Raw genomic sequence first — 120,715 nt, 5'->3', positions numbered from 1 at the left:
GCCGATGCATGCTATAGACAGCAAAGCTGTGCAGAGGAAGCAACTTGGAAAGATTGTACAATATGGTGGTCAGTTTGGCTGCAACTCCCCCCCGAAAACATTTGAGACTGGGAGGCGCCAAAGAACGACAAATCAGCTCAGCTGTTATGCAATTATCTGAAAACGCTCTTCAGCATTATGAATGCAGGCTCTTGCAGTAGTACTCAGCTACTTAAGATATTGTACTGCTATGCACAAGCTTTAATAAGCAAAACTACTATCAGCCCACTCAAGACAAATCATTGTGGCTGCATACATTTAGTCATTAAACTCAGTCAAAAGAACAATGCCCACTTCAGTGAGGGATGACTAATGTCCTTGCAGGAACAGATAGGACAGGGTTCAGATGAGACAACGATCGTAAGTGCTACCAATGTGCAAAAAGCAATCAAATCAACCACAGAACCCACAGAGCTACAAACGCATCTCTACAAGCCATACAAGCAACAAAAGTGCACAGCTGCATGGCCTGAGGCTGTCATGAGGCCCCTGATGACACAGCATTCATTACAATGCCACAGAAGAAAAAGCAGCAGCACTATAAGCGAAGACATTGGGGACTTTATTGGTAATTATATATATATACACGGGATGACAGGGCCTCCACGTACACCAGCGCTCACTGCCAGAGCCCTTGCTTATGGGGCAACGTGCGCAAAACAGAGGCCGTTGGCCGGGGCAGTTAGCGCTGGTGCACCGCAGATGCATAGCAGATTCCTCTCTCTCGCACACGCTCGTATGGCATCCAAGAAATCGTCCACGCAACCAATGTCGTCATCCATTGTACAGTCATCGAAATACAAATTGATCATTTCCACAAAACGTTTTCTCGCTCACTCAATCCGTCACAGCAACTGCTGAATACAGAACACCTATGACAACCGAGTAAAAAAAAGGGAAAAAAAAAGGGCTACCCAAGCGAGGAGCCTCCAGCAATTTACTGCTGCAAGTACACACCCAATGGAAAGATTGCTTGGGCTAAGGCGTAGTTAGGGACCAATGACATCAGCACGCCTTCACAACAAAATACCTGGCACTTTGAATCACTTCGAGGCTAAATTAGGGGGAGAACAGCTTGACGTGCAGCTCTGAATCCAGAAACAATGCACTAGGGTTAAATTTAGAGCCCATCACTGATGTCCCTCCTCAAAAGCAACTTACACTGAAAAGGTGAACTTAAGCCACTGAATTCTAGCCAATACACATGTAGTGTATCAGCACAACATTATCGCGACAGAAGTGCAGCTGTGTTAAATAAACAAGTGTCCTCTTTATTCTCACAGCATACAGCAGCATCAGGAATGGCGGAAAAAAATCCCGACTGGTCTTCAAAAAAAAAAAAAAAAAAAAAGAAACAAAGAGATTAGCTTGCACCTTTCACTAGATGATCTGACATCTCCCTTCAGACAACTGAAGGGCCACACTGAGCAGGTGACTTGAATGCACCAGTACGCTCGGCCCGCTGTAGCACAGTTCACGAGCAATGCTGCTTCAGTTCAACACTGAGGATCTCTAAACGAGAGCAACGCTGGTGCTAAACATAGCAATGCTACAAAAATGAGCCATTCCTTCGTAAAAAAAATATGGGTAAGGGGAGGGGCAGTAGCGGGGGGTCATCTGAACGAGAGAAAAAAACTGAATCGAGAAATAGGGCACTGTTAAAAAAAAAAGCAAGAGGGCAGAGGGCAACGTAGGGGCAGTTTTTTTTTTTGTTTGGAAAGAACAAAAGTGGAAAAAGAAAAAGGCCACAGTGCAGGAGTGCTCTTGTGCCCTCCTCGTTTCTTTTTTTCTCTTGTCCCTCCTACTTTACAGGGGCCCTGCGCAGCCGAGTGGTGTATCCAGCAGCCAACATGCTACTGCTGGCAGGCACACGACTTCTTGCGGTTGTCCGTCGGGTCCGTGGGAGCAATAGTGATGGGGATGTTGTCTCGAGATGGAGACGGATCATTGTCCCCTTCACTCCTTATCTGCTTTTGTGACACGATGTGGTAGATGTCTGCACAACAAAGGAAGCAACAGTGGGTGCTTTGAGAACTCCCATGCTCCAAACCAAAAGATCTGCACACATCAAAAGTCTAAAGGCACATGGAGAGACAAAGAGATCTTCCATACACTATGCATGTTGTTACATTTGAAAACCACGTGTAGCAAGTAAATCCGGGCCTCGCCAACTGCTGACATCGCCCCATGAGTTTCAGGTTCACAACTGCAGTGTGCACAAGATCAACAAGTGACTAGAATCGATGACAGTGCACTTCGCGTGAACACTGGGTTCGGGAACAAAGATGGGTAATTGTCTCATCGTCGCTGCCACTGCTGCCATCGCCTCCGTCGCACAACACCGCTGTCTTTGGCGGTAAAAGTTGCCTCGTCAGAGATATCTTCACAGAATGAGGCAGCACTATCAGAAACTCCTCCATCGAAGCACCACCTGCTTCAGTGTCAGTAGTGATGTGCTCCCAGAGCTTGGTAATGTCAGCTGCTCCCATCATGTTGGTTTCGCTATAATGGGAGGTTTAGCCCCTGTGCACAAAGCTCGCCTTTTTAGAGCAGTTGTTTATGATGGAAAAGGGTCCCCCACCCTTTTTCTGTTGATCAGCATGGCCACTGGTCCAGCTATCATGATCACGGTACTCCCGGCTTGCAGAATTGATATCGTCGACTGTGTGAGCTCATACAGAATTTGAGACTTGAAAACAAAATTCACAGCTTCATTTTAACTGACACAGCTTTGAACTTAGTTGGCACCATCTTCTACAAACCGAGTTGCCCTTAGCTACAGGGCTGCTTCCATAGCACATGTGTGCACTTGAGAGAGAGAGATTATAGGAAGGGCGGGCATCACCATGCCACTTCACTTCAAACATTGCTTTTATCTTTCTCTTTTTTCTCTGTAAACTTATGGAGCATGATCATGGATGTGGACGTAAAGCAGCTGGTGCCATCTTGTGGCCCACAATGCTCTGTGGCTTTTTCAATTGGCATGCAGCAATGGCAGCAGATATGAACTTGCATAGATCAACTTTTTGCCCCGTCTTGGCATCGTTTGGTGCAAGGGGAGCTTCGCAACCCAAGCGTCAAGCTCAGTCTGCATAGAAAATGCCGTCCAGAAGGCAAAATTTTGATTGTATCCAACATGCGGTCATAACATTGTTATACAGTCGAAACCCATGATAACGAAATGTCAAAGCAATGAAATTCTCGACACAACAAACTATTTTCGGGACCCTGGCGAACACTCATAGGAGTCAATGCATTTTGTATCCCACAACAACAAAACTTTTTTTAAAAGAAAATTTCGTTAATGAGGGATTGGTGTAAAGGTCAGACTGCAAATAATCGACTCGCCTAACGCTAACTACTCACATGCATTCGCTGTGCCCTTAAATTGTGTGAACTACTGCCACAGTGCACTTGCGTGGCCACCACGATTATTTCTTAAAAGGCTGTAGTGGTGCTACTAGCGGAGCAGTTGCACCTCACAACAGGCGACAGCGATGATGGTGGTGAAGGTTTACCATTGCAACAGGTGACTGCGCAGTGTCAGGACCAAAAATGCAATATTTGTATTTAAATTACAAAAAAAAAGGAGAACCGAAGACGACCTCACAGTGCGCACATTTTATTGCACCATGCGCTAAGGCGGAACAGAACACCTGTGTGGTGTGCTGACTCGTGACTGGTATGCCGACTCATGACTTCTGACTAGCCAAATCGACGTCCACAAATGAAGGCTCCGATAACCCCGACGACGCTATGGTTGTGTGTGTGCAATGTGGTCGCCGTGTTTGGTTGGTGCTAGGGTACGTTAACTGTGTGTGTGGCAATTAGACTGTCTGCTTTGCCAGCCTGCTAAGATGCCACCTCTAGCCAAAATGCAGAAATTTACGACGCTGCAGGATGAAGGCCGTTTCACATGGCGCGATTTTTACTCAGCGACACAGCAAATTCCGTTGCTCAGCGACCGCAGCGACGTCGTCGGCACTCCACGACTGGATTTTAACAAGTTGGTCGCGCTGTCCCCGAGTCACAGCGACTGGCGCTATGTGGGAGGGGCAACGTGTGACGAAACAAAGTGCCGTCAAAATGGGCGTTTTCCCTGTTTTACCACGCGCTGGTAGCTCCGTGGAGCAATGTTGCACGCCAGTTTTAGTTACGTTCTAATAGGGCATAGCCACCAGCGCCTGCGGCTTAGGAGCTTCACTAGCTATATTTTCTTCCGCTCACAGAATTCATTTAAAAGGAGAAGCTGCACGTTATCCACGCCGGGAGCAGACGCTGCCTTAACATAAGGCACGTACCCACTTGATTGCCACAGTCAACCTCTTCATGGCTACAAATTGTTCCAGCTGCTTGTACATGCACACTCAATAGTAGCTTGTTCTGCAAAAGCAAATACTCCTCCAGAAAAAAGTTGTGGCTCCCATAGTAACAGCGAAACTAGAGTGTACTAAACCGAACAACCCCACCAACGCTGCACAAGCCACGTGCTCATACTTGTGTTGTGCAGCGTCTCGCTCACCGCATCTACAAGCCATCGTAAAGCCTCAACCCTTTTAAACGTTGAAAAATTGTGTACTTATTCTACTACCGAATCATAATAGGAAAATTCTAATATCTGACTAGTTTCCATGTTGTTTTTATTTAATGATGCAGGCATGGATAGTTCATGAGCAAGGAATAACCTTGCACACGTCTGCGACGGAAAAAGCGGGTTAGCCGTAGAAGCACGTGAAAGCGGTCAGCGAAAATCGCAATGAGACGTGCGCGGCAGCATGATTTTTTTGGCCCCATTCGCACCATGTGAAGCAACCGTAAGGCTGCAGTTATTGCCCAGGTTGAAAAGGGCAGAAATAAAATGGAGATCGCCGACGAATTTGTCACTGCGTGTAGCTCAACGTCTACAATTTTGAAAAACTAGGCCTCCATTCTCGATGCACCCTGAACGGTATGAGTGCAAAGAACAAAACAGTGACGGCTGCGGTGTTCCCAGTCATCGACAAGGTGGCGTTTACATGGTTTTTTGTGAACAGCATGCCAACAAAGAGCCATTATCTGGCAGAGTGCTTCAGCAGAAGGAGCTGGACTTCGCGTGCATGCTCAGGCACAATAACGTTATAGTAAACCCTAGCTGGTTGAGCGATTTCACAGCCCGCCATGACACAGTGGCCAAATTCATTTCTGGGAAAGCAGCAGCTGTCGACCCTGTGGCAACGTCGTCGTGGCTGCTGACCAACAAAGAAGTACTGGACCAGTACAAGCGCTCAGACATTTACAACATGGATGAGGCAGCTGTATTCTAAGAGATGCTTCATCGAATACCCTGGGCTTAAAACGCCAGAAATACCACGGGGAAAAACACAGCAAGCGGCGTGTAACAATTTTGTTATCTGCCAACATGGACCATACAAATTACCACTGCTTGTAATTGGCAAAAGCAATAAGCCCCGCTGCTTCAAGAAAAAGCGTAGGCTGCCCGTACAATACACCACGAACCTGATGTTACGGATGACCCTAGCCATATTTGGCGGCTGGCTTGAGACCTTTGATGCCAACATGCAGAAGACAGGCAGGTCCGTCTGCCTTTTTTTTTTTTTGATAATGGCAGTGCCCATCACGTTGATGACATGGAGCTCAGAAACATGCACTTTTTTCCCCCCAAACAACCTGCACTTCCATGATGCAACCGTTCGATCAAGGTGTCATTTGCAGCGTCACGCGTCTTTACAGAGCAAGGCTGATTCAGCGTCTGCTGCTGAACCTCCAGCTTTATCCAGTCGAGCACAAGATTCTCTTTCATCCAACCTTTTTCATGGCATCTCATGACCACATTTTTGGCAGCTCTTCACCTTTAGGCACTGTCTTGCGCTTGTAGACGACATAGGGCGGGAGCTTGCATCCGTCTGCCGTGCACGACAACATGACAGTAACTCTCGTTTCCTTGTTGCCAGTGGACCGGACATAAAACTTGTTTAGAGCCCTTTTCGTGCACGGTGAGAGGCAATGGCATGTGCTGATAAACCGGCGTTTGGCCAGTATTGCCGACTTGCCCTAGCTGGAAGTTCTTGGACTTGCGCGGCGAAATAACATGGCGCTGGAAAGCCACAAGCATCTCTTCGAATGATTCGGGCAGCTTTTGCAAAATCGAAGTTCAGCACAGCACATGTAGCGATAAATCCAGTGCTTGCTCACTTTGATGGCGGAGCTTGGCAGCCCTTTTTCTCTTGCAAGCTCCTTAGCTTTTGCCTGCATAAGCTCCACGCTCACAGCTAGATGCGTGGCTCGCTGTTGACGTATGAACTCCATCAGGGAGAGTTCGATTTCCAGGAATGTCCCACTCTTCGGGCCGCAAAAGCTCCTTCACATTTCGCTGCACGCGAAAAGGGCTTCCTTCTGTCGACGCCACTCGCGAATGCTTCCCTCGTTGACGCCAAACTGCCTGCCTGCCGCTGCCGATGTCCTGTGCGGCTAAAATAACCTTTCTCTTGAAAGCAGCCAAGTACTGTTTTCGCTTCAATGCGGAATAAAAAAGATGCACTTCGCAAAGCGTGGTTTGCACATGTGCTGCCAAGGTGTGCACTCAACAATAAGGAAACCATGCTGTAGCCATGCAGCAGTAACGAAACCAAAACTTCTAGCACAAATTTCTGACTGAAAATTTTTTTTCAGCTCTGCATATAGTACGAGGTGAAAATTTGGGACACTAATAGGAAAAAAACCTCGTATTATAGGCAGGTTTTTACAGTAGTTTGTTGCTCGGCGAGCACGACAACAACATGGCAATGGACCACTTTTTGTAGTGCAAATTCAGAACTGTCAAATTGCTGCAAGGCAAGGCTCGGCAAAGTAAGCTTACGGACTTTTGGCAATTTTTTTTGCAAGCCAATTCCCAGAATTTTCTGTCGTATTCTCGTGCTAACGAAATTCCTGCAAAAGCGAAATTGTTTGCTTTCTGTGGCAATTTCGTTATTGTGGGTTTCCACTGCATACAGCTTTTTTCTCGTAGCCCTAATGCATACGTTCATACTCTTAAGTCAATACATTGTTATATGTGGTGTCATGGTATACATGGTACTGTGCACAACACAATAGTGCAAGGCGAATCGGCGTCTACGGGCATCGGTCTTGGCACAAAGCATGCTATCTTAACTGTGTGGAGACGCTGTGGCTTGTCAAGCAAGATATCACAAAAATGAGTTCTTTCGAAAGTGTTCTTTGAAGAATATGGCCCAAGAAAGTCAACGCGCGTTGCTGCATGCATATACGCTTGCCCTTGGCCCGGACATTCTGTGGCAGCGTATTTCTAGTGATGCCTTTTATGCTACTCTTTTTCACAGTTTTCGAGGTTTGTCCACAGCGTCGTGCAATGGAGTACTCACGTCATGCTGAACCTCGCATAAAAAGGACGCCGGGTGCTCAGCAGAGAAGAAAAATTAGACATTGTTCATGCTATCGAACGTGACACGAAGAAGTCTGTGCTGGCACGTGACAAGGATCTGCTGTTGACTACGGTGTGTGGCATTTGGAATGCGAAGAAGTTGCTCGGCAGTGCTGCTGCAAACGCGAAGAGATGTTGGCTATGAGGTACGACTTAACGACATCGTTGCCTCTGTTGTTGCCGAAGTGTCGACTAGCAACAGTGATGAGGACACGGGAAGCGACAGCACAGGCGATTCAGGCCCAACAGTGGCAGAAGCTGCACGTTACGTCAGCCTCATGAATGCAATCGTTGCAAGGAGAACAGCACCCCGCAATGAAAAAGGCACCCCGCAACTTCTGCAGCGCTACAGCACATGTGCACGAAGAACACGTAACGCGAACAAGGAATCTGCCATGCGAGTGCTTTCCGAGAAGAGGGGGCTGGCGGAAAAGCTGGCTCGCAGCTTCATTAAGTTTGAGGCCGCTGTCGTCGCTGCTAGGCCGCCGCGGCATCAAACGAAAATACCATTCTTGTCACGCGGAGTGAATAAATAACTGCATATTTTTCCCCTTTCATCGCACTCTCTCAGAGTTCCATTTTTCACAGGTAAGTAGGCGATCTCGGGCTATTTCGGTTAAGCAGTACTACCGTTTAGTACATACTTTTTCCGAGCTCCGGCCAACTATTATTTAATGAGGTTTCACTGTACCTGTTACGCAGTCGCATCTGAATTGTACACACCTGTCCCACATGTCTTACGGGGACAGTCTTATGAAGGGGGATGTGCTCGTGGAGCGAATGTCTGGCCATGTCAGATAGGAGTGTATGTGCCAGAAATGCCGCATGCACTTGTTACATGCTCAGACGTCAGCACCGGAGAGGGCGCGTAAAGTCAACACCCCCTCGAGAACGTAAGGCCTTCTGGCTGTACCCTCTCCCCTTGAGCTACGTCACGCAAAAGAGGCCCACATACAAATTCCGTGCAGTGTGCTACGAAGCTACGAGCGGCGCGCCTGTGTTGAAAATGAGACGCAGAAGACCGAGTGGGCGACGATGGCGATAATTCGATTAGTTCCAGGAACCCTGCCGCTCCTTGGATAGCTTCAGGGTTAGAAAAGTCCTGGTATGCTGCGACATACTTCCGAGCGTACTTGTTTCTAGACGTGACCCGTGCATGTAGTCTCTGTGCTTGTGCTGCGATTGCAGTTGTGTGTCTGGCAAGCCTTCATTGCCGTGGAATATGGATTACATTCATGCCAGGAAATGCCTAATAAGTGCTGCGTGCCCAATCGCTGGAACAATTACAAATCGGAGCCGAAAGACCATGCATTCATGTTTCCACAATATCAACGACAGAATATTGGGTGCCAATGCTAAGGCAAAGAAGACAAAAGCTGGAATTCTGCGTAATAACGCAGCTGTCTCTTTGTAAATTGTTGCACGAATGTTTTGTATCTCCATTGCTAAACTCATTTGAGGTGGTGTAAATATGTGGACTGCAGTACTGTATGTAATAATGCCTCGAAAGTGAAATTTAGACTGGAATAAATACATGTGTCCCAAATGTGAAGAAAGGCACACCAGCGAAGCTGTCATGAGATGTGTTATGGTGCAGTGCTAACATTTTGTTGAACTTTCATGGTCGCATGAACGGCAAACTTTTTCACGCCGACGATAAATCAAGACAAAGAAGCTACTCTGAAGAGGGCAGCACTGCGACTTTTCAATATAAGCCATGCTCCCTGTCATTTACCCGAAATTCGTTCTCAATCCTAAGGTTGAACCATTTCATTCTTTGTGGACGGGCTCTTTAATAATGCAGCCATAAATAGTGTTGCATAAATAAAATAATCTTGGAACACCCTCTGTCCTCTGCGGGCCATCTGCTCAACTATGCCTAAAAAAATAGAAAATAACTGCACTCTGGTTAACGTTGCCCATAAGGGCGCGATCTCTTCATTCAACCTGCATCTCCGAGCACACCGCCGGCCTCTTCTCCGCGACATCATTCGCCAAGCACTCAGGCCTTCTCTTGTCTAGGTTTTGTTTCTAAGGTGCACTTCCTTCTCGCCCTCTTATTGTGACAGGGGAAAGATGTTTGCTCGCTTAACCAAAAGAACAACAACGCCGAGGTGAGAGTGCCACTAAGAGACACCAAAGTCAAAGATTAGGGTCACCTACCAATTTGCGTTGATACAACATAAAAGTTAATTTTTTCACTCCACAGTCTCCTTGCTTTAATTCCATGGCTTCCTTTCGCCGGCATGTTTATGACACCTTGCGCATCCACGCACATGCGGCAGTTAATTTGGCTTCATCTCGCAGGCTGTTTCTGTTTGTCGCACTCGCGAAAACCAATACAGTAGCCGACCGTTTATTCGGACCTCACGGGGACTGCAGAAATGTCCGAATAAACAGATGTCCGAAAAAGCAGATTAAGAAAAAAAAAATGAAATCCTTTATTTCCACGCACTTATTCGGGCTCGGCAGTAGGCGTGATCGTGAATCGTGAATAATCGTGAATGCGCCGTTGCACGCTATTCCGTTTACGCGCAATCAGATAAGCCTGAATCTCTGAGAGGGTCGTACGGTCACTATAGGCGGCTGAAAGCACAGTCACTGCTTGTACACACTCCGCATGCGACGGCAGCGTAGCACATGGTGCGTCATCTTCCGACTCAAGAGTCATCGTCCGGTGGTGCAGCAGAAACCTGACGAATGATCTCGCCGTCGTCGAGTTCTGCGCACGTCAGTACAGCAGTGTCAGCACCTGTGAAACTGTCAAATGAGACGGTGTCCGGAGTCGCAATGCAACCACTGCGCACGTCTCGGCAGAATATTTTCCGCGTCAGTAGGGAGCACATCGGAAGGCGATAAATCTTAGGCCTCCCGGCACCCGCTTGCCGGCATTCCCCAGCGCAGTCTGCGCGGGCACTGTCGGCGCCATTAGAGACTTGACGCGATGTTTCCGTATGCCGCGTTGGATCACCGAAACCTCGACACAGCACACAAAGCAAACACCACCGTGCCGACGCCAGTCACACAAACGAAAAAACGTGGCCTGCTCGCAGCGTCGTGCGCGAAGAAACAAATCAGCTGCTGGATTGTCTTGACATGGCCTACAAAACTGAAACCGGAACTGCTGCAGAGCCACTCTATCGAACCAGGCAGAAACGATGATGATGAGCGGAGATTTTTAGTAGCGCCACTTCGTGGGGCAGCAAGGAAGCTCCGTTCAAAACAAAAATGGCGTTCAGCAAGTCGAACCATGCACCTGTCAGAGTCGGTGCATGGTGCTCTCGACCGAGTTGGCTCAAGAAGTGTCCGAAAAATCAGACGAGAGGTTGCAAGGTGTCCGAACTTTCGGCAGTTGTTATACATTATGGTCTATGGGGAAAATGGCGGTGCCGCGAAGCTGACCGAATAATCGGGCATGTCCGAATTTTCGGAGTCCGGAAAATCGGTCGGCGACTGTATCTGGTTTTTAATATCTGAAGGGTCCTTGCTAGATGGCCGCTCTTATTGCTTACACGAGTGTGATTGCATCTGTTCACAGGCGGGTGCTGGTACAGTTAAACCTCGATATAACAAACTTCGTCACATCGTGAATTTCGTTCCATTGAAGTATTTAACTTTTCACAACCTCTTGTCCACAGAACACCATGTACTTAGAACCTCAATTTAACGAAGTGTGCGTGCAATTTATAACATGACAAAATTTCGCTTCCACTGCAAAGGAATGCCAAGAATATAAATGGAAACTTCAGCGGATGCAGGTGGTTGAACGGTTGCATTAAAGCGGCTACTTGCAAACGCATCTCTCAAATTGCATGTGGTGCATTTAGAGCGACTAAGTGGAGCTGCATCACATTCTGTATAAAGTCCAAGGGCAATAAGACTTATCGTGCCCTGCAAGCTTTGTGCTTTAGGTGTGAGTGAAAGTGTGCGAGGGTGAAACAAGATGGTGGCCTCTTTCTCTAATGCTGCCTTCCCACGCGAGCAAAGGGAAAGAGGGGGAGGGGAGCAAGCTCGCAATAACGAGATCAAGCGGCACGGGGGTGAGGAGTAAGTTGGCACGCATTGAGATTCCTGGTGCACATTGCGATTTCTGGCGCACATCTCTGCTGTGGTTGCACATGGCTTTAAGCGTGGCGAGGGCATGCGCATTTGCGCACCCTGTTTTAGAGGTAAACTGCCTTGTGTGCAAAGAGTGGGTGTGCCGAGACAATGTGGCATCATGCAAGCTGTTTACCGCAGGTTTAGTATTAGAGGTTGCGTAATCTCAAGTTTCGGCGACCCCGTTGGAGCGCAAGGCAGACGAAGCATTTGCTCCCTGCTGCCTGCGCTCTTTATGATAACGTCTCAGTGCAGGCGACGCTATCAGATACAGGGGTGGAGTGCACACGGATGCATGGCTGGCTTCGTTTAATTCGTACTGCTGATGTGAAGATATAGTTGTGGCACGAATCCGTATCATTCGCTGCCGGCTCCCAAATTCATCAAAATGAATCTTTTTTCGATTCAAATTTGTTATTTTCGGTCACCCGATCATTTGGAAAATTCTGCGGCCCCTTTCTGTGTAATAAAATCGATTGCCGACTGCATAAAGATAAAATTTCAATACAGCAAAATTTCAATATAACGAAGCAAATTGCCGATTTTACCTACTTTTTACCTACTTCGTTACATCGAGGTTTAAGTGTACATACAAATAATGCTGCCGAATATGAACGACGCTGCCATGTATGCCGGCATTTCTATTCTTGAGACTCGCGAAAACCAATTGCTCCTCATTGGCGATGGAACGAAAGATTACTGCAAGCTTCCGACTCATGTCTGATGGACGCACAACCACAGACCCTTCTGCGTGCACTCACATGCACAGTTTGAGACGCTATGGATGCGACGGCTGGTTGCTCTTCCGCAAGCGATTCAAGCCGTGATTACTTCTCAAGCGCCGAATCGGAATAGTATACAGTCGCCGACCGTTTATTCGGACCTCACGGGGACTGCGGAAATGTCCGAATAAACAGGTGTCCGAAAAAGCGGATTAAGAAAAATAATTAAATCCTTTATTTCCACGCACTTATTCGGGCTCGGCAGTAGGCTTGAAGAAATCGTGAGTGCGCCGTTGCACGCTGTTCCGCTTACGCGCAATCAGATAAGCCTGAATCTCGGAGAGGGTCGTACGGTCGCTATAGGTGGCTGAAAGCACAGTCTCTACTTGTGCACGCTCCGCCTGCGACGGCAGCGTAGCACATGGTGCGTCACCTTCCGACTCGGAGTCATCGTCCGGCGGTGCAGCAGAAACCTGACGAATGATCTCGCCGTCGTCGAGTTCTGCGCATGTCAGTACAGCAGTGTCAGCACCTTTGAAACTGTCAAATGAGACTGTGTCCGGAATCGCAATGCAACCACTGCGCAGGTTTCGGCAGAACATTTTCCGCGTCAGTAGGGAGCACATCGGGAGGCGACAAATCTTAGGCCTCCCGGCACCCACTTGCCGGCATTCCCCAGCGCAGTCTGCGCGGACACTGTCGGCGCCATTAGACACTTGACGCAATGTTTCCGTACGCCGCGTTGTATCACCGAAACCTCGACACAGCACACAAAGCAAACACCACCGTGCCGACAACAGTTGCACAAACGAAAAACGTGGCCTGCTCGCAGCGTTGCGCGCGAAAGAAACAAATCAGCTGCTGGATTGTCTTGACATGGCTTACTAAGCTGAAACCGGAACTGCTGTACGACCACTCTATCGAACCAGGCAGAAACGATGATGATGAGCGGGGATTTCCAGTAGCGCCACTTCGTGGTACAGCAAGGAGGCTCCGTTCAGAGTCTGTGCATGATGCCCTCGATCGAGTTGGCTCAAGGAGCGTCCGAAAAATCAGACGAGAGGTCGCAAGGTGTCCGAACTTTCGGCAGTTGTTATACATTATGATCTATGGGGAGAATGGCGGTGCCGCGAAGCTGACCGAATAATCGGGCATGTCCGAATTTTTGGAGTCCGGAAAATCGGTCGGCGACTGTATCTACATTTTTCTTCTTATAACTACTAATGCAAGCCCATTTGTATTCATGAACAAACAATGCATGCCTACCTGCAGAAAATATTTTTTGCAACTTTATGGTCACTAAAAAAATCGGGGTAAATTTTTTTCAAAATAGGTCCCTCCAAAGATTTTAATCTGCAATAAGTTTACCCTGGGGGAGGGGGGGGATTTGCATTTGGCGAAAAAGTTGACCATCGAAGGATTATTAATGAATTAAATAAAAAAATTAGAATATTGAAATTCACAATAAACATTCCTTAAACCCAAACGCTAACACTTCCGCAGAAGGTGATCTAGCAGTATACTGTGCTACATGCAATGAAGCACACACTGTGTGCGTATCGTATGGCTGGTCAGCTTTCCCTTTGTCAGTGTATGGAGATGATGAAGTCTCATAACTCGACACTTAAGCGCATTTCATGTGGTTGGGCCTTCAGGGTTTGACTAACTTAGATCTTACTGCACAAATTATCAGACAGCACAAGCATTTTGATGAAGCAGAATTAAAGCACCATGAACAGCATTAAAATAAAAAGCTGTTGCCTCACCTGTTAATATTTGATGGAACGCTGCTTCTACATTCGTGGAGTCTAACGCAGATGTTTCAATAAACGAGAGCTTGTTTTTCTCTGCACAAAAAAGAACAAAACATCATGTCAACAACAACAAGACAAGGTTCGGAGAATGCTTTTCCTACTCAAATACATCTAAAACACAAGAATTCTTTTACAAGGCAACCACTGGACCAACAATCCCACATCAACGAAATTTGCCAGAATGTAACCCCGCATATTACCTACTCGCACAAGGCTAGCTGGCTATAAAATGAGCTCAAATGCAATTGCTCTGCACTAAGGTTGTGTAAAATACCACCACATTACATTTGTATGACAGCCACCATTTTTGCTTACAAAAACAACCAAGCACTGGAAGCGATTGCGTGCGCTGGAAACACATCATGGCCGCCATCTTGTTTGTTGATCGCTCATTTGCAGCGGCACGCATGTTGCTACTGACATGCGATGACGGCTGCACAGCTTCACACCTAGTGCAGTGCGTAATGTACACCTCTGCGACAAATGCAGCAAAACAGGGAAATCCACGTCCCACCGATGTGGAATTGGTTATGGCAATTGAGATGGTGATCGCAGCATGCAGTGCCACACATCGGGCTGCAATTGAGTTATTGTCCAGGAATACGCATCCCTTGCTTCAAGAATGCAGGCTTTGGTGCCACCCCACAGGCATTGCGTGCAGATTTGGCGCCGGACGTAGATATGCACGAAGGGGCCGCAATCTTGATCAATTGCGTTTGGATATACCAAGATACGATCACTTTCACGCTCGGCGCCGGACATGCCAGCACCTATGGGTGCGAGGAGTGCTGTTGCTCTGTGTCCGGAGCGGAGTTACCAAAATCTTGCAAGAGTGATCATCTTATCTCCGAAAGCAATTGACCGAGAGTACTGGTGTGCTGAGTACTAGTGCTGCCACTGCTGATCAACGCATGCGGCGCACTTTGTATCATCGGCAATTCGGCTCTATATCCTTGAGCAAAGCTTGCCAAAGTAGGCCAACGGAATTTTGGCGGTAGAGTTTCATTCTGCTACACATTACATATCTGTGCCACCTCATTTCACAACTCCTACGAAAGCAAATTTTTTCGAGTTCCCCGCTGATTTCGTTATTGCGAGGTTCAGCAATTTACAGCTTACGTGAAACTGTTAAAAGGTTTAAGAGGGCTTTGCAAAAGTCCTACTCCCAAATTAACGATACATTTCAGAGGGGTGCAAAATATTACATCAATTTTGTCCACTTTGGAAGTACAATCAAATGAAACAGTGGATATAACAAACTAAGTGAAATTCCCCTTGATAATCCTCAAGCGTTCATGTTGCAGTATATGTACTACAGTAAAACCTCGTTAATTCGGATTTCACAGAACCAAAAAAGCTGTCCGAACTAGGAGAGTGACAAATTATCGAGAGTATCAAGAAAAAGGAATGCTTGCTACGTCAACACACTTTTATTCACTGAAGGAATCAGGAAATCGCGTTTCTATTTTGCACATATGTCATGCGGAAGCTGCAATTCTCATCTCTTGACTGATTAGCACTCGCATTGGCGAAGACCTCAGGACTTACTTCGCGGCGCAGCGCATGTTTTCAGAGACGCTTTTCACTACCACGTACGCATCCAGATTATTTTTTTAGCCAGTGAGCTGGTTGCTAACAGATCGATCGTCGATCACAATGTAGCCGGTGCTCTTCAACCTCGATGGCTTTACACCGAGTTAGAAGGAAACTAATGTTTGCCACAACCGCTGTGGACAAAACTACAGGCGCTATCGACGCAATCATGGATTGCAACTACGCAGTTTTGAAGGCGGCTGATGCGGTATGTGTGTGGCAGTAAATGCAAGAATAAAGGCTGTAAAGGCACAAATAGGGACAGAGCATTCCGGCGTTGCCATCATTCACATACGATTTCCGCTGGTGACTACGGTGATGCGGACTCCGCCACTTAATTTTGGTTGGACGCTAGCGCCGTTTTTGCTCTTTTGCGTCACCCAAGTTCTGAGGGTAGTCCGAAGTAACCGATGTGTGACCAAACACGTCCGAATTAACGACAGATTTATTGCACTAATTAATGAATATGCCTGCCAGGACCAGAGAACGAGCTCAAATTATCCAAATTAAAAAGGGTCGATTTAACAAGGTTTTACTGTAATGGATATAAAGGATTCCAATTCCCCCTTCAACTATTATAACAGGGTTTTACTGTATTAGGTGCACTTTACAGAATTCTGATATTTTTCATTGTCAATCTATAGAGTCGCAAACATGATAGATGAGTTCTTCACAATTTTGCAATGTACAAGATTTCTAAAAATTTTAAGGCACAAGGCAAGAGTTTCTTCCTATGGTCACTAGATTTCAATTTTTTTTCTTTTAAATGCAGCAACCCTCATCAAAATTGGCACAGCATCTTTTACGGCGCACACACAGTCCGGAGTTTCCAGCATGCCTGGCTATGGCCAGCGAAGTCCAATATGTCACGCCAGTGACACCAGTACAGGCAAAAATTGGTGCCCTGTGTAGTTCAGCGCATTGAACTTGGCCAGTAGCAGCGTGGTGATCAGCTGCGGCCACAGCATGCCTTATGTCACCAGGCATGCTAGTTGCGCAGTGACTCGACTGAAGAGCATCAACTTTGTGCATAGTGATGAAATGCACCGTGCATGAGGCATGCCCGCATTATGCCAGACTATAACTGCACCTTTATGGCAGTGGTTACCACTTGAATAGCGAAGTGTCTGAAAACTGGTGATAAACCGGAGTATGCAATCAATAAGCCATAAGTCAATGTACATGGGTTGAAGTGAAATACTACACCTGCAAAGTCCAAAAGCAAATATGCCACCAGTGACATTATGACAAAACTGAAGATCAACTGAAGATGGCAATAATTAGAATAATAGCCATTATAACAGAATAAAAGGCTTAACACCAATAGAAAAGAATGGCCTGCATTCTTCCAAGGATGTTCTAAGAAAATCCGAGAGCACTTCCCGACAGTGTCCAAGCCAGTAATCCCTTGAAACAGCTCACTTCACATATCCTACACAATGCACAACATTTAGCTGTAATTTGTCCTGTGAGGATGACTGTCCTTTGTCCTTTTTCGCAACACAATGTTTGCTTCTTTCACACGCAAATTGTAGAACAGAAGGCAATATAGATAAATGCATCCCACCGTACATGCTGTGTATTTATGTACGCTTTGTTTTAATGTGTGGTTGAAGTTTACTTGCTCTTGATGTCCATATTGTCACTTAAAACAATTTTTGCTGTGCTGGCTACAAAATGTTTCAAGGCGGTGGTAGATATACAGAACATGATCACATTGATATTATCCCGCCCACTCCTTGTCTTCACAATCACTGTTAAAGCAAATTATGTTACACGTAAGCTGAAACACATTGAAAGGGCTTAAGATATCTCAAGGACACCTTAAATAAAGATAATGTACAAACATATTACAAACTGCAAGAAATAGGAAGGAAAGGAAGGAGGCTGATGGAGTCAAAGGCAATGCTCAAACAAGTAGAATGAGCAATGTAATAATCATTGTGTAACCCACTATTTTGAAACTGAATCAGTTCTGATCTCTAAGATGGGCTAGAAAACGACAAGACAATCTTACTTTCTGTTGAAGTCAAAAAGCAATGTATTCTTCCCCTTTCAATTTGCAATGAATTATATTATCACTATCCTTGAAGTTAAGCATCTCTTTTTCTAAAGACCTACTTCCAGTTTGATTCCAAAAGGTGCAGTGTGTACTTTATACAGTACAGCATCTGTTTAAACTAAAGCAGAATTCATTGAAATTCACTGGTGCTGTTGCAGGGAAGGAACACCACGTACCAAAAACAAAAAATGCAGTGGCTAGATTTTCTTGGGCCCTAGTGGTTGAAGAAAGAAAGCACAGAAAAGACTAAATTCTAGCCGAAAGAGTAAAACTTAGCGTAGACTGCTGCTCAAGCACCACTCCTTCCTACCATTTAGTTTAGGGCATCATCCACAAGTTGGCAACACAGCGAGGATGTAAATTATTATGTCTGCTTACAAATTAAAACTACTTTTCGAGCACTGAATGACTCCAAGGCCACTTCATGACAGAGGCGCAGCCAAAACCGGAAGGCAAATTATAGTCTTCTCCCACAAAACTCAAACTTCAGCAATTATTACCCTAACATAATTGGGTTTCTGCAAGGGTGTCTTTAGCAAAATGGCTGACAAGCAAGCTAGTTGCAAAACGGCTTCCTAGGAAAAACAAGCTGCAGATGAGACCTTGAAGCAAGATGCACTAAGGTCTGGTTCAAGTGCAATATTGATGTGAAAGAACAATAACCAGGTCCTACAGAGTCATTCTCAATGTTCACATCGTATATTTAGTGTTAAAATTACAATCTCAGACTTTTCTAACAAGACCAATGTGCCACATACTGTAGTGGCTGCTTGCCAAAAATGAGCTTTGTAGATTTCAACAAAGCCTTTACAAACTCCAAGTAAAATCTTGTAAACGTTCAAATAATCTGACATGCAAACTTCAAAACATTTTTTTAATGCCTCTTCAAAGGACGTGTGGACCCACTACATGCCATTTTCTTGGGCAGTCTTCAGAACAATGGTATGCACAATGTGAAGACACTATAATGTTCAATTACTGCCGGGACATAGGCAAGTTGCTGGATCACCTCCCACAGTTGTTGCTCAGGTCTTCGTGTGTGTGTGTGCACGCGTGTGGAACATGTTTTAATGTGGGCACAGCAAGAAGCATGAACATGACACAGGCCAATCACTGTTTGCACAATCAGTGAATTCCAAGAACACCATGCCTTTCTCTGCCAGTTCCCGAAAAGTGGGTTTGTAGGCATGGCATGTTTTAGACAAGCATCATTGCTTACCATACCTGTTAGACTAGTGCATGCTGGGCAACTTCGAAAAGTGGGCATTTTGCAATTAATTCATCAAAGCTTGCTTGCATTAATCATAATCGCATCAATAATTTTACGATTTCTCATTTGCATTTAGTTTAGGGTACAACTGATTTAAAAGAATACAAATATAGTCAAGTACTGATTGCTAAGACGTTTTTTTCGGACATGCTCGATTTTCCATCCTACTTGATGCACCCGCTATTCCAGTGAAAAGAAATCATAATCATAACTGCAACCAAAATTTAGCCACAACATTTTCTTGTGCATTTTGGCCAGCAGTAATGGTTTTCGTGTGTATTTTGAGTATTGCTATTGTAAATGTGTGTTTTATGAAGGCTGCTGTCATCTACAGCTAATCTGATCCGTTTCAATGACTAGATCGAATTCTTGGTTCGGGCAGCATAGATCATCTGTCTTGCTTTCACTTGCTCATTTCTTTGAACTTTGCCTCCTGCGAACGTAGCCTCATGTGGATTATAGGCAATCCTACTGAGGCACGCACGATAAGCAAAACAGTTTTTAAGGCCTCAGTATTCCAATTTCAGTGGGCTGTAGTGCAAATCACACTAACCAGCAAAGGCCTTTGCTTCGTCGGTAGGCACAGCCCGAAGGTGTCTAAGGTCGTTCTTGTTGCCCACAAGCATGATGACTATGTTCTGGTCAGCGTGGTCCTTCAGCTCCTTCAGCCAACGCTCCACATTCTCGTAGGTCAGATGCTTCGCTATGTCGTACACCAACAGTGCACCCACAGCTCCCCTGTAGTACCTGCACATAGGCACAGCACACATCCAACCATGATGCAATGCAGAAGCATTGTTATGCACAGGAATGATCAGTGGAACAAAGAGGCTCGACTTTACTTGAATCCTTACACCTCCAGGCAAATTTCTGTGGCAAGTAAGGGAAAGCTACAAGGGTGGAGCGTTAGCACATGTATTACCATACGAAGTAGTCCAGCAGCATTTGACAGCACTTTTGGCCTCTTGGAACAGACGCAGCTTCCACGTGCGACGGTTTTTGTGTTTGCCCAAACACAAAAGAGAAAAGCATAAAAATAGGTCAAATTTAGCACTCAGTGGTGTGTTCTGCCTTATATTGTTGTAAATAAGGTGTTTATGGTTTCTCTTTCCCAGCTTAAACTAATGTGGATGAAAATGCAACTTTTTCAGAAGCACTCTCACTTGTGCGTGCTTTGCCTCCGTAGCTTTTTCTTCACTGCCACACAAAGTTGTCCGCAAATGTACGAAAAATACATAAAATTGTAAAGTACTTCGATGCAAAGGTGAGGCAAATGGAGGGAAATATATTTATATGTCTTATGCGTAACTTTGCTGTGAAATCTAGAAAGATCAGTGCTACTCTTACACAAGCACCCAAGCAGTCATAGGCCTCCATGTAGTAATGCCAAGACACCTAATGAGTGCATGACACAAGCAGGCACGTGCCTCATATTTTCATTGTGAAGCAACCAAGGACCCTCACACATTCTTATACATTGATGAGCTATGTGCCTTGTGCCACTCTGAAATTTCAAAACTAATGTCAGTGATTGCTATAGTAACAATCTGTGCACCGTCTTAGAAGGTTCAGGATTTGCTTCATGGCAGAGTATACCTCATAATGCATAGTAAGGTTGAATTCCCACTGGGGGACAAAAGTTTTTAGTGTGTTGTTGATATCATGCACATAGCCACACACGTAGCATGATCCCATGTTTTAGAAAGTTACCAGTGGAGTTAGTCATTTACTGTAAAACAGCATACTGCCTTTTGAAGACAAACCTGAAACTTCTGCACAATATATGTGATGCTATGATGAAATAAATATATATACTCGTGTAATGGCTGTACCCTTGATTTTTTAGAAGTTTGGTAGTGTTATCTGTTGTGTGGTGTGAGAGTTCCGAAGCTGTTCGTTTTTAATTGGTGACAAAACAAGGCAGCCGTGCTGAGTTTCCAGCGCCTCCAGGTAGCAAAAGCACAGCCTCCAAAATTAAGCGGCCGCTGAAGCTGTAACTGTAGTAACTGTAGCTTTTATTCCACTGCACAGTTGGCTCTGAACCAAATTTGGCTACACAGGCAGGCAAACAATGAATCCATCTAGATTAAACTGTCCTTATACAAATTTCGTAACATTCTTTGTATGCCAAGTTTCGGAGAAAATTGCAAGCAAAGGCTCCACATTTTATCGCATTCAAATTGCCCATGATGAAGGAGAGCAATGTGATGATGCACGTCATTCCCCACTTTAACTAACCGCAATAAGTTGGCTCTCTATGGTGCCACAGTGATGGCACTACAGTGCTCATAGCAAAGGATGATGCAGCATTTGAGGATCAAACCAACAATACATCGGCTGGCCCAATAACTGAGCAGCAAGACTGCTAACTATGCATGCACATCATGAAATAGCAATTTGAAAGGCTTGTCACAATGTCCCTCAATGTTCCTGTGCCAAAAATCTTGAAGGTCACGTATTTCCAGGTGCTATCGCGTGCTTCGATTCACAGTGCACTGTTGTATTTGGCAGTTCACATAGGAAATACACGAACATGCATGCTGATGAACATCATCCCCTTTAATCTTCTGATGTCTTCACTCACTTGTGGGCTACTCTTCTGCCACATCTCTACTTCTATATACGACAGGCACACATAGAAACGATGTTGCACACCATAAAAAGCACCAACAGAGTAGCTTGAACACTTAGCATAGTCAAGTTCTGTGTGGAAGAAAAAAATTCAACACTGAAGTAAAACAAATCTGCTTTTCAAGTGACCAAATATAAATGGGCACTAGTAGTAGGGGCGGGGCTTGTACAGTATTTTCACAGTGGTGACAAATCCTGTACTATGCTTAGACGAGTTTCGCAATTAGGAAATGTCCATTTCCAGCGAATCAGACACCTAAAAAATTTTGAAGCACTGTCACTTAATATTAGCTTAACATTACCCTTCAGAATTCCCTCAAAGTTGTACTTTAAGGTAGCCTTCCAAGAAAGACACGCGCTGCCGGCACCTAAGGGGCTTTACTGGTGCTGCTTTGAAAAATGCTAGCACAGTGCATATTCCTGCATTCTCAAGTTACTCCTGCTTGCTTAGCTGTAATACCTTGAGAGCAGGCAAAGCGTGCAACAAGATATCAGAAAAACAACACTGCTTCCCACTTTATGCTAACATTGCCTTCCCCTCGACTGCTGCCCTGCGAGTGACTCCCTTTAGCTGCTGCTGCAATGAACATTATGGAAACCTATGTGGAATCCTTGAGCTCAGCACTACTACCACATATGTTTTGGACACGTGAACTAATGAAATAATGAATGTTTGGAACAAATGTGTCCTGAGGGACAAATCACCAACGAGGAAAAAAATTTGCTTGAACAGCGGTGAAGCAAGGAGGGATAACGTTGATAGCTGCTTACAGGCTAGGAAGCACGTAGTTTACATTTTTTAGCAGCAAGTGGTGATGATTACTATCAGGATGAACAAAACTGGTATAAATACCAGTCCTGGTAAGGTCATTAAACACTTGAACGCTGAAATTATTGAAGACACAGAAGAAAAAATTGTTGCAGGCGATTTTAACTTCATTTAGCCCACGCAATCAAATGCCAGTAGCACTTTGTGTGAAGACTTAATTTTCTATGAACTTTGTGAATTCGCAACACCTGGCACTACGGCCAAAAAATGTTGCACACATATTGCAAGAAAAAGAAATGAATGAGGCCAGTTCCTGGCTTACTTGCACAAAACTTAATTTTGTGCTAAACGTGACCACACATTTATCAAATGGCCAACATGACCTCTTCTGGTAACCTATGGCTCCTGAAAATACTGAAAATAGTTGGCACTTTTGTTCAGACAGAGGTGCACATTGAATTTTGCGCACACAACGAACTGTACATGTCTTGTATGGTAAGCGTGTGCTATTGATGGCCAGCCAGTGTTCAGTGCCAACGCAGGCTGCAAGCTGCAGGTGTAGCCAGGGGGAGGGGGGGGGTCACACTACACTAAAAAAAATATTACACCCTTTGGGTTGTATTTTTTCCCCAAACAATAATCATGACCTGTCTTGCCAGCAGTTCCTTTAATGCTGTGAGCCCGGTACTTCCTAGTCACGAATGGCTTGCATGTTATTGGCTTGACGCAGCATTCTCGACAGGAAAGCAGCGAGCGCAGAGTTTTCAAGAGAGGAAACACAAGCAAGACATGATTAATGTTTGGGGACAAGCCTCAAAGGGTGTTAACTTTTTTTTAGAGTAGACATTTACCCTCACCACCCAAATTTATTTCTGAGTAGCAGAAATACCTGGCACAAAATGTGCAAGAACACCGCCCTGCCCTGCACCACTGCCCCAGTCAAAATGTGCCCCTCGCAACAACAAAATGCTGCCCACTAGCTACCAGGCACAAACCTTCGCAACACTTCTTTCTCTCAAAACAGCTGTCACCACTTATATCATGCGGAAGAAGGCATATGCGAAGCCCCTTCTTACCATAAAAAAAATCCTAAATTCCCTTCCCTCCTGAAAAACAAGGCCTTTCCTTGGTCTCAGGACAACTTGTTGCTAAAGCCACTGAATGCCATAAATGCCGAATGTCACGAATACGCGACAAACTGTGGCCAGAGTAGCGACGCAAAAAAATGACTAATTTCAAGCTCACTACACCCCCGTCGTAATCTCGGATGTAAATACAGAGAAAATTCTTGAAGCATAAACTGATGTACTTTATATTCTGTAAAAAATTTAGATAATAGTTGATGTTTCAAATGTGAGCTCCTCGTCGACTGCAAGCCCAAACAATGGTTGCCAGCCTTCCACTGTTGCTCCTAGATGGCACCACACGTCATCACTAAAAGACATTGTCACGAATGTGTGACAGCGGGCACTTGATCCAGCAAATATACCCCCAGGGCATACACTTATTTGGTAGGTCACGAATTCTCAACTGGCATTAGAGGGTTCAGTTACTGCATATTATATATTTAAGCACACATTTACTTGCAAGCAAGACTCACGCGCTAGTGATGGCACGGTAGCGTTCCTGGCCTGCTGTGTCCCAGATCTGAGCTTTGACTGTCTTGTTGTCCACCTGGATCGATCGTGTGGCAAACTCCACCCCAATGGTGCTCTTGCTCTCCAAGTTGAACTCATTCCGTGTGAACCTCGAAAGAAGGTTGCTCTTGCCAACACCAGAATCCCCTATCAGGACCACTGTAACGGAAGATTAGAAGAAGTCAAGGTTAAGTGCACAAACAAGTCAGCCAATAGTTTAGCGAGTAAATTTCTCTGGAACACATCTGCATAAGGGTTTGATTTTGGGGAGGGCAGCTACAGCAAGCTGCTCTTAGAGTGGTTGAAGGGGGAATAATAATCAGCTGCTATTGCATTAGAAGCTAGCTACAGTTAGGGAAAGCAGGAGTCTTACTCTGAATTGATCCCTTTTGATACTACTTTGACTGCACAATGCAATGTTCAGTATTGTGCTACACTAACAATGGGCATTCAAACATGCCAAAGCAATTCAGCCATCCACTCTGTAAATGTACTCTGCAATTTTAAGACACAAAGTGACAGAAAGCGCACTAAAGTGCAAGTTTCTTTTGCAAGTCTGCACTGGCTCCCTTAGCTCAAGTTTTACATCTCCAAAAGTGATAAATCTCCAAAAGTGATAAACTCGGTGATCAGCTATGAATGCATTTGAACTGGGTGAACACATATAGTCAACATATTACCATGAAAAGATGCAGCCGGAAACAGCAGTGATTGTGGCAACATCTTGTGACACGGTCCATCCAGAATCCATTAAAAACATTCTTGCATTGCCCATTTTCTTGACAGAAAAGGGTTAAAACAGTCTCATTAAGACGTGAAACTGTTACGAAGCAGCCAATGAAGATATGTTTCATGTTGCGATAACAGTTCCACACACTGTTTCACCATGGCCACACCTGCGAGCAGGTTCCTGGCTGCATCTTGGTGCCAGAGCTGTATGATAACGGCGATAAGAGAGCCCATTAGGCTAGGTAAATTAGCTCAGGTTTCACAGAATGAGTGATAGCCACATTAATGTAGTTCACAGAATGCATGCATATTTTACACAGGCAGCAGAAGGCTGGCAGTCATTGCAGTCTTGCTTCTGAGCGAGATGCAACCTTAGGACAAGTGCAGAAACTTGCAAGCTGCTGGCATACTTTGCTAATATTGCTCATGAATGTTCCTGGCCCACATAGAATGGTACTTCCGAAGACGATTTCTTTGTGATGTATAATTATGTAAAGGGCAGAGGGGATTGCATTGCTCAAGATGCAAGGTCACTGTGGATGTTGAGCCTATTAAAATGATAGCTACAATTTGCTTGCACTGCAGCAAAAAATTGCTTTCTGGGATTTTATGTGCCAAACCCACAATATGATTACAATGCATGCCTTAGTGGGGGACTACAGATTAATTTTAACCACCTGCTATTCTATAGATGCACATAAATCTATAGCACATGAGCGTCATTGCATTTTGCCCCCATCAATATGGGTCTGCCGTGGCCAGGATCGATTGTGCAACCTCAAGCTGAGCAGTGCAACACGATGCACTGGTGCCACAGCAAAATAATTCTGGCAATTGTCACTGCCTCACCCCATGCATTAATGTGCAACAACAGTGTGTGCAGTAATACAATTTGTGACGTTTCTTTCATTAGAGTTTTACCACACGTGCAAACTTGACGTTCTTTTCATTCTCGCACAAAATTCATTACACGAGTGTGCGAGAAATGGCGACAAGTCCAATGCTAAACATTCCAGCCGTACATTTGATATTTGGCAAAGTTGGCACAGTGTCCAGCTAAAACAATAACTGCTAGCCAAGATCATTATTGTAAGATGCTGAACCTAAGGCACCCACTTGTATGTAGAAGAATCAAAAGCTCAAGTTCTAAAGTATAAATTTTGATGGAAACAAAATTTTAATTTCACCCTAGCCCTTACGAAACCGCTGTTCTGATGCTCTCAGATTCTCGGGACACTGTCACCATTGTAGAACACATACAAGGGGGGTCCAGAAATAAGCAAACTTTCTTGAAGTGAACAATTTGATTTCCTTTTAAGGAAAAAAAAAAGTTTCATTCAAAGTTATTCTCTTCAAGCTGCAATGCACTTAATTTTTTTCCACTGTTCGATGCATCCTAGGAACTCTTCATTTGCGATCCTGTCAAGGGCCATCTGCAGAGCTGCTTTTACAGCCGATACACGATCCAAATGCTGCCCCTCCAAATTTTTGTTCGCCTCATCTGCAATACCTCAGTCACACTTTGTTTGCATGCACACTAATGCCTGTATTCTCTGATAACTCGTCGATTGTCATTCGGTGATCTTGGTTGATAGCTTCACAAATCAACATTTTCGTCTGTTTCACTGGTTGAAGGGAGACCCAAACAAGGCTCATCTTCCAATGCTCATTCTGCCAAACTTGAATCAACAATACCAGTCGTAGACTTTAGTAAGGCTCAAGGCTTGTTTCTTGAACACTTCTTGAAGCATTCCATGAATTTCTGTGAACGTTTTCTTCTTTCAAAAAGTTTTATGCAGACACCGTATGATCACACATGATGGTTTCGTAGACGTGTTATGGTTAACCCCCTTCAAAACAAAGCAATGCACAGAATGACTTGCTTCGATGATGGCTTTTGTCAAGGCACTGGTAGAAGATGGCTACATACACTTAGTGGCATGACATGGAAAACAAAATTTGCTTCTTTTGGGTCCCCCCTTGTATACAACCACCTACAGCACCACATCCCTGCTCTACATCCAACCATGCTGTAGCAAGCCCTGGGCACAAACATCCAAGTGACCAGACTACAAACAGTTCAACGCCACAAAATCGTGACTAAACTTCTTTTGGCGACATAAGCAATGACGTCAACGATTAATGCACTCATCCAAAAACCCCAACATTTCAAGTGCACTCATTTTTGCAGTTAAACGACCACACAAGTCGCCCTCTTATTTTAATATACCCCTCGCCTGTACATATCTTCTTGAGAACAGTACTAAGTTACATCTTTTCCAGAATTTTAATATTAAGACATCGTTAGCCTTCCCGTTGAAAAAGAAATGCCTTAATGTGCAAGGAGCAACAAACCGATCTATACAGCGCAAGCAACTGAACCATATTGGGCACAGCTCAAGGCTCTGACTGACCAATTGCAGTGTTGCAAAAGTGTTAAGCGCAGTGTTACAGTGTACAAGAGCTCCCTTCTGCTGGTGTTCATTTTCAGAGCCTTCATTCACATCACATTTCAGGGCCAGCATTACTTTGTGTGACTGCAGTATCAAAGCACAGGAGATAGCACGCTCTGGCTAGAAAAGCCTTCGTGCATGCAGCAGACTGCATAGCATATATACATAGAGAGATAAGCAGCTATGTCACCCTTGTAGAGAACCATTTTGTGCAAAATTTGTAATATTGCCTACGAATTACTACTGTAATTTGAAAGGTTGGCGAGAACTTAATACCAAGCTTTATAACAAAAAAAGCAGAAATTTTTAAGACCATCGTGCATCAGCCAAGGAAGTGCAAGGCGAAATCTCAATCGAGTGGATTAATTATACCACACCCAGTTACGTGTCTACTGAATCATATCTCCATATTTAACAGCACACTTTCGGGTCAGCCGGTTATCGGTCTATCCCGTGTCATGAACACCGGCTGATAAACACGTAATGTGACAAAAGCTATGCTGGCGTTGAGCTGCTCACATAGGACCTGTTATCAAGAGCGATACAGCTGGAATTCCGGCGCTGCTTTGTGGGTGTAAACCTCAAATCTTAAACCGCATCGGAAGCTCGGTAGAGTAGGGATTACACGAATAAAAATCTAGCGGCCGAAACGACAAGTCTCGTCATCTTGGTTTCACCTAGTACGAAGACACTGCATATGGCTCTCGCATAACGTGGTGGGCGGCAACGCCAAAAGATCTTCCTTCCGATATGAACCTTGCCATCACGACGTACTACCGTCTAGACACCGAGCGAAACCGACAATCGTCCTCAATGTTTTCCTTGACGTCGCGTCCTTGAATGAGCACAGGGAACAGTGCGGTTTCCCGGTCAGCAGCACTGGAGCAATATTTCACGAGCGCGGTAGGCAGAAGTCCAGAGAAAAGCTGCCCACGGCCGCACACACGCACGTAGCATACAGTCATCTTCCGCTCACGATGACATCAACTCGCAGAATCGCGACACGCACGCACACAGACAACGTCAAAGAGAGCCGACTGAACTAGGCTTATGGAGAAGTAGGCGTTGCGCATCGCAGTTAGACGACCAAGAAGCGCATTTGGAGAGCTCTTTGTTGAAAGGAACTCGAAACGAATGTTGCAACTGTGCTTCCGATGAAGAGGCAGGTGCTGCTGTAGCCGAAAGAAGCCGTGACACGGTCAAACAGCCTGCCGACTACAAACGTCACTGCCTACTGTCCGCCCCCACTCAAACACCGGGAAACGGCATAGTGAAATTAAATCTCCGGAGAAAAGTCAGGCGGCGAAGTCGCGGATGCCTGGTCAATAAATCCGCGTACAAAAGCTCCTCGGAAGTTGAGGAAATAAAACTTGGGCAGCGAAATTAAGCCTACGGAAGCCTCACCCAGTTGAAACGGACTAGGCAACTCCGGCAAACAGGGACAGGTACGAAAGTAGGTGTTTGAGAGCGCCAAAGAAAGACACAAATTACGCGCCGCAGCTAACTAGCACCGGTAACCAGAGCATAAAATTGCCTTACCTTTGAAAAGATAATCGTATTCATCATCTTTATTGGCCATCCTAAGCCGCTGACTCCTGTGCCCCACTGGCGACGAGTGAACAACGAGGCTGAAATCAGCTGCAATAAATATCTCGCGACGAGGAGGGGCCTCTTAAATCATAAAATACACTCCGGACGAACGCACAGGGCTTCGGTGCCGGCCGATTATCACAGATATAATACCCTTCAACTACACCCAAAACACCAAGATGGCTGCGCGTTCGACGCCCCCAGATTCTGCGCACTCTCCGAACGGAACGGATGTACACGACCGGAAGTTGATTTCAAAATGCCCGTATGTAAATAGTCGCACGTGAGTTTCCGTCACCCAGCTGACGCCGACCTCGAGATTGCCAACAGCAGAACGCAACCGTCTATATTCCGTTCCAGTCAGCGAAAAAAACGTGGACAATTTCCTCTCTGCATTTCAGGCTGACAATGTGGCGCGGAAAAGAAGCGACGCTTGGTCAGGTTCGTAACAACAGTTTATTTAAATACGTCATGACGACCCGCCAACACACGCGAGAGAATTGGAAATGGCACCACAGAGTCAAATGCTTTTTTTTTTTTTTTCCTTAGCGGTAAACTATAATGCGAACCAGAGACCATGACATCAAATAAACAATCAAGGAATAACAAGATCCCCACAGAACGCCGTAAGGAAAGACATTTTATTTTAAAGAAAAATAATAAAGAAGCGTTGCACTCGCGGCTTATATGAAATTTGGCACACAGGGCGATCCAAGCAGAATGTATGATGAGAAAAATAGCCGTATTAATGCTGTAAATCTCCAGTTCTTTATATTAACAAAACTGAATGTATGCATTCTAGCTAATTGTTGTTGTTACCTCAAACCATGGATCGTACAAGCTAGTCTCATGAAGCCCACAATATTTATGTTCTCCATATATTAGATAACGTAGCCTGATACAATATTTCAAGTCTTAACTGTTTAACCTGTTAAATTTCTTTATGTTCAATTTCTTTTCTTTCTTTTACACAAATGAAACCGAGTATGAGAAGGAAAAACAGAAAAGAGTGTACATTGAAAAGTAAAGGTTTAAAGCTCAGACAGTAGAGAAAACAAAGACTTTTTTATACTGGAACCCTCTAAAGTACTGATAGTGGAAGAAGGTATGTGCAAAGACAGGTTCACATCTAAAGGTTCTGGATCAACAGAATTTAACTTGGAGTCAAATGAGTAAATGCGTTCAATGTTTTGCATAAAATACGCGTGATAAAAAAAAAGGTGAGCAAATATGCCTCGAACATAAAGCACACAGTATAACAAGGTCAGTCCATCACCGAGATACATAAAACCAGAAAAAGATTAATACATGTACACTGCAAAAATTAAGCCAAACACAGCCTTGTCAACATCCCCAAATGTGCTATGAAACCCCATGAGTATGTTTTATAAAATATACACAAGCATATGAAGCAGGGGCGAGTGAGTAAACATTGTTGGTGAGGATTACACGTACACAAAATGAGTAAATGGCACAACAGCGGGTTTGCATAAAACTTGTAATGCAGTGTCATAAGATGGTAAGACCATCTGGAAACAGAACTTCTGTTCCATACCAAACAGTAAATGATGCCAGGTGTTTGAACATAAACATATTTACAACCACACGTGCAAGACAACTGGAACTTCACTACACATAGTGCAGTGAACAAGTGGGAATAGGAACTGCTTCTATGAGAAACGCACCAGGCTTATTCCTTTCATAAATAGTCATGAAAATACAGCCTACCTGTAGGCACAATGCTACGCTTGGCAACCAACACATAAATTATTGCGCAGAGGCTGTACAAACTTTTTACACACACTAGCCACATACAGCAACCAGGGCCACAATTTTGTAGCCATGTCTTCTGCTTGATTCTATGCCACTCTTATCATTCATTGTCCACAGCGAGCTGATCCCATTGATAATGCAGGGGACAGGGTGTTTTTCAAGCTGCACTTGAAGTTTTTCTTCCCTGCCTCCCCCCAACCTGTTGGAAATAGACAAATTCAGAGCACCACTCTGTCCACCAACGAAATTCAACAAAGAATACCATCAAAAAAAGACATCACCGCAACATCGTGGCCCTGCACTAAAGGCACATTTGTACTTTCTATAGACATGACTTGCGAGATTGCGTGGCACTTTTCTTTGCTGGGTGTGATCACCTTCTACTCACACCATAATAAGCAATTGACATTCCAACTGAAATGGTTCTGCATATGTTGTCATAATTTCATATTTTCAGCTTTCGTTATATGCAAATCACGTACAACTCCACATTTGTAACCTCCTGTATAAATGACATGATGAAAGACATCCATATTATGTGGATCTTTCAGTGCAGATATGCCTTTAAAAACATGCACAGAAAGGTGACAAGTGAACTCAGCAACTCCATGTTTCTTGCATACACACACACACACACACACTTGATGCAGCTGCAGAAAGTTTCGCTGTTTCTCCGTAGCTGAACTACGATGTTTTGATGGGCGATGGTGGTGGCAGAAACACACTGCTGTCTGACACTCCGGAAAGGTTTAGGTCCAATGGCTTTGAGTGCGACTTCACCATCACCTCCTTGGCACTCCTGGAGACGAGACGAGACGGAAACATCTCGCGTGCGTGCTCGGACTTCCTGGTGAAAAGTCTCTCCGGAGGCGTGGTCCTGGGTTGCGGTTGCAGGCGTTGCAACGGTGGTGTGGCTGCCGCTCTCGGTGGAATGTTTTCATCGCTGTGCAATTGTCCTTGCTGAAATGGTGCTTGCGTGAGAAGGTACTCGTGGTAGCCACGGAGAAGCTGGCGCATCTCGCAACTTTTGGCTTTTTCCGCTTGCTCTGTGTAGCTGCAGATGTCCTCTGTAAGCAAAGAAGACAAGGTGTCGGATATTACAATACATGTCTTTTTTCTTCACAAGCTGGAAATTACCAATTAAGTTATTTGATTTGACTGATTGGGTTTAACACCGCAAGTAGCAGAGGGGCTATGAGAAATGCAATGGGAGAGCTCCAGATTATTCTCCATTTCTGTAAAATGCCCTCAATCACTGGTACACAGGGAGTTTCTTTTCTTCTGGCATTATGTCCTCATTAGAATATGGTCACAGTGGGCAGTCAGAATCGAACCTGCGACCTTATGCTCAGCAGCACAATGGTTGGAAGATTACGTATATGAGTTTTGGAAAAAGCAATTCTTTCTTACCACTGTCACAACCTTGATGAATAAATCATGAGAGATGTCACAAATGAAAAACAACTTTACTTTTGGCAAACTCACTACTACTTGAAATGGTGCTTGTTGCCGAGAGCCAAAAGAAAGAAGAAAGAAATGAGATGGGAAGTGCAGGGGAGAAAAAAAGAAAGTGTGATGTTTTTCACGAAAAAATTCTTGAACTTACTGTACACCTTGTCCAGGCAGTCTATAAACCACCCACTCCATTTATCCATCAATTCCACCATGCTTTTCTGCAACACAGAAAGATAATGTTATCGATACTGTGCAGTCATTTCAACTACACTTAATTCATTCACATGTGAACAATGATTGATGACAACACATGGCGCACCAAATAAGACACAAGAAAGAAAAAAATAACTTGCTGAAACAATTTTTTCCCCATGGAAATGGAAATGATGTGAAGGAGCAACAATACAGGAAAGAGCCCTCTTTCCTGTCCTGTTGTTTTCGCATCTTTTCGCAGTTCTTTGACACCACAATCGACAGAAACTGATCGACTCAATAGTAGGCCCCTGTCCACTATTTCTGGTACCGTCAACTGGTCAATGTCACTAGGAAGACTGTACAGGCAGACCTGAGTGCCGCTGGTGAGGCCATCACGTGGCTGGATGTGCAGCTGCTGCAACTGTGTGTTCAGCGTTGCCAGTTTGTCAGCGTGCTGCCTCTCCTGAGCGAGCAGCTGCTCCTTGCCCTCGCGTTCCACCTGCTGCAGCTTCTTCTGGAACTTCAGCAGCTTTTGCTTCAGTCGCGACTCCTTCTCCACTGATGCAGACACCGCTTGCTGAAGCTCGGCGTCTTTCTCTTTGATCTGCGTCTGCAGCTTGGACACCACCTGTTTCAAGCGGCAAGTTGAAAAAAGTAAACTACTGCTCTTTTCTTTTTTTGCGCGTGTGTGACAGTGCCTACTTTAAAAAAAATATCACGAGCTCTCTCTACCTCAGGAAATGGAAGAACCATAAGTAGACCGTATCCTTATAGAGGTTATAGGCAAGCTGTCTCAAAAACAAATGCATTTGGGTCTCATAGAAGAGAGAAAATAGACAGTGCGGAACCCATGTTCACAAGACTTCTCATGTGTAAGAATGTTGTCCTACTGGCTGATGCTTGGCACCCACTACCGATGACAGCAATTGGCATGATAAAAATATGATCGCCGCACCGAAGGCCAGTTACAGACGGCACTCATGAGAAAGAAGCTGTGTGAATAGCTGGCTTAATTTACTATTGTGATTTCTTTTGAGCAAGTTGTGCATTGTTTTGTTTGAAGCCTGCCATTTGTCTCATCAATTTTTCTTGTGCGTACTACTTCAAGGTGGCCAATCATGAATGGCTCATCTAACGTGCACTCGCACAATGAACAGCAAAATGTGGAGTATGAATTCTCCAACAAAACTGTCTGCTGAGTCGGCCAATTGTCAGCACCAGCAATCTCTCACTTTCATCTGGAAGTGCATTTGGGAGTTTTATGGACGGACTAGTATCTACATACTGAACAAGTTGTAGCTATCAAAACGCTTCGCATATATTGTGAGACTTTATTGTGATTGAAGGAGAGTGTAGTGGACAACACACACATGTACCTCTTTCCAGTGGTCAATCTGCTGGTCTGTCTTATGAACGAAGGCTTCCTTTTGCTTCTCCGCATCTTTTTCAGCCTGGAAATGTGAACACCGTTAAACAAGGATGTTGTGCAAACTGCATACTTCTTAAATGCAATCAGCTACAATCAACGTATGCTGCTGTCTTTAACATAGAAAAGTCACTAGAACTAGAGTGCAGATGGAAGTAAAACGACATGACTCTATAGCAAATGTCATAAATGACCTGCTTTATGAGAACTTCCCAAACACATCTACCTTGCAAAGCTTTCGCCAAGTCAGATAAACATCTCTCTGCACTGCTTTAGGGCCTGTCAGCTGCAGAATGCTTTATTCTATCGTCAACAAGTGTAAAAAGCACAAGATGGCCAGACCAGCCACATTATGACCCTTCTATAGTACAGAAACATTTATTAACTGTCTAAAAAAAACTTGCTTGCAATTGAGGTGTGTACAAAGTGGAAAAACAAAGAAGTTTAAGAGGGTGCACCTTTTGAGAATGCCGTTGCTCGTACTCCCTGGATAGCCGCTCGGTTAGTTCTGCCAACTCCACCTGCTTTTCAGCGTCGAACTCTTTCCGCCACCTCTGTCTCTCCTGTTCAAGCTGCTGCTTGAAGTCCTTCATCATTTCTTCCTCCCACACGGGCCGGGCTAGAAGTGCACGGCAAACACACAGCTGAATGCATGTTGCTTGGACCATCGCAACAGTTCTGGGTGCATGATTAACAAAAACTAGCTCATGAAGGACTCATGAAGGAGCAGAGCCATGACATCATAGACATACGTCTTTTGTATTACATATAGTTAAACCTTACTATAATGAAGTCACATTCCACACAGAAGTACCTTCGTGATTTCGGATATCCACTGTGTACACCAAATATCAGCAAGAGAGGGGAAGAGAAGTGTGATCAGTTTTATGCAAAGGAAACACAAGCATAGTGCCTCCAGCAGGCCAACAAAGGGTTTCCTATCCACTTTCATGGCCTGTTCGTGGCTCGTCATGTCGATACATGGCACCTGAGAATGCTAAATAACAAAGCTACCTCGCACTGTCATTAATATGCAACCATTAAACTGGTATAATCACACGGTACTGACTTGCAGGCTTGCCAGCTACAGACCAGCCAAGTTATGCCAACAACCAAAGTGCACACGCATGTCCAAAATGTGCCATTTCTAACTGCTCTTGTCGAGTATTTGAAACCCTTGCTAAGAGAATTCATATTTCAAGCTGCTGAGCAAAGAAATATTCATTTAAATGTCTCTGATACTCTCTCAGATCTTGCATTTTCGGTTTCATTGCAGCAGCAGGATACTCACTGAAGGAAATAGGCAAAACAAATTTTACATTTTCTTTGCCATATCTGATAACTCATTATATCAAGGTTTGACTGTATTTTAGAACACTTTGCAAATTGCTACTCATCAAAGCTTCCATAGCTTGTAATACCTGTAAAAAAGACTGCAGTCACAAAATCGTCACCTGTGATTCTACACAAAAATTACGCTGCTAATTGTCATATTGCAGAAAAAGAAAACTGCAACAAAGACAGGTCAATAATGAGAAGAAAGGACCTCTGCTTTTAAATAAAAGTGCTTAGTTAAATATTTCGTCATGCCTTTGCAGAATGGCAGAATACAGTTGAACTTCGTTACAGTGAATTCGCCCATCCGACACAAAAATAACTTTCTTGTATCCCATATTCCTTATAAGTACGTATTCGTCACATGCAGATAATTTGCTTTTGTAATATGCGATAACTTGTTATGCCCATGTTCATTATAATGAGGTTCAACAGTATAGTGAACTTTTGCTAGTTCAGCACAGGTACTTCTATTGGTGTGAACATATAATTTTAATTACAGCAGATGGGCTGTGCACACTTCGCTTCAAGAAGCGTCAACCAACCTCTGGTTCAGGTAAAGTTTGTCAGGCAAGGCCTGAGATTACACAATCACCTTTTTGCAGCACTTCTTTGAACTCCTTGTGAAGCCTCTGTTCAGTGTCCTGCTTTACAGTTCTTTCTCTGTTAGTCAGCTCCTGGATCTGGGCTTCAAGCGAACGCTTTTCTTCACAAGACCGTATGTAGAGCTCTTTCACATCGTTGATGGTCTGCTGCAAGGTACTGTAGTTTGAGCTGGAAGCAGGAAAAAAAAAAGAAAGTTGTATATTAAGTTACCCATATGGTAATGTACAGTTGCAAGCATGAGCGTGGCGACCAACGGTGGAAGTTTTTTACTTTTCAACTTGAGCATGCTGGCTGAAACGAAATGGTACAGTCTATGTGTCCGTGTTCGACCAATGTAATGTATTGAAGCAATTCTGCATTGTGAAGCAGTGCCAGAAGAAATTTTAATATTAATGGGATAGCGTTAGTGACCCTGTGTCGCAGAAAATCTAGTGTCGGCGTTCGGTGGCGGCGTACACCGCGAGCGAAAATTCCCGTATATATTTAGGTATACGTATATGCCAGGCCATGCTATATGACATGCGGCATGTGTGGGTTATATTGCCAAACCATTCTATCACTAAAGTTGTTCATACCTTGTCTTACATTCTTGACAATGTTATTCCTCGAAATTTTAAGGAGGACAGCCCACAAACAAATGTCATGAAACAAAACACCGACAGCGCATGCCTTTTATGTCAAATCTTCTCAGACTTAAATATTAAAAGTGCGAAACAATAACAGAAACCTGAAAACGATGTAATTTTTTTGGTGCAGCTTTGCACTACCTCCGGCATTGGCCCACACAAGAGGCCGTGTTTTTACCAGAAAGCTCGCCTTCATGCATAGCGTTCGCCGTCAGCGTTTCTCGGTAAACATTACGGTTACATAAGCTGCAGTTGCCGGGAAGCGTGAGAAGCAGTTGGGGATCTTTGAATGCTATCACATTCCACTCTTAAAGGCGAAGCTTAAGCGTCCTCCAAATTTTTTTGCTGATGCCGTGGTCTCTAAATTTTTCCCCGCGAGTGTGCATAGCATCTGCTCAGCTCGATATCTGGTTCATTGTACAATCCATAATACTTTCTGACAATCTAGCGAGTGCTGGAACAAATTAAGCAATTCAAGTATAAACTGCACATGGGTGGAGTTTTTCACAATATTCAATGCACAGCTGTACAAGAATCAATTTTGGTACTTGAATTGACACTGTCATAATCATAGCAAGACCTGAACGATAAAGTAGTGTTGACAAACAGAGGTGAGGCCATCTTGGATGATTAGGTAAGCAAGTGATCACTGCCTCGTGCTTCTATGGATGCTAACTGGGTACTATTTCTCTTCCAAACAGATCAGCATGTCAAGATGATCCTAACACAGCCCCTAAAATGAGTTATATACAGTAGACTTCCATTAATTTGATTCCAGTTTGTTTGATTTTAATTTGATCCCAACCGAAGGTTTTGTGCATTTCTATGGGCCTTAACTTTCATTATGTCAATCCTAATATTGGTCTTCGCTGCATAATTCGAACTTGACCAGTCAGCACGCATGTGCCTTACCCCTATGGTGACTTAAATAGCAACCCCTTTAGTGCCAACGTCTGTCTTGGCAAAGCTTAGGGGACAGTGAATGCATTAAACACACATCAAAAAAGAAAGATTTCCCTTCAAAAGCGCCTATATTCTGCCTACCCTCGGGATATTGTTAAGGGGCAATAACAGTAGCTCACAATGTCCAATTACAGTATTTACCAAATTCCATCACACAACTTCTTTCCCTTTAAGAAAATTAAACTAGAGACCATAAATTCCTCTAATGCCTGAATGGCCTTAAAAGTAAAATAAATTAATGAAACCGAGCTCAAGTCGTTCGTATGGTTTGCCGCATAATGCAGCTGTATTACGGAAAAGCTGACTACGTATATGAAAGCGGCCGCCAGTGGGCAACTCATATTAGATTTTTACCCACTTTTCTTGCTAAAAATTGCGTGTTAGATTTCTACTTTGTTTAGGAGTTTTGGACATACACTTTGGACACACAGAAAGTGGGCACACATTTGATCCCGGGGCTTGTTAGAATCGGGCAGATACTGCCAAATGAATCGGGGGCATGTTTTGACGTTTTCACCTGCATCTTGTTTAATTCAACTCACCAGATAATTCAATAGATTTTGTCGGTCACATCAAAGTTGAATTAACAAAAGTCAACTGTATATTGTTTTGAAAATTGCTTACTTATAACGCTAAATCATTTATAATGACACCCACAACATAAATTCTATGGTCTCTCTTCCCCTTACACATAAAATCATCGTGATCATCGTCATATTATTCACTGCAAGGTTGTTACGACCAGACGGCAACACTGTCAGCTCCACAGGACAAATGACCACGAAACTGATACAAACTGCATGGGTCAATACTATATTTTCTTTGTTGCACTGAACATCTACAGTAGTATGGCTACCACAAAAACAAATTTATTTATTTATTTGTTTGTTTGTTTGTTTGTTTGTTTGTTTGAGTACCCTAGGGGCCCGTTAGGGCATTATATAGGGGGGACGAAAAAATTCAAGCGTAAGTGGAATGTGTACAATGCAAATATATAAATGCATTAGGAACCATAAAAAAATGATCTATACATCAAGCAGAAACAAAAAAAATAAGAAAGAAAGAAAAGAGAAACGGTGTTTATACAATATTTGATAGCGTGAAAAACGCATAAGAACATAAAATGTGATGTAGACAATCAGTACCCATCAGAACATGAGTCTAAGGATACAATCGAATGATAATTTAGGTAAACAACCTATGCAGATACATATCAGATGAAACAGAATGAATTTTATACAATGCCAAGCACATGAAAACACTGTTAATATTCAAGCAAACGTAAATTTTCAAGTAAATATTCAAGCAAACGTGGATTCGGACAGGTTGATACACTCTAAAAAGATCAAAGTGGCAAAGAAATAAAGCAGCTACAAAATTGTGAATATGTAGTATCTTGTTAAGAATACACTGAAAACCAACATTAAATCAGTTTAGACTGGTCATACTCTTTCAGAATTTTGCATTTGTTTGCCTGAAAAATGGTTGATTAACTGTTTCACCAGACCCAAGCCCATGCTGACAACATCCAAGACATGAAGGAGAATTGGTATTGGAATATCAACGTGGTATCGCCAACTGTCTCGTTGGTGCACCGCTTCTGACTTACCAAATCCCTGCATGTGGTTTAGATGACCTTGTTATCCCAAAAGTATAGTTTAACAAAAAGAGAGATCATGCTATCGCACACAATAGTTTAAGGCCCGCACATTTTTTTTTTTTTTTCACAATCTTGACGAGGTGCGGTCTTTACACAGGGGCAAGTCATTTCCGTACAATTTTTCTGGTCATGCGTAATCCCCCGATTCTCTTGTGCAAAGAGAAGTCGTCTTTGTTTTCACAATGCACTTATTCATTCGCGCATGCTGTGAGCCTAGTGCCCACCACTTTCGTTGTCACAGCCGCCAAGTGTCAGTTATAGGCAGCACACTCGTGTATACAATCCTCATCTGTGCCATCCATGGTGTCATATATGCCTGTGGCTCTCACAACAATGCCCAAATGCACCGAATGCCACGTGCTGTGAATCCAAGAGCATATACAAGCATTCTTTTTTTCCCCGAGCGTGGAGCTTAATTAACTAATTAATTATGGGGTTTTATGCGCCAAAACCACGATTTGATTATGAGGCACACCGTAATGGGAGACTGGAAATTTGCACCACCTGGGGTTCCTTAACGTGCACGTAAATCTAAGTACACAGGTGTTTTCTCATTTCGCCCCCACCGAAATGTGGCCGCCATGGCCGGGATTCGATCCCACGACCTCGTGCTTAACAGCCCAACACTATAGCCACCGAGCATGGAGCTCTTGCTCGACTGTATACCGTAGTTGGTATTCCACAAGCAAACTTATTTAGCGCATAAAAGCCCCAGATCCCTTTCTCGTAGCACTTGTATTTGTCGTATCCCTTTTCTTTCTGTTGTTTTCACGTGCTACAAGAGTTTGGTTATTTCAGAAGCATAATTTACTGATCCAGCTTTACTTAATATTTTCCTTTAACATTGCCCTTAAGGGTACTTGAAATTTGGCGTCCATAAGTTCAGCCAAGACAAAACTTACTTCAGCTCCTGTATTCTTGCCTCATATTCATGAACGACCTGCTCCTTTTCACGTTCCGACAAGGACAAGAGCTCTTCTCTGAGCCTCTTCATGGCACTATGGTGCATCTCCAGGATTGAGTTCTTGCACCTGAAGAACATCAAAACATGTACAGCAGTACAGGAGCCAGTCGACAGCTCTGCTTATTACAAGCAAGCTTAACTGGTAAACTTATTCATGAGAGAGTGCTAGGTTTTTTTTTTTTTCTTGCCTCATTCTCATCCTCGCAGTTTTGCTTTGCGGGAATGGAATGGAAAGCTCGTGTATTTCTTTTAGCAACGTAGGCTTGCTGGGTAGTGCAGACAGCTAAATTGCTAGCGCAGGCAAACGCAGAGCACACTTAATGATGTTGCAAATAAGTCACTTTTTTTTTTCTTTCATATTTAGTAACCATCTTATTCTAACACTCCGTGATGATCTGTGCTCGCTATTTCACTAAAATGTCATTATTCTTACTTGAAATTAGGCTTTGCGTAGCTATACAAAATTAAATAAAACGTCATAACACTTATGGAACCAGCTTTCTTTATCTTAACAATCATTGCAAAAGAAGGCTGTTTGACCCTAAATACAAGGTAACAATAGTTTCCATGACTCTGAAGATCCACTAACTTGACTCATCCTCTTCCTTGGTTTCAACAGTACTGAGAATAGCAGCAGGGTGACAAAGGCTTTACTGCGTAACACATAACCCTCAAGAGCATACAGTCTAACGACTAAACTGACTATGAAGGTTGTGTGACGTGGACTAATGGTTGGAGTGGGAGTCAAAGCCTTTGCCTACAGTTCGAGCCTACTGTGCACATCGTGCATCCTAAGTCAAGTTTGCTGTCATTACACAAGTAGCACACAACCTTCAAGCACATGCTCTAATGACTCTAGGGTGAATGACTGTTTTTTGACACATAAAGAACACGTAAGGATACAAAGCTCACCAACAGTGGTGATAGCCCAGCAGGTAACGTACACCAGTTTTTTTTTTTTAAGTCTGAACAGAATAATTAAACATTACCTGTGGAAGGCAATGCAATTTCACTGCATGAGGTAGAGTACTCAAAGAGGCAGGCATTAATCCAGCAAATAATTAGCTAATGACCAAGTCCTTATTGCACTTTAACTCTGACTTTGGACACAAGTTGGAATTGAAACCAATAAGTTTGCAAGGCACATCCCCCTTGAAACTAAGTACGAAGCTAGTACCAGTTTTCGAGATAAGTGCTGTACAACTTGCAGCAAAAAGGCACTCTTGTTCCACTTACATTTTTTAAAAAAACATTTTTTTAAGCACTACAAAACAAGTTTGTTCATGTTACTCCTATAGGCCCTCACGGGGAGGGTATTACACGGGGGGGGGGGAGGGATACAATCATTAATAAAGCTGTACATATTAGAAAAAGCAACAACAATACATTGAGCAAAAATTTAAAAAAAAGTAATGAAAACAAAGCATAATACGAAAGAAAAGGATGAACAAAAGAACAATTAACAAAATATTACACATTCCCACCACAGCAAAGTAAATCTTGGAATTTTTATGTGTCAGTTTCTGTGGCGAGCTTAAATGCAATACCAATGCATTTTGCCACACATTTTAGTGAATGGGTACCTCTGAACTGCTGCAAGCAGTTCCTTCTAGTATGTATATGCCATACAAACTCACTTGCTCAGTTGGGATATGGGATATGTGCCCTAAGATAATTAGCTAGATAGTTAATTAACTTTCTTAATTACAGTCACACTTCATTATAATGAATTCGTATCAGATGCAAAAATTGCTTTGTTACATCCAATATTCGTAATATGCATATTTTTGTTGCAGACTGATATCAGCTGGAATGCTTTATACTTCGTTATATCCACGTTAGTTATATCGAGGTTTGACTGTAGTCAATTATCCGTGTTGATTTCTTATGCCGGGTAATGTCGGCACCTTTGAGAAACTCAGGTCATGCAGAAACATTGTGCTATCTGTCCCTGGCAATAAGTAAAAGTTATGTTTACACAAAAAAAAAAGTTTGTTACACTGGTGCTTATCTACATGTATTGAGCGTAATAAGATAGATGCCGTAGCCAACTACAAACACAGCCAAGCAAACCAGGAGCTCACAATAATAGCTGTAGCTGTAAAAAGGGCTAACGCTGGCTTGCTCACATGTCAATCGCCTGAGCCTTGTCTTCTGCACAGGATCTTAGGAGAGCCTCTCTTTCAAAGAGTAGCTGACGTTCCTGCAGTTTCAGCTGCTCACAGGCAGCCTCGGCCTGACAGAGCTTGGCTTCCAGGGTCTGCAAGGAAGAAACAAAGTCCATCAACATGCTCCAGGCAAAGGGATCAGCAACAAATTTCATTAAAAAGCTCTACAACAGGCAGTCTCAAATGAGCGCATGGGGTCCATACGGCATTCATGACATTTTGAGGGTTCATTAAGCCAACACTCTTGGTAAATCATCCTTCTGAAGCATCGGTGACAACGCTACATTGAGCCTTTTATCGCGTACGAGTCATGCTTTTATCAGTTTTTTCGAAATATCACTGCAATATGGCAAGAACTTTTTGACATGACACACACATGTGTGCAAGGATAATTTCAAAGAAACAAAATCATTCAGACTATCTTACAGTGTTCTTTTGCACATATTAGAAAAACAACTCTCTTTCATGGTGAGGTTTAAAGGGCCCCTCACCAGGTCTGGTCGTGTTGAGCTGACAAGCGCAGAGCATATAATGCGCGCTAACGATTGTGTTTGCAAAGTATTACATCGCTGCGCCCCGCGGAAAGGTCTGAAATTTCAATCTGAATGCCATTTTCCCTTTCCCTCGAGATGACCGCGGTCTAAGCTGGACGGTGACATACACGTGTTCCTGCACCTACATACTCCTGTTCGCAGTGTGACCTCAATCACCGAGACACGTGACTTCCAGAATTATTCAAGGCAACATCTGTTATTTGTGTCATCTGTTGCTTGAATTGACGAACTGAAGTTTAGGGAAATAATAAAACACACAAACAGAATGTCTGCGTGTTTTTTGTTTTACGTTGCACCGAAGCAAAAGAGATGCACTTCCGCTTCCTCTGCTCATTCCCACGGTTGTGCAGTCATGTGCGCAGGTACCGGAACTATGCCATTTTCTACCGTGTTCCAGCACGCGATCATGCTCTGCGATCCACTTGTGTCTGCTTCAGTATTCGTGTAGCACTGAATTGTACCACTAGTCATGTGTCCTCGTGCACAGTGCACAAAATCGTGCACTGCGCGAATCACAACAGCTCGCACACGATGCCGTCAGCGTAAGTGCCAGCGCTGCAAAAAAAAAAAAAATAGCAAGGAGAAAAAAAAAATTAGGGTGAAGCCCATGACGTATGCATCACGCGCTTCTCGAGGTCCAATATGGGAGAACGCAAGGAAGGAATTTCGCTTGCGGAGGCTAGACGAGGCGAGTGGAGAGAGTGTCTCACTTGGAAATGGAGCTCGCCTGCTGAAATCATGGGTTTGCAGCACTTATATATTTCTATCTCGGCTATTAATGAGCCGATCTGAAAATTTTTGCAGCAGAATGCTCCCTAGAAGGACACGTAACAACTTCCAGCATATAACTAAAATTTTCTATGGGGCCTGGTGAGAAGTCCTTTAATTAACATGTATATCTTCATGTGAGAGCAGCACAACTTTTTTTCTCTTTAATTTGGGTCTTAACTTTTTGGGTGCGACCCACACACAAGTAAAATGTAAAAAAAAAAGGCATATCTGCTTTCCACAATATGTGATGACCACGGGAAGCCTTTATATTATCTTTCTTTGCTATCTCATACATTGTCACTGCAAACTGGAGCAGCTCAAACCTGGCTCACTGGACGTACACTGTGTTAAAAAAGGTTAAAAGGGCTCGGACATCGTGCCGCATGCAAGCTAGTGCGATAAAAGAAGTAAGTACCTAGGTTTCCACGTGAAATGCGAAGGGAATGTTACTGTCAATAGCAAGGGAATGTTACTGTCGATAGCACCCACGTAGTGAAAGTTTCAGGCAGCATGTGAACTATGAAAGCCCACAGCGCAAATGTTCAGTACAAGTAAAGTGCAGTTTCTGTTAACACTGCACACGTGCTTATTACAGCACAAAGAAGCAGGCCCTGCCTATGGAAATGGGCAAAATAATTTATACAGATTGACAGCACATACTGGAACCTATGTGAAGCAAAGATTTCGTGATGCAGTTCATTAAACACCATGAAACTGTTCATCTTCCGCACCACGTCTTGCAACATAGCCATTGTGTGCCTGCCCAGCAAGAATGCAGAGACCCCCACTGCACGACCCACATAACCACAGATTACGCTGTCTCCAGGATCAGCCCAGTTTACTACTATAGCACTATCTTCAGGATTGGACCGCTTTACTCGGTGAGAAACCAACCGAGCAGACGCACCAAACCCAGAGAAGAAGGCATAGAAAGTGTTGCTTTCATAAAGGAATTATATGCTCTTGAAGACATTAGTTGCAGTAATGATACAGTTGCCGACCGATAAATTGGAAACCGATAATCCAGACATGCTCAGTAATTCGGACAGCTTTGCGGCACCACCAATGACCCCATAGACTTAATGTGTAAAGACGACCAATATTTCGAACAGCTGCCAGATTTACATTAGATTATCCGGACTCCATCCGGGGCTGTAACGTGCGCCAACTCTGCCACCATTATCTCCTCTAGCAACCTCGCCGAGGATGATGTGCCGTGTGGGTCAGAGCCTTCCACATGCGGATCTGACTCGAGCCTTTGCAGTCCATGCAGCGGCGTACAACAAAACTCAATACTGCCAGAAATACAGGCGGTCTTGGTTGCACGTAAGCGGAAGTGCGTGCAGCAACGCATGGACCTCATGTTCCTTGGACAGGGGACTTCCAATAACATTATCTTCTTTTTTGGATACATTATTTTTTTCCGGACATTCGATAGCCCAGACTTATTTCATTCCCCATAAAGTCTGAAGTATTGGTGATCGACTGTATTTAGGTACCGTTTGTTGTTTCACTGCACAATTCTGTAGAGCATAGAAAACAGAACTGGCCACCAGCACATCTGTGCGGGTTGTACAGTTGGCTGTACAGGTGCTGTCCGGTGTGTGAGCTATTCCACAAGGCAGCAGCAGCAGCAGCTACAGTTGGCAAAGTCCAGGAGCGCTTACAAAGAAATCTTCACTTTAAAAACATGACGGTACAAGCCATGGCACACTAGGATACAAGTGTCATGACAACGCAATGATTAGTCGATGGGCTTCCCTCTAACAGACTATAAAACTGTGTAAACAACAAACAGTTCAGTGTACCACTCGGCTATCTATGCGGCCCACTGATACAGCATGGAGATAAGCACAGCACGTGCTGCATGGCTGAGGATGCGGATTATATGCCTAGGAAAGAGGGGGATGGCCCCGCACAAAGATAATTTCCAAATTCTTATTTCTTTTCTATAGTATGTAATACCAAATTTAGCCACGTAGCTTTTATAGAGTGCAGCCCTTACAGAAGAATACATCATATACTGTCCAGCTGCATAACAACTGCTCTAATCACCACAACCCCAAAGCTGGATTTCTTGTCTGCCTATTGTTATGTTGAGTGTTTAGCACTGTTGTGCCCGGCAGCCTTCTTGACAAAGAATGCTTCACCAGCAAGCCTGCAGCTATGGAACGCTGCTCTACATGTCAAGCCTTCTGGACAAAGGAAGCACACCGGGGAGTGTGCAGCTATTAAGGCCATTCACACTGCATCGTCTTTTCAACACCAAAGAGCTGGCGACAAAACTTGTGTCGCGTCAAGATTATTGACAAGCGATTATGTGTTGCCGTAGTAATTCTGCGGAAACCCGCAAGGTGGAGAGAAGTAATGAATAAAGGGAAAATCAGACATCCACCCGTTCGTAGCAATTGCTACAAAGAAAACCCATACGGTTCCCTCGAAAGAAAAGCCTCATAGTTGAAGAAAAATTCGTCCTGGTCCGGGTTCGAGTCCCGGACCAGCACGAATTTTTCTTCAACTATGAGGCTTTTCTTTCGAGGGAACCGTATGGGTTTTCTTTGTAGCAATTGCTACGAACGGGTGGATGTCTGATTTTCCCTTTATTCATTACTTCTCTCCACCTTGCGGGTTTCCGCAGAACTACTACGTCAAACTCTTGCCTTTGCTTCATGTTGTCGACAAATTTGACTTCGCCCTGCCATCTGCTAGCCGCCTGGTTAGCTCAGATGGTAGAGCAGCTGCCCCAAAAAGGCGGTGGTTCCGGGTTCGAGTCCCGGACCAGGACGAATTTTTCTTCAACTATGAGGCTTTTCTTTTGAGGAACCCGTATGGGTTTCCTTTGTAGCAATTGCTACGAACGGGTGGATGTCTGATTTTCCCTTTATTGATTATGTGTTGCGTGTTCGTCTGGTCAAGGACCTGGAGCTGATGGACGAGACGAGTCTGAGACCCCAAACTGTGAAGGGGTCCTTGACCTTGTGCAACATGCTAATTGCTGCAAAAAGCCTACGCTGACAACTTCAACTTCGTGGGAACAGTGTCGACTTAGGCTTCCCATGAAATTGCATCTGCTTTGCATCAAGCGCGGGTCAGAGCTTGGACACCAGAGGCGGAGCAAGATCCACCATGGGTGAAATTTTGCAGACTGTGAGACTGTTCCGATTGGCCAATATGATGGACATTGAATTCCCTCTACGAGAGAAAGGGGGAATCGAAGTGCTTAAAAAGCAGAGCTTGAAAAGTGTGCTTGTACTCGTGCTCGTACATCTAAACCATCATCAGGTGAATTTATAAATAAACCCATTTTCCCATCATTTAAACGGTGCCCCTGACCTCTCAATCGCCCAGAACCTGGCACATCACCAGCCACGGAACCTTAATGGCCGATCCAACCACGACATTGCAACACTACGCAAGAGCTCATCAAAGGATCTATGGCTGGGAACTGTTATTATACAATAATAATCAGCTTAAATCAATCTACCTGTTGTTTCATTGCACTTAAAATCAGTTTGTACATTATGTTGTTGTTGTCAAACAGTTCTATTACTCTATTGTTGTTACATAGGGAATTACTTCTTGTAGTACAGCACCCCTTTTCTGGTTTAATTTCTTTGTAGTGACTCATGAACAGCCTGTCCAGCTTTTCGCTGCTTATTATTATTAGCCATTAAAGAATCACTTTTGTGTTGTAGCAGTATTAATTATATCTGTGCATACAGGCCTAACAGGGCTTCAACTATGAGTCTAAGCACTCTCTGTGCATTCATTTTGCTGTACGATTTGTACACTCAGAATTAAACCGACGTCCTTACCTGGACCTGCCTTGTCAGTTCATCCTTCATGTCTTGAAACTGGGACTCTGTTTCCGAACCATCTCTGCCCTGAAGCTTATCCTGCAGCCTGGCCAATTCATTCTGAATAAGGAAAAACATTCTGTGGTGATTTACCAGTAAATGCGAGAGAAAAATGCATTAGCATTGCGTTGCATCTCTCTGAGTCCCGAATCCATGATTCGAACCGCATTCACCACATTGCAAAGCGTTATTCAGCACCTCATATATATATATATATATATATATATATATATATATATATATATATATATATATATATACACAGCAGGTACAAGTTAAAAAAATGAAGCACCTCGGCTTGTTTCTCCAGTAACTTATTTAACCTTTCCTCGGAGCTGGGTAATGTGTATCTTACAAATTTGCGCCTCAATAAATTTCCAGTTTCAATACTTCATGTCAACATGCATGCAAAAGTAACGGACCCCTCAGCATTTGTCAAACTATGTTTAGGCATCACTTGACAGAACAGTAACCTAAGTCATACACTTGAAAAACATCTCAAGTAGAAACACCGACGACAGCTCTGCTAGCTGATGCAAAAATGGAGGTCAAAACCCAAGGAGAAGGGTTGATTAATTTTGCCCATGAGGGTGCATTTAGAGCTGAACTTGCTAATACAGTCACCGCACGTTACGACGAACCGCAATGATTCGAACCATATAAGTGAATCTTTAGCATAAAGTTTTAACTTTTTTATTATTTATTTATTTGTTCAAACAACACTAGGTAAAATTGTTTAAGGCAAAATTAGAAGCGATACTTTTGAGTGTGCACATATGTCGAGCAGCACCTAATGTGCCCCTGGCAACCTTTTTCTTAACACTGGTTGCTTTGACCATGTGAAATGAGACGACTCCCTTGCAGTCGAGCTGCTTTAGGAAGTCTCATGCTCAATTATCTTCAGAGAGCTCAGAGGTGCCCATGTGAAGGAAGTCTTAAACTTGTTCATCATTTCATTTACTGTTCTCTAAGAGCCTGTAGTGCATCGCATAAAGGGGTATACCGTCGTGTAGTACAGTCGCCGAACAATAATTCGAACATTCTTGATTATTCGGACAGCTCCATGGCACCGCCAGTAGGCCCATACACTTAATATTTAAGGACGATCAAAATGTTGAACATCTTAGAGCATGCCGTGCGATAATTTGGACTCCAACTGCATAACGGTGTGCGAATTTGGCCACTGAGTCAAGCAGAAATAGCGATATTGTCATCTTGATACGTCGCTGGCATGGTCGTCGGCGCCTCATCGAAACCAATACTACCGAAGCTTATTCAATCCAGTAATCACTGATGGGAATTCAGTGCATGCATTGACTGTAATTTGTCTATCTACAGCGGCGATTGGTTTGCATATAACTTGTAATACAGGTCCGTAAGTCGGCAAAACAATCTGGAAACAGAACTTATGTTCCATGCCAAACAGTAAGTGATGCAGATGTCGGCACATAAACATATTTGCAACCACACGTGCAAGACAATTGAACTTCACTACACGCAGTGCAGCGCACAACTGGAAATATAAAACGCTCCTGTGAGAAACACACCAGGCTTATTCCTTTTAGAGACATGAAAATACACCCTGCCTGTACGCACAGCTTGGCAACCAACACATAAATTATTGCGCCTGGGTTAAGTCACACAGTGCCTGTACTACAAACATTTTACACACACTAGCCACACACAACAGCCAGAGCGCCGATTTCGTAGCATTGTGTTCTGCTCGATTCTATGCCACCCTTATCATCCCCTATTCGTGGCCAGGTGGTCATGTTGGTAATGTGTGTGGAGCGTCGCTTTGACCATTGACGAAGTGTCAAAAGCATGAAAAGGAACGGCATAAGAGGCACCGCTACGTAATTGCGACCACGCAAAGGCAAGCGCATGTGTGCGCAGAAACATGTTGACAAACTAGGGTCATATTCTTGGGTGATCACTTTTGAAGATACTTTCATTCTAGCACCGGTTGAATCACCACCAACATTCCTGCATTGTAATACGTTAACATGATTATCACTTAACTGCTTAGACTGCAAAAATGCCATCACTCATAGACACCTATGCATTTTGCATTTGTCACACGAAATTGAAGCTATATTCGAAAGTGACAATCTCTTAATTGGCACACCCTTTTTATCCACTTGTGGAATAATGTCACTTATTTTTGGGCCAATACTGTATTTCTAATTTTCGATTATTCGTGCCTTTTGGCAGTCCTCGTCGAGTCCGAATTATCGGTCAGCGACTGTGTACCAGCATTTCAGAAAGAAAAACAAACAACAAGAGCTGTTTACTTGATGGCCTGTGTCCATCTGTTCACCTGTTTTAACAGCAAACACAAGCAAAGAACATACCTCTGCCATCTCGAGCTTTCTTCTGAGCTCATCAAGTTCTTGGTCGGCAAGGGAGAGCCCGTCCCTTGCCCTAAGGACCTCAGAGCGAAGATGTCCAACCTCGCGACAGCATAGGCGCACCTTCAACATCGCATCCTCGGAGGTTGGCCTGTTGAGCGATCGTGCCGCTAGGCTGTCATCGCTGCAGAAGGAGGTACAAAGAAATAACATGAGTGACCGATCGACCTGAAATGTCCTGAAGCAGCAACTGGCCAGTGGAGCACAGTGCTCTGCACAGTGCTTGGTCAACGTCAGCTACTACACTAGAATCGTTTCACTCCATTTGGCCACCTGCTATGATTTCAGAGCAGGCTGACCAGTCGTAAACCACTGAATCAGGGTGAAATCCTTCAGTGGCAAAAAAAAGCACACTCTGATGTCATGTTTACAGCTGTCCGGCAACAAAATATCATGGCGTTGACATCTTTTGAAGGGAGTTGAGCCGACTACTTCAAGGAAGCTGCACAGCTGTAGTCACCCAGGAAGACAAAGTTTAAGCCGCACCTCAGAAATACGAACTGTTTAACATGATTCCAAAAAGGCACAAGGTATTGGACTCTCTTTTTAGTCTAAAGACATACAAAAAAAAAGGATTTACACAAAAACTGTTCTTTCTTTTTCCACTTGAGGCCTGTCGTTGGCTTTTTATGACAAGTGCACAGATGTCAAACACCAGCAGCGACAAATGATCCAAAAGTATTTTTGAACTACTACAGAAACAACACATTGCTAGTATGTGCAACTTAAGCATTCTTCCACAGAAAAATATAATCAGGTCAAATGAAGTTGCCAGTCATATGTGCTCCACTCTCACAGTGTCCACCTATAAACTTGCAATTTAAGGTGTTAGCTCTGCTTATATATTTCCCAGGAAGTTTTCCTCGAGTTTTTACTCGAGTATGCATGTGTAGTCTGGGATCCATATACCAAAGTTAACATCAAAAAGCTTGAAAGAATAGAGAAAAGCAGTTCGATTTGTTATAAATTTTTGCAGTACGATTCTCCCACAGAACTTATGGTAACAAATGGTATACAGTTACTAGCTTTACAAAGAAAAAAATTGCCCCTGGACTTTCTTTTGGCACTTATTAGTAATAAATTAATTATTGAACCATTAATTTATACTGAACCCCTAACAACTAGACACACCCGGCACCACCAACCCGGCACTTTAACTCCATATTTTGGATGTACTAAAGTATTTTAGTATTCCTTTTTTCCACGAACTGTTAGTGGCTGGAACTCGAAGCCGTCCCCAATTGTGCCTACTACTGATTGATGTGTGCAACATATTTTCTTGTGTCTATTCAAATGCTTTTGAATACAGCCTGCTTGGAGCTGTACAAGGTCTGCAGTACTGTATAAACAGATAAATGAATAAATAAAACACCAGCCCACTTCATAGCAGGTCTTGCAGGCAATAGATTGAAACATGTCTTTGCCTCCAGACCTCCAGTAAATGGACATACCTTAAGCACCGACTGAATTCAGTTCCACAACTGCGACGTGGCCTAAATTAAATAAATTAAAATTTGCATTATTAATTTTCAGTTAATCAAGGACTTAATAGTGATTACTACACAATTTCTGAGGTCCACTGGTGCAACCATAATCTGTCACAAATAAAAACAAAAAATAGACAATGAGCTCTGCATCTCCACAGCACTATTTTGAAGAGTTACAGTGCTCGCTGGAATTCCCAGTATAGTACAATAAGTACTTGTTAGTCAGATGAAAAGCCTGTTTATTTTCCTCACCTCTTTGATAGTTCTGGATTGCAGAGAGCCATGTTCGCCTTGGGAACAAGAAGCTGATAGAGGTCGTCAACTCCCTCCTGAAACATTCATGCGGCGGTTTCAGTGTCCAACTCCAGCTATACGTGTTAGCAGACATACCTCTAGTCGCTTTAATCTCTGCCTCTCCTTGCCCCTTTCCTCTTGAAGGACCTGGAACTGCTCCAGGAGCTTTCTCGAGTCGTGGGGTGTGCCTTAAAGCAAAACAACTGACGATCACACACAAAGCAAAGCACATGAATAGAAAACATGCACTTACTTTTGGATAAGAGGAAGCCAGGAAAGTAGAGATTTTTATTGCAGCCACCCAAGTTACCACATTTAGTCAATGCTAATGCGCACCCCAGTTTTCATACTTTAAGAAATTACGAACACAATGTCGTCAACTGTTCACTCACCAATTTTCCATAGTAACAGAGAGAGAGAGAGAAACTTCAATTTGTTCTGACTTCAAAAAACAAAACTCAGAGAGAGAGAGAGAGAGAGAGAGAGAGAGAAACTTCAATTTGTTCTGACTTCGAAAAACAAAACTTACTGTATCCTTGCTACAATATACCCAGTGATGCTCTTCAACACTGTTGGCGGCTTCCACATAACTATCAACCGCCCAAAGCATCCAATCTTCAGTGGCATCAGCGGAACTTTAGATACCGCATTTCTTAAAAGCCTATCATTCCATGCCAGTCTATAGCATCTAGAATATACTAGATCGTAACAAATGTACAAATGAGCATGAAGCTACCACAGCTCCTACAGCTGCAGCTACGAGTGGACTTGAGTTGATTACAGCAACTATAAATGCCAATGACTACAGCTCATCACTATTGCAGTTTTTGTTTCAAACCTGAAGATAGCATGCATGTCATTCTTTAGTAAATTGTTCTGGAAAAGTGAAGGTGTGAACCAAGTAAATATGGTAATGCAATCTTAGGTTCACAGTGTTTTAACTCTTAGTCACAGTGCTTGTGATCCTTGTGGCCACTAAAGAGAAAGATTATTTAAGGCAATTCAGTTAGATTACATTTCTCAAATCGTGAAGGTGCAACACTGTGGAAACATCAAGGAGGATTGGTGATATGTGGCTGAGTAGTGTTCTCATGCCATCTGAGCAATATGTACAACTGCATAGTATTCTCATGCCATTTCATGGTAAACCCTTTCAGTTCATGACCACATTGTCCACTACATTATTGTCAAATGATGTTGGCTGGTTGGATGGTTGGTTGTTCCTTGGTGAAATGGCGCGACCCACTCTGGGGGATTGGCCATGAATTGAGCGGTACAAAGGTTCAAAAGAATAAATATATTGAGGACAATAAACCAAAAAAAATTTTTAACACAGTACTGTGAAATTTAAATTTAACTGATACAGATATGAAGTGTATAGTAAGTTGGTAAGTAAATATTTCAGTAAATAAATATGTGAATTAAAAGAAGGCAAAAGGAAGATTTTAGCATACAATTCTTTTTGTCTCACACAGAAAATTAATCACAGAGGATATCACAAACATTCCTGTGACCATCATATTATCTTTTCTTCATTCACTCACCCCACCCCTCTCTTCCTCCCATAGTTTCACAATACAACTACACTCAATCAACCACACCAAGAGCACGATTCATGACACTCTTGTAATAGCATGCAGCATCTGAAGGCTAAGGTTAATTTGGTGAAAAAATATTTTGTGTATTTCTGGCAAAACTACCACAACAGAAGCTGTTCTGGCTGACATGTTTTCCATTTCAGCGTTACAAATGTGAAGCCTGCCAATAAACTAAAAAAAAAGCTTCTAAAGCGAGTTGGCATGATACTGTTGAGTAACTGCTAAATGAAGTAGACAAATGCAAGAATGCATGCACCTAGTAAAGCAATTCAGTACTTGTGTACCTTCTTGTCTTTGTCTACATTATTTAGCACTCAAGTTTCTGTGTACCTTCTCACATTCATCTTTTTATGCTCAGGAAGATCTCAACAAACCAGTAATGCAGTCTGTCACATGGATCCACCTGGAATAGGAACTAGTCTAGCCAGACTGGCCCCATAGCACCCCCCCCCCCCCCACTGTCATACTCACTGTTTTCCAAGAACTGCTGGCACTGCTTCTGGCTGCTGCTTAGAGATTGTGTGAGCTGGTTGATAGTGTCGGCTTTTTCCAAAAGCCTCGCTTCAAATTGCCTCTCGCGCTCCTCAAAGCGAGCCTTGCATATCCGCAGCTCGTCCCCCTGCACCCATGAGCAATGCCGGGTTATAAAAAAACAGCGTATCATACACAACAGTCCTTAAATCATGCCACTTGGTTGACAGAGATATACAAAAAAAAAATTAAATTATGGGGTTTAACGTGCCAAAACCACTTTCTGATTATGAGGCACGCCGTAGTGGAGGACTCCGGAAATTTCGACCACCTGGGGATCTTTAACGTGCACTTAAATCTAAGTACACGGGCGTTTTCGCATTTCGCCCCCATCGAAATGCGGCCGCCGTGGCCGGGATTCGATCCCGCGACCTCGTGCTCAGCAGCCCAACACCATAACCACTGAGCAACCACGGCGGGTAACAGGCAGAGATATACAGACACGGGCAAAATAATATGGGATATGTGATCTGCAAACTGCATTCTTGCACCCTTTAATGGAGCAAGCGCCTTCTTTCAAGACATGGCAATGCACACGCATGCCCTTTAGTGCTTCTGTGCCTGCCGCTACGCCCATTTCTTGCCACTGTGCTGTCGGAATCACAACGAATGCAGAAGGTTATGCTAGGAGGGCGGTGGCTGTTTCGGCTGTTGTGACTTGTGACAATGCACTGAAAACCCGGCAGCCGAAAAGGACACTGCTATCCTAGTGCAATCTCCTGCAATCATCGCAATACCGACAGCATGCTGGTGTAGGCTTATGCCTCAGGAGCCGAAGAAAAGAGACAGCTGACCCGAATCGACGCCAAAATATAACTGCGAGCTATGGCTTTACATGACACGACCAGGCGCCACCTTTATTTTCTTCTCATACGGGCGCGCGCTATCCAGGTTCTAGGCGCCACCGAGAGAGATCGCTACAGGGCCCCCCACCTGGACTGAAAGTCAAAACCGGACTGAAGGCCGGCTATGGCACTCTAGCACGAGGTCAGGCGGTGAAACGAGGCTTTCCATCGCAGACTCCACGTAAGCCGGCTCAAGGCGGTTTAAGCTCACTGTCTCTTCCCGGCCGTTCTGTAGGAAGGTGGCAGTTTTCAGGGTGCGGTGAAGGATGCAAAACGGTCCATCGTTGGCCGGGGTTAGTGGTGGTCAGACAACGTCACGGCGCATGAAAACGCATGTTGAAGTGACTAGGTTGGGGTGCACGAAGATTGTATTGTGGCGAGAAAGACGGGGTGGAGTGGGCCAGAGGTCTTTAACACAGTCCTGGAGGCATCGTAGGAATTATTGTGGCTGGGCTGGTGGATGCGATGACGTAAATAAGTCTCTGGGGAGACGCAGAGAACTACCATACACTAGCTCTGCTGCTGAGCACTGCAGGTTTGCCCAGAGGGGGCCTGTAAACCCAGGAGCACAGGGGACAAGGTGTCAACTCAGGTGGTGCGATTGAGGCGGGCAGACAGGGTGGCCTTCAGTTGTCAGAGAAGGCATTCCGCCATGCCGTGGGCACACAGGTGATACGCAGTGGTACGGCAATATCTGGCGCCAAGAATGCGATTAAGGCAAGCAAACAGGGAAGACTCAAGCTGGTGTCCCCGATCTGTTGTCATGGTGCCAGTACAACCAAAGCAAGATACCCACGCAGAAATAAAAGCGCGGGAAACAGTCTCAGCGGTGATGTCATGAATGAGAACAGCCTCCGGCCAGCGTGTAAAACGGTTGACCATAGTGAGTATATAACGATAACTTTGAGACACTGGTAGAGGGCCCACGATGTCAAGATGAACATGGTCGAAACGATGGCCAGGTGCTAAGAAGGCTTGGGGAGGCGTCTTGATACGACGGGAGACCTCTGTTGTTTGGCAGGGCAGACAAGAATGCATCCAAGCGCGCACGTTAATTCCAGGCCAGACACAGCAGTGGGTGAGAAAGCGGTGAGAAACCCGAATACCTGGGTGACATATGTTGTGCAGAGAGTGAAAAACGGTGCAACGCAGTGAAGCTGGAACAAAAGTACGGGGAACGTCTGCTGAGACATTGCACCACAAGGGTTCAGGTGAGCATGGATGGGGCACAAGCCATAGTCGGAGAGAACAGGGGTTCTCCCGAAAAGTGGCGAGTTCTCTGTCATACTGCTGTGCGGAAGAGAATGCGGCCCAGTCGACAGTTGGAGATGGAGAGTCAACAACAGCTATATGAGAAAGGGCATCAGCGGCAGTGTTATCAGCACCTTTCACGTGGCAGATGTCACTTGTAAATTCAGATATATAAGCAAGACAGTGGAGCTCGCATAACACATACTTTGATGAGTTGGTGCGAAAAACATACACCAGCGGTTTATGATCGGTCAATGCGTAAAGCTGGCATCCTTACAGAAAACGCTGAAAGTGCTGTATCGCAATGTAGATGGTTAGTAGCTCTTGGCCAAAGATGCTGTAGCAGGCCTCAGCAGGAAGTAGCTTCCGAGAGTAAAGAGACAAAGGTGTCCACTCGAAGTTAATGCACTGCTGTAAGACAGCTCCGACAGCATGAATCTCTCCAGCACCTTGGTCTTGAGGTGCTGATATGGTGTAGTGCCCATAGTGGCTGAGAAAACATCCCGAGAGCTCGCTGGCAACATCAGGAGGAAGGACTGACGCGACACGGTAGTAACGCATCATTTCCGAAGTGATGCGGTAGGGGCATAATTGCGCCCAGATCTGGTGAAACCAAACTTGCGGGTTTCGGGGGCCAGGAGGGTGGGAGGCGAAGCTGCAGGGACGAGACGTCTTGCGGACATGGGTCCTGTTCCATGGAGATTCAGGTATATCAGTCATTGTGTTACTTCTCAGTCACCACTTGTAGGCTTATGCCTCGGGAGCAAAGGAAAGAGACAGCTGACCCGAACCAACACCAGAATAGAACTGCGAGCCGTGGCTTCACGTGCCACGGCCAGGCGCCATTTTTATTTTATTTTCATGCAGGCGCACGCTATCCGGGTTCTAGGCACTGCCCAAGGAAGGGCGCTACACGGGCAAGAAATGGGCATAGTGGCAAGCACAGAAGCATTAAAGGGCACGTATGTACAATGCCTTTTCTGAAAAGAAGGCGCATGCTACATTAAAGGACACAAGAATGCAGTTTGGTGCACACTCGTAGATCTCATATTATTTTGTCCCTGCCTGTACATAAGCAACATAAGTACACGCATTTACGAGTGGATGTGAGGTGCAACTTTAGAAGACAAGGCATCTAGGCAACAATGTCAAGAATATGGCTCAAGTGGCTTTGGAGGTGTCCTTATCAAGAAGAATGCTTCATGGACGAGGCATACACAAGTTTGAGCACTGCTGAGTGTGGTTTCATGAGCGCTGCCTTTTGACTTGTGCCGTTTTTGTTATGTCCTGGTTCCTTTGTGCAGTGACACGGTGATACATAATACAGCTGGGTGCATGTGCCCCATGTACGGCATGTATCATTGGGCAGTCTCCTGTCATTAAACAGTTGCGAGTAGCACTCATGCTTATCTGTTTTGTATTTGTGCCAGCTGCAGTTTGTTGCACTATCGTACCAATAGCTAGAATGAATGCAAGAGACTTTCCAGTAGTGTAAGTACTACTATGTACATACAGCCTTTGTTGAAAGAAACAAAGCCATTAGGACCATGAGTGTTGCTTAGTCCTGGCTGTGTCATGTCGTGCCCGTGAAATTTCCAGGGTTAGAAAGCTCTAAAGGCCAAAAATAAAAGTTCATTTCCTTCTCCAGAACATTAAAATACTAAATACTGCAGATGCAATATAAGGCTGACTAGACATCCTGGAGTCGGCTGTGGTCATGCATATGATGGCTTCAATTCTTTTGAAAAAAATTGTACAGACAGTAATGAAGGAGGCACAGAACTAACACAGTATAGTAGTAGTGGGGTAGATGGTGCCTCAATGTCAGACGCATACTGGTACCAACACAGGAAAAATAAGGGCAAGCACTGAGCTTCAGGTGAATCATGTAAAACTAAGCAGGAAGCTAGCAGAGCAGCACACATATATACAGTAACTGTGCAACTTTCTGCATACCATGCAGACAAAGACGCCTCACTCCACGCACACCACCCACAGATGCAAGCGACCTGACACATAACCTGTGCTCTGACATAATCTTGCTAACGGGCAACTGTGCTGTTCACATGATAATGCCAGTAGATTAGATGGAGTGATGGCATCACGAAATTTGTAGGCATAGGGGGGGGCTCAGATGACACAAGACAAGCATAATCAGAAATATAGATGAAAGGCGCAAGTCTTGAAGCAAGTGAGCCAAAAGACCCACGAAAAGGACCCACGAAAAAGTGCTAGAAAATCTCACCTTTGCGGCCAAGTTTCGGCTCAGTTCGTCAATCTTCTGGTGCATGCTGTATAGTTCGTCCTGGTGCTTCTGTTTCTGTGTTTGTAGCAAGTTTTCATAGTCTCGCTTCAGCAGCACAAGGCCGTCTGAGCTGCTCAACTCCGAAACCTGCTCCTGCAGCATTTTGATCGTGGCTTCTGCCACCTTCATCTTCTCCATGAGCTTCAAATGAACACATGAGCAAATACAGTAAAAAAATTGGCAAACAATGAAAAATATTGTAAAAGTGTAAACACACTTTGCCTTATCACTGCAAGAAATCTTGATAGTTTGGCACAGCCATCAGTACTGCTTGTTATTTTCACGTCCCGACATTAGTTAAACATGGAATGGCTTGCTACAGCACATCTCAATTTGTTTCCTTCATTATCAGACTCACGCTAATCTGATTTAGTGATTGATTGATTTGTGGAACTTAACTTCCAAAAGCAACACCAGGGCTACAAGAGACACTGTAGTGGAGTGCTCCAGATGAATTCTGACCCCTTGGGGTTCTTTGATGCACACCTAGATCTAAGCATGCGAGTGTTTCTGCAGTTTGCCCCAATAGAAATGTGGTCGTCGCAGTAAGAAATCCAACCTACAACCGCTTTCTCAGCAACACAACACCATAGCCACTGTGGAGGGGCTCAGATTATCTATACACAAAGTAGATTGCACCGTAAGATTATGCAAAATGCACGCTTACAGGGCAATGTCGGCAAAAAGATCACTACGCTCAAACTTCACTGTCGCACCCTTTTAATGCACTCCTGCAGAACTAGAAGCACAAAAGCTCCAGGCAAGAGAACTAATTCCAAATGAGAATGCATATGCCAAGCATTATAGTACACTGCTGGCTCAAATCAGACGTGTTCAGCAATTGCTTTAAGTAGGGATGCGCAAATATTCAAAAAATTTTCGAATAGTCCTTGCTCTTCCACTCATATTAGATTTGGGATTATGTATTCAAAATTGTTGAATACTCATATATGTTTGTATATAAGGGATAATAAAACCTACAGGACTCTCTTGAGAGAGAGAGAGAGATGGAAATGGGTACTGTCCCATATAATTCTGCTACAGGGAGAGCAGCAGTTGTTGCCCAGAGGCACCAGCTCCTGCGTGAACACACAGGGCAGATAAAAAATTGTTGTCTCAACTTACGTGTAGCAATTCATTATTTAACCAACAACCATCCTTACGGAGAGACGCAACACTACTGACCACAGCATCTAAACCTCCGGATGCCGCAGAGCATCACTAAACAGAGCCTACCAACTGTAGCCAGTGTTTTTTTCCCATTGACATGGTAGAATTGCAACCCAGTGAATATGGTTTCAAATGAATGACAGCACAGCTGCACGGCTTCTTTTTCAGGCACAAATTTCTACCTTCATTGCCAGCCACCAAATAGCTGACTAGCTAGCGAAGTGCTGGCTAGCGGTTGAATGAAACCCCACCGAGCCTATCAGACTAGACAAGACATCAACACGCCGAATTCCTGGAAGGTAAGCAAAGAAATATTTGCTTTGAAAAACGAGATGGACTGAATGCATGATTCTGCAACTCATCTGAGACCCATCATTCGCAACCCATCATGCAAGCAGTGGAGAAACAAACCATCTGCATGTTCGTAGCAGCAAATGTGAAATTTACACGTTACTCTCTAACTATTGCAGCAACACTTGTAATTTATGAGATAGGCTATATGCTCTCTCACTGTCCAACAGTTGCCATCAAATACTGCCAAATACTTTTCAGGAAATGCTGTAAAATAGTCATCACAGTACCATCACATCTGGACTAAAGCTAGTCTTCTGTTGTGCCAACATCGTGAATAACTGCATTTTATTTTTGTTCCAGAAAGGCCCACTTGAAGATGACTTTCCACACAGAAAACAATTAGCTTTACCCTAACAAGTCCACTAGTATAATCAGAATCTACAGGTCAGGTGTTCAAACTTCACAAATGAAACCAACCTCATCTTTGGACTTAGCTTCAATTTCCAGCTGGTTCTGAACAGTGGAAAGCTTAACAGACAGTTCAGCATTCTCAGTGGTCTTGTTTGCTAGGGCTTGGTTAGCTTGATTCCAGTTTTCCATGTACATCTTGGCATTGGCTGCAGAATCAATAGAAAAATGTGGCACATGACAAAATATTTTCTGATAACACTAGTGTAAATATAGCTGTCAACTTTAGATATGCCTCTAGAAGCATCAAAGAAAACAGAGAGAAATCAGCAGAGATAAAAAATCAACAAGTAGGCAAGTTGAGGCTGGATGTTAAACTAAAGGTAAAAATATGGCACCTATGCCGACAAACATAATGCCTCTTCAAATTATGTCCTCTAGTAAATAAATTAAATATGGTTTCAATTTCACATATCAGAAAAATGCGGACAAAATTAGAGGACTATTTCGGGCAGTGCCGGTACAGGTATGCTTTAGTACCATAGCTTTGCGTTCACAGCCTGAAGAGTCTTTAACAGAGGTAACCAGGAGACTATCAAATGGCAGTGTGAGGGCAAATTATTTAACAGCTCCAGCCCAGCAAAACCACTTATCCAGATAAAACCAGTAAGAGATTCACAAAAAAGGAAAGTTGCTATACACTTGAATTCACCATCACCCAGTGTTTTCATAAAATTCATTCCGTCCGTCCGTCCATCCCCGTCTGTCTGTCTACCTTGTCCTGCCCTGTCCTTCCTAATAATAAAGCAGACCAAGCAGTCTTTCTGCTAGGGCAACTGGGTACGTGATCATGGTGGTGATGCCGTTGCAGTCATTCCATAGTCTTCAATCCAGCTTCACTATGGGACTCTCGTCATTCTGTCATCGTCACGCCTCCAACACGAACTAAGTGGCCTAGGTTGTCTAATAGCTTGGGCCACTAGGTATGTGCTTGCATTCATTACATCCTCATCATGCCAGCTATGTCATCTGACTCGCGACCAATTCTACTCCGCGCTGCCATGCGTGCATGCCCAGGCCGCTGTATCTTGAAAGCCATCTGCAACGGGGACAGAGTCCGGCTGTGCTGTGTGTTTTCACAGCATCGTTCGCGTCGATGTGAGACACAGCACGAAACTCAGTTTGATCGCTGCTGCTGCTGTACTTCCTCACTTCAGTGTTTTGATAGCAAGTTTCCGCGGTCATCGAGTGACATGTGTTCATGTTTGCTTGTGCGCACCACGCTTGTTAATTTAGTTAGTATCCCTATGTTTACAAGTTTATACAGCCTATAAAACTACTATCCTTACTTTGTATAGCCAGCTAGCTGCTCACTAATTTGCTTTTGCAATCGATGCTTCATCTTTCTGCCGTAACTGCGACTTCCTTTTTTTTTTTTTTTCATCGATGCCAAAGTCCCGCCGGACTTGAATGTTTGACAATACCTCTGCGGCTAGAACAACTTTTCGTTTGAAAGCAGCACTATAGTGGCATCGCCTGTTTCGTGACATTACGATGTTGCCACACCACACGCTGATACCAACACAGGTCAAAATGGCGACATCGCTCATGTAATTCACTTGGCTACTGACACAACTAGTAACGGTTGCGATACTGACTTTTCTAGATGGTGCTAGCTATGCACTATATTTATCAATTTCAATTAAAAACTGGCGCATTTTTTAAAATCCTCGTATCTAAGCCAAGCCTAGAGTTTGGTATATGATTATTTTTAAAGAACTATCAGCCTAGATTCAATAAACACAGTAGTTGTTGCATCGTCGTCATTCTACATTAGTCATCTGGCGCTTGTCATACCGTCATCATCACTCCAGATTCATCATGCGACTCTCATCATGCTGTCGTTGTGGTGCCATAGTCATCACCGAGTCGTCATCATGCATTCATTTTCATACGTTCGTCATGATACTGTCTTCGTAATCTACTGTCATCATGGTGTCGTTGTAAGGCTGTAGTTTAAACACCCTACTTCATTCAGAAACGTCAGCCTATTGTCATCATGCCATTCATCATTATACTGCCTACGTCGTACCACTGATGTAATTCAGTTTTTGTCATTCTATCAAAATCATGTGTTTGTCATTTAATCGTGATTATGCCACGATTTTCATGCTGTCGTAGTCATTGCATTGTTGTTGAACCATTATCGTCATTCTATCACGGTTGCGCCATCGTCGTCATTCCAGCTTTGTCATCTGGTTGTCGTCACGCTACTGTCATCATAAACTCATTGTCTTCCTATTATCTTCATGCCAGCATCACACTGTCCTCATTATACCATCGTCATAATTTCCTAATTGTTATCTCATTTTCGTCATCATAATACCATCTTTCTCATCAACGTCATTTCGTATTTCCATCGCTGTTATATAACTGTCACGCCATGGCGCTCATTAACGACTATGGCAGGTGAGTGTCACAGAAATGTGGGCTGGTAGTAAGGACAGTGATTACTGTATATAGCTGAAGCAAGGAAAGTCTCAGAATGACCAATACAGATTATAAGAATACATTATTTCAGCAATACGTTATCCCTACATTGCTTGAAAGCTAATCACAGTAATGTCGACAGTCGTCGTGAAATGGGTTCTGCCATAATTTTTTATCGTCAAAGCTTTCACTATGAAGAGTAACACATTGCCTATTCAGTCATGCCTATTCTTACATAATATGTAACAGCTAACCTGCCAAATCAATTGTGCTTGGCAACACATGAATGCTTGGACACACTGATGCAGGCAGCATACAAAGACAGGTCATGAAAATGCTTGTATGTGTGTCACCTTTGCATCCTGCCTGCACTGTTATTGACTGCCATGTTCATTCATCGTCATGCAATTTCTTGAATGTAAGGGAATAAATAAGCTTCTACAAACCTTGCAAGGTAGTCACCTGGTCCTGCAATGAGGTAACCTCCGCCCTAGATGACTCTCGCAGATTTTCCAGCTCAAACTTTAGCCGTTCTACTTCCCTCGTTCGCGCTTTGTACATCACCTCGAGCTGAACATAGTCATCTGGAAAAGATGATCCCTTGCATTTTTTCTACAATTCTCAACGCCTGATGGGCCTGTGATAACACTGAGCAAACCACCAACTGTGTAACATAAAGGGACCACAAAGGCAAATATTAGTAAGGATAACAAGTTGGAATAATTGTTTCTCATTAGTATGCGTAATGCTAGGGTAAAACAAGTGGAAAACAAATGCTTTCAACTACTGATTTGCAAGTAGAAATTGCAGCTGATAATAGGGCACAAACCCTCCAGCAGTGGTCGTGATCAATGGTTTAGATACGTTTGACAAAAGCTGTACTTGTGCCTATAGTTGTTGAGAAAAATGCACTTGACCTACACTATGCTCACCTGCTTCATTCGTCAAGGCAGTCCCATGGGGATGAGTGGGATGTTGGCCATTCAGAGGCACAGATGAATTTTGGTGGATGCCGTTGCTTCCACCATTCAAGCCATCACCCATGCCATGGCCGTGCAGCGTCGGACTCCCAAGATCCAGGCCATTGGCGTAATTGTCGGCGTACATGTTGAGCTTGGGAACGTGAGCTCCAGGCACATTCTGGTGGATGCCCATGGCGTAGTGTGGTGTGGCAAACGGCTGCTTCACAAAGTTCTGCGAAAACGTTTATTGCAAGCAGCTGCATTGGTTATGATAACCAGCATAAAGGCATGCAATGAAGAAAGTAGCATAACGTGACAAGTGTGAGTATCATGCATTGCTGAGTTACAGAAATTCAGGCGTGTTCGGGAACCCATTTGACCACGAAAGCTTTTGTTGGTGTCAGTATTGCTTGGCAGCAGTTTATAGCTGCTGAATTTGAGGGTTTTTGTTAATTGCGCTTGCACACATCTTAATGATGCCTTGCGAATCTGCATATAGTATTTCAATATGTTGTTGAGCTGATTGTTGTAAGGCGAATTTTGCTGCTTGTCAGACAACTTTCATTTCACCTTTTTTAATGGTTATGTTCTGTTTGTAAAGGTCATGTTGGAGCTTATTAGTCAATTTATAACATACAGCAATCTCTCATCAGCCTCTGAAAATTCGATGCCTCAAAAAATTGACTGAAACCATCTCAGAATTACTGCCAACGTTAATGTGATTAGCATTGAAGCAACATAGTGACACATCATATTTCCACCACTGAAATGCGTCATGCATGAGGCATGTACTGCAGTTAGACTCCAATCTCATGCTTCCCTCTGGATATATACCCAGTAATCCAAATTGGCGTCAAAGAGGTTCAATGAATAGCGGGACCTATTCAATGGCACATACTCAGTGACTCAAGTAGCCACAAAAGAGGTTAATTGAAGAGGTTATTATTACATCACTTTTTTTTAATGTGTTTCGAATCACACACCTTTTGAGGGTTACACATGCACTCTATTAATGATGATTTACCTTTAGACGCAGCATACAAGCAGCAGCAAGCTTGGAATAATGAAGACTGACAAGAAATGCACTGTTTTTAGATAACAGCGACTTTTCTTTTGCAACTCTGCCACTCCCAGTAGTTTTGCCTGGTTCAGAAGCTTGTCTGTGCTAACTTGCTCGAAGCAAGTGCCCTCCTTGCCTCCTTACAGCATCAGAAAACTTCCAACGGAAGGTTCAGAGACTGAGAAGCCTAACTGTCTCATGAACAGGATATATTTTTCGTAATACTTTGCGCAAAATTAGTATAATCATAAAACAAGCCCAAGTTCATAAACTTTATGAAAACTGCGGGAGATTTGGCATGTATGCATAATGAAGACATCTTCAAGCAAACAAAAACTGAATTACGAAGCAGATCCCAACTTTGCCTTCAAGCTCCTTTATCTTTACCCATAACACTTCGTCAGCTATCAGTAGCATCTACCAAACAAAGCAATTTAAAGACATAACATCACTCAAGAATAATTTAATATGAATTTTAATGTATCACAGCTTTATTTTACATGCTGGTCTTTACACAATGGTAATTTAGAATGTTACTGTGCTTATATAATCAAAATAAATTATGTGACATCCCTATAATTTCTCCTTTTCCTCGTTACCGCATAGTTCCTTTCCAATAAACATCTGTGTCTCATTCCTAGCCACTAAAGATGATGCCATCTGACCAAGTCAACACTCAATTGTAAACAGCTGCACTCAAAACTACACTCAGATTTTTTTGTAGTTGAACTGCTCTGCACAATACACTTGGGAAACATTACTTGTCTTTCAACTTCAGCAAACAGAGCAAAAACAGGACACAGAAAAGGAGCACACGACACAGGCACTGATTTCCAACCTCGTGTGCTCCTTTTCTGTGCTCCATTTTTGCGCTGTTTGCTGAAATAGTGCTCACACCAACAAGCCCAGCTAGCCACCATTTTGTCTTTTTGGATAGCTTACAGAAAAAGAAAGTTATGGGGTTTTAGGTGCCAAAACCACTCTCTGATTATGAGGCATGCCGTAGTGGAGGACTCCGGAAATTTTGACCACCTGGGGTTCTTTAATGTGCACCTAATTCTAAGCACACAGGTGTTTTCGCATTTCGCTCCCATCGAAATGCGGCCGCCGTGGCCAGGATTCGATCCCGCGACCTCGTGCTCAGCAGCCCAACACCATAGCCACTGAGCAACCACGGCAGGTGGATAGCTTACAGCCTAGCCTTATTATGTATAAGCATTTCAAGCATGATTTCGTTATTCCTTTCCATTTCCTCGGGCACTTTTCATTAATGCTAGTACAATAAAGCTGCAACAGTACAATGTATGCATGCTATCATGAGCTGAAGAAGCAATTACGTGTCCTTTCATACTATTTTCTACTTCACATCATTAGTTTGTGAAGGAGGCAGTACCATTAAATATGCTGAGATTAAGAACTTACCTGCCCTTCTTGATTTGGAGTAGAAGTCGTCCCTCCATAGCCAATAACCCCTGGGGGCTTGAAGTACCTGAGAATACAGGACTCTGGTAAGCAAACAGATGCGACTTTCAAATCGCAGCAATCAGATGTATATGTGTACAAAAAAAAATTATGAGTAACTTTGCAGTGAGGTCCTTGAAGAAGGCTTAGCTGCACAGTGATGGAGACCACTACACATAACATAGCAGAAAACACTGAGTACATGTGCAGCCACCCACTATACATAATCTGTCCACTCCAGATCACACTCTTGAATTCTTTATTCTCTCACATGTCATCGCCAGAAGCACTGTGGTGAAATCGTTTCATTAAACCGTGGCTTCTGTTTCTTCTGCTTTCCTGTCCCTTGTTTCACTTCTTACAGCCACCGTCACTGAATTTTTTCACTTTCTCTTCTTACAGCTACTATCACTTATTTTTTCTTACCTCAGTAGTGATTCATGACTGTCTCACGCACAGTAGCATAAGTCACTTTAAGAACTTTTGTTTATTTGAATGTTGAATTTCTTCACCCCATGTCACATGAGAAAATCTCAACAGAATGATGCAACTTGAAATTGTTGACCCAATTGTTGACTGCAATTTATTTCATAATTACAGCTTCAGCAGAAGAAAAGACGGTGTGTAATGAAGTCTATATTCAAGGCCAGTGTGCGAGGAAGAATGAGTAGATGGGCGAGGCCTGCAGCCTGTCCACTGTCTCTCTTAGACCCCTGCCCTCCTATTTATTTATTTATTTATTTATTTCCAATACCCTCAGGGTATAAATACATTACGGAGAGGAGGGGCCTACAAAGTAAAAGTGAACAAGAAAAGTAACAATAACAGAAGGAGCGAAGCACTTTACAGAATAATTATACAAAGCATTATACAGCATATACGAAGCACTATACAGAATAATTACATACACCGTGGAGTAAACTATACATGAGAAAGTCATGTCTGGTACTACAGTAAGTTTGATAAGGCATTTTTAAAAGCAGCTGAAATCAGCTATGTCCGTTATGAAGGAAGGGAAGTGACTCTATTCCCTTGTGGTTCTGGGGACAAATGATTGCGAGCCTGCAGTAGTTGAAAAATATGGCATGTTAACCTTATGGGGATGATCAAGCCAGTGTGAGCGAAACGGTGCTGGTAGGATGAACAAGGATCGAAGAGTGGGGTTGTGGTAGTACATATTGTGAAAAAGACAAATGCGTGGCTGCTTTCTACGGTTGGCTAGGGAAGGAAGACCAAGAGTAGCTTTCATTTCTGTGACGCTGGCATTTCGATCATAGTTAGCTGAAGTAAAGCAAGCAGAGCGATTTTGCACTGCCTCAACGCGCTGTATCAATGTAGAGTAACGAAGCGTATACACAGACGAAGCGTATTCTAGCTGGAGCCTAAAAGTAGGTTGTACAAAGTAACAGGTTGAGTGACACCGGGTCACGGTAAAAGTTTCTTTTCAAGTAACCTAAAGTTTGGTTCGCTTTAACTATTAAATGATCAACGTGATGTTTCCATGATAAGTCACTGCATATGTAAACACCAAGATAGCGATAGGAAGCTGTGGTCTGCAGGGTGTTGTTGTTAAGGAGATAGGACGGAGAGATAACATTACGCCTAGTTACGCGCATGCTTTTGCATTTAGCAACATTCAATTCCATGTGCCACGTGCGGCACCACTCTGTCACAATGTTTAGATTATGCTGAAGTGATGTTACGTCTGAAGTGTTGGTTATTTTCCAGCAAATGACACAGTCGTCTGCGAATAAACAAGCTTGGGAAGAAAGGTTAGCAGTTAAATAGTTGATATAAATGAGAAATAAAAGGGGGTCAAGGACTGACCCTTGAGGTACGCTGGAACCGACTGGAGCCAATGGAGAATCGCAGCTGTTAGCTGCAATATACTGGACACGGCAGGAAAGAAATTCGCGAATCCAATTAAGTACTTGCAGGTGAATATTTAACGCACTTAGTTTATGTAACTGTAAAGAGTGATCAACTTTATCAAAAGCCTTGGCAAAATCTAAAACATACAATCTACAATAAAGCATGTGTGTTGTTTGTGAAGATGATAAGTTGAGTTTCACACAAGAAAAACTTACGGAAGCCATGTTGCAAAGTAGAAAAAAAACTATTAGCCTCTAGGTAGTTGACAAGATGTGTGAAAATGCAAGACACACAGGTGGTCACGTGCAATTACTGCCACTCATGCCTTCACATAAAGAATAAGTGCTATGCTCAGCTGGAAACACATCAATATGGCAGAAAACAGGAAAGTTTGTGCAAGTTCTATTAATGATGGCTGCATCTGCCAGTTCACGCGCAGTGGTGAATTCGTGGCTATGACAGTCTGCTGCCGTGCTTTTGATGCCGCGATGTAATCGGAATGAAATGTTACGTTCTTGTTAACTGTGCGTTGGGTGCACATTAAAGAACCGTAGGCAGTCAAAATCAGTCCAGAGCCCTCCACTACGGCATCTCTCATAGCCCATGCGTAGCTTTGAGATGTTAAAACCCATCAATAAACCTAAACCTTACAGTTGGTCTACAAAAAAGAATGGAAGGTAAAAATGCAACCACAATCAAAATAATGGTAATGTTGCCATCAACATTATCTAGTTCTTGTGTCTCTCCTGTGGCTCAAACAAATGTGATTATGACCTTATTTCTTTACTTTTGGTAATGTTGGTCAAGACGGAAAGCCAAAGAAACTCACTGGTCAGTAGAAAGGTCTTCATCATCGTCATCCGACAGTCCCTCCAGGTCATCAAACCCATTTGCAACTGCTTGTTGCAGCTATAACAAGAATTAAATTCAGTTATCACTGTTGCACTGGTAGTGAACCACTGCAAAACAATGTTAAGTATTGTAGCAACACCTAATTTGCAGCTTTATCTCTTCTCTTTTTTAGCTGCAAGTAACAGTACTTATAAAGCTGATATAGAGAATGACTGAATGTTTACTGAACATCAATTTCTTTGTGATCTTCTTTTATCAAATAATTTCTAATTACCTTTCTAGATGCCAGGTAGCTGATATAACATCACACTTAACTAAACAGAGCATGTTCAAATGTTGAAACAGCTATGGTGTTGAAGGGATGTGAAAGAGCATCACTAAACCAGTTTTGTAATGGTAAAGAAATCTTTCAAAACAAAACAGTTGCTCTTTTGCTATTGCAGCACAGTTTATTCACACTACTTAAGTTAATGTTCTTCCTCAGTGACCTTTTAATAGGCCTCATGTTAAGTTCTGCAAGTAAGCCAACCTGCATACTTCCTTTTTATTAATCAAGTTGATTAACCCTGCGCTCCAAATGAAAGCAAAGCATGACCACGTGAGAGCTGGTGCCACTATGCCTAGCTCACCACTCACTCAACACACATCCCTCTTCCTTAGCAGCACTTCGGGCATGAGCTCGAGCATCCTTGTACAGTTATGCGGATGTGCAGAAATTCCCGATTGCAAAGTTTCACATTTGCTGCACTGTAGAGTCTTAAATTGCGATGAAACGTGGCAAGTTTCTCTACAGAAAAAAATTGTGCAAGCTTCAGCCATAACAGCAGCCACGTTTTTTTAGCAAATTTATGTGCCACGCTTCCGACATCACAGTACTGTCGACAACATATTTGACTGATTAGGAAATTGAAAGTACGCTTCACAAGAATCTTTTAATCAAATTCAATTTGCAAGTTAACTCATTTCTTACAGGCTCAAAGACATCTATTGATTTGATCAAAAATTTTCAACACATCAAACACTGCCATTTGGATTATTCCAGGAGAAATGCCATGCGCCATATAAAATGACAACCACACTTGACAATTTTCAGAACACTGGAGACTGTGGAAAAATAAAGCTTTACAGGAGGTATCATAAAAGCTAGCCTCCAGTGCTCCTAACACTTCTCCTAGCAAAAAAGGCTAAATTTGTGCATTGGTCAACTTGCCAAGATAATTTTTATACGAGAGCAGCAGCGAAAACAGAGAAGCTTCTCTAAGGTTGTCTAATTTTCCGATCCGACATATACACAGTTTCAACGGTCTCAAAAATTGGTATGTGTTCAGGAGTGTGTGTTGTTTTGATGATTGTTTTACTAGTATCATGTGGAACCTCATTTTTTCCTGACGTGGGGACAAGAGCACACAATAAATTCCAGATCAACCTTCAGCAAGAGCTTGACTAGCAGTCTAATCTCTTACTTTTTGAAGCCTGGGAAAATGCCTTTATTCATTGCTTCACAATATTGTGCAACCCTGCACATTACCGTATAGGCCTGTACAGTACTTCACAAAGCATGTGACGGCCCCAACGCCTGTTCAAGGTGCACGACTAGGCCTTGCTTGCACAGAAAACATGGTCGGACAAATAATCAACTTTCAAGTATGAGGAAGATTGCGCATGCCCCCCAACCTGAGACCCACTCCTTCGAGAGCCTAAAGAATGCACCAAAAAAGGAACCAGGTGGTTGCTACAATAAGCAAAATCAAATGTGCCCTGTGTTGTGGATGCTTACCCAGTTTCACATTTGCAAAAAATTGGCTTTCTTGCATAGCATGGGCATCTCTATGGCTGATATTCATGCTGGCAAATTTGTATCAAATATTTCTTCTACTGTCTAAGCAGAAATTGGGAGCTAGGAGGAAGGCACATACTTTGTATATTTCAGCTGTCTTTTTTTGCTCTCAGTACTTATTGTAAAAATTGCAAATTAATACTTTCATTCATGCTTCTTGGGGTGCTTCTTTGTCCTTGAAGTTTCACAAAATGATTCTCAAAACTCTCTGAGCAGTTATTTCTGCTTTACTTCCATTCAAAACATCAAAGATCAGGATTCTATTCCATGTACCATGGTATGCGTTGTGGCTAACAAGTCTTGAAATAAAATGTTAAAACATAAAGACACCAAAAATGAACACATTTCCAGTGGTAACTTGAAAGAAAAGAATTAACGGTGAACAGTAACTACATAAACATTTAAAGAAATGAAATGGAGTCAATATATTGATGCCTCTACTCCTACACTTACATTTGAACAAATTTGCAGGATGATGGCCTTGTAAGATGACTTCTATTCCACACAGAACTACAAGTTTTTGTGATTTGTGGTTAATACTCTTTACTAATGGGGTGTCAACTAAACTCTGGATACTTATGACACAGCAGTTACCCCATAAACATTCTGTGCCTTACACTACACCAATAAGTAGGTGGTAAACAGACAGACCTCTTCAGCCTTTTTTCTAACTTCAGCTGAAGCCTCGTCCTCTTCATCGTGGTTAATGTCGAACTTCAGTTCATCAGCAGCACCAAGCAAGCTCATGCCCGGCTCCACTAAAGGTGAAGAGCAAACAACAGGTAAATACTCATGCATAATAAATTCATTCTGACAAATGGCAAGGTTTAGAACATTAACAAAAACATTAGCAACAGGGACTGTTTCTCGTCTAAATCACAGGCTCATTTATGCTCATTCTAGTGGAGTGCCACTTGGCAGCAGTTTGTTGCAATAACAAGACTGATGACAGTGGAGGCCTAGCACATACAAAAAGTAGATCATACTGTGCTGTTCTACTGCAATCCAATGCCAGTGCTTTATCAAAGCGACTGTCTTTGAAGCCACGAGGAACGATTACCAGAAAATATAAGAAAAGTGGCTTTTAGTTGCAGGATGTCCACGATTTATTTTGCAATAATAAAGTGCAGAGACTTGTGTTTTGACTGCGCCACGCACTGGGGAATACACTCAATTTATTCTGAACAATGCAGAAAAGCATAGCACAAAAACAGCATAACGCACGAAACACACAGTTGAATGCTACTTCCATGCAAAATTTTCCACCAAGCAAGAGAGTTGTTGGTTTACGTATATTGATTATTATTTATTTTTTATTCTGATAAACTTGTCCCGAGATTGTAGGAACCGTTGGTGGAGCATCGATTACTTCCGTAGGTGCCTAGCGTTTCAATGCGAGTTTCTGATGACAAAAGAGACATATCTACCCATGTATTTGTTCAACGCAGCGTTATGAAATATAAACTAGGAACCGTTACTTGCATACGCAGGCGGAACATGAATGTCACGACACGAGGGTTTGTCCGTGAACATAAGGTGAGCTGCCGCTGCTGCTTACGATCAGTCGGCATCGTTCTAAGCTTCACCATCGTGCAGCCGATCATGTTTCGCATAGGCAGTGCTGAAGAGTGCAGTCAGCTGCCAATGCCAGGGGTTTAAAAGCATCATCCGCTATATTTAAGTACGATTGCTCTATGCCCGCCAGTAACTGGAGCTGTCTTCTCTGCACAACAGCTGATTCGGATAACTTGCCCATATGTTTACAATGGTCGTTATAGTCAAATGACCCTTCACTCTGCAGAAAAAAAGACCACAAAGATCGCAATAAACGAAAATCTTCTACAACGTGAAAAGAGCCAGGTATGAAGAGTTATTCGACACCAACGCTAGGTACACGCTAGCGTGTTTGGGATGAATTCGCATAGATCAGTGTGTCTAGCCGCTTCGACATCGGTGTATAACGTAAGACAGGTCATCGATCGTAAATAGCGCTAACTAAATACCTCCAAAGAACGGATACAGCTGCAAAATAATCGGTTACAACGCAATGCGTGCTCACTTGAGGCAGCCGGTAAGGGTAGAAAACGTTCGGAGCCCAGAGAGCAGGTTAGCGATCTCGAGAAACTCGTGCCATCTGTGGCGAGCACAAACGAGGACAGCCGGGCAAGATAAAAAATGTAATAGCGTCGGCGAACTGGCTGCGCGGTAGCCGCATCTACTCAGTAAACAAAAATCTGAACCCGACAGCTCGCGCTCACACAAAACAAAACAGACGCCGTGATTAAGGTAAGGCCGCGGAGTCATCAGCACTTCTGCGAGCGTTGCGTAAACATTTTTGTATATTATATTGCATTTTGAATTTCGGTCCTTGGACTCGCTAATATTATTGCTTAACAAAGTCTTAGTATATTAATATCAAATACATTTACTACTCAAATAAATAAATACATCGCGTGCATGACAATCTCGGAGGCCTATGCATGACAGCGTAGATTTTCACACAATAATTACGCACGCATAGTGCTAGAAAAAATAGCAGACGAATGCATCGACACTCATTTTGTTCGCTAGAGTAACTTTTGAAAATTTGCCCTCAAGCTTTAATCTTGTTGATCAAAAAAACTAATGCTGTTACACGCGGTTGTAGCACCCGTGTAGCACCCGTGTTGTAACACGGTTGCTATCTTTAGCTGATGAGGTGGACAGTTCCTAGATGTCAAGTTTCGGCAACGTCAAATAATTTCATGTCATCTTAATTATTAATCATGCGAACATAAATTATCACCACCCATACGCACAAATATAATGTGCTCGTCCGCTTGAAGTGGCAATCGATTTGGCGGTAAATGAGGAAGAAATGCGTTAGCATTACGTGACACTTCTTTAAGGTCCTGGATCCACAATTTACACCGCGTTCACCACATTGCCAAGTGTTGTTCAGCTGCTAACTCAACAAACTTCCTGCATAAGGTTGGTAATATCGACGAAATCTATTAAAAGTAACCCGCAAAACGATTAATCTTCATCGATGCTTGACCACAATCGCCGAGTGGTTGCTTGCTGGGCTAGTGGGGCTACTTGATTCACTGAAAAATTCTTATGCAACAGCACAGACAGAAAGACAAATAACTTTATTTACAAGGTCCTAGGAAGCTTTGCCCCAGGGCACAGCTGCGGGCCGCTCACACGCGGGGATATGCAACGGCACGAAATATATATATATATATATATATATATATAAGGGAAGACGACAGCGCTCTTTTCACTCTGCCTCAGTCATCGTTCCTTATATTTTATTGCGATAGCAATTATACGGACACTCCAAGCGCATTTCTGTCGTCGGCGTCGCCGTGAGGTTCCGTATGAGTGAAAGCGTGTGTGAGCCGGTGAACGGGGTTCAATCTTACGTGCGCGAGCGAGAAACACGGCCCGAATGCCGGATGCGTGCCCTCTCCTGTCGCGCGCGAGGCAGGGTGGTCTGATGATGATAAGGCAAGGGAAGAGAATTGTTCTTCTCCGGCGGCTTGCTAGGGTGCCTTGATGTCCTCCTCACCCGCCGCTCCGTACAGTGTAAAGCCCCTTGATAATTTGAAAGTTTCTCCACTCTCGCACTCCTCCTCGCCCCTTGCGCGTTCACCCCCCCCCCCCCCCCCCCCGCGGGAAGTGGTCTTGCGCCCGTTTTTCTGCACGACGATTGGTCACCTTTCGTTGCCCTTGCAAGCGCGCAGATCTTGCGTTTTGCTTGTTTTTCTTTTTCGTCCGCGCCATTTTTCTCAACTCGGCTGGCTCGGCGCTTTAGCTCGGGGTAGTGAACGTTGTACGCTGCGTATCCTCCTCTCCGTGCTAGCGCTATGCCGTGCTGCTGCGCATATAACTGCAGCAAGAAGCCTGAAACCGGTTATGCAGTTTTTATGATACCATACACAAGGAAAGCGTGAAGGCTTGTGCAGGTAGCAGTGGCTGCATATAACATTGGCTGAAATAACTTTGTTCCAACAAAGAACAGTGTTGTTTGCGAGGTGAGGCATCTTTCTTATCATTTGTAGCAATGCATCTCCCCTAACGCTCCATTCTTAAACGAATTCTTCCGGCCTGATACCAGCATTTTTGCTGCGGCAATTTGTGCCTTGGATAAAAATAGGGTTGTCCTCAGTATGTTTAATATTCTACTGGGACTTCATCACCTTGCACGTCACCTACTGTCGTTATTCATACGGAAATGCAGCACTATAGATTCTGCTTTCCGCTGTAAACTTTTATGTGCGAAGATGCCTCTCGATGGCACTTTTCGCGATTGCTAGAATCCATTGCGTTTTAGTGAAAATTGAAATAGCGGCTTGTAAAGGAGCTATCATATTCAGCGTACGTCGATGTGTGCGTCAGTCATACAATGAATGCAGGCCCTGAAAAAATTAGTGGCAAGTATACCTGTGGTATTGCAGGTGATGAGCGCTAGCTAGTCTACATTGCGTTTAAGTCAATTCATCTTAATACAATCCCTAATCAAGCATTAACTTTGCTAATCAGTAATCATCTCTAAATACGCGGCTGGACACGCTTTGGTTCGCTTTTGGCATTCCTTGGGTCACGTGACATTTTCTATACCTCACAACGCGACCTTAAAACATAGATCTACGGCTTTCGCTTAATAAGCCATACACACAGGGATGTGCCATAAGCAATACTAGATCAGACGCACAAAGTAAAGCATCTCATCATGTGGCAGAAAAATTGTCTGGAATATAGAACTTGCTTCAAGCTCCTTTTACATCAGTATACCCCGTTCATACGGCTTTAAGAAAAAAACCAACCTCCTCATAAACGTTGCCTTCAGCATTATCGATGCTGTTATCAGCATTTCTCACAACTTTCAACACCACTGGGGCACGCAACTGGCCCAAAATAACGCACCTCCATAGAATGCTGCGGCCCGTCCGAAGCAGCACAGGAGAAAAAGTGTGTCATGCCCATCGCTCGCAGCCGGCAGGCGAGGAGAATAGAGGACGAAAGCGCCGCAGGGAGGAGAATGTTGCTACTTTCAAATCATCAAGGGCTTTTAACAGAGTGGAGACAACCTCGGCGCCTACTACGGCGTTGGCCATGTGAATCGCAAGGGCCATAGCAGATGCCTTTAGCGGACACCGTAGGGATGCGTTGCCAGTGCTCACGTGTTTTGAAAGCAATCTGCGACGTAGCCAAAGTGCGCGCCCGCGCGGGCATCTTCAAAGCGATTTGCGATGTTTGTAGAGTGCACGTAGTGCCGGTAGCCTTGTATGCGCTGTGCTTTTGATGTTTCGTTCACGTTAAAGCGAGAGATGCATGAAAGTTAATTCGCTTGCTGCTGCCACGATTCCTCACTCCAGAATTTCGACAGCGAGTTTCCACGCTCATTGAGTGAGATGTGTTCATGGTTACCTACCTGTGCACGCATCACGCCATGCTGGTTAATTTAGTTAAAATACATTGATGGGCTAGTTGGTTTAAATCCATGACAGAATGTGTAAGCATGACTGAACAAGGACATAGAAAGAAGCAGACACACAAAGACAGTGCTGTCTGTTTCTTTCTACGTCCTCGCTTAGTCATGCTTCCACATTCGATCATTGTTAACGTAGTTAGTAAGTGAATGTTTACAAGTTTATATGGCCAATAAAACTACTATCCTTACTTCGTACAGCTATCTATTAATTTGCTATCGAAATTCTTTTGGGTGGAACTGCGATTCTTTTTTCTCTGTGTTCACAAGTTTTGATCAGTCGTTTTCGAGAGCTTGACAGGAGTGGTGCGAAAATTTTGAAACCGTTCTAGAATGGCGGGGCACGAGCAGTGACTGCGGCTGCGGTAGAGCGACTGTTGACTATTTTTCCGAGTCCCGAGGTACAGACCCGTGGGATGCCAAGCTGAGCACTTCTGCTGTCTTCCCCCACACCGCACACGCCAGCACACTGACCGAAGCCGGAGGCTTCAAATGCCCTCGCAATTCAAGACACACTATGGCCACCCAGTCGTTGATTGTCGTGTCACTCCCAGCCAAGACATGGCACAGCATTCGCGACAGTCTGGAGCATGTATTTGACATAGCAGTGTAGTTCGTGTCGATTCCAACAAATCTATAGCTATATTCTATGAAAGGAAGTCAAAAAGTAAAGGAACTTCAGCAATTTCTTGCACTAGGGTTTGGTAACACTGCTAGTATCCAGCGCTGAATTAGTGTCATCTGCAACACTTCTATGGAACGTGTCACTCTTATTCAAGCATTAGTTGTTAGCATTAGTGTAGCAGACCGTTAAACATGGCAGCTCCATTGTCAATCTGCACCAAGGAGGAAATGAGGGCAGTGATTCGCTTTTTGTTTGCGGAAGATGTTAAACCTGCGGAACCAATTTGTCGAATGCAAGCGCAGTATGGTGACAGTTGTTTATCGTGAAGCAAGATCTACGAATGGATAGAGCGTTCAAACAGAGAAGGACTTCTTTATGTAATGAGGAAAGATCGGGCAGGTCATTGATGTCAACGACCGAAGACAATATGAAAGTCGTTGAGGGTATGGTGATGGAAAACAGACGAATCACAGCGGACGAAATTGCCAATAGGTACCTTACATATCAGTCATGAGTCAGGGTATTCCATCTTACACGACAGGCTAAATTTTCAGAAAGTGTGTGCAAGGTAGGTCCCAAAAGAATTGTCAGCGCAGCATAAGGGACAAAGGTTGGACATCTCTTGTAAACATTTGGCCTGTTATTGTCACGAGGGAGATGGATTTTTACAGCAAGTTGTTACTGTAGATCAAACTTGGGCACACCATCACAAACCGGAAAGTAAGGCTGTGAGCATGGTTTGGAAACACTCATCATCACCAGAAGTTAAGAAATTTAAACGTCAACCATCAGCTGGTGAGATTATGCTAACACTACTCTGGGACAAGGAAGGTGCGGCAGCCGTTCATTTCACCCCAAGAGGCGAAACTGTAAACAGTGAAAACTATTGTAATGTGTTGCGAGCTAAACTGAAACCTGCAATCAGATCCCAACATCGTGGAAAGCTGCGAAAAGGTGTCATCCTGCAGCGAAATAAAGCTCGGCCACACTCTGCCAAACGGCCAGCCGAAACAATAAAGGAGTCGGGATTCAAATTTCTGGAACACCTGCCATACAGTCCAGACCTGGCTCCAAGCGATTTTCACATGTTTGGACCATTGAAGGACGCGCTCAGGGGAAGAAGATTTGCAACTGATGCAGAAGTCATTGATGCATTGCAAAATTGGTTACAGGTGCAACACAAAAGCTTTTTTTCCCAAGGTATCAAAAAACGTGAAACGTTGGGCAAAGCGCGTTGAAGTGCAGGGAGGTTATATAAAGAAATAATGTATGTTTTAGTTTTCTATCAATAGAATAAATGTACCTTTTCTAAAAGGGCCCTTTACTTTTTGACTTCCCCTCGTATAATCCATTCTCGCATGCTGCAGTTGTGTGGCCATTCAGAGAAGCCGTTGGTTTCACCCAAACATACCGGCCAATTGGCATTCCTTTGCTCTGCAGAAAAGCGCATGTGGTTCAAAATCCTAAGCCAGTAACTTTCTTTTCTTGGGCATACTGCAATTTCTTGCATATTTTAGTTTGGCTTCACCTTTCACTTTTGCCATTTTTCTTATTTTTTGTTTAACTGTACCATATAGGAATTCACTAGTGCCAGGTATCTTTTTTAATTCTGCTCAAAGTGCCATTTTATAACATACATATATTGTCTTTTCAAAGGGCACTATTGCCAACTATATTTAGTCTAACAGATTAAAGATATTCTTTATCAAACCTTATACGCTTGTATTTCTAACTTTGTTGCACCTCTTAAACATTATAATAGGGTCCTACGAAACTGGGTAACTTTGTTTCCACATTTTGAAGTGCCCGGCAAAAATTTAAAAATTTAAAAATTATATTATGGGGTTTTACGTGCCAAAACCACTTTCTGATTATGAGGCATGTCGTAGTGAAGGACTCCGGAAATTTCAACCACCTGGGGTTCTTCAACGTGCACCTAAATATAAGTACACAAGTGTTTTCGCATATCGCCCCATTGAAATGCGGCCACCAATCAATTAATCAAACATTTTGCATCAAAAATGATTAATCAATTAAAAGTGAAAATGATGAATGATTAATTGTTAATCAAATAAAAAAATTTATCAACCATCCCTATTCCTGCATACATACACACACACATATATATATACACATACATAGACGCTCTTCTAAGCTCTCATCTGCTCTCTACGTCGTGACCAGCTTCCCACACTGCACACACACACTTTTTTCCAGTTTGACAATCCTAATGCTAATGCATTGAAAAATGGATGTCACATGACACATTCCATACAGCAGATAATGCAGACAGTGTGAAGGAATGTTTAACTTAAGCATCATCACCTGGCTATTTGATGTCCACTACAGGACAAAAGTCTTTCTGCATGCAGAGTTTCTCCAACATCGCGTCACCCATCATCATCCCAAGCCTGCAAATTTCCTAATCTCATTACATCAACCAATACTCTACACTCTTTGCCTGCATTTCCCTTTGACACAAATCCAGTTTCTCAGCCCACTAGTCATATGCTCTATGCATTATAAGATCAGCCCAATTCAACTGCTTCCCACTAACCTCAACAAGATTGCCATCTACCCTCATTTGCTTTTTAATCTATGTCGACTTCCAGTCTCGAATTATTACACCGTTCATAGTACGTTCTATCACTTGGTGTGCAGCCATCGGCTTCTCAAATGTATTTGTCTCCGATGTGTTTCAGACGAAACATTGCACCGTTTAGAGGTTTAAAAAGGTGGTCAAATCACATTACGCCTGACACAAACAACAAAAGGAACACATCAAGATGCGAGGATACGACAAGACCACAACTTTTATTTGCAAACAGGACATTTATCTGTCAATATGTACAAGGTGTAGAGAACCATCACGCAAAAAATACATGGCATTCTGCATTTGGTCAGGGATCATTCACTCGGTCTTGCCCACTCTCCTTCTCACTTCATTCACTTGTGTGGCCACTGCAGTGTCGTACACAAATAAAATTTTCCAGTACTCACACATGTGGAAAGGAACACACTTCTAGGCCTGCCGCACTGTGCCAATATCTCATGCAAGAGGCACTGTGCAACCAAATATGCAAGTACATAAAAAAAAAGAAAGAAAAAAGGTAGGCTTTGACATCACTATTCGAGGCTGCCTGATCAAATACTTGCCTGTAAACAAGTTTTTAAAAAGTTTGAGCAGCAGCTACCAACATGAGCACATAGCACAAAGAAAAAGAAGTGCGTACAAAACAATACAAACAATTTCATCTGTGCCCCTATACAAAGTTCGGTAAAGTAAGCCCAACGTAACAAGTGGTCCAATACACCTTAGCTTAAATGAGCACGAGAAATGTGAATGTTCCTGCGAGAGTTTCTACAGCACCAATGAGTACTATTTCACCGGCTTTTGCAAAATATGACACGAGGTCAACTTTGACAGCTTGCTTTCTGGCTGCCAATTATTGAGTATACTAGCTCACTAGCATCCGCCAATCTAAGATTATCAGCAAACAACTGCACCAGATTCTGCCAATTACACTTTCATTAAAGAGTGCTAGCTCACCGGCTTCAATCAAGTCACAATCACCTATTCAAATGGAAGCCTAGAAACGTCAAAAATCATATTCTACAGTTCTGTCTGCCAATTCGACTGTAACACCAAGCTGCAATGCTGCTCAATAACTTTGTGTAGCGTAACTCCTCATTTACAAGCTAGATGTAAGGTGATATAGGTGACCTCCAGCAAATCCATTTCTGCACAATGAAAAAATGAAGAAGTCATAAATATCCATTTGCTGGTGGCTTCTACAGCTAACACCATGAACGAAGAAAAGAAAATGAACTTCTCACTTTCGTAGGGCTCCCAATCTTCTCTCCAATGTGACGTTTCCAAGCACATTGAACAAACGGCATCGAAGATGCTTCTAAAGAAACTAGTGCCAAGACTGTTTCATGGAAACATTCTCCTGCTGCTGCACTCTCCAATGAGTACACTGCAGCCTTACTTTCCAGTCTCGTTAAATAATAACTCTGGCAATATATGTACAAAACCACAAATTAAAAAAAAATTAAGGAACCCTTCCCAACAGTTTCCTCCTGGCTGCTGATGTGCCGTAGACAGTGAGTGACGAGTCCATAAATTAGAGTGCAGTGTTTTGTGATCCTTCAAAGCTCGGTGTGTTGGCCATCCTCAGGTTGCTCAGGTGTTGGCTCCACAGGTTCGAAGGGAACAGCACCTTCCCCTTCTATAAAAGCATAGAGCAAGAGGCAATATCAGTGCACATTCCACGAAACAGTACGATTTGCTCTGTACCTGAGATGTTTCTTTACTCAACGAAAATTTTTTATGTAACGGAAGGGAAAGTTACAGGACAAAAGTTGTGCACATGTTACTGTGCAACATACAGTAGAATCTCATTCATACATTTTAGAAAAAACGCACGAAAAAAATGTACTAATTGGGAAAATGTAAGACCTAAAGGCACTACAAAAATTGGCAGGTTCAACTGTAGTTGACGTCTATGTAACGTGAATCATTACACTGTGTGCCACTGCGTATGGTGTGTAGTTGTGTAATCTTAAGTTTCCGAGATGTAGTGCAAAGCGTTCACTCTTGTTTCGACAGAGTGTTCGTGGTCATTGAGTGAGATCAGTTCATGTTTGCCCGAGTGCGTGTGACACCAATAAAACTATGAATCTTACGTCGTGTAGATGTCTCTTTCCTATCACCAACTATGCTATGCTTTTCTAGCAAAACTGGAACATTTTTTTTTTTTTTGAGGACGAATATTCATATTTTTACACTTTTGCTTTTAATTTGTGGGCGCCATCTATGAAGGCTGTAGGCATTAAGTCACAGCTTCCAGCGTGCAGGCACATTGCCACAGTGTCCAAGATTTACAGTGCAACATGACGCAACACGTGCAAATCCCAGAAGCCGTGAGCCACGCCGATGCATTGCTCTTGGCACAATTTGCACCACATGCTCCGATGCTCGTTCAGAAGAGTATAGGCTTGGGCTGGTTGGTAAAACAGTTACACTGGAAGCATAGCATGCAAAGGACGATCCACAAAGACTAGACAGGACAAGCGCTAAACGAAAAAAATGCGCTTGTCCTGTCTTTGTGGATCATCCTTTGCGCGCTATGCTTCCAGTGTCCGATGCTCATAACTGCCCTATTATGACCCGACCTTCTTGCAATTTGTTTACAAGTGCTTACTGACAAGATACTAGTATCCACCAGGAGTGTCCTGGGAATTTGCGAAATTACTTTTACTACTGGTGAAATTAATTTAACACCTCGAATTAACAAAACACGTGATTTAACAATGTTTTTTTGCTGCAAGTACAACTCCGTTGAGGTTCGGCTGTATATTATACAAGTACAAGATGTTGATATTTTCTTTTCCCCAGCTTAAATGTGAATGCGATTGTGGAACTATTTTCAGGAGCACTGTAGTGCACGTGCTTTGCCTCCCATAGCATTCTCTTCATCGCCACAAAATTGTTCGCAAGTGTAAGCATCACTTGTTCTCAGTTCCCTCTTGCAATCACTTTTTCCATTGCCAGCCTATAACAGTGACAAACTGCAATTTAGACATAAGAAAATGTCACAACTAAGCTCTCATTATGCTCATGCAGATCTCCTCAAGACATGGCTCAGACACACAAAGAAGACAGTATCGGCACATTAGTGTGGACTCCATAAGCGACAAATTCAGAAAGGATGCACTTACACTTTGCTCACTCGTGAGTTTCTTTGTCAGGGTGAAGAAAGCTACAAGAAACTCACAGCAGTCTTTTCTTTTTTCTTTTTAGTTCTACAACAGCTGTGTTGCACCTTCTTTTGCACAGTGTTTATTCCACTGTTTCTAAGTGCTTCAAGAAGTGCCAACTGGGCCAACTTTCCATGGCTCTTACCTGTTGCCGGCTGTTCCATTGGCACTGGACCCTCGGGCATCTCAACATCGGCCACAACCTCTTCCTCAGCCTCTTTTGCAGGTTCTAGAAGAGGCAAACTAGGTGAAACTTCTGAACAACATGCAAGATGAGCAGTAATTATACTGCAGCAACATTACACCAAGTACAAGACCTCGCAAGTGTGCGCAGCTTCTAGTAAAACTAGTAAAGCTTGTATATCAAGGCTGATGCTGACCTTACACGGAGAACAGATCTTGTTGCAGAAGGCGGTGCACTCATTCAATAGAATTCAACGTGTTCAGTGAGCCATGGTAAGTCTAGTTTTCTTTCAGAAGTTCAGCTGCTCAAGCTGTTAATTATCTTTAATGTTAAAGATGATGACACTACATGGAAACTTCAAGAGCAAAATAAGGATGCCTTCCCACAAAGCTAACATTGCGATGAAACCCAATGTCGCTGTTTTCCCACCAGTACAGTTTGGACATCACTGCTTCTGAAAAAGGCTTATTAAATCATCGGTAGTAAACAATATTGTATATTGTGTACAATATACAGTAGAACCTTGTTCATATGTTTTGGAAAAACACGAGATATAATGTACTAAGTGGGAAAACATGCGATCCAAAGTCACTAAATGATTTGGCAAACTCTACTACAGCTGACATCTTCATAATGTGAAACGTTGCAGGGATCGTTAAAAGTGTGAGACGCTGCTGTGCACCGAGCTGGCAAGGTTTGAGCAGCTCCAGATCCAAGCTGTCATTTTTGCAGCTTTCACAAGTTTATGCATGCACTCCTTGGATTTGGTCATGGGTCAGCAGCTTTTTCAGGTAGTACATTTTAGCAGGAAGTTTTGACATGCCCACTTGGCGAGAATCATTGTAGCAGAAGGTGCTGACATGCATCAAGCTGGTGGGGTCTGAGCAACGCGAGATCCGCTGTGTTTCTTTCCTATCGATTGGCATATTGAGATGGTGATGGGAAAGCGAGATGAAATCGGGATCGTGGGCGATGCAGGAATACGATGCCACCAAAGGAAAACATGACGCTCCCTTCACACCGCCTGCAGCATGGAACGGCGATGCATCTCGGTTATCGCCTTTTAGATGCGTGCAGTACACTTTCTAGCACTATCCCACATGTGCTGTGAAAGAGATGCTTATCACAATAGGACTGGCAGCGACAGTTGTGAATGCGGCATTTGACAACAGATTTGCTGGTATTGGAAAAGGAAACCGAGTGCACGGTGGCATTTTCATGTGATATGGGCAGAGGGGTACTGCGAGGAAGCTGTCATGGCGGGCCCCTAGTCGCACCTTTTAACATGACAGCATGGCGGGCCCCGTGCCGCAGAAAATCTGGCGTCGGCGTCCCACCTCCAGCGTCGACCATCGTTTCAGCAAAAATCATTTCAAACCATGCATACCCAACCAAGCAGGCCCTACATGTAGCGCAAGGTAGTTACTGAACGAATTTAATTTCTCAAGGTAAAATACGTCAGATAAATCGTAAAGCACGACTTACACAAAACCTACAGACATGATAGCAGCGGATTGTAATTTGAACATATGAGAAAACATAATTCTGTTACGCAAAAACTCAAAACATAAACCCCTTTTCCAGCGTTTTTACTATCCATAGAGCGGCCATGCCGTCAGAGATTTGAGCGCACCAGCATGCGCAAATCTCAAAGGCCATAAAGCGGTGTGGCTGGTTCCTCGCAACACCTCCAGATGGTGCTCGCCTCCGCCCCAACGTAATCAGGAAAGAAACAATTTATGATAACACAAACGGAAGCTCATTACTTTTCGAAGCAAGATCAGGATGCGAACACGCACCTATAAAGCGAGATACAAGAAGAAAGAAGAAGCATGTGCTTGCTGCAGTAAAGCTAGAGAAACGATGGAGCATGTTTTATTAGAATGTGAAGATATCTGCCCAGCAGGCGATTTAGGCACCACTGGCCTCTTTGAAGCCCTTGGGTTCAGCGAGAGCAGGGGGAAAGTAAACATGTCCGCAATAGAGATTAATAAGAGGCGATTGGAAGATTGGTGGAAGAAAAGCAGGGAAACGACAAAATACGGATACTTACAAAGTTCACAATAGGGGGTCAGAAAATTTGGTTATGGGAATTCATCATGTTTTTCTTTTCTTTTTCTTATTTTTTCTTTTTTAACCTAGGTAGGACATTAGGCAGTATAAGAGCAAGAGCTTGGTGGTGCAACCCACTGCCCCGTTCCAAAGGGGACGCTCATAACATCCATCCATCCGTCCATCCATCCTGGCCCATGCAAGAATCCGCGTTTCTACCAGAAAGCTCACATTCGTGCATCCCAGTAAACATCACGGTTACATAAGCTGCAGTTGCCGGGAGGCGTGAGAAGCAGTCTGGGATCTTTTTTTTTTTTTTATCACGTTCCACTCTTGAAGGCAAAGCTTAAACATCCTCCAAATTTATTTATTTTTTACATGGGAAATTGCAGCTACAAAACGTATCATACAATTGCTGTTTGGCAATGTATTGAATTTTGGTGCCCGCGTTTTTCTGAAAGTATTAAGCAGCAAAAGAGAAGCTAACTGCATTGGGCAATTTCTTGTATTTTTGATTGCAAAAGCTGGCACTGAGAAATCGTACGAACAGTAACATATCATCGAGGTTCTACTGTAGTCGTCATGGTCAATTGTACAGCCCATCGATATGCAAAAATAAGTGGCTAGAATGGTACAAAATTTGCTGAAGGAATGCAAGGTGACGGTAGTACAACCCTAATTTCTACAAAACAAAGTATTGTATTTACACGACTGTAGGTCGACCTATTCTTTAAAATTTGCATGGGGGGTGTTGATAGTTGATGGAAGTGCCGCAATTCCATTTGCGGCGGCCCCCTCAAAACATCGCCGCTTGCGCAGAGTATCGATAGTTCATGGAAGAGCAGACACCGCTGACGTGTTCGACTTGACTCAGTCAAGTTGACTGCCGGCTACGTGCTACTTCCATGCTTCCTCAGTCGTCACGAGTGCTCCAGAGAGCTGCCATCCTTTATGCCGAAGAAACAAATCGCTGCGCAGCTGGCTGCAAGTTCGATGTTTCTGAATGGGTGGCGCGAGAGTGGCAACTGCAGCGAAGCAAAATTTTCCCCTGTGACAGCAAGCGAAGAATTTCCCACGGGCCAAAGTCAGGACGCTTTCCGGAGCTGTAGGCCACGCTTGTGGCGTACGTCGCTGAAATGCGTGATCGGTCCCTGCCAGTGAAGTGCGCCATGGTCATGAAACAAGCCCGGATCTCCGCCTTTTAAGGACCTGCTCCGCCGTGAGTACAATGAGTGGCTGGTGGCAGAAGACTGAACTTACACCAACCGGACCTGTCAAAATAGTCTCCCTGACAGGAGCGTGTGGTTGGGTGCATTCAGCGCGGGTTGCTGTTCCACAAGATGTCATGGTGTGGTCGTTTGCCAAATGTGGAATTTCGCTGGACAATGACGCGATGTGGGACCGTAGCAGCGATGAAGATGGCAGCACTAGTGAGCATGATGGCATAAGTGAACACAAGTTGTCCAGCGACCATGCCAACTACTAATAAATTTTCGTTATGGAATGCGCACTTGGGTATGCTCTTTTTTTTTTTTTCTTTCCCTGTCACACGCGATCTGGGGGGGCCAACTTACATTCGAGTGGACTTACAATCGTGTAAATACGGTATGTGAGCTGTCAATATGGTCAAGACTCACCTGGTGTTTCGGGCTTTTTGGTAGTTTGCTTTGGCGGTGGTGCACGCTGGGCCTTGTTCAGCAGGTATTTGGTCTCACGGTCCAAAAGCTGGATCTTTTCGAAGATCATTCGCAGGGTCACCTTGGGTGCCTCGTGTAGTGGAGTCTGTTCCTGTATCCTCACTTGCTCCACTTGCCAGTCCTGTTGGAGGAAGACAAAAAGCTCAAGCCAAAATACTGTTGCATACTAGCAGTTAGGACTACTCCATAATAACTGCGATGTCTAGGCTAAATTGCTGCGTCACTTATGAAAATTCTGGTAGAGCCTCAACTAGACTAATCGGCAGCTAGAGGATTGGGATGCCACATCAGCGGCAGAATGAGTGCTGCGAAAAGGTGACCAGCAACGTCTACATTATTTTCCCACTTCTTAGCAAATGGGTCTTGGAAGCCATCTTGCATGGCTCACCAGATGCCACCAGTCTAAGAGACCAATAAAAAGTGGCCAAGAGATTGTTCCACAAAGAGAAAAATCTGCATTTTCCAGGCAACATCACTGCAGAATGTGTGTGTTTTGATTTATACTGAACGGCAAAGTACTGCATACAAACGTGGTGCTGAACAATATACACTGTGAAATGGCATGTTTGTTCAATATTGTAATGTGAATGAGAAAGCAGCACAGCTGGAAGAGCCATTTATAGGAACTCATCAATTTCTAGACGCAGACAACACATTCACTAAACTGAAACACAATGGCTGGGCTGTTCACATCATAGGTAATTTTTTACCCATGTTATTTGTGTACAGCAACAGCATGACCCACAGCAACCTATCCCACTTAGCGAAGAGTCGAGTATCGATTGTGGAAGAAAATTTCTGCAAGAACTTTCAAAGACAAATCTTATTCGCACATCCTGCTATGAACTTTGAATGCCAGTAACAAAAGCATGCGTGTCAGTTTTGTTTCTGTGTTGTAGCTAAGTGTTTTCTTTTGCTACCAGGAAGGAGCACTGAATGTGATGGCAATGCCCATGCAATACTAATGTACCTATGACACCTGATGCCTATGTCATTTTCTGAACATGCAATCAGCTTGCTGTTAGGACATAGAATGAATAAAAAAAACATTAGAAGTTATTTTTTCTACAATTCTGCCCTAAACTGTTAAAAGGATCTGTTCAAAACAAAAGCTTTTGTTGTCAACAGGTATGTAGGTAGATGCCTTACTTACACGAAGTGACAACATGACAAAAATGCTATGACAATAAACTGTGAATACAAAACCTATTTACCTTGGTTTCATTGATGATCCTGGACAGCGTTTCAATCTCAACAGGAGTGAAAACCTGGTCCTGGAGGCCAGTGATGGCGGACAGATAAACCTCGCTAGCATTCAACATGTTGTTCAGAGCAACGAAGGCTCCCGGTCGCTCTCGGTGTTCTTGCACACGGTCGAACAGGTCCTTGACAAGCCGTGTCAAACCAGACAGCTTTTCCTTGAAGGTCTACGTAAAAAAAAAAATAAGTGCTTATATTCAGCTAAGTACACACAATACATGCGTTCAAATAATTCTTGATGCCACATTTTAAAACTGACACTTTGTGATGATTACGTTGCATGCAAAATGCACAAAATACCTTAAGTTTCCTTGTCAGCAAAGTATGCAAGCACATCTCCATAATACAAGCTGAAGGCTTGTCGATAAAGAAGGCGTTGACAAAAAGAAGATATTTTTCACTTAAATATTATTTGCTGCTTTGCAAGTTATCTTTGACATGAAGCTTATGAAAACTTGCCCAATAACTTCTGTCACTCTCTAGCAAAATATGTGCCAGTGCAGTTTCTCACAATCACATTATTATACCAATTCTAATTCATGCACATCATTTAGCAGGGATTACACACTCTAAAACTGGAAGCAGTGCCACTCCACCTTGGCTCATTTTACAAGTTCTCTACATGCACTCCAATTACATATTAAAGCCTCAATACCATCCAAATGAAGTGCTTAAGGTGCAGAGCAATCCTTCATTAAATGGTCGTGCTGTTAAGATGAATTAGTGCAAGTTTCACCATTCCGTTTAACAAACTCGCCATCCTACAACACCACAAGCATCACCCTTCTTGCTGTGCTCGTAACATGATAGGTACTGCAACACATGTAGCATTGCTTCAATAACTGAAATTCGACATAGTAGGTGCCTGCTTGCCTTGGTCTCAGCATTATCTGATTCATATTCGAGCCAGTCAGAGCCTTCGGTCAGTTTGGCAATGATGTTCTGGCGCTCCTCTTCAGTTGAGGCCTTCTCGTACTCATCACTGTACATCTTGTCCTTTGTCTCATGCAGGAATGACTCCAAAGCATTCCTTGCATGGTCCCTGGCAAGCTTTGCCCTGTCCTTGCTGTCCAAATCAGAGAGCCTGTAAATCAATAGTTATCGAATACAGCTTCATAAAATTGCATCTTTCGTTTTGAAACAAGCATACATTTGGGCATTTTTGTTTGTTACTTTCGTTTCAATAACCACAGAATGAAAAAAACTTGGTGACAGTCTGTTATATGCCATATGAAAATGACGGGTCTGACGGCAATGACAGTGAGCAACTGTGCGCTAATTGTGGCTGCATGTAATCCACAAGGAAAAAGAAAAAAGAAAGGGCAGCAGAGCCAACAAGTTGGAATCTACACACAGCGAAGCTTTGTGTGAGTGCAAAAAGAGTGATTCTCATATGTCATATTCTCAATATGTTTTGCATATTTAGATAGCCATAACAATTTTTAAGGATATGTACATGTAATTATATGTGAACTAATGTTCTTCAAAGTGTGCTGCTGATTGTGTGCTGCATCTGAAGGTACTAAATGATTGTAATAAAATGTGTAGTACATATCCCACAAACGGTGTGCGCTCATGGCAAATTAAAAAAAAAAAGGTTAGCCCAGGGCAGGCCTTGCACTGGACGAGAATCATGACCACTTTGACCTCAACACGCCCCCATGTGCTTTTGTTCGCTGTAATATTGTTGCGTGTTATGTAGTGTTCATTGTTCCATTCATCACAAGTGGTCACACAGGCTTGTGCATCTCAATAAGCTCAACAGCACTTGTGTGCTTTGCATACTGAAGATGCACAAAACCATGATCGCAACACCTCTTCTGACTTGTCACCTAAGTGCCCTAAAGCTGTTCGAAGGTGTTTTGTGGCTAGCAAGGTTAGCAAAGTATATGGCCACGATGTGCAATAACTGAACACAACGAACTCGAATCATAGCTGTGTACACGCAGCTTGAAAGCAGGATACAAAACAGTGCAATTTGTTCTGTCCACTTACTTCTTCACGGATTCAGCAAGCTGCTCAGCAGTGAATTCTGTCCGGTCCACGAGAGTCATACGAATGGTCACCGGTTCTTTCACTGTGACCAGTTTCGTAGTCTTGGTAGTTTCATTGCTGGCAGCCTCTCCTCCCAAGCTCCTCTGTTCAGCCTGCACACATTTACAAAATGTGCACAGCAATCATTAAAGGGACACTAAAGGCAAATATTAAGTTAAGCTAAAGTGACAGACAAGTGCTCAAGAATCTCTAAAGCGTCAATATTATCGTGAACAGAGCCCTAATAATCGAGAAATTAAGGTAAATGCAGGACATGATTAGACAGTCCCCTGGGACAGTCAAATACTTGCCTGATGACAGTTAAGTTCTGTCACTAGTACTCAACCACTCGATGCAAAAGACATCCTTGTATTGCATTATAAGATGAAATAAAAGCTACTTGTCCAGTTCTATTTCATCTTTAGAAAATGGAACACATTGAAATTACCCTTGACAACGACGCGGGCGGTCGAGAAGTTTCATTTTCGCTCGACTCCGTGCCGCCCACGCTTTCGCATTTCAGTCATATTGTTATCGCGTAGTGCTGTGCTGGTTTTGCAGGTTCGTGAAACTTGCACAAACTGCAAGTAGCAAAGAATTCAACTTCCATGTGATGCCGCGACATGCCCGAACGGTCCATGCCAATTGGCAAAAAAGCAGTTGCACCGGCGAATCCTTCGCTCCAAGTTGACCCGGTACTGCAGTCTGTCGGGTGCCGTTTTACTCACAGACAGCAGCAAAGGGTGGTGATTGTGTATGTAATTTCACCACTCTCCAGTTCGGATGGCGGGAGATTTGAATTTTAAGAAAGATATTCAGACCCTTCACATGCAATTTTTTCATAAACTAAGCCTTCACGTGGCATGAAACAAGAGGTGCGAGGTTTCTGGAGTGGTATTTGAAGAGTCATTTATTGTCTTTAATGTCCCTTTAAATTGAATTGAATTCTGGCGTTTTATGTGCCAAAAACTCGATCTGATTATGAGGCATGCTGTGGTGGGAGACTCCGGATTAATTTTGGCCACCATGGAAATCTTTAACGTGCCCTCAATGCATGGGATTTGGATGCTTTTGCATTTCAGCCCCACTGATATGCAGCCGCGGCGGCTGGGATTTGATCCCGCGACCTCGTGCTTAGCAGTGCAACACCACAGACACTAAGCCACTGCGGCGGGCAGCAAACATTCAATGAGCAGGTGTGCAAGCTTCAAAACAATCAAAAGACAGCACAATGTCACAAATGGGAAAGGAAATTACTGAACACAGACAAAGCAAAAATATTGCCACACTTTAGTGATGGTGAAGAACCAAAAACTGCCCATAAGTGTGAGTCAATAATCCAATTCATTAGGTAGGCGAACTTGAGCCCAGAAAGACAAGCAACACTAGAATCACAATAGTAGCAAGCACATTTGTTAGTCAGCAAATCTAATTTAATAGGTTGAGTTCACAAACTATTTATACATTTCTCACCACACAGTTATTATTAGTCACTGGTGCTTGCATACATTCGTGAATGTACACCGCCACTCCCATATACACAATTCGATTACGCAAGTCTCTCACTATAGAATTGACAACAACGTTCACCAGGTACAGTAGGCACGTATTGCACCAAACCATAACTTGACGACAGTGATAATCCAGTGAAAAGTAGTCACCAGTAAAAAGTAAAATAATGTATGTGCGGCATTATGTGAAACACTAGATTAAAGAGGTCCTGAACCACTCCTTGGGCTTGGCAAAAAAGTCTGGAGATAGCATACGCTGCTGTGAACATCTAAGACCAGTTTTGCTGTCGTATACGGCGGGTGGCGCTCGCAAGCAGAGCGCTAAGTCCCTTTTCTTTCAAACGTTCCCTTTTTAAAAGAATACTGCTCCTCATTGTCTTCTGGACATTTTATTTTGTAATAAAGCGGATTCCGATACACGGCTGGCATTGGCCAATAGCTGACGTCTATCAAGAAGGGTGTTTGGATCAGTGCGCTTCTTCCTACTGTTACTGTGCATATTTATTGACGAAATTCAATAAGCAGGCTGAAGTAAGCGAAAATGTGCTTTCGAATTTAATAATAATTATGTACTTCCAAAAGAAGCTGACTATCATCTGCTCATGTACGCTTGGCCGCGGCCGCCCATGTAGAACTTTGGCCACCCTGGTTATTGGTGTTATAGCCAGCGAGTCTCGCTAATTTCAACTAGTTTTGAACGCTCAACTAGCCTCGAACCATGCGAAATTTGAAGGGCCCCTCACCAGGCCATATAAATCATTTCTGTTATATGCTGGAAGTTGTTCAGGAGAGCATTCTACAAGAAAAAAATTTTTAAATTGGTTCATTAATAACTGCAATAAATATTTCAGTGCCACGAACCCATGATTTCAAGAGGCAAGCTTCACCACCAACATAGACATTTTTTACAATTGCCCCGTCTAGCCTCCACAAGCGAGATTCCTTCCCTGCGTTCTCTCATATCGGAGCTCGAGGATTGCGTGACGCATATGTTACACGCCCAGCCTTCTTTTTCTTTCCCTCATTTTTTGCTGTGCAGCGCACTTCCACTTACGGTGTCACGTGCAAGCTGTTGCGTTTGTCTTGTTTCGCGCAGTGCAGGATTGTGCGCGCTGTGCACGAGAACACCTGACTAGCGGTATAAGTCAGTGCAACACGAATACCAACCCAGACACAAACAGATCATGGAGCATGATCGCGCACTGGAGCACAGTAGAAAATGGCATAGTTTCAGTGTCTATGTGCGCGACTGAACAACAAGGAAACAAGCAGATGAAATGGAAGTACATCTCTCTTGCTACGGTACGAAGTAAAACAAACACACAGACATTCAGTTTGCGTGTTCTATTATTTCTCTAAACATTAATTCGCCTATTGAAGCAACAGATTACACAAATAAATGTTGTTGCGTTAAATAAATCTCGAAGTCATGTGTCATTCTGAGCGATGTCACAGCATATACATGTATGTAGGCGTACTTGTGCATACATGTTACCCCTCCAGCAGGGAGCGTGGCACCCACGAAGATAAGGGCAAACGGCATTTGGTTTGAAATTTCAGCTCTTTCTACGGCATATAGCCATGCAATACTTATCAGACACGATTGTTAGTGCACTTGTCAGTTCAATATGGCCAGCCCTGGTGAGGGACCCTTTAAGGTTAGACCACATGCACGCTTGTCAGCGCACACTTACTCCTGGCCACTCCTCGTTAGACGCCATGGCGGACTAATTGATAGCACTTCAAAAATGCACAAGTTGGGATGTGGCTACATCCATCGGTCAAGCTGGTGATGGACAAAGCCAGTCCGCACCATGTAGCATGGTCTGACTGTAGTATACACACGCGAGCATGCACTCAAGCCCTGTAATGCACAAAGCAAACGCTGCACGTATGCACTACAGTTGCATGTAGCTGGGGCCTTCTATGCAGCGTAGCTACTGCAGCCGCCGTGGTGTGCTGCCACAAGTCCACTGGCTAAGCGCATTGCGGCTCGCTGAGGACAAACGTTTATGGGTTACTTTTGGAGCGTCGCAGGTGCCAAAATCGGAAGTACTCGCATCTACATTCAAATCCAAAAGCAAATCTGAACTGTGCGCCATGGTGACACTTAGAAGGCAGAGCGTTGTGAGCATGCCCTGCTCCGCAGTAGCCTTTGCAGCGCAAGGCATTGAAGAAGGAATGGGAGCACAGCTAAGAGGGTGCTTGATTGCCAATAACTCTGCTTCTACTGAACAGATTGAAGTACTTTTTACAGCAAAGTATTGTTGAAATAGCCTATTTTAACTTCAAATACATTTCTCCTCTTCGATAAAAAGTGGTTCAATGCCCCTTTAAGCAGCATGCATGCAAGGTTGGCTTAAAAGATTTTGTAATTTTACCACAGCACTAACACATGCCTTTTTCTTTCATTTCACAAGCAAGAAGTTTCTTTTTGAACTGCCTTTTCCCTACAATGTTCTCGTTTCACTACAGGTGATTCACTTTAATCTGCTCCGCTTAAGACTCTTGCAACTCTAGAATTTTTCACCAGCAGCAAGTTTAAGCTTTGCAATATCTTCATTGCCTCAGGAGTATAGTACCACCACTGCATTCACTGAGGGAATAATTAACCTTACATTTCAAATCTTTACATGCTGCAATAATCCTCCAGCCATCTAATCACAAAAGAGAACTATAAGGAACTAGCAATAATTCAAATTGCTTTCAAACCAAAACATTAATTCAAACTTTAAAATATGGATTATGTATGTTTTATGTGCCCTTTAAAGCTACTTAACTGAAAAAAGTCAAACAAGGGTTTCACTTATGTAGATATAGACCTATCTTGGCTTTCTGGGACCAAGAAAGACCCCTCCCAAAAAAGTGGGGGCTTTTCAATTGAATGGACATGAATATGGCATGGAAAGCCAAGACATCTACACTTTACATTCATGCTGTTGTGTACCTTGATGGTACCAATAATTATCTTTGTGACCATGTTTGATTCAACTCTGGATATTTCAAACTTCTGGCAAACGAAAAACATTTAAAAAGAGATAAATAAAATCTGTTGTTTCTAGAAGTTTAGGCAAGGCAACTGTACGGTATCTGAGAATCCTAGAGTATTTTTCACTGTGGAATTTAAAGGGAACAGCATGAGTCTACGATGCAGCAAAAGATTAATCTGACAAAAGACCTCTCTAATACCCTTAAAAGTTCATCTCGAATTTCAGCCATCAGTGAAATGACATCCTGATCTTAAAATTTTTATATGTGTTGCTATTGAATGAACCATGTAGTCTATTGAATCTATTGAAGTCTATTGTAGTGAATGAACCAGTATTCAAAAAATGCTATGAATAAAATAAAAACGAAAATTCACCGATGATTACGATACTTGCCGATGCGAAATTTGAGCACAGCTGCATAGGCATTTCCATTTCGCGATATATTGCCTGGCGCAGACGATCTGTCTCGTGCGTCACACTGCAAACGGAGCAAAGTGTGGCGCGGTTGCCTCGCTAATCATGACGCATGGGCGCAATTCACAGCAGCCACTGCAGACAGACCTCTGCTCAGGCAGCGCTTTGTTTCCATACAGACAATGCGCACTATTCTGGCGGCATTTCGTAGCCATCATCGCCGGAAAGTCCGCCATGTATGGCACTAAGCTTTTCTTACACTTTTGCCATACCCTCCTCCTCCACTTTTTGCCGCATGGTTCTGCTGCACCTTCCACCTGCGCTTTCCTCTTCGCACTCTCTTTGCTATCCCAGTCTTTCATCTTCCACTGCGCTCTGCGTTCGCTCTCATGTTTTACTGTGCTTGTTCGCTCGGTTACGAAGTAGGACCCCGACGGTCACTGCAGGAACGGGAGCCTCAGAGCTGTGCTTTAAAATAAGGAACTAAATTAACTGCTACTGCAAGATGTGCCTCACAGCCAAGGAAATCCAGCATCAATCTAGGTAGTACTGCTCACACAACAGGGCACAAGAATAAGCTCCAGACGAATGCGACACACCTAGTACCTTACCTGGGTTCTGTTTTCATTGTCATGGCTGGCAGTGGTATTGTCCTGGGCCTGCACAGTATTATTGTCAGCTTCCTGGCCACTCTCCTCCTGCACAAAATGAAGTTCTGACATGCTTAAAACGAGTCAATACAAGACAACACGTGCAGCATCTGCTTATGACACAGTGTTCTGAAACAATATAGTACCTTTAGCATATTCAAATATCCACATTAGTTGTCTCTAGTGTTTGGCCATCATTAATCTTGTACAGTACTACTATAACCCTAATCTTTTAAATACGAAACAGCAACTATTAAAAGGTGAAGTTGCAGCAGTGACTTGCACTGTTTACATCGGCTAGATTCTAGCGATATGGGTCCAAAAGAGTCCAAGACTGGGTATGACTGATTTCCTAATGCCTCTTGACAGCCTAATAGGCCAAATTGCAAAAGATTTGCTACCCTCCCAGAAAAGGCAAGCTACAAAAGACAATGACTTGAGTTTTGTATCAAGACATCCAGACCTTTTAAAAGCCTAAATAGTGTTTTGCAAGTACAAAAAGCATTTAAGTAGTTTGTGTTAATCTCTATATTCAGTGCTCACAAGGACTTGCACTGCTTCCCCACTGTGGCCACTGGTGGCATCTTGCTTGACCAATTTTGCAATGAACATTCACACAAACTTAGTGTGTTCTGTTGCATGCAGTAAGCATGTTCTGTATGGGTAATATTCATCACTTTATTTTATTTGCATATAGCACACAATGCTAACGGTAGTTACTGAAACAAACATATTCAGTTAAGGATGTGTGATATGAGGAAACAGTTATGTTATGACAGACAAGTAGTTTGCACCAGTACAACTGTCTTTCATGATAGCTAGTCCTCAATTACTCACCTTTGTGGGTTCATCTGAACTTCCAGAAAACAGTTTCCCCAAGGTGCTTCCTAGCCGTGACAATGTTGACTCCTCAGCTGGAGGAACCACTTCCTCCACGGTCTTCTCAAAGGTTGCCTCGGCCTGTCATCCCCAAAGCAGACCAAACCAATAAATGTTGGTTTCACCAACAGACAAGCCCATTCACAAAGTTATTTTTGAAATAAAACGATGAAACAATGAAATGAAGCCACTCAGGGTACAGTGATTACCAGTAAAAAGGTTATTTAATGTGACAAGTAACTCATTCAACTTAAACTGGCCAAAGAGGAGGGTCACTTGACAAAGTCATATTTAGGAGTCCTTCCGAAGGAATTGGAGAAACACCAAAATGTTGGGTTAAATTTAATAAGGCTGCAGCTTCATGAAGTCGCCCCCGATGGTGAAAGAGACTCCACCATCGAGTTAGGTAAATTTAATTAATCCGATATGATTGGTGTCTCTTTAATTAGTGCAATTTCAAATGTTTCTCAACTAGACTGGTTTCAGACAAATGTGTACATTCAAATCAATTAGTACTATGTAGCAGCGTATATCCTCTCACATGAATATGCATGCTTGACTGTCAAACCTTCTCAGTCTTAAAACAGGCATGCCAAGTCGTTGTCAAAGACACATAATGACGCAATAAAAGACGTCAAAAAAATTGTGCATTGCGAAGACGTAAAGGAACACACCTCAAAAAGAAGCGACACAACCACACAACTATACTGACCTCTGTCACTTAATTCTTTATGTGTTCATTGTGCCTGTTTTTTTATGGTGCAAGAATTATTTCTGGCCTACAGTACTATCAAAAGTCAAGTGTTAAGTACTGGTTGTTCTACTCTAGGCTCTCAAGGTAGCTGACATAATTAGGCCCACGGGGACATAAACACTTCATAACTGCACATCAACAGTCAAGTGCAACACATTACCCAAGTGTCATCGCACTTACGCTCACATTAGTTGCAGAAAATATGCAATAATTCCAGGCAAACGGCAAGCGTAAAAAAGTTATACTGAAATATATAACACACGCCTTGTGCAGAGAAATATGCAGTGCAGCAGCATCTCTCCTCGGATCAACAGCATGAAGCCATGATCTTCAGATAGCAGGTGCATCTTACTTTATAACACCATTTTCTAAAATACAAACCTTACTGGCAACATTAATGCAAGCATGCGCTGTGAAAGCTTGGTTGCTGAAGAACAAGCAGAATTTAAGTCCAGCCAGGTCGAACAATGACGCATACAATTAAGCAATATAGTACACAAGGAGCCCAAGGTAAACATAGATGCAACGGCGAAATGCTAGAAAACTACCGCTGCCTTTACACATGTTAACCCTGAGCAACACAACAACAGCCTGTCGGACACTCACTAGACCAAGCGTGCACTTGCAAGCATGCTGGCATTACATGAAGCACGAAGTTTAATGTACAATTCCGCACTAAACCAGATTTCATTTATGAAGCTCTAAAGATGCTCCAAAGCGACAGCTTCCAATTACAAGCAATAAAAGCATCAGAGATGGTAGTGTAAAGAAGGCTGCCCTAGATGGCTAGCTCCAAAAAATAAAGAGTGAAGGAGAGTAACAGTTACATCATTGCTGAAAACAACAATGAAGCCTTCAATTTTCTTTTTTTTTTACAAATTGGGAAATGGGTGGTGCAGTTACACTTCAAACGAGTATTCATTTTGAGTAAATCTGTGTGAACCTAAATTTTGTGAGCGGGAATTTACAGCAATGGTGCCCAAAAATTAATTTCATTACAGGTATGAGGACATCTCCACGTTCTGCACCAAAAAAATGGAACTGCAACTTCTAGCATAATCACACCTGCAACCTTGTCCACAACCAAAAGATGAAAGAAGGCTTATTGACTGCATAATTAGCTACTGACGGCATGACCAACTGGTAAAAACGCTCCTGCAGGCCACGCTACCTCTTCACACACACGCAAACAATTTACCGGCTTGGGAGCAGGCGGGTCTTTCTTAACAACCTTTTGCTTCGCTCCAGGAATCGGAACCTTTTTGTCGAAAAGGTAAATGACCTGTGCATGAAGAAATAGTGGAAGCGTGAGCAGGGAAGCTACTCCACATTCGCGAGCACCAAACGTGGCAAAACTTGTCCGCTTTATTTGCATACCTTCGATGCATCCTGTCACTACTCGCTCCATGGCTTATTTCCAGACCGTCTGTCCCATTTTCATCTTTCATGGTAATCAGCCCCCTAGCTCTTCTTTTTCAACTTGCATGCAAAAATGTTTGAGGAAGCATAGAAGGCAAGCAATGCAAAGCAAATGAAACAGAAATAAGCATGCAATATGCACAATAACCTGTGTGTTTATCCGAACTTTAAAATATTGCATTTGCTGCCCCTTTGATGGCATTGAAATTTTACGACACTGCTACATTTTAATATACAAAAAAAGCATTTACCACAAGTATTTGACAGGTTCATCCAGTTAAAATGAGAAGCTGTTATTATATGCTTACTAAGTCTGCTGGACAAGCCAAGCAAGTATCAAACCCAGATTTCTATAGCTTTTACGAGGTAAACTACAAAATATGGCCTTTGCAAAAACGTTCAAGGTCAGCAAAGCAGTGGTACAAACTTGAATTTGTTTAGCTTAACACACAGGTCACTGTACATTGATCGCAGGTCAACTACTCAATGGGGAGCCCATGCCGTTAGAGAAAGTTTCAGAAGGAAGGCAAGTTGCAAGGAAACAAAATCTGAAGCATAAATGCACTCTTGTTTTGTGCAATGCGGGGGTGTGGACTAACTGTGACAGCAAGCAAAAATGCAACACAGAGAGAGCATGTGACCAAAGCAAACAGAAAATAAAGCAAGTGCAAGAAAGCTAGCAATACGAGTCCCCCCCCACTCGCCACTCTAGATACGCCATTCTTGCAGAAGCCACATGTGAAAGCAAAGGGCAGGTGCTGAAGCAACATGAGAAGCAAGCACTGTTGAGCAGAAGTATTAGAGGTTCCTCCAGGCCTTAGTGCAAGTGCATACATGATAGCATATCTTCGTAAGCAGATAGTGAAATATTACAATTGAAGATTAATATTAGAAAAATATGGGCTTCATATGTCGCCTAGAATATTTTTCCATTCTAAAAGTAGGAAAAGAAAACAACAAAGTGTGGTGAAATAAAAAAAAGTAACTTTCTTCTATTTCTGTAACTATTTGGAACTCAACATTCTCAACATATTCAACATTCAACATTTTCCTTTATTTACAAGCTTTTCAGCTGAAGACCACTGCAATTCCTGCTTGGCTTGCAACGCAGACTTGGTGCAGCCACTAGACCATATGCATGGATGCTTTCTCATGGCAGGCTTCAATCTATCTGCACTGAACCTGCATCTCTGAACATGTAATCTAATAGTCAAAATCAAATACGCAGCGGGCTCTAACATTAAATACAGTAGAAAGTGGTTGACACGTTCCCGTTATGTACGTTTTCCCGGTGCCAACGTTTGCAATCGAGAGCACAAGAAATGACCCAATAGGGTTACGCTGATATTTTACTGGTTCATACATTCCCGGAACACACGATTTTTCGTCACCGACATTCAATAAGTCGCCAAACTGCGACCACATTATACGTTTTCCAGCCACTAGACCCCACGTAAACAAGAAAATGAACGAGGCGGGCACGAGTGAGGTAAATATATAGCTGACCTAGTTTCTCATTTTGGTACCATCAAATCTTCTCCGCGGTCATTGCACCCAGCATTCACAGCTATCATATCCAGTTCTATGGCAATAAGCATCTTCACCCATCTGTTTCACAGCGCGTGGTGCCACCGGAAGCATAGCACATGCTTTTAATAGGCAATAACTGAAATGCGACGCCGTTCCTTGCTGCAGACTGTGATAGTTTATGTTTTCCGGGCGCTAGATCTCATGTGAACAAGAAAAGGCGCAAGGCACACACAATCGAGAACAATATAAGCCGCCCGTCTCGTGTGAAAATGACGGCACGCACAGTTTCTTATTCCGGTACTAGCAAATCTCCAGCCGGGTCATCGCAAGGTGCATTCAGTTAGCGCCGCCAAACCTATTATAATAAGCATCTTCACTTATCAGATTTATAGCGCATGGTGCGCAGTGCCATTGGTAATGTACTGCACGCTTTTAGTAGGCGATAATCCAAACAAGCCGCTGTTCTCTGCTGCAGGCGGTGCAAGATGGGCGCCACGTTTCGCTTCGGCGACATCCAGCGTTGCCCACCAGCTTAATTTCGTTTTGGTTTCTCGTCGCCCTCTTAAAACACCACGTAATAGGAAAACAACAAAATGCGTCTCCAGCCGCCGGGGCACCATCAGCTCGACGTGCGTCGGCGTCTCGTGCCGCAACGATCCGCGTAAAGCTTCGCATTGCATGGATGTCAACCACAGTTGAGTCCGACACATTTTTTTGGTTACTTCGGATCGTACGTCTTCCCGGTCAGTATGTTCTTTCTCGTGGTTTTTCAAAATGTATGCACGAAGTTCTACTGTACTTTGACTCAAAATAGAAGTATTTGATTATTACTCAATATGTCAAGCATATGCATACCACCCTTCATAAGTACTAACACCCAATAGTTTGAACAGCATAATGAATACATGTGATGAGAGAGCATACCTGAACAGTGCATGAACCTCGATATAATGAGCATGGATATAACAAATTACAACACATAACTAAGCAAATCTTAAATATGCAGGCCATGCTTTATTTCAACATATCTGCTGCAGGAACCACATCAAGAATGCAAGAACTGAGGCCAGCTCTGTTACAGTGACACTAACATTTCCTCGCTTACAGCTTGTGTTGTTATACAGACCTTTCTCATATTTGTTTTCCGCGTTTTTGCCCAAGCACATGCCTATGTCATGGCTGGCTAGCCCCCGTCATCGCTATTCTGTCGATAGACGAGTCAAGCCAACTCATCAAAAAAGAAGGTAAAGGCAGCGCCACTTTTCTGCTCACTGCAAATGAATGCGTATCTGCGGCCTGCAAATTATAAATAGTTATAACCTAAAAAGCGTACTACATTTCAATACTAATAGAAAGACCAGGAACCACATAGACTAATAGAAGGTCAAGTGATAGACCTCTTATGCATCTTCATGTTCTTGCCGCATAGGGTGCCTAAGGTCATTTGTTAGACTTTTAGTGAAGAATTAAAAATATAAATCCACATTCGATTAGAAAAATATGGCTAGTTTTAACCAATATGCTAGGCAATCTTCCCCTCAGCAGGGTTATCTCGATTTATGTTTTGAGAGGTTGTCTGTCCCTTTATACACCCAGCATGAGCAACTTAAAGTGGCACATTCTGGACATGCACATGCATTTTGGCTAACAGCTTGGCTTCACTGGCCCACAGCCAGCAAGCCAACATGCTGGTCCTGTGCGATGGCACCAATCACACACTTCTATATTAATGACAGTGCAATAGGATTTGAAACTTATTGTTGATGTGACATCTTTGACAAGGAAAGCAGCCAACGAGCCAACAAAATCAACAGGAGAGTGGAGGCTCTTTTGTGGCTCTTCAGAGGCATCACGCTTATATTTCTTTTGCTTAGACCCCACCACAATTTTTTTTTATGATATCAGCGTCTGTGCTTATAATGACTACTGCAAATAACGAAGGTATTTTTGTGTGGGACGCAATTTTGTTATAATGAGGTTTGACTCAGTAAAGGTTTCTTGTTATTTAGATGAGTATAAACACAAGCAAGAAATTATAAGCTGTAATCGCTACACGTGCATAAAAGAGGGTGCTTATGTTACACGCTGCAGGAAAGCACGGCTCAGTTCTGTGTGAAAGCAGAAGGCACTCACAGAGTCTAGGTGAAGCAGGCCACTCTCATCTAGCCTGAAGTGAGCCTTGATGCCCTTGGGTTCAGCATCATCAGCATGCTTTTGAATCGCTTCCGCCACTCCAGTCAGCGACACTTTGCTGATGTTCAGTGATCCAAAGTTGCTGCGCAAGATGGGGAATAGGGTCTTGATGTTTTAGAGCAGTCCTACATGGAACTCTCACAGAACACAGCACAGAAGTACAAAACCAGAGCAAAACTAGGACACAGTTAATGCCTTATTGGCTTTCTTTTTTAATCTCAGGCAAATGACACAAATATGTTCCACACCAAGAAAATACATTGCATTTATGGCTAAATGTACCTGCTACCTTATCACTGACACCTTAGCAGTCGGGCAGCAATACGGAAAAAGGCAAGTTTCATAGCCATGATGATAGGAGGGATTAGACCGAAGCTTATTAAACAAATTTAGCTTTTTTAAGCCTCTCTCTGTGCCCAGAAGTCAATAACGTCACCATAATAATCACTCCTATTGGCTTCAAAGAAACATTCTGGCCTTGGCCAGTGGTATAACTGATGCCTGCTATTGGAAATTCCTTTACTGTGTTTCAAACACATTTCCATTCAGTCCCAACCACAGTGCTCACAACCACATGATTTAGTTACTGTACTTATTCCAATATCAGGCCAGGTTGTTTCCCAGAATCCTTAGTCTCTAAGTCGACCCCGCCTTATATGCAAGTTTTGAATACAATATAGGTGTTGCTTCATGGCAGCGCATATTTCACCTTATAGAGTGGTCTCACGGCATCGCGGCAAGCACTGTCATGAAGCCACACTTAAAAAAAAAAATCTTGCGCTGCCATGAAGCCACCCCTTAAAGGCAAAATTTGCATATAACGCGCACTTCACATGTTGAAGCTCCCTTCCTCCCCATTTCATGGTAGCCATATTGTGCTTTGCCTGTGTTAGCGATTCAGTATTTCGGGCAATCCCAGCCAACTCTGAATAATCCATCGTCTACTCTACATCACCTTATATTAGTGTGCATACTTAAGTTTTTTTCCTGGATCCTCCAACTGCACCCTCGCCTAATAATCATGACTGCCTCATAATTGAATAAATGTGGTAATGAAAACAGCCTACAAACGCAAGTTCCTCATGCTGGAGATAATAGTCTGTACGCTTGTTTGTATGTACTGCAAATCTCTTTTGGACCTTTAGCAAAAGCAAGGCAGCCCCTATAGAATATCATCAAAAGCTGAATGCAAGAGGTTTCAAGCACTAACACAACTCAGTAACCAAGCACACTACTAAAAAAAATATTACAAGTGCAGCCCAAATATAGTCAATGAACTTCCAAAACAAACTTCCCTCGTTACAAAGTATGTTACTTTATGTTACCTGTTAACGCTGCATGGTAATATGTTATAAATGTGCGATGATTACAAATGTTTCTTTTCTCCAACAGCTTCTTCAGACTTTTTTCTCAACAGCTACCAGTACTACATCATGCAGTGCTGACTTTCTGGCCAGGTCAGTCAACAAAAGCAGTCGAAAGTATTCATATGCAAGAGTAAAGTTGGTCACCAAAAAGGAAGAAAGAACAGAATCCCATATAGTACACACGCTGGTTGCAAACAAAAGTTATTAGCTAAAACGGCAAATTCATACAATACCAGCAAGAGTAGGGAGAAGCACCTCACCCAAGCTCATTGTTGGACAGGAAGCTAAGGTCCCCGTAGTTGATGTCAAAGTCAAAGTCCGACGTGTAGCGCGAGAAGGTCATCACCTTCTTTTGTGGATAAAGGTTGTTTCTGTTGAACAGCACTCGCCGCACCACCTTTGTGCTCTTGACGCCATCTGTGTCAACATCTCGGCTGAAGTCCACCTGCAACATCCAGTGCGTAAAAGAAAACGAATTAGCGGTGTGAAAACATCGAGGTTTCTAAATCAAATTTATTACAGATATTGAAAAAAAAAAAAAAGACCTTTGAATATTGAATCAAATATACTAAATATTTTCTCAGTGTTAAACAATGTGAAATATAAACCCTTCAGGCACTATATGCACGACTGTGCATGCTAAGATAGTGCACCAAAATCAAAAGCACTGATTAAAATTATATTTAAAATATGTAAACAACATCTCAAAGCACTTCTGATTGGACCTGTACCACAAATTTGAGTAAAGAACTGGCTTTCCCGTAATCGAGAGTAGATGTAAGCATGAAATTGCAACTGGCAAAGCAGATTGGTTGGAGATGATACTAGCCACAATCTTAAAATGGGCGTAGCGCAATTTGCCAACGGCACACCACACCACACCGCACCATGCCATACTGTACACTATAGTCGAATACAACTCAAGTCTGCAGTGAAGCACTGCCTACGCCCTCATAACTGCTAGCCACTGCTCCTCTACGAGGCTGCAAACAGTTCGGACTTCAAACTTTCCCTGTTACTTAAATAGGGCAGTAACCACAAAAATAAAATTATAAGCGTGTAATTTTGTACGTTTTCACTCATCTATTATAGTGGAACGATGAAACCCTAATTCTTTATTGAACTGAAATAAAATGCATGCTTCACTGCAACTATTTATTGTTAAGTTTCGCTTCAGTTGGCAGTGAAGTTTCATGAGTAAAACGGGGTCAGCAGTGAAATGATTTGTGCCGCCGACTTTTGAAGAGTGAAAAGCTCAGACTTCATACACTTTGTCCATCTCTTTTGCACACCTAATCACTTCCGCTGATGAAAATACTCTTCAAGAACAGCAGACGCACTGGAGGTATCAAGTACAATGCCATTTTGAAATGGTCGCATGACGACAATTTTGTTTGCTTCTGTAATTGGCTGGCGGAGTAACAATCCTGCATGGTCGGTGTGCCTTGGTTGCAAACTGATGTTTTTTAAAGTTGTATCCTACTATAGTCCATATTAGTGCTGCCCAGCTAGAAGAAAACCAGCTTAAGGAGGCACGACAGGCAACGAAAGACGCTAGGGAGACCGAGCACACTACCCACCTAGAAGAAGGAAAGCGCCTGAAGGAGGCACAACCAAACGTCTCGGCAAATCTTGATTCTTGCTCTGTGATTTAGATGCAAGAGGCCACTTGTTGGGCCACCACTGAGCTAAGGGCTGGCTTCACAGAGCATTTGCTTTACAAGGCTGGCTGTGTGACATAATGCTTTTTTCCTAACTTTTTCTTTCCTCCATAAAGGCAAAGCAGGGCATCAGATGCTTCCGGCACCACACCACGCCACAGCTTGGCGAGCTTCGCATATCGAGGGCAAAGTAGCACTTCCAGACGTGTCCAGTGCCACGCCACACAGCAGCTCGGCGAGCGCAGTAGATCCGCAAATTCCATTTCCTAGAGGTGAAGTGTACGGCGCCCTGTATCTGTCTTCTGAATGTCGCTATTAGGAATTACAAATAAAACTTCAGCATACTAGAAGTTACAGCTTGAGTGATATTGTGAACAAACATTAGAAAGAATTCGGAAGCATTATTGTTTTGTTACTTGTTTGGGAGCAACTAACGTACGTAATGCAGTCCTGTGTAAAGGGTGGGGGGATCTCATTTGGTTCTTGGAACTTGTCTGGATTTCTCGTTTGAGTGCCCGGATAGCGGCTCTGGCTTTTGGCTCAAGGTCATTTGAAGGCCACCGACAACAGGAGCTAAAAGCATTTCATGCTTAAAAGTGTAATGTGCTTTAGTAAATTGAGTTGGAAGGTAGAGGGATGGATGTTTGCCCTTGCAGTGAAAGTTTGTCTTCATGTAGCAGGTTCACTTCTTCACAACATTTTACATCAGGCACATATTTAAGTGTCTGGATAGGTGCTTTCCAAGTATACCAGACATAATATATTTGTTATTCTTATATCTGACGATCCTGTAAGGAGTTCCCGCATGAAAGCTTGACTAAACTCACTGAAAAGATTGAAAATTCCTACTAATTCATTCTGAAGCTGTGCAGTGTTATAAAGTACAAGAAATGCAATTAAACTAAATTTTCAATGGACACAATTAAATGGCACTTGAAGGGGATAATGCTTGTGTGAGGTCTGTTTTGTAAAAAAAAAAATGGTGTTTACATTACTTGATACATGCATTTAATGCCATTTGCAACTCGATGTCCGGTCAATTGAGGAGCGTGTAATGAGAAACTATTGGTTTCAGTGATCTAGTACTCCTTGACAGTGACAGTAATGAGACAAGAAAACAGCACATCACCAGTTGCACATCACCAGTTGCACCAGTGCAGTGTGCATCGAAGGACAGAAGTGCTATACCACAGCACCGCACACAGAGATGGAAACATGGTGAAATCGAGAGAACTCACATACACAGGCTACGTAGAAGCCAGGAATTCTCATGGAATGCAAGGAAATTACTGAGCCTGGTGCAGCAGTATTATTTAGAACAGTCTTCGATTGCATCCATGTCTCAAGGTACTCCAATGCGCATTATTTATTATATTCCAAGAGAAATGAATATTTGACGATTTTGAATTATTCAGAGCTTCCACTATTAACACACACCTAAAGCAATGCTACATAAAGCCAGCACTATTGTTTTCACCTCCAAAAGACTAAATGAAGAGACAAGCTTGAAGTACAAGCATTTTAAGCACGGGAAGCTTTCAGAGGTAACTTACTAAGCTTCGAGGTGCTCACAAGAACTTAAAAAGAGATAGCAAGGATGTGAGGAAGCACAAAGCTGGTCTATTTGGTTTGCATTCAACATGGCAAACAGTTTGATGTAGAAGTTCTGCAGAAACCCGCAAGGTGGAGAGAAGTAATGAATAAAGACAAAATCAGACATCCACCCGTTAGTAGCAATTGCTACAAAGGGTGGATGTCTGATTTTCTCTTTATTCATGGCAAACAGTGTAAACAACAAGAGAAACGGCACATATGCACTATCAACGAATGATTTCATTCTGAAGCGGTGAAATATATATAACATTTAAAGAACACACAAAGTTTGAAGGACGGTGCAAGAATAATGAGAGAATATGCAAGCAAGCACTCTACGCATTTTTATCAGTCTATAGTCTTGAATAACTCCTCAAAAATAAGTTATTCTAGCATCCCTCATGCAGCAAAAGCAAAAGTCAGTGGTTTCGATGTGCTTGAGGGGCTCAGGCCCTTTACTTTGAAATGATAAAACCAAACAGTTTGTTGCATTCACTTGCACAGCCTGTTCTCGTTCCCACTGCTGGTGACGTTGTACGGAAAAAAGCAGCACATGTGCCCTTTACATCAATCAATGTAGCTAGCTACATCTGGCATTATCAATGCAAGTCAACAACCCAGAACATCTGGGTATGCACTTCTAGCAGAAGGTCAAAAAGCTACTCTTCAAAGTCCCGGGACTGTACCTTCTGCCATATTTCGCTTGCCAATACTACCCGTGACGGAAGTGGTTTAATGTGCGCTTGTGCTCTGGACACATGATGATGCAAGGCGTCACCACAATTATGCGAGAGGTAGCACATCAAATTAAGGCGAGACATTGGCACCCTGCACCAACCTTGTAATGCCCAGCATACAACATTACATGGTACAACATCTTAGCTTTGAAACACACTTGGAACCCTGTATTGGCGAAAATTGAAGAGTCGAGAGGGTACAAAGGCTCTTCACCTAAATGCATATTGTTGTCTCTAGGTGCAGAGACTTCCAATCATGAACTTATACATTTCATGCCCCATTACAATGAATCCGCATACAACATATACCGTATCTACTCATTTACGACCCACCTTCATGCAAGGTCTTGGAAGCACGAGCTCTGAAGCATCCAAATTTCAAAAAGAAAGAAATTTCACTAAGCAACATGTACATACCAACGTGTTGGTTTCCACTAGTTGCTACTAAGTGGCACCAGTTACTGTCCTGCCGATGATGGCCTCATTACCATCATCACCGCACTTCGCTGAATCATGTTCAACATACTTCAATAGCAGTGTCTGTGGTACACTGTTTAGCTGCATCGTGTTTCCAAGCGCTTGAAGGGGGCATTGCAGCAAGAAGTGTGCGCATGGATTTTGAATGCATGGTGTGCAGTCTTGTTCAATACTGTCATCAACAGCTTGAAGGTGATTAGAATTTCCAAGAGTATGAACAGAAATTAAGGACAACCAACTTTGGAAGCGCACTGATGAGGCGAGTTCAATGAACGAGGAGGGCAGTGGAAAAGATGAAGATGATTGAATAAAGGTATTCAAAGTCAACCGTCAATGGTTGCTTTATTCTGCATTGCAGTAGGAGCACGGTTTAAGACGGTAAGCAGCCATAAGCCTGCCTTAAGTAAGGCCTGCAGCCGGTAAAAGAAGTGAAGAAACAAATAAGTAGGGACCTCACGCGAGTAAATAAGGTACTTTCGGATACAATATCCCATACTTCTCGCATGGTTTGGTTTGCCTATAATAATCCTGCAACAAGTTCTGCCTTTTGACAGGCCCAGCTGTAAGAGACTATCGGCAACAACGGATGAAATTGAGGCAAATTTTCGTTTAAGATGAAGCACATACAGCATACTTTACCTTAAAAGGAAAAATTTTCATCTACCCGAATGTAGCACGAAGCTGCAAAGAAAACCCACACGAGTTTCATCCCGAACCAGAATAAATTTTTCCTCAACTGCAATACTTTCTTTCCAAGAAACCTGTATGGGTTTCCTTTCCTCTATGGATTCCTTTGCTACATTTGGGCGGATGACAATTTGCCCTTTCATGACACTTCCTCCACCTTGCGAGATTCCGCAGTGCTGGTTTGCCAAACGTATTTTGCTGCGCCGATATGTGTGTGCAGCAATGCATTGCACACACGCACCACTGACATACATTGAAAATCTGTGCAAGACTAGTACTACGTTTATGCAAATGTCGTTCAAGACGGTCACTCCATTGCCAAGCAGGCCACACACACCTGAATGGGGAACAGACTGGCCTCCTTGACCTGGAAGAGCTTGACCTTGAACCCTTTGCTGAGGTAGGCGGCCTGATAGGCTGCACCGAGCGCCGCCGCCTCGTCTGCGTTGACGCTCTTGCCCAGCTCTCGGCTGCTTCCCAGGGCAGCGTGCAGCTCCTGCTGCACGCGCGGAATGCGGGTGCTGCCACCCACCACTATCACTTGGTCGATTTCACCCTGGGAAATGCAGGAACAAAGACGACAAAGTTAAATGGACACTAGACTGCTTTAGTGTTTCTCTTTGCACTGATAGTATTCTTTATGCATCTGATTTTTTTTTTAATAATGAGGTAATAATTTGAACACGTGTTAGAAGACAAAGTAAAGGTCAAAGTTCTATTTGAATTTCACACCGAAATCCCAGTACTGGTACATTAGTGTGACGTCGCAGATTTCGAAGTACTTTTTCGTATTCGGGTTATTCTGACTCTGTAAATGTTCTCAAAACTTTCAGAATACAATGTAACCTTAAGAATTAAAATTAACTAGACCCTAGCAGACGGCATTAAAATCCACGTCACAGCGAAAGGGTGACATTTTTGCACTATACCAGCCATGGAAACAATAATGCACTAGAATTAAAGCATACTGCTCACCAAGGTCATGCCAGCAGATGAAAGGGCCATGTGGATTGGTGCGGCCACACGCTTGAACAGGTCATCGCTGATTTCCTCAAACTCAACCCTGGTGATAGGGAACTTGAAGTCCACGTCTTCCATTACATTTTCAACCTGCAGTGAAAGAAAACCCAATTCACTCTCAGAGGAATGTCCACAGATTTATAACAGATCATATGCATAAAGAAATCAGTGTGTATCAGCAGTCAACAGTGTTTCAGTAATTCACGGGAAAGGCTTTACAGCTCCACGTCTCCCCAAAAGTAGCATGGAGCTCAGAAATGCCAGCAAGTTTGTTTCTACGAAAAACCTGCAGATCTGCTTACACAAACCACAAATGTTCCAGGATGTCAGCTGTCCCTTTGTTTTTTTGCACAACAGCACGTTCCTGTGGGCAACAAGTGATAGCATTAAACTTCATCTTTCACCCAAATTATCTTGTGTAGGATGCGAGGCCTTTCACAACGCTAACATCTCCAGCTATCATTAAAAGGTTTCTCTCTATAAAAGTACATAACACTTTGAGGATGCAATGGCACTTTTCCAGCATCAATCACAAAGTGTGTTTTCCATTTGTTAATCTAGGTTTTAATCCCGTTTTCCCTATTTATAGTCTAAGGTTCCCTTCAGTTCCATAACTGAGAGATTGTTCAAGCCCACAAAGAAGAAAAGGCTCGATGATCGTACCTGGGCAACGTGTTCAGTATTGGCACTTAGAACTTTCTTGACACGGTCAGCCTCCTTGAAGAGCTTGGCCAGTCCACGCTTGTTGTCAAACACGTCCTGCTTTGTCTTCTTCAGCGCACTGAATTCCCGGGCAAATCGCTCGCCCAGTCGCAGCTTGAACTCCAAGCCACCCAGGAAACGATCATACCTGTTTCAAACAGAATAGCCAACTCTTTCCAAGCACTGGAGAGTACAAATAATGCACAGGTGTGTCTAATTGTTCAAGTTATGTAACCATGACTACCATCATACAGTAGGACAGAGTCTTCAGTGCTAACAAACCACTGGTGTCGTGTGTAAATTGTGCTCACCACAAGTCTGATAGTTTCATATTAACCGATACAATGTGACAAGTTTGAAAGGGAACTGAGTGCAGTGCAACAAGTGAACAGATAAAGTTATAGGTGCTCTGTTAAAAGATAAAAAAGAAATTCACTAACTATATGAAGTAATAACTGAGAAACCAGAGAACCTGCTGGCTGCAATTGGTGAACACATCATAAATTACAACCATCAGCCTAGTTCATTTATAAACTAAAACGCATTATACAATGACCTGCATTGTACAAGAACCCAGCACACCTCACGGCATTGAAACACTATGCACTGTTAACCTCATCTACCATTAAAGGGATAAGTGTTGTGTAGGTAGCAAGTCAAGCAACACATACTATACTCAGGAGGCATGCATACAGCTTGAACTTAAAATGGATCAGGAACCTTTACTATTTGTCAGGATAGTTCTAATAACTAAGGTATGCAGTAAAATAACAAATGGTAGAGCTGTCACAGTTTAAGAGATTTAACAATACAGGCTACTTGTACAGCTGCTCAGAAATGACTACATGATCCACAAAAAAGAAAGAAAAAAAGACAACACACAAAACTAGTGGTCCTATTAACATATATAGGTAATTAGGTGTTCCCAAGCTTACCTTAAAGAAGGTTGCCCCATAGAATTATGCCTAGCATGAATGTAAAGAAGCAAAGCTGAAGAATAGGAGTGGTTCAAAGAAAAGAGAAAACAATGCAACTGTGTGGTTTATAATCTGTTATTTGTCGTTCAGGTCACCTACACATATGCTGTATTCTATGCTATAGATTTAGCCACTGAAGCAGACATTTTGTTCGTGAACCTACCAGACTGCCTGAACTCGCACAGATTCCTATACGCTGAACATGCAAGATGTCCCATTTAGGCACCACTCATTAGCAGCAGCTGTCATAGTTGACCAAAGTAACGCGCAAAGGAACCTCACCCCACGCCCTTGATGGAAAGCTGAGGCACATGCTCGGCGAGAATCTTGTCCTTGGTCTTGACCGTCTGGTAGGCCACAATGGTTGCCGTGGTGCTGCCGGTGCCCATGTCGTAGAACAGTATGTGCACTGGCGTGTCATTGAACTCCTTGCGCCGGAAAACACCATAGTTGAGTGCCGCTGCGAAAGGATTAAAAGGAGGACGTAGAATGCCTGTTAGCTAGCGCACACCACTGCAATCATAATTTTTCTTTAATTTCTGTTTTAACAGACGTGACCAAGATTACGTTGAACTTCAATTAAGCTTCAAGAACCCGAATTCCAGGAATGTACTCAGACCTGCCCAGGAATATTGCAATTGCTACCTGATCAAGCAGCATACGAGGCTAAACATGAAAAGTGAATACATCACAACAATGAGAACATGGTCGACTCAAAGTCGTAAAGAAGCCTTGCATCATATAGCATAGTAAAAGCTTTAAGAAGAACCTTTCGCTACGGGCCAACCCTGATTTACCTATTCATATACATGTGAAATGCTAAAATGCTATTATGAGACAACTGCTGGACCGACTTGAATGAAATTTGTCACAGCTAATAGAGAAGGTTAAATTCTAGCAACTGTAGGAAGCAGATTTTTATTTATGACCTGGAATTTTTTACAAATATTCCTGCAAATTGGTAAGCTTCACAAAAAATAAAAGCAACAAGTTTACAAATTTGCAACTCTGGACAGACAAACAAACAAACAAACAAACAAACAAACAAACAAACAAACAAACAAAGGATATCGCCATTTTGTAAACTGCATCTGTTAGAGCATCTCATATGTACAATGTGATATGTAAGTTTACAGCTTAGATGAAATGGTTACAATTTTTACAAGAATATTGCAAATGTTTTCACAAGTTAGCGCTATATTTCAGAGCAGCGTATAAATCGATAAATTTCGGCAGCTTTAGATGTGTTATTAGATGGTGTTAACAAAACTGTGGTATTGTATTTTATGGCTGAGTTACAAAGTTGTAAAACAGCTAGGGCAAGACAGGGGTAATTGGAGATCGCTTGGAGAGGCCTTCGTCCTGCAGTGGACATAAAAATAGGCTGATGATGATGACAATATTTGTTGTACGCATGAGTTCAGATATACAAACTGATAAAAAAAAGAAGAAAATGAAACATGAGTGCCAGTTTAAAGGCATGACATGCAAGCATTAAACAGAATCTGAGAAATAAACAAAAACAAGAGTCTCACCAGCAGTGTTGGCTCCAATAAGCTGAAGAAGCTTCAGGCCCCCAAGGCTAGCAGCCTGAGCAAGTGCTCTCCTTTCTGCCTGGTTGAAGAACGCAGGAACTGTGATCACTGCATCCTTGATAGTCTGTCCTGGAAAGCAGAGAGAGAGAGTGAACTTTAATGAGCACCAGCAGTTTAGTCGGCTGGGCCTAGACCTCCCACGATGGGACGTCGAGGTCTTGCCTCTTCACCACTTCGTAGGCCTGCTGGGTCGCCCAGAGTTGGTCATCGAGATGGGAGCTGCGCAGGGCGGCGTGCCATCTCGACGAGAGGGTCACGGGATTAAGGTCTGGGTATTGATGTTCGCACTTCCATAGCATGTGGGGGAGTGTCGCTGATCGAGTTTTACAGACCTTGCACGTCTGGCTCGGGTAGATGTCGGGGTATATGGTGTGATAACGTGTGAGGGAGGGGTATGTATTGGTCTGCAACAGGCGAAGGATGGTGGGAAGCAAAAAAAAAAAAAAAAAAGACTTGGGGCCATTCTGGAGTGCCATTGTGCCATGAAGATTGTCAAATGCTAGCCCTATGGCTATAAGTACCAGCGCTAACTTGAGGAAACCATGTAAAAACAGTAAACAAGAAAAATATTTCTGATACCATTTGGATTTATTCATGCTTAACGCTACTGTTCCCATATAGCATTACAGAAAGGGCTGTATTAGGGATTTCAGTATTTTTGTCATGTTGACACAGCGAAAACATTACAACCAAGCTTTGCAAGCTAGTCTGTTCAGATGGGAAAAAGGAGTGTCCGAGTCACAGTAAGGCTCATCCTCCTGTCTTCAAATGCCCTTGAGACATTGCAAATTGACCATGTTTAAGAACATATTGCGTTATAATGGATGTAGCTGCATAAACAGAGCTGTGCACATCAGAAAAAAGAAAAGAAAGCTCAGATGGTCATTCACTCTCTGGCTCGACTACATCTGGCCACCTTGGCACTAAAACACTTCCAACAAGGACCCTACATGGTCTACTGCGCTCATAAAATACAGGGTAAGAACAAAGAATGGGGTGGCATGGAATATTGTAGCACTACGGTACACCTGTGGCCACCACCACATTAAGTCCTTAGTAAATTTCTCAATAAAAGTACATTTTTTTTTTAAGTGTTAAAACTTTCATGCCTCACTTGTTGAGTCACTATAAACACTTCCACACAGTTGGAGATGAATGCCCTTTGGTCTGTCGTCATCACATGCAAGAGCCTTATGCACCTGTTCCCTTCAGCACGTTTCAGTACAACCAGCACGAAACTGCCCCAGTCCAGCCACCAACATGGTAACCCCCATCAAGCTATTAAAGAAAAGGTCCATAGTTTTCCAGAAGTTCACCGATTTTTTTTTTACTTTTTTACATGGTTTACCATTGCCGGACAACAAATTCCTACAAGTCACTACTCACTCACAAAGTAGAGAGCTCTTAAATCTCACCAGCAGCATTTGAAGCAAACTCTCTTGCGTAAGCCAGAATCATGCCAAGCAGTTCCTCAGGGCTGAAGACCATGCCCTCTGGGTGCCTGAACAGGACACCACCCGTCTTTGGGTCAGCCTCCAACTGGTAGTATGGGAAGCGACGTTCAAATTCCTTCACTACAGGGCTGTTCCTGTCCTTGCCCAACAGGTCAAGGAAGTGCGAGTAGCTCTTGTCTGGAAACCTGACACCCTGCACGGCAAGATCAATGGCCAGGTGGACCGGTCAACCCAAGCATTGTCCAATATGATAGTTGATGGTAGCAACGACAGAGTTAGTGTTCCTTTCCTGAGACTATCCACTTTACACAATGTGCACAGTGTGGTCCAAAGTTAAAGGGAACACATGAATTTGGAAGTGAGCGGCTCTGCACAGACTTGTGGTTTGTGGCACTGGCACATTTTTACACTTTGGGGCAGTGCACTGACTGCAGTAGGGTTGCCAACAGCCCCAAATTTAGCAGGACTGTCCTGACTTGACCCAGTTGGAACGGCCAAATGTCCTGACAATTGCATTTTCTTTTTGTCCTACTGGATAACAATAAATAGACCAGATTTTTTTTAGTTTGCATTATACAGTCATCATTTTTTTGTGCTCCAGTTACATTTTCATAAACATGGTGGCTGTTTCATTTTTGTTGTGGTTCTAGTTCTATTGTGGGTCCTGACCATTCACAGTACCTCAATCTGTTTTGGCAGCTGTGTTAGTCATGCAACTATACTGCGCCTTTTTTGTTGTAAATCACGACATGGTAAAACTAAAATTTTTAAACACTGTTACACGAACAGAGTGGCGGCTCCTGGAACTAACAGAGTTGATTGTTGCCAGCCGCCGTCCTCACCCTCTTCCTCCCCCCCCCCTTCGGCCCCCTCCACTTTGTCCTCTCTAGAGCCATCCTCTCTGGACTGCAGCACTTTAGCCAGCTACAGTACCAACAAAGTGGGCCGCATATTTGTGTATGCCCTTTCACAGTAGACTGTACTGTACACAAAATATGCAAGTAATGCATCCAAACGTGCTACCAGGCAGCATACACCGCAAAATGTTACCTTTGTGCAAAATTTAAGCATGAACAAGCCAGCCACTGAGTACCTGAATAAGCAAATTGCCTTACACTAAAACTGCCTTCTAAGTTTGGTGGACAACAAGGAATGTGACTGGGCTTTGTTCTAACTATCATTAGCACAGGTTTAATGTTACCGCAGGCGTCATCGTGACCAGAAAATAGAAAAGCTGACAACAATAAAAAAACCAACAAGAGCATATGAAAGAGTTGGGGAACGCTAAACTATCTTCTGTTTGTCTTGTCTGCATCGAAAAAAGAAATCACTGTATGCTCCTGGAAGGAACTAAATTAATCGTTGGAGGTTTATTAATTTATGGTACTGTGCATTACACTGATGACTTTCAGAGTGACTCAGCTACAAAAATTGTGGCCCATATACTGCTGGGATGCATTTTTCTTTGTTCTGCTAGCTTCTAAAACGAACCTCAAGCACTGCAATAGCACCACAGCACTACCTATCTGGTAGTAGTCCTGGATTTTATAAAGCAGCACGTTTTGCCCAACAGAAATTGTGTACCCATAATTAAACTAGGTATTGCTGCCTTTACAGCTATGTAAAAACATAATGCACCATTTTCAAAGCATCACGTGACATCTCTCATAATTGCATTGCCTGGCACAGGGCAGTAGTATAGTTATTTGCAGTGATCATTTATCAATAGCCTGTCTCTTCTCTGGGATACCTTCAACATTTGTGGCTTACAGCGGCTGCTCCTTGGCTACCTTTCGAAAAATATTGTGACTTCAACTTTGAGTTCTGCTCTAACCAAAACTTTAATCAAAACTCGATGCACCTTTAACAATGACTGTATGATTGCAACATTAAGCAAGAATAAAAAATAACAAAATTAAAAGGAGCTACCGAATGTGATCTAGATATAGATGCTTGTAAGCAAGGCACACTTACCGTTGAGACAGCTTGTTCACCAAAATGCCGTTCCCCATCTCGAAATGCAATAGCAACTGGCGTTTTCCGTTGCGAATCTCTAAAGAAAAGGCAAAGAAATCATGTAAGCAGCACATTTAAATCAGAATCTCACAATACACAATAAATACTTAAGAGCAGTTATTGCCAAGAAACCCTGAAGAGGAAGAACTTACTTGTTTAATGCGATTTCCATAGGGACTCCGGGCTGGAAAAAAAGATGATTACATACAAAATTTGGTAAACAATCATTGTGGAATCACTTAGGTATGTCATGTTACTCCAATACAAGTGCACTTGCATCTAAGAACTATCATCACAATGGTTAGCTAATTTATCTGCCCAAGTTACAAACCTCGCAGCCAATGGTAGCAGTAAATACCATACCACACAGATGCCTTGCAATGTTTTACATCAAGCAAGTTCTTGAGCCTACACCTCACAGCCTACGGCAATTACATTTAAACACCGCACATTGGAGACTTCTTTTTGTTCAGGCTAGTTTAGTTTAGCTTAAGCGGTGTCTGAACACATTCAGTCAATCATTCTGAAGGAGGCGCACTTATTGAGACACGGATGAACATTAAGTCACACAGACACAAGCGCTCAGGTGCGTGCAATTTAGTGTTTGTCCATGTCTCAACAAATGTACCGCCTTTAGAATCCTTTTGAACACTTAGTCATGCCTTCCTTGCACCTTGCATTATTCTATGAAGAGTTACCAAAGGAGCATAACTATGCTGCGTGATATGACAAAACACAGTAACTAAGTGTATGATAAACTCACTGAAACAATGGCAACTTTCATCCACTCAACGCCAAGGTCCACAGACATGACTGCAATACATTCAACTGAAAAAAAAAAGAAAAAAGAACAAGTCGGAACATTTGTACAACATGCGTATATTCGCAAGTATGTCAAGGTGCGGCCGTCGTGAAGCTCTTCTGCGCAAATTATGACAGGTCCAGAGGCACGACATAAATAAAATAGAGTTTGCTTGTTTTCTGTATGCAGAAAGAAAAGATCGTTCAGTACAAACATGTCCGAATGTGCACGAGGGAACTCAATGACGAAACATTGTCGAACATATGTCCCACGCAAAGCGTGATACAACGTGGCGTCAGGTGTCCACAAGCAGGCACACTATAACAATATAGTTAAGTCAATTGTGTGCTTAAATTTACATATAGACACAGTGAGGTCTAGGGTAACGTTGACCAAGGTTTCGTTCAACGTACGCGCAAGTACAGACTTGTGTAAACATAGGAGACGGTGCGTCAGTACGTGCACCTGCCTGCCGTGGAAAACACAACGTAATTACGACAAGCGAAGGCACAAACATTTGGAAGGGAGGATATTCTTTTACTCACCTTTGTAGAAGCTAATTATTGACAATGCGACGACACACCATGAGAGGCGCAGCCGCGAGATTGACGAAAATGCCATTGCTACTGATTAGAGTGGGACCTGAAACGAGTTCATGGAGGAAAACGTGTCCATAAATTCGGGCTCACACTTTAAGCGTCAAGAGACGTTGCAACATCACGAATATTAAAGTAAGCCTCAGAAGCTCCGGCCGCTGATCGGCTCTAAGCTTACCGATCAGCTGCGGGCAGCATGCACCTTTCATTCATTGGTAAGACACCGGCATTGGAAACTTCACTCCCATCGCCGAAGATGCGCGCTATGTGCACGCAGAATACAGATAAATTGTACAGGGGAGTACTCACCTAACTACTGTATGTCCAAGGCTGAAATTAAAGAATACTATTCATCACTATACACATGTCCCGAAACGCCGGCGAACGAATTTGGGAGTTTTTAATGATGGCCGGGGAATGTGGCGATGGGTGATTGGGCTCTCCCGCCGGATATCCGGTAGAATGACACGTGGACCCGATGTTTGAATCTGTGTGGTTTGAATGCTGCCCCACGGCACGGCTCCCACGGTGCACCAAGCGACAGATATATTCTTTACTTTCACAACTGATAAAATTGCCGGAGTACTACGTCTTTGCGCTTGTTCTTTTTGGTCCCAAGCTTGCAAGGAATTAAAACGTAAGCAAAAGCAAAGCGATGTAAAACGTTGGGATGCCTGGGACGTCGACGGCAACAATCGACTGTCGGTACTTTGGGCCTTGGACCTTTAAAATTGAGAGCAACGGAATGCCGGCGTCATTCAGAAGAGTGAAATATGATGTAACTATTATATATAACCCAAGTTAATTAAATTGAGCTTTTCGCACCACCCGTTGCTATGCGCGCCGTGCCTGGGACAAGGTGTTGCGCGGGAATTTTGAATTTACACGTAATAAAGGACTCTGCACGTAGTGTCACTTTAGCGTTTCCAGTTCAAGCCGAAAAAGGTACGCCATATTCTGTGGAAATGATCAGTGAAATCTAAATTAGCAGATAGCTAATACGAGTGTCACACGGTACACTTTCGATCACGATCGAGCCCAATTGTGATCAAATTTCTTGATCGCGAGTGGCTCCTTTGCGCAAACTGCGGAAGGAGCCAATCGTGGTCAAGAAATTCGATCGCACTCAATTCCTATCAAAAGCGCGCCGTGTGGCGCCAGCAGTGGTAAGACAGCGATCGCCACGCAGCTGCTAGCTACAGCGTCACGTGACTCTAGGGAGGCGCGGGCGGGCAGACGGCACCCCCCACCCCATATTACTGTCGTGGCCCCCTTCCAGTGCCCCTTCCCAATGAGGTTATACTAAAAGTTTAGTATAACCTCGTTGGAGAGAGAGACGGCAAAAAGAGGAAAGTCAAGGAGGTCAACTAAACGAGCGTCCGGTTTGCTTGCCTACATTGGAGGTAAAGGAAAGTGTGAATAGAAAGAAAAAAAGGGGAAAGAAAAAGTGATCATTGTGTGTGCAGTGAAGCGCCGTGACACCAAAGTTCCATAGCTGGTGATCTGCGTTGATGACATCTGGGACGACCGGAGGGCCAGTGGTCGTTGCCCAAATAGGACGCTGCGGGTGAGCCACGGGGCTTGCACGAGGCAAGCACTGGATTAAGAGCATTCAGCACTTGCACTGAACTTCGCGCTGATGGATTATGCAACTTGCTGAAAAGTACACGAACGGTATTTATGCGGGACCTCCATGGTGAGGTCAACGTCACGCTTCAGCCTATAAACCTAGCAATCTTTAGCGCTTTTCATTTTTGTTCCATGTTTGCTCTAATTTTGCTTGTTGCTGCGCCGAAAACGAGAAGCACTGAGCGAAGTGGCGTAGCCAGAGTGCAGTGTATTCTAGTACAATGTATCCAGAAAGTAAAACACCAGCCACGCCCCCACCCTCCTCCATTTTTATGTTCGAATGTGGCCTGTCCACCCCCTACCCCAGTCACCCTCCGCATCCCTGGTCAAGTATGGTCAAGTATGGTCAAGTGGGTGCACCTCCTCCTCCCCCCCTCCCTCCCCCAAAAAACATTTTCGGCTACTCCACTGATGAGGAGGAGAGGAGCTGCGCAGAGGAGTGAAAGGAGCTCTGACGCGGCTCTTTGAATTATTCACACTACGGTCACTATGGCGGATAAACTGGATACAATCAGTGATGGCAATGCCGGGTCGAGCCCTATTTCTTGTATTAATCGTACTGGCATAATGTTACAAATAGACTCATTCTATTCGTGTTCGAATATCAAATTCGCGGTCTTTCATAGCCACATCGCCGTATGGCATTGTGCCCAAACTTGCTGTAGACTCCTTCTCGGAATTTGTTATTCTGTGTTAATCGGACGCAACCACAGTGGTATGTGCAGACGTATACACCGCGTCCAAAAATTCACCTTAAAAAAAAATACTGTAAGCTCCCTGCAAGAATTTCTCACACACACAAAAAAAAAAAATTGGCGATAGGTCGTAAAGAATTGAACAGGGGGGGAACTGAAAACCGGAAAAAAGTACGACGAATATTATGGAAAACCGAAAACGCTAAAAAGCATTCTGCTAAAAGAAATATAATTTGTACATCAACGTGCATCTTGGTACGAAGTGTTACGTTTCGCCTACAACGCGCGGTAATGCCGGCGCGGATGCAACGGACGCCGGGGCTTCGTTCAAAGCGGCGGACATTTTGGCCCGTTCGACGCCGCCGCAACGCCTCCCCGCCAAGCGTGTCCAGGCGTGTTTCAGTGCCACGTGTCTTCGTGTGTGCGTGTGTGTGTGTGTGCCCACGCTTGTCAAAGCGCGGCAGCCGGGGAGCGGAGCTCCCCAAGTGAGGAGCCAGGAGGTCTGTCCGTCGGCGGGTTGACGATGCGTCACTACACTCGTCTCAACATGTCTCTCAGCTCGTCCGTGCTCCGCCGTCGCGTGGGCTCCGTGCCCCGCCGTCGCGTGGGCTCCGTGCTCCGCCGTCGCGTGGGCTCCGTGCTCCGCCGTCGCGTGGGCTCATCCCGTGACCTTCCTTCTTGCCCACGACGCCGAGAGTATAAGAGCAGCTGCCCCCGGACGCCGAGAGAGAGGCTCCGATTTGTTCTGTTGAGTTACGTGCTCTCCCGTCTCCCCACTTCGGTCGACCTGACCGGCCGCTCTTTTGCTATGTTAGAATAAACAAGTTGTTCTGTTACCAGTCTACTCTTGCTTTGCCGGGACCTTCGGATGCTTCCAGTGCCCCAGGCCGCCAGGCCAACGCTACCCTTGGGTCTTGCGACCCATTGGCAATAACGGGCGTCAGCACCGA

The 120,715-nt window shown here is 43.4% G+C and overlaps 3 protein-coding genes and 1 non-coding gene across 9 annotated transcripts; 1 reads left to right on the top strand and 3 right to left on the bottom strand.

Moving 5' to 3' along the window:
- Positions 1-578: 578 nt before the first annotated feature.
- Positions 579-29,065, bottom strand: Rab11 (RAS oncogene family member Rab11). Of its 2 annotated transcripts, XM_055071102.2 has the most exons (6): positions 28,795-29,065; positions 24,754-25,006; positions 24,037-24,232; positions 19,590-19,783; positions 14,064-14,144; positions 579-2,035 (listed from the first exon to the last, which is right to left on the bottom strand). In XM_055071102.2, the coding sequence occupies exons 2-6, from the start codon at positions 24,794-24,796 to the stop codon at positions 1,893-1,895; spliced, it is 657 nt and encodes a 218-aa protein (XP_054927077.1). In that variant the 5' UTR covers positions 24,797-25,006; positions 28,795-29,065; the 3' UTR covers positions 579-1,892. The 2 variants fall into 2 exon arrangements, with proteins under 2 accessions (XP_054927077.1, XP_050034777.1); XM_050178820.3 differs by lacking the exon at positions 24,754-25,006 and having other exon boundaries at positions 28,795-29,064.
- A 217-nt stretch (positions 29,066-29,282) lies between these two features.
- Positions 29,283-72,618, bottom strand: LOC126531310 (centrosomal protein of 152 kDa-like). The gene is made up of 21 exons (XM_050178802.2): positions 72,386-72,618; positions 70,978-71,084; positions 68,467-68,546; positions 65,727-65,793; positions 63,215-63,476; positions 62,729-62,866; positions 59,862-60,001; positions 57,861-58,061; positions 53,460-53,607; positions 51,487-51,578; positions 51,349-51,425; positions 49,553-49,733; positions 47,157-47,258; positions 41,978-42,108; positions 39,787-39,915; positions 35,625-35,803; positions 34,153-34,313; positions 33,645-33,719; positions 32,639-32,896; positions 32,225-32,291; positions 29,283-31,685 (listed from the first exon to the last, which is right to left on the bottom strand). Coding segments are annotated over exons 1-21 (2,979 nt in total). The 5' UTR covers positions 72,387-72,618; the 3' UTR covers positions 29,283-31,302.
- Positions 46,053-46,127, top strand: TRNAF-AAA (transfer RNA phenylalanine (anticodon AAA)). The gene has a single exon. It is a non-coding gene; the product is annotated as a tRNA-Phe (tRNA).
- Positions 72,619-79,222: 6,604 nt separating the features above from the next.
- Grp170 (hypoxia up-regulated Grp170 co-chaperone protein) lies at positions 79,223-117,946 on the bottom strand. 5 transcript variants are annotated; one of them, XM_050178803.3, is made up of 22 exons: positions 117,751-117,946; positions 117,391-117,487; positions 116,807-116,871; positions 116,196-116,227; positions 116,002-116,080; positions 113,989-114,220; positions 112,514-112,642; positions 111,261-111,438; positions 109,963-110,149; positions 109,255-109,389; positions 108,617-108,835; positions 103,385-103,569; positions 101,698-101,839; positions 97,814-97,897; positions 95,820-95,942; positions 94,944-95,030; positions 89,379-89,530; positions 88,257-88,467; positions 87,338-87,550; positions 86,064-86,244; positions 82,336-82,419; positions 79,223-80,659 (listed from the first exon to the last, which is right to left on the bottom strand). In XM_050178803.3, exons 2-22 carry the CDS (start codon positions 117,464-117,466, stop codon positions 80,580-80,582), a joined length of 2,874 nt encoding a protein of 957 aa, XP_050034760.1. In that variant the 5' UTR covers positions 117,467-117,487; positions 117,751-117,946; the 3' UTR covers positions 79,223-80,579. The 5 variants fall into 5 exon arrangements, with proteins under 5 accessions (XP_050034760.1, XP_050034761.1, XP_050034762.1 ...); XM_050178804.3 differs by lacking the exon at positions 117,751-117,946 and adding an exon at positions 117,620-117,742; XM_050178805.3 differs by lacking the exon at positions 97,814-97,897 and having other exon boundaries at positions 117,751-117,942.
- Positions 117,947-120,715: the final 2,769 nt, after the last annotated feature.

The sequence above is a fragment of the Dermacentor andersoni genome, chromosome 5, assembly GCF_023375885.2.
Source record: "Dermacentor andersoni chromosome 5, qqDerAnde1_hic_scaffold, whole genome shotgun sequence".
NCBI classification, from domain to species: domain Eukaryota; kingdom Metazoa; phylum Arthropoda; class Arachnida; order Ixodida; family Ixodidae; genus Dermacentor; species Dermacentor andersoni.
The sequence above is the reverse complement of the archived record's forward strand: the minus strand, read 5'-3'. Positions and strand labels throughout refer to the sequence as shown.

Coding starts and splice junctions, on each gene's coding strand:
- Grp170 (XM_055071100.2), bottom strand. CDS start 117,061: ATGTTTGTACTGAACGATCTTTTCTTTCTGCATACAGAAAACAAGCAA. Junction 101,840..103,384: donor CTGTCCAACAATGAGCTTGG/GTGAGGTGCTTC, acceptor CATCTTGCGCAG/CAACTTTGGATCACTGAACA. Junction 89,531..94,943: donor ACAATGAAAACAGAACCCAG/GTAAGGTACTAG, acceptor AAATGTGTGCAG/GCTGAACAGAGGAGCTTGGG.
- Rab11 (XM_055071102.2), bottom strand. CDS start 24,796: ATGTTGCCACAATCACTGCTGTTTCCGGCTGCATCTTTTCATG. Junction 14,145..19,589: donor CGAAGCAAAGGCCTTTGCTG/GTTAGTGTGATT, acceptor TTTTTTGTGCAG/AGAAAAACAAGCTCTCGTTT. Junction 2,036..14,063: donor GTTCCATCAAATATTAACAG/GTGAGGCAACAG, acceptor TTTGTTGTGCAG/ACATCTACCACATCGTGTCA.
- LOC126531310 (XM_050178802.2), bottom strand. Junction 35,804..39,786: donor GCAAGAATACAGGAGCTGAA/GTAAGTTTTGTC, acceptor TCCTGCTTCCAG/CTCAAACTACAGTACCTTGC. Junction 31,686..32,224: donor CTGCCTGGACAAGGTGTACA/GTAAGTTCAAGA, acceptor CTTTGCTTACAG/AGGACATCTGCAGCTACACA.